The sequence below is a fragment of the Coregonus lavaretus genome (assembly GCF_964263955.1).
Source record: "Coregonus lavaretus genome assembly, chromosome: 32".
Lineage (NCBI taxonomy): Eukaryota > Metazoa > Chordata > Actinopteri > Salmoniformes > Salmonidae > Coregonus > Coregonus lavaretus.
The window spans coordinates 16,199,218-16,334,738 of record NC_140019.1 but is presented as its reverse complement, the minus strand read 5'-3'; the positions used below and the strand labels follow the sequence as shown (position 1 = coordinate 16,334,738).

Genomic DNA, 135,521 nt, shown 5'->3' with positions numbered 1-135,521 from the left:
GAAATCTTTGGTATAATAAACTATTATAATCAAGGACAGTGTCAGCGGATTTCTTGTCCTCACAGCATAATTAGCATCGTTATTTAGATACCACAGAATGGCGACGAGGAACTTTGGGACGTGTTGTGTCTCTCCAGCGTTCCATTCATGCGCTACGAAGTGACTCCCGCTCAAGACGCCGGCACATAAGGTGAGATTTCTCACAATGTTGGGCGCTGGTCGGTTTGTTTGCTTATGTGGGTGTGTGCGCTGAGGAGATGTACCGTTTGAAAGACTTATGTGTGCACTTTGCTGTTATTTGCTGTGGGATAAGAATCCGTTCTAAATTTCTAAATTTGTTTGCGCTGGAAACAACGCAAACAGGGGGGAGTGTCTATAGGAATTGATAATACTGGACACAGGGATATTTGGCTTGAATAAAATTCAAAAAGAATACAATGAAGGAATAAGGCCAGAAACTAAGGAAAAATTTATACTAATTAGGACATCGTTGATCTATGGAAAGCCCTCAAACAAGGCGATCATTAGGATGGGCCGAAAATCCTGAAAACTCACTAGGTTGATTTTTGAGGTCAGTTCCGGGAACTGGTGTTTGTGGTAGATACATTCGGTTGCAAGTTACCCCTCGACTTATAGTTGACGAGGTATATGTTCGATGTAACCTCTCATTTGAATATCTGCAAACTCGAGGTAGCAGAAATGTAGGAACAATGAAAAATAAGGAACGACGGTAGCATGCTTTAGAGGACCGTAGGAACGGATGCATTCCTCTTGAATTGTGTGTGTGTGGGGGAGAAAAATCATAATAAAATAAAGACGTCTCTGTTGTGTTTAAACTATGTGTCGACTCATGTTAGGATAAGATTTATGTTAGAGATATATACATACATATGTTTTGGTTGAGAACAGGGGTTTTTGAAAAGCTGTTTGAAAATGAAGGACTAAAACTGATAAAAGATACCAACGATAAAAGAAACAGAGGTATAGAGAAAATGGTAAAAGAGGTGAAGGTGACAGAAAAACTAATGGCAGAAGTCAATACACCTTTCTCACATACGGATTCAGCAAAAAGACCCCCACCTTATGAGAAAGAAGTAGAGGTTTAAGGACGTCTATCCTCAGCTTCCAATGATCATTCAGGAGGGTGATTATTGCATCAGAGATGAAGTTGAACAAATAATAGAGAGAGGACAAGCAGAAACTATCATAAAGATGAATCCAAACTCCAAAAGTAAGAAAAAAACGAGATGTCTGGAAACTAAGGGTGGAGTGAGGTTCAGGAGGATGGAACTTGAAGATGAGGATGATGATGATCAGAGTGATTCAGAAGAGATCATGGGTGGATATGACCCTGTGATCAGACGGAGGTTGGCCAGAGCGGAAAGAAGGGCTGATGGATGTTTGAAGGAAAAGAATACAAGATATTCGAGTTCTGATGAAAGTGAAGATGAAGACAGCGATAAAGATTTGGAGATTAAAGGTGCTTCATATTCAAGAGGATTTTATCCTACAATGATTAGCACAAAATAAATAGAAAGAGATATAGACCGATGCGTATCATGCCTGGATAAGGCGAATAATTTAGAAGAAGTAAGAGAACTGGAAGAACAACTCAAGAAGCTGAAGATACAGAAGAAAAAACTGCTGAGAAAAGGATCCCAAGAATTGGAGAAGTATACATTGAGGCCAAGGAAAGAGAGCACAAGTAAGAAGATGACGCCAGTGATAATTCGAGGACAGAACCTAGAGTATAAGCCGTTGCAGAATACCGATATGTCAGATATATTTGAGAAGCTGCCTACCCTTCAAGATGGAGCATATCCTTGGATTTCAAAATTGGAAGAAATTACGGTGGGAACACAGTCTGCCATAGGAGACATTAAGATACTTTTGGCTAATCTCCTTGGGATTCCAGATATGGAATACATTTTTCAGAGAGCTGGACTTAATAGATATGTGGGGACTGCGGTGAATGACCCTGAATTGTTGGCTGCAAGTAGAAATCGACTGTGGAGAGCACTGAAAGATACGTTTCCAACAAATGTGCATCCTGACAACATTTTGATTGACCCACTAGGACAACAAGAAAATCCGAGAGCCTATGTGTCAAGAGTTCATCAAGTGTGGAGAAATATTACCGGAAATGATCCAGATGTGAGTCAAATTGAGCAGTCAATTTTGAGAGCTAAACTGCAGATGGGACTGCCCTCACCAGTAAGGAGCAAACTGGCAGAGGTGGTTGGACTTGCAAGCATGACAAAAGGTGTCTATACAGATCATATAGCCCATCAAGTGGATCTGTACAGGAAAAAGGAACACAACCAGAAAGAACAGGACCAAGAAACTCTCAGAAAACTCAATCAAATACAACTGGTGGAGAATAAGAAGGAGAAGAAACAAGCTTTGGTTATGCAGAATCAGTGTGCACCAAATCAACAATCACTGCCATTGCTTCAACCGGACCAGTTCCAACCGCAATTGTACCAGCCACCAATAGCGGTACCAGTTGTTTCATATCCACAGCCAGTCTCTGGACAGACACAGAATTGGAGAGGAAGAGGACGAGAAGACTTAGGAAGAGGAAGAGGAGGAAGATTTAAGCCATGCTTCCAGCAATCTTCAGAAGTGTGTTATAATTGTGGACAGGTTGGTCACTTTGCCCGTGAGTGTAATGGGCCAGGAGGAAACATCAGAGGGAATTTCAGAGGAAGATACAGGGGCCAGTCAAGATCATCTGGAGGCCGGTGAACCCTTATAGGGGCCCGGAGCAAGGATTCTAGGGGTGCCCAGAAGATCCGAAAGGGGGGTGTCAGCTGGTAGCATCAGGACCGGAAAAAGATCCTACAATTGAGGTGAAAATAAACAACCAACCATTGGAAGTGATGGCGGATAGCGGAGCTGCTTTTACCTGTGTTCGGCCTGAAGATGCTACACATCTTGTCAAATCAACTAATTAGGACAATCGGATTTGAGGGAGTGAAACAGCTGATTCCTCTTACGGAACCAATTGAGCTCTGCTATAAAAATCAGAGAATTACAATACCCATACTGGTATCAGAACACACACCTATTGCATTGTTGGGAAGAGATGCATTGTGTAAATTGAACTGTACAATAAAATGTACACCAGACGGCTGTCTGGTAGAAGTGCCAAAGGAAAAGGTTTACCAATTGTTGATGATGACAGAGATGGATTCTTCTACAGTATTCTGGATTGGAAATCTCAGTGAAGATTTTTTGAAGCAGGCTAAGATATGGGAGAAATTTATTGTGGCAAATATGCCAGATGCGAGGCTTCCGGAATATCCATTTCATTGTACGCTCAAGTATTTCAAGAATGCTGCCCAATCGAATTCAGAGGAATGGTTGAGTCATCAACCAAAGAAAGTTCAACTCAGCTCATGTTGCATCATTTTAGGACCACAAGGAGCAGCTATGAAGATAAACACAGACGATTATCTGGATAAAGAATTGGAGATTGAGAAGAGTGTGCCACATGTGACCTTGTTGGTTTCTGAAGGCTATGAGCAGAAGCAAATAGGAGAAATGATGACAGAAGCAGAGAAAGCTGTTTTTGTACTGATGAAAGAGAATTTGGGGATTTGGAGGAGTGAAGATCAGCGATTTCTCAAAATAATGATTGTGGCTCAAGGACAAGGAGAGCCATAAGCTGTACGGATGACACATGAATCTATTTGCAGTGTAAAGATGGATTCAGACCCTATGAAAGAGGAGATGTTGCAACAAGTTCAAGAATGTTTGTGGTCTCAACACAGTACCGATATTGGACTTGTGAAATCAGGCCAACCGGTGAAAGTTGAACTTCGACCAGGAGCAAGACCTCCTTGGAAGAATCAGTATCCATTGAAATATTAAGCAATCCAAGGGATTGAACCACAAATTGAAGGACTTTCGAAAGCAGGTGTTTTGAAGACAATAAAAAAAATCCTCAGAGTAGCAATCCTTTGTTGTCTTTGGAGAAACCATGAGGGGTTGATAGTAGCGCCTCTAGACCTATTAGGTCTGATGATTTAGGAAGCACATGGGTTAGCTCATGTTGCAAGGGGGGATGTTAGGAGAAAGATCACAAAGGAGTATGGTTTTTGGGCACCATATTTGCTTGAACAGGTTGACTATGTCATAGGCAGGTGCACAATCTGTCTGAAGAATAATGTTCGCAGGGGTGTGACTGTTCTTCCTGGTTACATTCCTACACCGAGATGTCCTATGCGTGAGTTGGTTATCGACTTTGTTGATATGATAAAAACAGTTGATGGGAAAAGATACATGTTGGTGGTTGTAGATAGATTTTCACGATGGCCGGAGGCCTGTCCAACCAAGCGAAAAGATGCTCAATCGGTTGCCAAGTTCTTGTGTAAAGAAGTCATAAGCAGGTGGGGATTACCAGATCGAATATCCTCAGATAATGGGAAGGAATTTGTGGATAAATCAGTGAAATTGATGTTGCAAAAATTGGGAATTAAGCAACGTCTTGGAGCAGTTTATCACCCACAAAGTCAAGGGATTTGTGAAAAAATGGTGTCTTGAAAAATCGCATTATCAAAATTTGTCAGCATACGGGTCTAAACTGGATAGCAGCGCTTCCTTTAGCATTAATGGTGTGTCGCTCAAGTGAGTTGCGTGATCTACGTATGACACCCCATGAACTGGTAACAGGAAGAAGGATGCCTACGCCTTGTTTGCGAACAAGCGGAAAGGGTCCAATTTGGCTCTTTTGGAAGATGAAACGAGAGCGTACGTTACATATATGGCCAATTTTTATAAAAAGTTGTCCACATATGTTTCTGACAGGCAAAGAAAATAAGAGGTGCAGGAGAAGCTTGATGAGCAAAAAAGGAGTACAGTGCAACCTGGGGACAAGGTGTTTGTGAAGGTATTTAGAAGGAAGTGGTATAACGAACATCGTGAAGGACCATTTGAAGTTGTTCGTAGTACTGGAACAGCTGTCCAGGTTAAAGGGTCTCCAACATGGTATCATTTGTCACATTGTGTTAAAGAACCTGGAGAAGAGGTGCCACGCGCAGAGAGACAGGATGTTGAAGGCTCAAGAGAGCAGGATGGAGATAGGGGAGAACAGACAGAAGGAGAGATGCATGACAATATCCAGAGTGAAAACCCAGAAGGAGAGATTGTCCATGTTGTGGACAACGTTGATGATAATGTTTACACTTCTGATGATGCCAGAGATGACTCTGCAATGGATGGAAAGGAAAGGAGATTTGGGGAAATTGATTTTCAATACGTCCCAGAAACAACAGGGAATATTTCAGTGGAATGTGAAGCAGCGGAGATCACCAAGGGCAACTCTGTTACAGGAGAAGCTGGTGATTCGGTTAGACAAAGTAGGCCCAGACCAGTTAGGAGAAAAGTCAGACCAAAACGTTACGAAAACTAGGGTTGAAGTAACTCTAGGACAGTCAGCTCAGCTCCCATGTAAGTGCACGAGAGAGAACAGTGGTGAAGGGAAATTTAGAGTTCAGGAGAAGTATATTACAGTAGCCACTCCAAAAGTAAATAATACACAGTGGACATCTGTCACTTTCCCACTGGAAATAATTAAGAGTGTTAATACATCAACTAAAGCAACTATTTTAACAGTAACTTTGAAAGAGATTAATGTTACGATGGCGATAACAAATTTAGGAAAGGTGACACAGACACCAACAACAACTTTTCTGAAACTAAAGGATGCAGTAAGAGTGACTCAGAAGTTTAGGATAAGGATGGAGAGTGCTGTGAATGGTAGTAAGGATAGTGTTGAAATAGGAGAGCAGATGGTAGTAGAGAATGATGTAGATTCATCTGAAATAGTGCAGAATACTATCATGGAGGTAAAGGATGAGTTCTTTGATTTTGATGGAAGACAAGAAGATATATCTGATCAATACCGCTCGTTAGGGAAGAGAGAAACTAAATGGAAGGCATTTAGATTTGATTCTTCTGTTTTGCAAATTAAAGATGGATGGGCAGGTAGGAATCTATGGTTCCAGCAGTTAACTCATTCTGTAAGATCAGTGAGGAATCTTGAGGGTCCATGTCTGTTGAAAATTCCAGCACCAGGCACATGGGGTTCAATCTTAGAGACGGTGGCTCAACCTCTATCAAGTATGTGTCAATCTTATGCTTTATCATGGCTGTTGTATCAGCAACAATCATTAACATATATAATAATGTCATTGTCGAAGCATTTGTTTAGGCCTAGGTTTAAGTGTTCTTGGTTAAATTAATTACTCTATGTGAATTTGTTAGATCGGAAGGAAAATCAGTTAACAGCGATTCCTGAAGCATTGGAGGTGAAACCTGTGAGGGCTAAAAGCTGTTTTTGTTCAAAGAAAACATATGATGGACAGGGTATGTTTATGGGACTATCAGATTGTGATGATTATATGATGACTTTGGGTAAGCGTGAACGTAAGGTTAGCAATGAGAAATATAATGTAACTTTTTATGTTCCAGTTAGTAAGAAGAGCAGGACTTTGATGGTGAAAGATCAGCTTTTGCCTGGTAATGTGACTATTGGGAATTTTAGAGATATTTGGTGGGTTTGTGGTGATGAAGCATATATATTCTTACCCTATGGATGGACAGGATGTTGTTACATGTCGACGTTGAAGCTTCCATATGAGGTTTTTACCATTAAAAGAGGGGAAGCACCGGACACAGATAAATCTGATTTTAGGTTTGGAAATAGGGACATGGCGAAATTTCATAGTCTGGAAGCCTACCATTGGAGGATAAGTCTAGGAGAGAAGTGGGGACTTGGACTTTTTCCATGGTATGGTGTAAAATTTTTGGCAGATCACATTGATAATATTACCTATACTTTGCAGGGTTTTGCAAATGAAACGATAAGAGGGTTTAACCTTCTGTCAAATATTCAAAGAAGTCACAGACTGACGCTGTTGAAACATGACATGGCTCTTGACTATATTTTAGCAAAACAAGGTGGCTTGTGTTTGGCTATGAACTTGACGGGGGATGATTGTTATACTTTGATCCCTGATAGTTCTGATAATATCACTAGTGTTATAGATGCATTGAAGAATATAAGGGGTGCGTTTGGTAGATCTCAAGGAGCTGGATGGTCAGCGAAGGCTTGGTTGCAAGATCAGTTAGGCCCAGTGGGAGCAGTGATAGTTCAGATTTTAGGAGCAGCTCTTATAGCGCTGTGTGTGATGTTTTGCTTTTGTACTTTGTTATTGACTTTTGCGAAGGCTATGATATTGAGATGGGTTGGAGTTGTGATGCCTGGAGAAAACACTCAGATGCCGTTGTTAACTGTTACTGATCTAGATGGAGATGAACAAGTGGGACTGGATGGAGTATTGATGGATAGATATCCATTTTGAATATCCAATCATTTTTCACATGGCTTTACATATTATTGTGATATTTAATATTTTCTTATGACTCAAAGGGGGGAAATGGAATGTGATTCATTTCATATATCATTTTTATATTATTGTTGATATTGATGTTTTAATTTGCATGTGTTGTTTTGCAAAAGATACTGGTTGGTGTTTTCTTTTCTTCCAGAAGCATATGGGGGAATGTGTAGAGGGGATTCAAATACTCAAACATGGACAATATGAATGGACTGGAGGAAGTGGAACAAGGAAGATGTGGAAATGTTCAGATTCCATCATCGACGTTTCATTGAAAGTCGACACTGCTGAGGAGATGCAGTGTAGTGGACTACATTCCAGTGTCTGCAATGATATATAGACATATTTGCATGTGTAATACATAATTTGTGTCATATTCTTTCTGTATTAATTTTTGAAGAATTATATTTTCTGTTGTTGGGTACATGTGGGGATCTCAGATGTTTTTGTTTATTTCGTGGATGCTTAGGGATATTGGGTCTAGGCAGGGACAGAGAGAATCCACAGGAGGGTCCGATGGGTCGACCAGCCTGAATGTGGACATTTTTGATTGTATTTTGTTTTCTGAGGCTTTCAGGTGTATTCAATTGCATCATAGTTTAAAATGCATTGATAAAGATTTATGAATTGATCTGGAGTACTTAGATGGTCGCCTGGGGCAGAGGGGCCGTGAGAGAATTTTACTGTCTTGATTGATTGATGGATATTTGGAAAGAAAGCTGCCAGACAGGTTTTTCGCTCTCACACTCCATAAAGATTTGTTCATATTTCATAGAAATGTATTTACACTCCATAGAAAAATGTGTTACTCTCCATACATTTTGGTTTATTGCTAAAGTTACTCAATAACACAAATTGTTATTTGTCATAATCCTATTCTTTTTGTTTTCGAGACTTAATTAGTCTCGAAGGGGGGAAATATGTAGTGTCTAAACAGTTTATGACTTTGCTGATGTTTGCAAATGGTGTGTTAGAGGAAGTCTGTTATGTGGAGGCCTGGGATTGGTCTGTGGGGGAAACCACCCATATCATGTTACATAGGTTACAGATTATAAATACCATGGTTGTAACAAAGGACGGGGAGGAACAACATATTAGAGATTGGGTCAGTTGTTCTCCAGATGTCTGCAGGAGTCTGTAAATTGGCGCTGAAATCTTTGATATAATAAACTATTATAATCAAGGACAGTGTCAGCGGATTTCTTGTCTTCACAGCATAATTAGCATAGTTATTTAGATACCACAGTTGTATGCAAAATAACAATAGGACAACCCCGCTCTCACAAAGCTCTAAGAAACGTATGGGTTTCAGAATGTTATGTGCTAAATGGGCATAGACTCGAACAGCAGTGACTTTTTTTGTACAAAAGGATCCTGATGTGTTCCTCGTAGATAGAAACTTGTCCCAGACTATTCAGCCCAATGCAGTAGAATCCATCAGGAGGAATGAAGGTCTCAGAGATGTCTCCTTTGGCCAAAGTGTCCTAAATCACTCCTGCTGACCAGCCCTGTATACTGGACCTGAAGGATAGCTGGATGTACGTTTGTTCTTTGATGGCTGGCGTCAAAGTTCAAAACAGACAGCTAAGTTGTGCATCTGCAGTTTTTTCTCCTTTCTCTACGGCAAAGCGGCTTTCTCAGAGAGAGGAAGAGTATAGGGAGAATTGGCTTTATTTGGCATCAAATCAGCTCTGCATGACTCGATTATCCACTTCCATACACTTTTGGGCAGTACTCTCTTGAAGGGTTTATGTAAAGTTCATGGATCCACGGTGTCTCCAGTGGTTTGCAAGGAGACTCCCATGGTAGTGGTAGGCATGGTGGATGATGGCGGTTCAGTTTGGATGGGCTTGGTAGGCGTGGTGGAAGGTGGTGGTTCAGTCTGAAGTCTCTGGACGGGCTTGGGCGGCACCTGTCCACATTTGTCCAATTCTACAGATATGTCATTGAGGAGGTCATCAGATATCTTCAGTTGACCCTTAAGGCCTTCAGTCCCATGCTCTGTAAAGAGCTGAAGCCAAGTACCCCAACCACAGAAATAGAATGAATAGAATGGCCGTCCCCATTCAAGTCAATGATGGCATAATGGGTGGACTGGCAGCCATGTTGTGTTTACCTATGCCAGGAAGTAAAAGCAGGAAGTGTACCCTTCAATCTGTGCTGTGATTTGTTGAGTCAACTCAACTGACATTACAAAAAAATATTTCCATTGCATGAGCCACACCAGTTAGCACAATTTGGATGAACATTCTACATTACCGCACTGGGTGCGTTTGTAAACTGCCTCCAGTGTGTCAGAGTGCGCTCTGGGTCGTTTGTAAATTCAAAGCATTGTCAGATTATCTGTTCGTAAATTCAGAGCGTATCGCTCTCGGAGTGTTCAGAGCACACACTGGATTCTCTGGCTGAGGAGTGGGGTTGATCTGAGCATTCTGACCTCACAACGGCAGTCAAGCACCCAAGCTGACTGGCTAAAGTTGGTTGGCTTGCTAGCTACTTCCAGATGCAAATGATAGAACACCTCACTCTGACCATTTTACTCACCCTAGCAGAGCTGGTTAGGCTGTTTTCATGCTACCTAGAGCGTTAGTGACTAACTGTGCTGCTGGCAACAATTGAATTATGTGTTTTTGCTGACGTTTACTGACACCGGTCATATTCAGCGTGTGTTGCACGTTCGTAAATTCATCAGTTATTCTACGCTCTTGCACACTCAGAGAAGCGTGCTCTGACATCGGAGTAGATAGCCAGAGTGAATTTACGAACGCACCCACTATAAAGTCCAATGTGCTGTCATTACTCAAAACTTTTGAAGAAACCCTTTGGACTATCTGAGTACAGTTATTTAAAGTGATTTTGTAGTTATTACTCAAACCGATAGAGTCACTGTGACCATGTAGGGGGTCCAGATTTGAGTTGTATCCCCCACTATGCCACTATGCCACGCCTCCAATATAATTCCCTTTGCCTTTTCAAATAAATTGTAGAGTTACCACCCATGACTGTATTTGTTAGTGACAGAGACATGGTTGTTGAATTAGTTCATTTTCAGTCCTGTGGCCTTCACTAAGTGAGTTCCTAGGCAAATTATATCATTATAATTAAACTCTTTATGACAATACATTACATATATCATAAGGCCTTATTTTGAGGCTTAGCATTACCCTAATACAGTGGCCTGATTTACAGGCCACATCAGGCCTGCAAGTAGGGTTGCTTTCCCAAAATTCCCAGATTTTCAAAAAAATCTTGGTTGAAGGATTTCCAGGAATGTTCCAACCGTATTGTAACAGCAAGTATATAGAAGAAATGCAGCCTGTACAATTTAGCCACATGACATTGCAAACACCAACAACACAGCTAGCTAGCTAGCAACAAGCTAACCAAGCTAGAAATTAACTAAGCTAGCTAGCACAGTTCATGGTGGACAATATTAGTTGAAACTGGTCAGGGAGAGGTTTGGGTTCACTTCAAAATTACATTTATTGACTGCTAAACCATGTACAATAATTAGCATACATCTCCAGTTGTACAATAATTTGCATACATCTGCTGTTGTGCTAGTCTCTGTTCTGTCAATGCTGATTGCGGGTTGTGCTGAGCAGCACTGGCAGCTGTGTTGACATGACAACTGGGTTGGAATTCTGAACCTCCGAATGGATCATGTGACAAAAGTGTTTGTTTTGATTGGCTGTTGTTTCCAAGTTGAAAAGCTGGGTGTTTCACGAAGCAATCAAGAAGCAACTCAGTTGCAAGCAACTAAAATGGATCAAATAAAATGTAGAATGTGCAAGTGTGAACACTCGCTTAGTCCCGGGCTAAGGAGGCTATTAGCCCTGGGCTAAGGTGTGAACGTGCCTAATCTACATGCAAAAACACAGATATATAACAAAAAAAACCAAAATCTACCAGCAGTCGAGCATGTTGGGAAAATGTTAATTTGTTATCATAACTTAAAAAAATAGAGTTGATGTGACTTCTCATTTAGTTTTGAGTCAGTACCACAAACATATTAGGTAATAATGACAAAGCAAAAACAGGATTTTTGCAAATTTCTGCATATTTGTGATACTGAATGTTATCAGATCTTCAACCAAAACCTAATATTAGATAAAGGGAACATAAGTGAACAAATAACACAACAATTACATATTTATTTCATAAACAAAGTTATGCAACACCCAATTCCCCTGTGTGAAAAAGTAATTGCCTCCTTACACTCAATAACTGGTTGTTCGACCTTTAGCCGCAATGACTCCAACCAAATGCTTCCTGTAGTTGTTGATCAGTCTCTCACGTCGCTGTGAAGGAATTTTGGCCCACTCTTCCATGCAGAACTGCTTTAACTCAGTGACGTGTGGGTTTTCAAGCATGAACTGCTCGGTTCAAGTCCTGCCACAACATCTCAATTGGGATTAGGTCTGGATTTTGACTATGCCATTCCAAAACTTCCAATTTGTTGCTTTTTAGCAATTTTCATGTAGACTTGATTGTGTGTTTTGGATCATTGTCTTGCTACATGACCCAGCTGCGCTTCAGCTTCAGCTCACAGACGGATGGTCTGACATTCTCCTGTAGAATTCTCTGATACAGAGCAGAACTCATGGTTCCTTCTATTAAGGCAAGTCGTCCAGGTCCTGAGGCAGCAAAGCATCCCCAAAACATCACACCACCACCACCATGCTTGACCTTTGGTATGATTTTCTTACTGTGGAATGCAGAGTTTGGTTTTCGCCAGGCATTACTGGAACCATGTCGTCCAAAAAGTTATACTTTTGCGTCATATGTCCATAGAACGTTCTTCCAAGAGTCTTGATGATCATCCAGGTGCTTTTTGGCAAACTTGAGTCAACTTTTTGGACGAGAGGGGTCCCAGTTTTTTATTTGGATTATTGAATTTTATGAATAAATTATTATTTGATAATGACCTTAATGGAGACGAGATTGCACACCCCTTGCACAGTCTTCACATTAGCTGCCTTAATTAAAATTAAATACAAAAATGGAACTTGCTCCTCTTTTTCAAAGTGAAAGAAACATTTTAGAACATTTTCCAAATTAATGAAAAAATAAGAAATTATAATGTATTGATTGCATTATGTCTTCACACCCCAGAGTTAATCCTTGGTGGAAGCATCTTTGGCAGCCACTACAGCTGTGAATAATTTTGAATAAGATTCTACTAACCTTGCACAACTCTTAGGGCAAATTATCTATGTCCAAATTACTCAAGCTCAATAAATTTGGTTGGGAATCATTGATGGACAACAATATTCAATGCTTGTCACAGATTTTCCTTTCAATGAAGACCTAGATAACCAGGTGAGGGGAGTTCTTTACTAATTAGTGACCTTCATTAATCAGTCAAGTACAAGGGAGGAGCGAAAACCCGCAGACACTCAGCCCTCCGTGGAATGAGTTTGACACGTGTGCTAAGGCATTGTTTCATGGTTTGGTAACCTGACAGTGCAGCTCAAAGCCCAAATCTTCAGACTGACCAAGACAGCAGGGAAGATTATAGGCATGACACTTCCCTCCTCTCTCCAGGACATTGTTACCAGGAGACCATCATCAGACACGCCAGAAAGGTAAGGTCGGACCCCACACATGCAATGAACTCAGAGTTCCAGCTGATTCCATCAAGGAGGTGTTATAAGGTGCCTTTATGCTGGCTGAACCGATATAAACATTTGTTTGTCCCCCTGTCAATAAAACTGCTTAACAGCAGGGGAGGGAGAAGGCAATGACAGACTGGAGCTTGGCTTTCATGTGGAACTGCCACCTAGACATTTTTTACATTAACATTTTAGTTATTTAGCAGATGCTCTTATCCAGAGCGATTTACTGGAGCAATTAGGGTTAAGTGCCTTGCTCAAGGGCACATCGACAGATTGTTCACCTAGTTGGCTCGGGGGATTCCAACCAGCGACCTTTCGGTTACTGGCCCAACGCTCTTATAGCTTACCTGCCACCTGACATGAATGTATTAACCTTTTGTGTGGGTGGGAGGGGGTGTATGATGGGGTGTTATTCTCAATTGATTCTATGTTTTATGTGGAAGCAGCAGCACTCTCTATTGTCCAAGTCAAATTTCCCCTCGGGACAATAAAGTTTATCATATCATATTAACTCTGGTGTGTGAAGACATACAGTGTGCAATGAACACATCTTCGTTTTGAATTTTTTCTAAATTGGGAACATGTTCTATTTGGAGTAGGTTGTATACACCTGTAGGAAAAAATTCTAATTTAATAAATGTTTAGATTTAATTTTAGATTAAATATCTGAGAATTATGAATATATCCGACTCGCGCAATTGCACATAATGGCTACAGTTATTGGAGTCAGTCTCATGTTTATTTTAATAAAAATAAAAAAAAACATTTATGCCTATTAGGCATATGCATAAATATCATCATATTGTAATACAACTTTCACAACAACATTTATGATCAATGTAAAGTTTAAACTATAAACACAGTTCATAGTGAACTTTTATGTCTGCGTTGGGGTTTTAGAAATGTTGATGTTTTTTCCAGACTCTGACCTAGACACAGAGGCTCAGACCTCTCTGTAAGCTCTTAGCGGGGCGCCTGATGCCCTCTCCGCCTCGCGTTGATTTAAAAAGTGGCACGAGGAATGCGCTCTAGCAGACCAAAGGAGCAGACGAGTCCGGAAACAGGTGAGCGTGCGAAGAGAGACACCACGATGACAGCCACAAGTTTATCAGTGTAAGGTTCACATAGTCATAGCCTACTAACCAACAATTCAGACCCCGAGTAGGTTTTTGTTATGCGTAAAAGTTATTTTCTTACAGTAGCCTATGCTCTGAGAATGCGCCCGGGTGTATAAGAATGTTTTTTAACCTTCGTGCACGCGCAAATGTGTTAAATTATCTCTATCTCACTCACTCACTCTCCCCCTCCCCAGCCCAATGCTCATACCCGGGCTGAGCAAGCACTTTCTTTCTAGCGGCCAGTGAAGGCTCGAGGTCGTCGGATTCCTGTGAACGCAAAGATGCGGTGCCGCAAGTGTTTTGGACAAGGTTCGGTTGGGATCTATCTATGGATGGCGGTCCTTTTCAAAGGTATGGCTGGCTCCGGGTCCACTTCTCTCTGTTGAACGGTGTTTCATGTCCGTTTAGAGAATGTGGCGTGAATGCTAATCCTCAGTGATAGGCTACATAAACTGATTTGTGTTTTGGGTATACATCACAAAGTAGGTCTAGGTTTCTGGTTTCCAAGTAATTCTGGGCACGATTTAGACTTTTGAAATAAAAGCACAGAGAGAGGGGAAATTGATATGAGAGGAAAGTGACTTTTTTCTCTCTCAAAATAACAGGTACCTGTTAGATTTGATTGAAACATAAGTACAGTTGTGAACCAACATAGTGATGGGTATTGGGAATAGAGTAGGTCGATTTGTATTTTGATGGATTATTGTATATAGCCTATGCTTAAGTGTATTTTCCTTGCATGTCACAGTGCAGCCGATTTCATTAATGTGCTGTGGCAATCTACAGTAGGATTATGTCATCTATTCTATACAGTAGGCATAATGTACCATATAACATAATGCATGTGCAGGTTGCATGCTTTTGGGGTTAATTTAAAATAGTGAAAAGTGTATGTGCACAGTGTGTGGTGCTTATTCATAGGGATAATGTAATTTGTTCTTAAAGCCCTCCCCCCATCATCCCTGACATCTGGGTCTACTTTATACACTGTGACGCAGCACAGAGGTTTTCTGGCATAGAGGCATCTCTCCAGTGTGTTGCGTGTTACTGTCTCTGTGTATTGTTTCTCCATCTCTTTGTGTGTGTCCAGCACACAGACACTCTCCCTGTCCTCAACTATCCACTCCACTCACATCACTGGCCAGGGACGGATGAGGGAGGGAGAGACAGGGCTTTGGTCAGACAGGGCTTTGGTCTCAAGCAGACTTGTCCTACAATTGCCATTGTCTGATAGACAGACTGGTCTTTTAAACCATTTGTTTGATAGTTGATGACTAGCAGACTAGCTTTTTTCTAGACTTTAAACTCCTTATTCCCAGTCTGATGGGGCAATGTTGTAACCTGACCGACGCGACTCAGGTGGTACACAGCAAAGGAGAGCTGTGACACACTGGTCTGGACAGGAGTCCGTTGTTAGTGCAGTATTCACACAGAAGTTGGCTTGAGCTTAGTTTATGTATATTAAAACTCTCCTGCTTCATCCTGTGCATTATCGATTGGGTATTTTTGTGGCTTTAACTAAATGTTGCTTATACATGTGACTGGCATCCATAAGAGGAAGGCATACAGTTCTGTCCAGTAGCAGTTACCTTTCCATGGCATGGTATACATCCATGTGCATATCGTACTGTATGTGCATTACACAATAACTCAACTCTATAACTCTATGAAGGAGAACATACAATGAGTGTACAAAACATTAAGAACACCTTCCAAATATTGAGTTGTATCCTCACTTTTGCCCTCAGAACAGCCTCAATTCGTCAGGGCATGGACTCTACAAGGTGTCGAAAGCGTTCCACAGGGATGCTGGCCCATGTTGACTCCAATGCTTCCCACACTTCCCACCGTTGTGTCAAATTGGCTGGATGTCCTTTAGGTGGTGGACAGTGGAGGCTGCTAAGGGGATGACGGCTCATAATAATGGCTGGAATGGAGTCAATGGTATGGTATCAACCACATGGAAACCACATGTTTCATGTGTTTGATAACATTCCATTGACTCCATTCCACCCATTATTATGAGCCATACTCCCCTCAGCAGCCTTCACTGGTGGTGGACCATTCTTGATACACACACACAGGAAACTGTTGAGCGTGAAAAACCCAGCAGTGTTGCAGTTCTTGACACAAACCGGTGCTCCTGGCACCTACTACCATACCCTGTTCAAAGGCACTTAAATATTTTGTCTTGCCCATTCACCCTCTGAAGGGCACACATACACAATCCATGTCTTAATTGTCTCAAGGCTTAAAAATCCTTCTTTAACCTGTCTCCTCCACTTCATTTACACAGATTGAACTGGATTTTACAGGTGACTTTAAGGGATCATAGCTTTCACATGTATTCACCTGGTCAGTCTGTCATGGAAAGAGCAGGTTTATTTCACTCAGTGTATATTTCTGTTTCCTTTGAGCCAAAAGAGCCTGATGAAGATATGGACTTACATAATTAATCTTACTAACATCAGTGTAACATCTGCCCTGAGATAGGACCCTATATCATTAACTTTGTACTCAGCTGTTGGTGTTCAGGAGCATCAACATTTGTCAGGACGTAAAGGAAAATGCTTTTTCTGAAAGGAGTGTGGCTGTGGGAGTTGTACTGAAGACCATTAGGAAGAATGTTAGTTTACAGGTGTTCTGACCACAGGAGTATAGATTATCAACCACTCACATGATCTCACCCTAGCCCCTATACCGCCATTACCATGCTACGTTACCCTATCCCACCCTACCCCACCCCCACCCACACTCTGAGCCCAGTGATGCAGGGTGGGAGAAGGGGTTACAACCCCAGTCACACATGATGGTGGAGAGCTGGTGCGTTAAAAGGTGAAAGACTGGCATTGTCAGCTGCTTTAACATCAGCGTGCAGGCACACGCATGTGCATGGAGTACAGTCGCAATAGATGGGGAACATTCACACTGTGTTCACACACACTGACTAACATCTAGTCAGCCTTAGAAAGTCACTGTTGCATTTGAACTCCCTCGTGTAAAATTTATAATTTCTTGCGGCATTGTTTTTATGTCTGAACTCTCTCTGTCCTTCTCCACTCCCCGCTCTCTCCCACTCATTACTCTCTCTCTCTGCTTTCCCTCCCTCCCTCCCTCCCTCCCTCCCTCTTGGGCTGAGGGCTGAAATAGGTCAGTGAATATGCACACCTTTACTTTGATGTGTGAAGACAGAACAGCTGTCTGGAGCCTCCACTACTCAACTGGATATTAATTATATAGTAAAAACACTATAGGAAAACTCTAGATTAAACTGGCTTTGAACACAATATAGAAAAATGTGCTTGAAATGGTGAAACCACATTCTTGTGGTCAAATCAATTCTATCTGTGTCACAAATGGCACCTTACTGCCTTTATAGTGCCCACAGGGCTCTGGTATTCCCTCTGGATTCTAAAACACTTCTTTAGAGTTGCAGAACAGCTCACATGTATTACTTATAGCTGTTTAAAACAAATCTATCTGTGTGACATTATTGTGATATGGATCCTTTATTTCTTTACCTTGGAATGGTTTTCTGACAGATAGTTAAAAGGACACCTGTGAAGGTCTGGGTCCTAAACTTTAAAAGAGATAGATGGGCACAATTAGTAGATAGAGAGCCTTTGTAAAGTATTCAGACCCCTTGACTTTTTCCACATTTTGTTAGGTTACAGCCTTATTCTAAAATGTATTAAATAGTTTTTTCCCCCACACCTCCCGAGTGACGCCGAGATCGTGGTTCGAATCCAGGCTCTGTCGTAGTCGGCTGCGACCGGGAGACCCATGGGGTGGCGCACAATTGGCCCAGCGTTGTCTAGGGTAGGGGAGGGAATAGCCGGCAGGGATGTAGCTCAGTTGGTAGAGCATGGCGTTTGCAACGCCAGAGTTGTGTGTTCGATTTCCACGGGGGGCCAGTATGAAAAAAATAATAATGTATGCACTCACTAACTGTAAGTCGCTCTGGATAAGAGCATCTGCTAAATGACTAAAATGTAAAATGACATAGCAAAAACAGGATTTTAGAAATGTGTGCAAATGTATTACAAATAAAAAACAGATATCACATTTACATAAGTATTCAGACCCTTTACTCAGTACTTTGTTGAAACACCTTTGGCAGCGATTACAGCCTTGAGTCTTCTTGGGTATGACGCTACAAGCTTGGCACACCTGTATTTGGGGAGTTTCTCCCATTCTTCTCTGCGGATCCTCTCAAGATCTGTCAGGTTGGATGGAGAGTGTTGCTGCACAGCTATTTTCAGGTCTCTCCAGAGATGTTAGATCGGGTTCAAGTCCGGGCTCTGGCTGGGCCACTCAAGGACATTCAGAGACTGGTCCCGAAGCCACTCCTGCGTTGTCTTGGCTGTGTGCTTAGGGTCGTTGTCTTGTTGGAAGGTGAACCTTCGCCCCAGTCTGAGGTCCTGAGCGCTCTTGGAGCTGGTTTTCATCAAGTATCTCTCTGTACTTTGCTCCATTAATTAACTCCAAGCGGGCTGTCATGTGCCTTTTATTGAGGAGTGGCTTCTGTCTGGCCACTCTACCATAAAGGCCTGATTGGTGGAGTGCTGCAGCGATGGTTGTCCTTCTGGAAGGTTTTCCCATCTCCAAAGAGGAACTCTAGAGCTCTGTCAGACTGACCATCGGGTTCTTGGTCACCTCCCTGACCAAGGCCCTTCTCCCACGATTGCTCAGTTTGGCCGGGCGGCCAGCTCTAGGAAGAGTCTTGGTGGTTCCAAACTTCTTCCATTTAAGAATGATGGAGGCCACTGTGTTCATGGGGACCTTCAGTGCTGCAGAATTGTTTTGGTACCCTTCCCCAGATTTGTGCCTTGACACAATCCTGTCTCGGTGCTCTTCGGACAATTCCTTCGACCTCATGGCTTGGTTTTTGGTCTGACATGCACTGTCAACTGTGGGACCTTTATATAGACAGGTGTGTGCCTATCCAAATCATGTCCAATCAATTGAATTTACCACAGGTTGTAGAAACATGTCAAGGACGATCAATGGAAACAGGATGCACCTGAGCTCAATTTCGAGTCTCATAACAGAGTCTGAATACTTTTGTAAATAAGGTATTTCTGTTCTTTCTTTTTTATAAATTTGCAAACATTTCTAAAAACCAGTTTTTGCTTTGTCATTATGGGGTATTGTGTGTAGATTGTTGAGGATTTTTATTTATTTAATCAGTTTTAGAATAAGGCTGTAACGTAACAAAATGTGGAAAAAGTAAAGGGTCTGAATACTTTCCTTAGGCACTGTATGGACCAAAATACATATTGCAATAAATTACCTGAATTGATGCGATAATGATTGTCACGGATCCCCCCGGTACTGCTGCTCAGTCCGTTCACCAGTTCCGGAGGTCTACGTCACCGGCTTTCTAGGTGTCACTGACATGGATCATTACCACCAACCCCGGACTGTCTTGTCTCATTACGCACACCTGGTTCCCATTCCCCCTGATTAGTATGTGTATATATGTGCCCTCTGTTCCCCATTGTCCTTGTTGATTATTGTTCCGTGTCAGTTGGTCTCGTGAGTACTGTGTATTGTGCTCTGGTTGTTTACGGGTCTTGTCCCGTGTATTGTGTAGAGGTTACACCTCGCTCTTTGTTTGGGTTACATCCCTTTTGTATATACACCACCGGTCAAAAGTTTTAGAACACCTACTCATTCAAGGGTTTTTCTTAATTTTTACTATTTTCTATATTGTAGAATAATAGTGAAGACATATGGATAATAAATAACACATATGGAATCATCTAGTAACCAAAAAAGTGCTAAACAAATTCAAAATATATTTGAGATTTGAGATTCTTCAAAAAGCCACCCTTCGCCTTGATGACAGCTTTGCACACTCTTGGCATTCTCTCAACCAGCTACATGAGGTAGTCACCTGTAATGCATTTCAATTAACAGGTAAGCCTTCTTAAAAGTGAATTTGTGGAATTTCTTTCCATTTTAATGCGTTTGAGACAATCAGTTGTGTTGTGACAAGGTAGGAGGGATACAGAAGATTGCCCTATTTGGTAAAAGACCAAGTCCATATTATGGCAAGAATAGCTCAAATAAGCAAAGAGAAATGACAGTCCATCATTACTTTAAGACATGAAGGTCAGTCAATATGGAACATTTCAAGAACTTTGAAAGTTTCTTCATGTGCAGTCTTAAAAACCATCAAGCGCTATGATGAAATTGGCTCTCATGAAGATCACCACAGGAATGGAAGACCCAGAGTTACCTCTGCTGCAGAGGATAAGTTCATTAGAATTACCAGCTTCAGAAATTGTAACCCAAATAAATGCTTCACAGAGTTCAAGTAACAGACACATCTCAACATCAACTGTTCAGAGGGGACTGTGTGAATCAGGCCTTTATGGTCGAATTGCTGCAAAGGAACCACTACTAAAGGACACCAATAAGAAGAAGAGACTTGCTTGGGCCAAGAAACACGAGCAATGGACATTAGCCCGGTGGAAATTTGTCCTTGGGTCTGGAGTCCAAATTTGAGATTTTTGGTTCCAACCGCCTTGTCTTTGTGAGACGCGGTGTGGGTGAACGGATTATCTCTGCATGTATATTTCTCACCGTAAAGCATGGAGGAGGAGGTGTTATGGTGTGGGGGTACTTTGCTGGTGACACTGTCTGTGATCTATTTAGAATTCAAGGCACACTTAACCAGCATGGCTACCACAGCATTCTGCAGTGATACACCATCCCATCTGGTTTGGGCTTAGTGGGACTATCATTTGTTTTTCAACAGGACAATAACCCAACACACCTCTAGGATGTGTAAGGGCTATTTTACCAAGAAGGAGAGTGATGGAGTGCTGCATCAGATGACCTGACCTCCACAATCCCCCGACCTCAACCAAATTGAGATGGTTTGGGATGTGTCGGACCGCTGAGTGAAGGAAAAGCAGCCAACAAGTGCTCTGCAGACGTGGGAACAGCTTCAAGACTGTTGGAAAATCATTCCAGGTGAAGCTAGTTGAGAATGCCAAGAGTGTGCAAAGCTGTCATCAAGGCAAAGGGTGGCTATTTGAAGAATCTCAAATATAAAATATATTTTGATTTGTTTAATACTTTTTTGGTTACTACATGATTCCATATGCATTATTTCATAGTTTTGATGTCTTCACTATTATTCTACAATGTAGAAAATAGTAAAAATAAAGAAAAACCCTTGACCGGTAGTGTATGTACGTGTTTGTGTTGGGTGGAGTAGTACGTATTCATTATACACCGTGACAATGATAAATAGAACGATAACTTTATAACATTAATATGCACCACAGTTTTGTTTTTATTATCGTTTAAACTACTACTATTAGTTTGATGCTTGTAGCCATCAACTTCACATTTCTCTAGTATAGGCTACTTAGCGTAATGAACGATATCAGCAAAAAAACCTGCGATAGGTGATCGGTATGGTCGTTGTCAATTATGTTCAGTTTATCATCCCAGCTCTAACAATCGAATCAAATGAAATGTTATTTGTCACATACACGTGTTTATATCTGTCTGTCTGCTTCTCTTCACCTCCCACAGGGGTTACTGTGTGTGTTTGTGTGCATCTGTGTGAATGTTTGCATAGCCGCGGGAAGATGTTTTGAGTTGGGGGGAATCCCCTTTTAGAAGATAGCATTGCATGCATCTATAATCACATTTCCGTAGTGGCATACAGTTGAGCAGATGCGTTTTTAGGATTACCACAAAAAAATTGCCTTGATCACCCAATGATGAAGATGAAGCCTAGGCTACACAAAAGTGATGGCCGATGCGCTCGTGCCAATAGCCTATCTCAAGATTATCCAGGATCTCTATACCAGGCGATACCAGAGGAAGGCCCTAAACATTGTCAAAGACTCCAGCCACCCTAGTCATAGACTGTTCTCTCTGCTACCGCACGGCAAGCGGTACCGGAGCGTCAGTCTAGGTCCAAGAGGCTTCTAAACAGCTTCTACCCCCAAGCCATAAAACTCCTGAACATCTAATCCAGACTCCTGAACATCTAATCCAGTACTCAGACTATTTGCATTGCTCCCCACCCCCTTTTTACACTGCTGCTACTCTCTGTTTATTATCTATGCATAGTCAACTCTACCTACATGTACATATTACCTTGACTAACCGGTGCCCCTGCACATTGACTCGGTACCGGTACCCCCTGTATATAGCCTCGCTATTGTTGTTTTACTGCTGCTCTTCAATTATTAGTAACTTTTTGTTATTTTATTATTGATTTATTATATATATATTTTTGGTATTCTTTCTTAAAACTGCATTGTTGGTTAAGGGCTTGTAAGTAAGCATTTCACTGTAAGGTCTACACCTGTTGTATTCGGCGCATGTGACAAATACAATTGTATTTTATTTGATACTTAGATACTCAGAATCACTCAAAAGTAGAGAAATGTGTTTTCGCTTCTAAAGACAGATTAGTCTTCTCTTTTCAGCAGTAGGCATTTTGCTTTACAAACTGTACGTTTTTCTCGTGATTGCATTTTAGAAATTTGCGAAAGGCAAACTGACAGCCGCAACCAACCATAGAAATATAATCCATAGATAGCAGTTCCCATTCAATTCAGTACTGGCAGCCATAGTGTAGCCTTGAGTTTGCCATGGTTAGAGGTTCCAAAACCCTTCTATGGATTATATGTCTATGGCCACAACGCAACAACCTGTTATATATTTAGAATTTTTTATGTTTTTATTTATGTCTGTTTCAGTGGCGGTCGGTGCCGTTTAAGATGAGGGTGGACAATTAATTTAATTTAATTATTTCTATTACAGCAAAATGGATGACTGTCATACATATTCCATTCACCCAGTTCAATGTAACAGCGATAGGTTTAGGCTACTACATGATACTCAAATTTTCCCTATACCCTTCATGAGGTTGCTACAACCTATGAATTAATGTTTACAACGTAGGTGCACACAGGTGGAGAGAAAATATATCTAGGGTATAATCATTACTCCAACAGTTGCAAACAAGAGTTTCTATTGGACAAATTCAGGTATGTTTAGCCCCGTTTCGTTCCGTTTGCTTCCGTTTAAGAAACGTTTTTCAACAGAATCGGCCGAAGGATTACACCCCTGATCACACGTAAACACGATTCACTTTTGTATTGAAGTCAATGTACCCAGAGGAGGACGGAAGCTAGCTGTCCTCCGGCTACACCATGGTGCTACCCTACAGAGTGCTGATGAGGCTACTGTAGACCTTCATTTCAAAACAGTGTGTTTTAATCAATTATTTGGTGACGTGTGTATATATTTAGTATAGTTTGATCTAGAAAGGATAACTTTTTTAATGTTTTACAATTTTTATTTTTATGAAATTCACTGAGGATGGTCCTCCCCTTCCTCCTCTGAGGAGCCTCCACTGGTCTATTTAGACAGAAGTAATATACATTTTGGTAAAATTATTTCAATTTATCAGCAGGTGCTGCAGCACCTCCAGCACCCCTACTTCCTGCAGCTATGATTGTATGTGTGTGAGAGAAAGAGAGACAGAAAGAGACAGGTGTGTTTAGAGAGACAGTGCGGAGTGGTTTCAAAACACTCCGGTCTATCCCTTCTAGGTTCTAAACTCTGGGCTTGTCTTCTATATTCTGCTGTTCTTTTTGATACCTTGTGTTCCTAACTGTCCCTCTGGTCCATAGACTAAGAATGAGTAGAATGTACATTGGCTTTGCAGGCAATATGTTTTGTTCCATACATGATGCGCTGTGTTCTCAGTTCCGATACTCTGTTCTTAGATCTTGTGTTCCATACTATGAAGTTATATATTGTGATTTTAGTTTTATATCCCTGTGTTCTGTCCCTATGTGTTTGTTGGTTTCTGGCCTGATGACCACGGCCCCATAGGGAACTACTAATAGAGCCCGACCAATATATTAGTTCACTGATATTATCGGCCGAAATTGGCCTTTTACTGCTCCATTGATAATCAATACTCAATGAATAGGATGAAAAAAGGGAACCTAATGCTTATCTGAACACTTTCAGCCATTCTCATGATGTGTCATTATTGTCACAATGTATGAAATCAACATTTGAAGTATAGTTATTGGACAATTACTAAATAAACCACTGTACCTAACATCTTTACTAAACTTTGGACATACGAGCTACCACACCCGTTCTCATGGATGGCTAACTAAAAGTAAGTAAAATTGCACTTTTCGATGGCAATTTATCAGAATTCGATGTGGAAAATGACACTTTTTCATTTCCCTGCTGTTAAAGTCAATTTTGTCCACCCGAAAATCCGTATCGGACCCAAAAAAACATATTGGTCGGGCTCCAACTACTAACCTACATATACTGGTCTCCCAACTCCATGTCCATTGGGACTAATCTGACTCTAGGGACCCTCCGTAGGGACACTTGTTCTGTTTGCCTGGCATGGCCAAGTCTCCTTAGGGACCCTTGTTATGTACCCTTGTTTCAGCTACAGTGACACAGTAGTTAAGTGATTATGAATTGGTGTAATTAGCCTAGTCATCAATAGTAGTTCAGTTCTGCCTATATGGATCAGTCTGCCCAATAATTACTCTCTGTCTGTCTGTCTTGGTGCAGTAGGAGGAACTCTAATTCTAGGCTTCAGCCTGTGTCTTGTGTCTGGAGCTGAATGTGGGATGCACATCTGAGCGTACTGACCCAGTAAAGAGTCTCAGATGGGGCATGATCACTGAGTAGGAAGGGATAGAGAAATGGAAGGAGGGAGGAATGGAGGGATGGAAGGAAGGAGGGGTATGGGAGTGTCTGCCAGTCTTATCAGTGTGTGTGTGTAAGAGAGAGAGTGTGTGTTTGTGTGCGTATACGTGTGTGTGTGTGATGGGGGAGGGAGGTTGTCTTGTCTCAGCTTCTGTTTGCAGATGCTACCCAGAACAGAGGCATATTTCCTGATTCATATGTTCAGGGTAAATCAGCCCACAATGAAGAACACATTAGTACACAGACAACGCTCTTTATACGTCTACTTACAAGGCGGGGAACCATCATCACTAGATCATCTATTAGGACACTTCTTCTTCAGGCTTTCTCAGCCAACCAGTTATAGTCTCGAAAACCCGACCCTAGGCAGCAGTGACTAGGGTCGGTTTTCAATGACGGACTCTTTTGGCAACTTCGATAAAGAAAAAAAAAATCCCAACAAATCACGAGGCAGACACATGCCAGAACTTCGTGATTCGAAACAAAGTTTGCAGGCAAAACATTTGCAGTGGTTTTAGTGAAGGTAGTTAATGCAAACTAGCCACTTGCGAAATTCACTCATTAAAAGTAACTGCCATGATATCCATCTTGCTAGCTACTATTCTGTATTTTATTCAAACGGATAAGGTAGTGATGTAGGCAGTGACGTAGTTCCTCTATGCCTAAAGAGTCCGTCATTGAAACAAGACCCCACAGGTAGGGTTTTCAAGACTATACCAGCTCAGATCTCTTTTAAAGCGAATCCTTTCGATCCCAGGCTGTGTCACAACCGGGAGTCCCATAGGGCGGCGCACAATTGGCCAAGCGTCGTCCGGGTTAGGGGAGGGTTTGGCTGGGGGGGCTTTACTTGGCTCATCGCGCTCTAGCGACTCCTTGTGGCGGGCCGGCCGCCTGCAGGCTGACTTCATTCGTCAGTTGAACGGTGTTTCCTCCGACACATTGGTGCAGCTGGCTTCCGAGTTAAGTGGGCAGGTGTTAAGGAGCACGGTTTGGCGGGCCCTGTTTCGGAGGACGCATGACTCGACCTTCGCCTCTCCCGAGCCCGTTGGGGAGTTGCAGCGATGAGACAAGATCATAATTGAAATTGGGAGAAAAAGGGGGTAAAATACAAAACAAAAACAAATCCTGAACACTTCACTTGCACAACACACGCTCCATGCCAATAAGCATGTCCAATTTGGAGCTGTTTAAAAATAGCAACACAGAACTGTATGTAGTATTTTCTGCATGCTATGGTGAACAAATGTTACTCACAATTAGGACGGTTAAACAGAGACTCAGTAAATCAGTAAGGTTTGGGTGACAGGACAGCTGAACCAAAAAGAGCTCTAATATTCATGCCTAGATTGAGAGATGGAGAGAGGGAGAGGAAAGAGTGATAAAGGAAGTGACAGGTAGAGAGGGGAAGGGGGGAAGGGGATATGGAGAATGACAGATGGAAAGAGATTGTTTTTACTGGCTGTCATTCTTACCGAGGGTGTAAATGAATTACATGTAAGTGTGATGGGCTGTGCAGCGCCAAGTCTGACTGTGGAGTTATGACTGACTCTTAAATATACCACTTTACCTAACCCTCTCCTCATATCCCTCCAACTCTCACCACTCTAACACCTACACACATGCCTGTCATTCTCTCTCTCTCGTTCCCCTCCTCTGTTCTCTTCAGTTCTTTCACTTTGTCCTGTGACTGTGAGAACTCCAATACCTCAGAGAGAAACCTGTTGTCAGAGAACAGCGAGACACTCCTCTCACCTGTCTAGAGTAGGAATGACTGTAGATGTAACAAAGTAACAAGGAATTCCTCTTTAGGACATTGCAGACATGGCTGAGAATCATGATTCCTTGTCCTACTGAGAAATAGATGATTGACACCATTAGGATTGTATGTCTTTTACAGAGCTAAGGTAAGTTAATATCCATATTAACATAAAAGGTGTGTTGTAGTTGGAACATGTTTGCGTGTGTGTCTGGAAGTTACTTTGGGGTTTTTGTGCCCTGTCTGGACAATAATCTGGGATAAAAAGACGTGAGCTTTAACACATATTAGAGGAATGTTTATTAGTGTGATAACGTGTGTGTAGAGGCCTGAGGTGTGCTGTGATTGGGCTGCTGGTGATTCAGACACACAGCTCGAGAGAGAGAGAGCTCGAGAGAGAGAGAGAGAGAGAGAGCTCGAGAGAGAGAGAGAGAGCTCTAGAGAGAGAGAGAGCTCTAGAGAGAGAGAGAGAGAGAGCTGGCCTAGCCAGTGGCCTAGCCAGTCTCCAGACCTGAACCCAATAGAAAATCTTTGGAGGGAGCTAAAAGTCTGTATTGCCCAGCGACAGCCCGGAAACCTGAAGGATCTGGAGAAGGTCTGTATGGAGGAGTGGGCCAAAATCCCTGCTGCAGTGTGTGCAAACCTGGTCAAGACCTACAGGAAACATATGATCTCTGTAATTGCAAACAAAGGTTTCTGTACCAAATATTAAGTTCTGCTTTTCTGATGTATCAAATACTTATGTCATGCAATAAAATGCAAATTAATTACTTAAAAATCATACAATGTGATTTTCTGGATTTACAGTTGAAGTGTACCTATGATAAAAATTACAGACCTCTACATGCTTTGTAAGTAGGAAAACCTGCAAAATCGGCAGTGTATCAAATACTTGTTCTTCCCACTGTATGTATGTATGTGTATATATATATATATATATATATATATATATATATATATATATATATATATATATATATATATATATATATATATCCTTTTTTTAAATATATGTCCCTTTATTACTTTCCAACACCACCACCCCTTCCCTAATTGGAGTAAACTAGTGAACAACAATGCTTAGGCCTCTACTTCCAGTTTATACATACTATATACATTTTATGGACACAGTCAATTTTACAATAATTCTGTTTTGTTTGTTTTTACTCTACCCTCAATCTCTCCGGTCATTTTCATGATGTCCATCCGGTTTGCTTCTATATGCCATATCTTTCTAACTGTGCTCTTTCACAAAAGCTCTCAACCTATAACCTATATACTTATTATGGACACAGTATGCTTACATTATTAGTTATCTTGTTGTTATTAGTTGTTGTTATTAGTCCCATCCTTCAACTCCATTCAACACCACCCATCTATCTCTTAACACCATCCATATTGGATTTCTATTTGCCATATATTTTTCATCTGTACTGTGATGTTTTACGAAAGGTTCAGAACCTTTCTATTCTCATTTTTTTCTACAGGTTGTAAATTGAAAATAAACATTTTTGCTAAAAGTATTATTATATTATTGATTGATTGACTATGACTTTTCAGATCACCCAATAATGCTATCTGCAGGGTTAGCTCCAGGTAAGAATTGCAGTCATTTAGCCATTCTTGGACCTGTGTCCAAAAACAAGCTACAAATGGACAGTACCAAAACAAATGATCTAATGATTCGGTCTCTTCGCAGCAAAATCTGCAGAGCTGGGAAGATTGTATCCCCCATATAAATACAATTCTATTGGTAGCAAGAATTGTATATAATAATTTAAATTGAAAAATTATAAGCTTTAAATCCGGCGTCGTTTTGTGTATCAATTCATAAACACTATGCCATGGGATCGGTACGTCAAAAATCTCTTTCCAACTATTTTGCAATCAATATGGGACGGCTGTCAATCCATTGGACCTTAAATGAAACTGGTATACTTTTTTATTTATCACAGTTTTCTTTAATGCAAGGCAGACAGACAAGTTCCTTACTTTTTCTCCCTCCACTTTCCTCTTCCATTTTTGCGGTAATGCTGCAATTATTTGTTTGTACTTTTGTGCAGAGCAGACATTTCCATATGTTTTTGTTAGCTGCATGTGCGACATAACTCCACCAGTCCTACCGATATCATTTACGAAGATTATACCTTTTTTAAACATTTTGTAAAAAAACAATTTAAAAAATGTTTCTATCATTTAGTATATTTGAGTTTAACCACAATATTATTTGTTCTGTCATTTCTGGAGGATTAAATTGAAATTGCAACCAACTTTCTATGGCTTGTTTTAGAAATAGTGATATTTGGGAGATTATTTCCTTTTCAAATAACTGAAAGTGAGAGGTTGTAATCTGAATAAAGGGAAAAAGGCCAGGTGTGACTGTTGCTCATTATATTTTAATAGACATTTCTAAAGTGTCGTTGGGACGCTAGCTCTAGTATAATGTCATTCAATGGGCTATTGTCATCATCACCCTAACAAGGCCTAATGAATGAGGTCACATCAGAGGTGATCAATACTGACAGATCAGGACCTGACTGGCCATGACTGACCTTTCACCTCTCTAATGGACAATACCTGGACTTTAGGACCTGGCCGTATCAATGATGGGCTGTTGATCCACTATTGGATGTTTATCTCTGAGAGCAATGGACCTTAACCTCCCCAAAGTGGAATGTTTCATGATTTACGATAGATTGAAAAGTTCACTTTAGACATAGAGTGCAGTGGTGGTAATTCACTGTTTGAATAGTCATTTTGTAACTAAGGGATGTATCTGAAGGCAGTTCAAGGAATATGGAAGAAGGAGCAGTTGTTACTCTGAGGAGAGAGAGTTGGCCTACTTACCCATTGTGAGGTAGGCCTTTGATAAAATAGGCTCAGCGTAAATCTTACTTAGGATATTTACAAAACCATAAGCAGGACAAAGAGTAACAGAAACTGGGCTGAAATCAATAAGTCAAAGCAGTGACTCAACCCAAGCCTCAATAATGCCTGATAGCAAGTGCAAGAGCAGCAGCAAGCATAGCTCAACCATCCCCTGTCTGGCCACAAAAGGAAATGAGGGGTTTTTACCCAGGGCCATACACAGACCATTGGTGGGGCAAGTGCCACAACCCCCCCCCATCCCCACCACACACACACACACACACACACACAATCATCACACATTGTGTGACGAGGTGTGAAAGAAGGAGTCAGGCGCAGGAGGTAAAATACCGAAGTCCAGAGTTTAATCTGTTTGTATAAATCAAACGCCCCAAGCGTCAGACGAAACTGTACAAGGGAAAACATCCACCTTGGCAATAACACAGTGAAATGTAGCTCAACCGAGCTACACGCTCTCACAACAAAACAATCACTCACAAAGACAAGGGGAACAGAGGGAACACTTATACACATACTAATTAGGGGAATGAGCACCAGGTGTGTGTGTGTGATTGACAAGACATGACAAGTGGAGTGATGAGAATGGGATCGGCAGTAGCTAGTACTCCGGTGACGACGAACGCCGAAGCCTGCCCGAACCAGGAGGGGGGGCAGCCTCGGCAGAAGTCGTGACACATTGTTACCTGGAAACCCACGTTGAATTGCATTTAATTCCATGTCGGGCAGAAATTAGCGTTTGAATCATGAAAGTTTCCTCTCATGACCTCTACAAGCCAGAATGTTGAATAGAATTATATTTGAATGTACTTTACCGGTTGTTTCACCAATGGAACGTTCCATTAACCTCAAAGGCATGAATGACACGATACACATTTTCAGGCCATAAACATACGTATTACCATATGAAAACATATCAATCAAGGTGCTAAACCATGCCTTAAGTTACACATTTCAATGTTACCAATTATCCTACCCCAGGACAATCAAGTAGGTTGGCATGAACCACAACACAGTTTAAACATTGCACTCCCTGTTTACCAGTCACAACATTAATACATACTCTACAATTAAGAGGGAAAACAAAGTATGTATTTATGTTCTGTAGCTTAAATTGAGTGTTTTCATTGTTAAACACGATCACATTATAGTTGTAACTTTTTATTGACAAATGCACGAGTGGAAAGAGTAGTGTAGTGGAGACGCAAACCAAAGTTTTTCAAGCCAAAACCACATGAATGGGCGTTATATTTTCATAGGTGATCAACAATCAAAATAGCGGCGAACATTGCTTAAATTACATAATGTATTTTCAATAAACAGTTTTACTCGATGATCAATTTTTCTTTGCTAGAATTATTAGGGCATGAAAAGTAGATCCATGACACCCACATTCAAATGTGGCACAGCATGCAGCACACAGCTGTAGATAGGAAAGAGATAACAATAGAACGAAAAAGAAGGAAATTAGATATCCAATCACTGTTCGTGCACAGAAGTTGGTCTCACAGTTAGTCGCAGATGGTCTCACAGACAGAGACTGATACAAAGAAACAGGGACAGAGAGATACCCTATCCATTAAAAGACTCCTCCCCACCTCTCCTTCGACATTTAAATCTCCTCGTGTATGTGAGCGTTTGTGACAGAAGCTGAGACCACAGACATGCCGTTTTTCTAATTAAATGAAGAGATTATGCATATGAGGTGAGTGTGTCTGTGTTCTGTGAGTGTGTGTTGTGTCGTTTGTGACTCCATAAACACACACTCACTTAAAACCAACCAGAACCAACCAGAGAGGACTTTCTCTTTGTCAGTCAAGGAGCTACTACAATCCTCCCTGCAGTCATGTAACAGAAGAGCTTTAATGAGTAGCTTATGTTATCACACTGTTTTAATGGGGGATGGAGAGATGAAGAGAAAGAGGGAGATGGTGAGAGAGCGGTGGAGGGGGGTAAAACATGGAGAGATGGAGAAGATGCAGAGAGAGATCCTCACAGTTGTTATCTGAGACATGACTTTCTGCGTTCCTTTCCTTAATCTCTCTGTGTTTGATAGGGCACCATGCGGTGTCTGCTAGATGAAGCCTCAGCCTCCCTGCTTCTCATAGCTCTTTAATAAGCTAAGTGAATGAAAGAAAACAAGATCATAGAATAGCCTTACAGAGTCCTGGTGTATGTTGTGTTACACCATACTGACATTTGGTTGTGAATTAAAGTTTGTGTAATATGTTTCATTAGATTACCACATCCCACCCTGTAAGTCATTTAACCACATCTTCACAAGGCATTCCTCTGTGAGAGGGTGCTTATCAAATGGCTCCCTAATCCCTATATTTTTATATTTTTACCATGGCCCATGGTGACTCCATAAACACACAACAGTAGTTCACTATATAAGGAATAGCCAGGGTGCCATTTCGGGCGCACACAGAGTGAGTTTTTTAATCGGTAATCATTCACCTTATTAGTTTAGGTGCAAGTGTATATTCCCCGCTTTGCATATCAGAGAGGAATAAAACATGAAAGAGGGAGAGTGGAAAGAAGGCTGTTTCTGCAAGGCTGCAGAGTGTGCAGGAGACATGCAGATACAATGATGTGCATTATGGACAAATGTAGATGACATCTCAACACCTTTTCAGAACCCATAGGCCTATGTGTTATACATTAGGTGCTGAATTGCTGATAGTTATGCCAGTACACAAGTTGGATGTATTGATGTGAATATGGATAGCCCAGCTATAGCACAGCTATTTTCAGGTCTCTCCAGAGATGTTAGATCGGGTTCAAGTCCAGGCTCAGGCTGGGCCACTCAAGGACATTCAGAGACTTGTCCAAAAGCCACTCCTGTGTTGTCTTGGCTGTGTGCTTAGGCTCGTTGTCCTGTTGGAAGGTGAAGCTTCGCCCCAGTCTGAGGTCCTGAGCGCTCTGGAGCAGGTTTTCATCAAGGATCTCTCATTACTTTGCTCCGTTCATCTTTCCCTCGATCCTAACTAGTCTCCCAGTCCCTGCCGCTGAAAAACATCCCCACAGCATGATGCTGCCACCACCATGCTTCACCGTAGGGATGGTGCCAGGTTTCCTCCAGACGTGACGCTTAGCATTCAGGCCAAAGTGTTCAACCTTGGTTTCATCAGACCAGAGAATCTTCTTTCTCATGGTCTGAGAGTCCTTTAGGTGCCTATTGGCAAACTCCAAGCGGGCTGGCGTGCCTTTTACTGAGGAGTGGCTTCCGACTGGCCACTCTACCATAAAGGCCTGATTGGTGGAGTGCTGCAGAGATGGTTGTCCTTCTGGAACGTTCTCCCATCTCCACAGAGGAACTCTGGAGCTCTGTCAGAGTGACCATCGGGTTCTTGTTCACCTCCCTTCTCCCCCGATTGCTCAGTTTGGCCGGGCGGCCATCTCTAGGAAGAGTCTTCCAAACGTCTTCCATTTAAGAATGATGGAGGCCACTGTGTTCTTGTGGACCTTCAATGATGCCGAAATGTTTTGGTACCCTTCCCCAGATCTGTGCCTCGACACAATCCTGTCTCAGAGCTCTACGGACAATTCCTTCGACCTCATGGCTTTCGCTCTGACATGCACTGTCAACTGTGGGACCTTACATAGACAGGTGTGTGCATTTCCAAATAATTTACCAAAGGTGAACACCAATCAAGTTGTAGAAACATCTCAAGGATGACTAATGGAAACAGGATGCACCTGAGCTCAATTTCCAGTCTAATAGCGAAGGGTCTGAATTCTTATGTAAATAAGGTACATTTCTAAAAACCTTTTTTCGCTTTGTCATTATGGGGTATCGTCTGTAGATTGATGAGGGGAAAACAATTATTTTAATCAATTTTAGAATAAGGCTGTAAAGTAACAAAATGTGGAAAAAGGGAAGGGGTCTGAATACTTTCCGAATGCACTATAGATGATTTAATACAGTATGCGTGTGTTGTATAGATCACTGTCTATAGATGAATAAGTGGCTGCAGCGGTCAGGTTTATTCTCTCTCTCTCTCTGATCTCTCTCTCTCCTTCTCCTCTCTCTCTCTCTGACCTCCAGTAGAGTCCTGTCCTGCTATAACTCACCTCATTATGGCCCTAATGGACCTCGTCAGCAACACGCTGGGACAGAGATACATCTCTCCCTTTCTCTCTCCCTTTCTCTCTCCCTTTCTCTCTCCCTCTCTCTCTTTCTCTCTCTGACCTCCAGTAGAGTCCTGTCCTGCTATATCTCACCTCGTTATGGCCCTAATGCACCTCATCAGCAACATGCTGGGACAGAGATTCATCTCTATCTTCTTTCTCTCTCTCTTCTTGCACTTTTCCATGCACTGTACCTGTCTCCCTGCTTCCCTTGCTAACCCTCCCTGCTTTCTTTGTTTCTCTCTTACATGCATATGAGACTGTCAGTGACGTGTATGCATGTGACTGAGTGTGTGTGTGTATGCCTGTGAATGATGTGAATAGCAGTGCTTGTCTTCCACAGTTTGCCCCATCTGGGGTTGGTTCTGCAATGGGGCGAGAGGTTTGAATCCCAAACATTTACATTTTAGTCATTTAGCAGACGCTCTTATCCAGAGCGACTTACAGTTAGCGCATACATTATTTTATCGAACCCACAACCCTGGCGTTGCAAACGCCATGCTCTACCAACTGAGCTACATCCCCTGCCGGCCATTCCCTCCCCTACCCTGGACGACGCTGGGCCAATTGTGCGCCGCCCCATGGACCAACATGTACTGTAGAATACATCTACTTGTCTCTATCTGTATTCTATACAGTCCTCTATGAACCAACCCAGAACAGTGTCTTTACTCTTTAAAAAAAAGTGCTATGTAGAACCTAAAAGGGTTCTTCGGCTGTCCCCAAAAGAGAACCCTTTGAATAACCCTTTTTGGTTGCAGGTAGAACCCAAAAGGGTTCTACCTGGAACCAAAAATGGTTCTCCTATGGGGACAGCCGAAGAACCCTTTTGGATAAGAGTGCAGGACTGGACTAAGTATTTTCTTATAATCACTGTGTGAACATTTATGTACTCCTTTCTTCCTCACATATGAAGAGAACACATTTAGGTCATGCATCTGTTTAGCCATAGCTCTGAACAAACCCACTTTTAGGATCAGTTAATGTCTGTTGTGGTGTCAGTTGGCCCTAGACTAACACAACTGTGATGTCTGTGTGTTTAATGTCCCTTGTCCTTAACTGACCAGTGGTGTATCTTCTCCTCTCATCTCCTCTGGCTTCAGCTTTAGAGCTGAATTTTAATAGGATCAGTGGGAGAGAGAGAGGGAGGAAAGGAGAGGAGAGAGGAGAAAAGATAAGGGGAGGAGAGCTGGGCCAGCAAACACATTATCTTAATCACTACTGACCCCCTCCCACCCAGCCAACTGACTGAGAGAATAATAAGCTACAGAAGATACATTTTATTTTACTAACATGAACGCTGACTTGTTTCCTTGCTGTACCCCAGGGTCCCTACAGGGGGAGCACCAGCGCAGACTGTACAAGGAGCTAATGGCCAACTACAACCGCCTGGAGAGACCAGTGATCAACGACTCCTCTCCTCTTCTGGTGGAGCTGGGAATGACTCTGCTGCAGATCATAGACGTGGTGAGGGAGGGACTGTGTGTGTGTGTATGCGTGAGAGGGGGCGGGGGGCATCAATGTATTAGCTACTTGTTTATGTGTGTGGAACAGTGGCGGTCAGTGCCGATGATTGTTTTTTAAATGAACATGGCCTTATTTGTATTACAGCATATTGGATGACTGCCATTCATATTCCATTCACCTAGCTCAATGTAACATCGATAGGTTTAGGCTACTACATGATACTCGCATTTTCCCTGTACCCATCATGAGGTTACTACAACCTAGCCTATGAATGAACGTTTACAATGTAGGTTGAGAGAATTTTGAGTAATCAAGGTGACAGACAGTGACACATTCAATACCACTTTGCACATTATTGCCTGCATCTAGCTGATCTAGGGTATAATCATTAGTCCAACAGTTGCAAACAAGAGTTTCTATTGGCCAAATTCGGGTATGTTTATCACCATTTCGTTCCATTTGCTTCCGTTTTTAAGAAACGTTTTTTCAACATAATCGGCGCAATGAATACACCCCTGATCACACGCAAACACAGTTCACTTTCATAGCAGACACATATTGTACAAACAGCTCGTTGTATATATATTTCCTTCTCGCATCTATCTATGTTCTCTCTTCCTCTCACCTTTTCGCTTCGCTTGTGGACTTCAGTGCACAACACATCAGCTGTCTGTGACCAGGCGAAAAAACCTTTCCAAGCCAAACCTTCATATCATGACTGCTAACCGTTACACACAGCCTACATCGTTGTCACGCCATAGTCAACATAGCTACTAGAACTAACGTGTTAGTAAACCCGCTACAATTAAGCAACGAGTCGGAGTCAGAGGCCAAGCCTTCTCAGGTCTCTCTTCCACCCGTTACAGGGTCTGAGCCACCGAAGCCTCCTACCATTAGCTCTGACAAATTGAAAACTCTAGTCATTGGCGACTCCATTACCCGCAATATTTGACTTAAGAATAATAATCCAGTGATCATACACTGTTTACCAGGGGGCAGGGCTACAGACGTAAAGGCTAATCTGAAGATGATGCTGGCTAAGGCAAAACCTGGCGAGTGTAGAGATTATAGGGATATTGTTATCCATGTCGGCACCAACGATGTTAGGATGAAACAGTCAGAGGTCACCAAGAGCAACATAGCTTCAGCGTGTAAATTATCTAGAAAGATGTGCCGGCATCGAGTAATTGTCTCTGGCCCCCTCCCAATTAGGGTGAGTGATGAGCTCTACAGCAGTCTCACAACTCAATCGCTGATTGAAAACTGTTTTCTGCCCCTCCCAAAAGATAGAATTTGTAGATAATTGGCTCTCTTTCTGGGACTCACCTACAAACAGGACCAAGCCTGGCCTGCTGAGGAGTGACGGACTCCATCCTAGCTGGAGGGGTGCTCTCATCTTATCTACAGTGAGGGAAAAAAGTAGTTGATCCCCTGCTGATTTTGTATGTTTGCCCACTGACAAAGACATGATCAGTCTATAATTTTAATGGTAGGCTTATTTGAACAGTGAGAGACAGAATAACAACCAAAAAATCCAGGAAAACGCATGTCAAAAATTGTATCAATTAATTTGCATTTTAATGAGGGAAATAAGTATTTGACCCCTCTGCAAAACATGACTTAGTACTTGGTGGCAAAACCCTTGTTGGCAATCAGAGGTCAGACGTTTCTTGTAGTTGGCCACCAGGTTTGCACACATCTCAAGAGGAATTTTGTTCCACTCCTCTTTGCAGATCTTCTCCAAGTCATTAAGGTTTTGAGGCTGACGTTTGGCAACTCGAACCTTCAGCTCCCTCCACAGGTTTTCTATGGGATTAAGGTCTGGAGACTGGCTAGGCCACTCCAGGACCTTAATGTGCTTCTTCTTGAGCCACTCCTTTGTTGCCTTGGCCGTGTGTTTTGGGTCATTGTCATGCTGGAATACCCATCCACGACCCATTTTCAATACCCTGGCTGAGGGAAGGAGGTTGTCACCCAAGATTTGATGGTACATGGCCCCGTCCATCGTCCCTTTGATGCGGTGAAGTTGTCCTGTCCCCTTAGCAGAAAAACACCCCCAAAGCATAATGTTTCCACCTCCATGTTTGACAGTGGGAATGGTGTTCTTGGGGTCATAGGCAGCATTCCTCCTCCTCCAAACACGGCGAGTTGAGTTAATGCCAAAGAGCTCGATTTTGGTCTCATCTGACCACAACACTTTCACCCAGTTCTCCTCTGAATCATTCAGATGTTCATTGGCAAACTTCAGACGGCCCTGTATATGTGCTTTCTTGAGCAGGGGGACCTTGCGTGCGCTGCAGGATTTCAGTCCTTCACGGCGTAGTGTGTTACCAATTGTTTTCTTGGTGACTATGGTCCCAGCTGCCTTAAGATCATTGACAAGATCCTCCTGTGTAGTTCTGGGCTGATTCCTCACCGTTCTCATGATCATTGCAACTCCACGAGGTGAGATCTTGCATGGAGCCCCAGGCCGAGGGAGATTGACAGAAACTTTTGTTTCTTCCATTTGCGAATAATCGCACCAACTGTTGTCACCTTCTCACCAAGCTGCTTGGTGATGGTCTTGTAGCCCATTCCAGCCTTGTGTAGGTCTACAATCTTGTCCCTGACATCCTTGGAGAGCTCTTTGGTCTTGGCCATGGTGGAGAGTTTGGAATCTGATTGATTGATTGCTTTTGTGGACAGGTGGCTTTTATACAGGTAACAAGATGAGATTAGGAGCACTCCCTTTAAGAGTGTGCTCCTAATCTCAGCTCATTACCTGTATAAAAGACACCTGGGAGCCAGAAATCTTTCAGATTGAGAGGGGGTCAAATACTTATTTCCCTCATTAAAATACAAATCAATTTATAACATTTTTGACATGCGTTTTCCTGGATTTTGTTGTTGTTGTTATTCTGTCTCTCACTGTTCAAATAAACCTACCATTACAATTATAGACTGATCATTTCTTTGTCAGTGGGCAAACGTACAAAATCAGCAGGGGATCAAATACTTTTTTCCCTCACTGTACCAACATAGACAGGGCTCTAACTCCTCTAGCTCCACAATGAGACAGGGTGCAGGCCAGGCAGAAGGCTTTTAGCCAGCCTGCCAGCTTAGTGGAGTCTGCCACTAGCACAGTCAGTGTAGTCAGCTCAGCTATCCCTATTGAGACCGTGTCTGTGCCTCGATCTAGGTTGAGCAAAACTAAACATGGCGGTGTTTGCTTTAGCAATCTCACTGGAATAAAGACCTCCTCCATTCCTGTCATTATTGAAAGAGATTGTGATATCTCACATCTCAAAATAGGGCTACTTAATGTTAGATCCCTCACTTCCAAGGCAGTTATAGTCAATGAACTAATCACTGATCATAATCTTGATGTGATTGGCCTGACTGAAACATGGCTTAAGCCTGATTTAATTTACTGTGTTAAATGACGCCTCTCCTCCTGGTTACACTAATGACCATATCCCCCGCGCATCCCGCAAAGGCGGAGGTGTTGCTAACATTTACGATAGCAAATTCAAATTTACCCCCTGGACCTACTCATTGCCACAGTCATACCCTGGATCTAGTTTTGTCCCGTGGAATAAATATTGTGGATCTAAATGTTTTTCCTCGTAACCCTGGACTATCGGACCACCATCTTATTACGTTTGCAATTGCAACAAATAATCTGCTCAGACCCCAACCAAGGACAACCCAAAGATTCATAGAGGCCCTTCCAGACTCCCTCCACTTACTCAAGGATGTCGGAGTACAAAAATCTTAAATGTAACTTTGCGTAATACCCTAGATGCAGTCGCACCCCTAAAAACAAAAAAAACATTTGTCACAAGAAACTAGCTCCCTGGTATACAGAAAATACCCGAGCCCTGAAGCAAGCCTCCAGAAAATTGGAACGGAAATGGCGTCTTCCTACTACCTTGGAAAGAAGGTACAGAGCAATATTGAAGAGCCCTCACTGCTGCTCGATCATCCTATTTTTCAAACCTAATTGGGGAGAATAAGAACAATCCTAAATTTATATTTGACACTGTCGGAAAGCTAACTAAAAAGCAGCACTCCCCAAGAGAGGATGCCTTTCACTTCAGCAGTGATGAATTCATGAACTTCTTCGACGAAAATATCATGATCATTAGAAAGCAAATTACGGACTCCTCTTTGAATCTGCGTATTTCTCCAAAGCTCAGCTGTCCTGAGTCTGCACAAAACTGCCAGGACCTAGGATCAATGGATACACTCAAGTTTTTTAATCCAATATCTCTTGACACATTCATGAAAATAGTCATGGCCTCAACCTTCAAGCTGCATGCTGGACCCTATTCCAACTAAACTACTGAAAGAGCTACTTCCTGTGCTTGGCCCTCCTATGTTGAACATAATAAATGGCTCCCTATCCACTGGATGTGTACCAAACTCACTAAAAGTGGCAGTAATAAAGCCTCTCTTGAAAAAGCCAAACCTTGACCCAGAAAATTAAAAAAACTATCGGCCTATATCGAATCTCCCGTTCCTCTCAGAAATGTGAGAAAAAGCTGTTGTGCAACAACTCACTGCCTTCCTGAAGACAAAAAATTTATACGAAACGCTTCAGTCTGGTTTTAGACCCCATCATAGCACTGAGACCGCACTCGTGAAGGTAGTAATTTACCTTTTAATGGTGTCAGACCAAGGCTCTGCATCTGTCCTCGTGCTCCTAGACCTTAGTGCTGCTTTTGACACCATCGATCACCACATTCTTTTGGAGAGATTGGAAACCTTAATTGGTCTACACGGACAAGTTCTTGCCTGGTTTAGATCTTATCTGTCGGAAAGATATAAATGTGTCTCTGTGGATGGTTTGTCCTCTGACAAATCAATTGTACGTTTCGGTGTTCCTCAAGGTTCCGTTTTAGGACCACTATTGTTTTCACTATATATATATATATATATATATATATATATATATATATATATATATATATATATATATATATATATATGTGTTGTATATATTTCTCAATCTCACTTTCCATCCTTTAACTAAATATACTTTCCTGCAACCCGCCTCACCCAATGTGGAACGGATTCTATTAGTTCTTTATACAACAACTTTTTATCTAGAACCTCCGGCTGAAACTAGCCAGCTAACTAGCTACTTGCTATTAGCCACCGTTAGCGGTCTTCACCATTGTCCGTGGCCTGCAATACCTACCAGCCAGCTCTAGCCTGGACAATTATCGGCCAGTCTGCACATCGCGCTATCGAGCCAGAGCATATTGGATTTTCTGCCGGAATCACTGAATCACTGGACCTTAACACCGGATCATCGCAACTAGCTAGCTGCAACCGAATGGCTGTTGTTGTTGTTGGCTAATCACCACTGTCCCGAAGCAAGCCCCAGTTAGCCTTGAGCTAGCCTCGAGCCAGGCCCATCTCCCAGCTATCTACTTCTCTGTCAACCAGACGGGACCTCCTAGTGTTGACACGGAGCCCCGCCGATCCATAACGACTGGTCTGCCGACATAATCGTCTGATGTGGTTTCAACTGGCTTCCCGTTGCGACGACCACGAAGATCCATCTGCTAGCCCCGGCCCGCTAGCACACACAATCAACAGCCGTGCCTCCTACTCGCTTTTTCTAAACTAGATGCCCTCAATCTCACACAAATTATCAAGAAACCTACCAGGTACAACCCTAAATCCGTTAACATGGGCACCCTCATGGATATCATCCTGACTAATTTACCCTCTAAATACACCTCCGCTGTCTTCAACCAGGATCTCAGCGATCACTGCCTCATTGCCTGCGTCCGTAATGGGTCCACGGTCAAACGACCACCCCTCATCACTGTCAAACGCTCCCTAAAACACTTCAGCGAGCAGGCCTTTCTAATTGACCTGGCTCGGGTATCCTGGATGGATATTGATCTCATTCCGTCAGTAGAGGATGCCTGGTTGTTCCTTTAAAAGTGCTTTCCTCTCCATCTTAAATAAGCATGCCCCATTCAAAAAATTCAGAACTAAGAACAGATATAGGCCCTGGTTTACCCCAGACTTGACTGCCCTTGACCAGCACAAAAACATCCTGTGGCGTACTGCATTAGCATCGAACAGCCCACGCGATATGCAACTTTTCAGGGAAGTCAGGAACCAATATACACAATCAGTTAGGAAAGCAAAGGCTAGCTTTTTCAAACAGAAATGTGCATCCTGTAGCACTAACTCCACTGGAGTGACAAACCGCCCTTGCTGTCTCTGCCTGGCCGGTTCCTGTCTCTCCATTGGGATTCTCTGCCTCTGACCCTATTACGGGGGCTGTCTCAGCCTCTCAGTATCTGTGCTGCAATAGTCTATGTACCGGGGGCTAGGGTCAGTCTGTTATATCTGGTGTTATTCTCCTGTCTTATCCGGTGTCCTGTGTGAATGAAGTATGCTCCCTCTAATTCTCTCCCTCCCATCCTGGAGGACCTGAGCCCTAGGACCATGCCTCAGGACTACCTGGCCTGATGACTCCTTGCTGTCCCCAGTCCACCTGGTTGTGCTGCTGCTCCAGTTTCCACTCTTCTGCCTGTGGCTATGGAACCCTGACCTGTTCACCGGACGTGCTACCTTGTCCCAGTCCTGCTGTTTTCAACTTTCTCTCTCTACCGCACCTGTTATTTCAACCTCTAAATGCCTGGCTATGAGCAGGGGCCCTCCTATAGTCCCACCCACTTGGGAGCCAGCGATCCCGCAGGTGAAGAAGCTGTATTTGGAGGTCCTGAGCTGGTGTGGTTACACGTGGTCTGCGGTTTTGAGGCCAGTTGGACATACTGCCAAATTCTCTAAAATGACGTTGGGGTTTTGAGGCCAGTTGGACATACTGCCAAATTCTCTAAAATGACGTTGGTTTATGGTAGAGAAATGAACATTCAATGCTCTGGCAACAGCTCTAGTGGATATTCCTGCAGTCAGCATTCCAATTGCAAGCTCCCTTAAAACTTGAGAAATCAGTGACATTGTGTTGTGACAACTGCACATTTTAGAGTGGCCTTTTGTCCCCAGCACAAGGTGCAAATGTGTAATAATGATCATGCTGTTTAATCAGCTTCTTGATACAGTTGAAGTCGGAAGTTTACATACACCTTAGCCAAATGCATTTAAACTCAGTTTTTCACAATTCCTGACATTTTAATCCTAGTAAACATTCCCTGTCTTAGGTCAGTTAGGATCACCACTTTAAGAATGTGAAATGTCATAATAATAGTAGAGAGCATGATTTATTTCAGCTTTTATTTCTTTCATCACATTACCAGTGGGTCAGAATTGTACATACACTCAATTAGTATTTGGTAGCATTGCCTTTAAATTGTTTAACTTGGGTCAAAGGTTTCGGGTAGCTTGCCACAAGCTTCCCACAATAAGTTGGGTGAATTTTGGCCCATTCCTCCTGACAGAGCTGGTGTGTAGGCCTCCTTGCTCGCACACGCTTTTTCAGTTCTGCCCACACATTTTCTATAGGATTGAGGTCAGGGCTTTGTGATTCCTTGACTTTGTTGTCCTTAAGCCATTTTGCCACAACTTTGGAAGTATGCTTGGGGTCATTGTCCATTTGGAAAATCAATTTGCGACCAAGCTTTAACTTCCTGACTGATGTCTTGAGATGTTGCTTCAATATATATCCACATAATTGTCCTTCCTCATGATGCCATCTATTTTGTGAAGTGCATCAGTCCCTCCTGCAGCAAAGCACCCACACAGCATGATGCTGCCACCCCCGTGCTTCACGGTTGGGATGGAGTTCTTCGGCTTGCAAGCTACCCCCTGTTTCTCCAAACATAACGATGGTCATTATGGCAAAAGTTATATTTTTGTTTCATCAGAACAGAGGACATTTCTCCAATAAGTACGATCTTTGTCCCCATGTGCAGTTGCAAACCGTAGTCTGGCTTTTTTATGGCGGTTTTGGAGCAGTGTCTTCTTCCTTGCTGAGCGGCCTTTCAGGTTATGTCGATATAGGATTTGTTTTACTGTGGATATAGATACTTTTGTACCTGTTTCCTCCAGCATCTTCACAAGGTCCTTTGCTGTTGTTCTGGGATTGATTTGCACTTTTCGCACACCAAAGTACGTTCATCTCTAAGGACAGAACGCGTCTCCTTCCTGAGCGGTATGATGGCTGCGTGGTCCCATGGACTTTCTACTTGCGTACTATTGTTTGTACAGAAGAACGTGGTACCTTCAGGCATTTGGAAATTGCTCCCAAGGATGAACCAGACTTGTGGAGGTCTACAATTATTTTTCTGAGGTCTTAGCTGATTTCTTTTGATTTTCCCATGATGTCAAGCAAAGAGGCACTGAGTTTGAAGGTAGGCCTTGAAATACATCCACAGGTACACCTCCAATTGACTCAAATGATGTCAGTTAGCCTATCAGAAGCTTCTAAAGCCATGACATAATTTTCTGGAATTTTCCAAGCTGTTTAAAGGCACAGTCAACTTAGTGTATGTAAACTTCTGACCCACTGGAATTGTGATACAGTGAATTATAAGTGAAATAATCTGTCTGTAAACAATTGTTGGAAAATTACTTGTCATGCAGTCCTAACCGTCCTAACCGACTTGCCAAAACTGTAGTTTTGCTCTCGCTCTCTCTCTCGCACTTCTCCTTAATTTTGGAATAAATTAATTTGTTCAAAGCTGTTCAACTATTGTCTTTCTCTCTCTTTGAGTCAACTACTCTCCACATTGTATGCACTGCTGTGCTAGCTAGCAGTAGCTTATGTGTTCAGTACTAGATTCATTCTCTGATCCTTTGATTGGGTGGACAACATGTCAGTTCATGCTACAAGAGCTCTGATAGGTTGGAGGTCGTCCTCCGGAAGTTGTCATAATTACTGTGTAAGTCTATGGAAGGGGGTGAGAACCAAGAGCCTCCTAGGTTTTGTATTGAATTCAATGTACCCAGAGGAGGACGGAAGCTAGCTGTCCTCTGGCTACACCATGGTGCTACTGTAGACTTTCATTGCAAAACAGTGTGTTTTAATCAATTATTTGGTAACGTGAATATATTTAGTATAGTAGATAGTTTAAAGGATATCTTTTTTAATGTTTCACTATTTTTATTTGTATGAAATTTGATGAAACCACGACTGACACTTTCACTATTGGTGGGCTTTCTAAGAGATATTTTGAAGGTTTGAATATTATCTGTTGAGAGTGCTTGTGTGTGTGTGTGTGTAGAAGTGACATGTACAGTGGCAGGTATGTCCTTCTGAGGTTAGGTGACGTGTCTGTTAATGTGTAGATGTAATGCACTTCTGCTGTTTGGCTCCTGTTATACAAGACCTCCCAGACACACACACACACACACACACACACACACACACACACACACACACACACACACACACACACACACACACACACAGGCACACAGAGCACTGTTTCTGATTAGCAACAGCTGCTTCTGCTGTGGTATGTAAGCTGTTTTGGTGGCTGGATAGCCTCCATGGAGTGTGTGTGTGTGTGCAGGTAAGGGTAATGTACTGTATGTGAGTATTAGTCTGTGTGAGTGAGTGTGCATGTCTTCACCTTATTGCTTTGTTGCTGTAGTTGCTAACCATGAAAATAGTTGTCCTGGACCTAGTACATACTGTATATTCATACAGATGCAGCGCCTGTGGTTCTGTTTTGTAATTTGACTAGATTTAGTGAATTCTATTTATTTTCTCTTTATTATGCATACTTGTGAGCACAATATTCCATACTTGTTTTCTAGCACAATATTCTATACTTGTTTTCTAGCACAATATTCCATACTTGTTTTCTAGCACAATATTCTATACTTGTTTTCTAGCACAATATTCCATACTTATTTTCTAGCACAATATTCCATACTTGTTTTCTAGCACAATATTCCATACTTGTTTTCTAGCACAATATTCTATACTTGTTTTCTAGCACAATATTCTATACTTGTTTTCTAGCACAATATTCTATACTTGTTTTCTCTCATTTAAAAAATAAAGGGTATTTCAGAGTTCTAAGAGGTTTTCCACAAATTGCTTAATTCTGTCTGACAATGCTACCCTCCATCTGCCTCCTGGGGTTTAACTGGGCCATGTTACTTTTCACATCTGACACCATGTAACAATGTCGTGTGTTGTTACTGAACAGAGACAGGGGAGAGGTGGCTGAAGTTAACCTGTGCTTTAATACAGTAACCCCCCCCCCCCAAGCACCGTAGTACATCTCTATCAGTGTACACCATTACAGGCCAGTCTTGGGAAGCCTCAGTAAACATGTCCATAGTGAGCCACTCTTGGGAAAGCCTTTCTTCGTCTCCCTACGGGGTTTCCATGTGTCCCCAGCAATGGTATACTCCAGAGTTAGCATGTGTTTGACCGTGAACACAGAGTCTCCCCTGACCATGGCGGTAAACAGCGCTCCCTTGGTGTTGATGTAACTTCCTGGTATGGCGGTCCACTGTCCTGTGGTGATGTTGTAACGGTCCATGAGGCAGCGTAGGAAGTCGTCCGAGGGCCCATTGCGCATCACATACAAATTGTCCCTGTGGGCCACCATACAGTGGCCATAGCTCTGCGGCCTTATCATCGTGGTGGCTAACATCCACTCGTCTTTCGCCGGGATGTACTCGTAGATATCCGTGGTGTCTGGCGGCCTCCAGAAACACACAAACATCCGCCTTCGGGCAATGGCGCATGCCACAGCTGCCACAGGCCGTGGTGCGGACTGTACAAATGCCCATTCTCCTGTGGCTACATCATAAGCCTCGGCGGAGGACATGGTCCTTTTCTGGTGCTCGCCGCCGATGGCGTACAACTTCCCCTCGTGCCCCAGAAGGGTGAAGTCAGCGCGGGGCTGTTGGGGTCCAGGAAGCACGCTCCACGTGCTCATCCCTGGGTCGTAGCAGAAGCCGCCGTCCACCGTGCCTTTACCATAGCCATAAATACCCCCCACCACGTACAGCCGGTTGTCCAGGACGGCGACGCCCGCCATGGAGGTGCTGGCGTGGGTGGGGAGGTCTGTCAAGTGCCTCCACTCTCCCTCCGCCTCGTCCAGGTAACACACGGTCCTGAAGGTGTCCTTCAGCTGCTCCATAGAGGGTGAGTGGGTTCCCAAAGCGACGAAAGATGCCGGCGACAAAGACTCTGCATACCGTACCAACTCCTCAGGTAGAGTGCTTGTCGCCGCCCCCTTCAGGTCACTATAGGCATCGCAGAGGAACAGGGCAGCACTGTGGAACAGGTTGTGCAGACCAAAGATGGCCGCCGCGTGGTAGAGCAGGAGGCAGTTGTCCGAGTCAATGATATCGCAAAGATGCTGGGACAGTGATGCCACCTGGAGAAAGGCAGCACATTCCACAGCCTCTATGAGTTCATCCGGGTCCTGTAAAGAAAGTTTCTCACCCCTGCACACGGCCAAAGCGATCAGGAAACCCCGTGCATGCACTCCTCCTTTTAGATGCAGCTCATCCTCCTGGCTCTCCCTCATGCCAGACCGGAAGAGGGCACGGAAGTACTCACTGCACTGCTCCAGCAAAGCCCGGTCCACAGTTAAAACACTCCCCTCCACCCTTACCCTCAGAGAGCCTGCCTGCTGCACTCCCTCCCCCATCTTGGGGCTCTCACTTTGGGCTTCGGCAGCCCTTTCGAGTCCCTGGCTTCTGGAGGCTTCCATCTCATTCTGAGCTTGGTTCCTCTACCTCAAACTTCTTCCTGGTGACACTGCACTATGGCAAAGGTAACACAGGCTAGGACTAACAAGGTTTTCACTAGGCTTGATGATATTTAAAAGTGTGCTAGGAGTGTGCAGAGTTGTATTGCTGCGCCTTTGCCTGCTCTGAAAATAGAATGGTGCTAAAGATAGCAACAGCACCTCTCACTAGCGTCTGATAGGAAAGGGAAACTGTTGACATCTAAGGGACATTACAACAGGCTGCAGTTTAAATTCATAGCAAGCCTGCCATTGATAACGTTATGAATAATTAAGTAGGTACAAACAGAAATTACATTTTTACTGCTACTGCTTATCTACCACCAACAATACAAAATGCTATTACTATAAATTATGAAGATACAATATGGTCAAATAAAGTGTTGCATTATAAACAAATTACTGTTATTACGCTAACAACTCTAATTCATTTTCATCATGTTTGAAAGTGATTGAAGAATTGTGACATGTACAGTCACAATTTTACATACAGTGGCAGGTATGTCCTTCTGAGGTTAGGTGACGTGTCTGTTAATGTGTAGATGTAATGCACTTCTGCTGTTTGGCTCCTGTTATATAAGACCTCCCAGACAGACAAACACACACACACACACACACAACCACTCATGCAAATACAAATGTGCACTGTATGTGCGTGTATATGTCGCCAAATGAAGAAAAATGTGCCGACTTGAATGTCAGTTTGGGGAAGAATTTTCACCATAAAAACATACCTTTATAATAAAGCATTCCATGCATCATCGCATTTCCAGCCATGTGCAAACTACTGTAAGATAGCCTACTATTCGTAATGTGATGAGTAGATTGGATAGTCATCATTTAAGCCAGTAATATACTGTAACTCAATCACTGTTCACAAAAAAGACTGTTCAATGCATGGCTGAATGAGAATAGCCGTAGAGGCCTAGGCTATATCAGATACGTTTCTTCTTTCGTTGCAAGCCTTTTATAAACACATTTCATGCAATTGTACTACGCTTTATATGACTGGAGATATTAGCGTAATCTATTTTTTTTGTATTTTACCCCCTTTTTCGTGGTATCCAATTGGTAGTTACAGTCTTGTCCCATCGCTGCAACCCCCGTACGGACACGGGAGAGGCGAAGGTCGAGAGTCGTGAGTCCTCCGAAACACAACACAACCCAACTGAGCCGCACTGCTTCTTGACACAGTACCCGCTTAACCCAGAAGCCAGCCGCACCAATGTGCCGGAGGAAACACCGTGCACTGCGCCCGGCCCGCCACAGGAGTCGCTAGTGCGCGATGGGACAAGAACATCCCTGCCGGCCAAACCCTCCCCTACCCTGGACGGACCCATGGGTCTCCCAGTTGCAGCCGGCTGCGACAGAGCCTGGACTCGAACCAGGATCTCTAGTGGCATAGCTAACACTGCAATGCAGTGCCTTAGACCACTGCGCCACTCGGGAGGCCCAGCGGAATCTTTTTTAATATGAGAAATTACAGGTTAGCCTACTCTGCTGACATTGACAAACAGATAAATAAAAATGACGTTGTCCATGTACAGTTGAAGTCGGAAGTTTACATACACTTACAGTGGGGAAAAAAAGTATTTAGTCAGCCACCAATTGTGCAAGTTCTCCCACTTAAAAAGATGAGAGGCCTGTAATTTTCATCATAGGTACACGTCATCTATGACAGACGAAATGAGGAAAAAAATTCCAGAAAATCACATTGTAGGATTTTTAATGAATTTATTTGCAAATTATGGCGGAAAATAAGTATTTGGTCAATAACAAAAGTTTCTCAATACTTTGTTATATACCCTTTGTTGGCAATGACACAGGTCAAACGTTTTCTGTAAGTCTTCACAAGGTTTTCACACACTGTTGCTGGTATTTTGGCCCATTCCTCCATGCAGATCTCCTCTAGAGCAGTGATGTTTATGGGCTGTCGCTGGGCAACACAGACTTTCAACTCCCTCCAAAGATTTTCTATGGGGTTGAGATCTGGAGACTGGCTAGGCCACTCCAGGACCTTGAAATGCTTCTTACGAAGCCACTCCTTCGTTGCCCGGGCGGTGTGTTTGGGATCATTGTCATGCTGAAAGACCCAGCCACGTTTCATCTTCAATGCCCTTGCTGATGGAAGGAGATTTTCACTCAAAATCTCACGATACATGGCCCCATTCATTCTTTCCTTTACACTGATCAGTCGTCCTGGTCCCTTTGCAGAAAAACAGCCACAAAGCATGATGTTTCCACCCCCATGCTTCACAGTAGGTATGGTGTTCTTTGGATGCAACTCAGCATTCTTTGTCCTCCAAACACGACGAGTTGAGTTTTGGTTTCATCTGACCATATCACATTCTCCCAATCCTCTTCTGGATCATCCAAATGCACTCTAGCAAACTTCAGACGGGCCTGGACATGTACTGGCTTAAGCAGGGGGACACGTCTGGCACTGCAGGATTTGAGTCCCTGGCGGCGTAGTGTGTTACTGATGGTAGGCTTTGTGCCAGTTGAGGACCTGTGAGGCGTCTGTTACTCAAACTAGACACTCTAATATATTTGTCCTCTTGCTCAATTGTGCACCGGGCCCTCCCACTCCTCTTTCTATTCTGGTTAGAGCCAGTTTGCGCTGTCCTGTGAAGGGAGTAGTACACAGCGTCGTACGAGATCTTCAGTTTCTTGGCAATTTCTCGCATGAAATAGCCTTCATTTCTCAGAACAAGAATAGACTGATGAGTTTCAGAAGAAAGTTATTTTTTTCTGGACATTTTGAGCCTGTAATCGAACCCACAATTGCTGATGCTCCAGATACTCAACTAGTCTCAAGAAGGCCAGTTTTATAGCTTTAATCAGCACAACAGTTTTCAGCTGTGCTAACATAATTGCAAAGGGTTTTCTAATGATCAATTAGACTTTTAAAAAGATAAACTTGGATTAGCAAACACAACGTGCCATTGGAACACACTGATGGTTGCTAATAATGGGCCTCTGTACGCCTATTTAGATATTCCATAAAAAATCAGCTGTTTCCAGCTACAATAGCCCTTTACAACATTAACAATGTCTACACTGTATTTTTGATCAATTTTATGTTATTTTAATGGACAAAAAATTGGTTTTCTTTCGAAAACAAGGACATTTCTAAATGACCCCAAACTTTTGAACGGTAGTATAGGTTGGGGTAAAGTGACTATGCATAGATAATAAACAGTGAGTAGCAGCAGTGTAAAAACAAGGGAAGGGGGGGGGGGGGGGGGGGTTCAATGTAAATAGCGCTCTGGATGAGAGCGTCTGCTAAATGACTAAAAATGAAAGTAGAAGCCGTTAAGGAGCCTTTTGAACCTAGACTTGGCGCTCCGGTACAGCTTGCCGTGCGGTAGCAGAGAGAACAGTCTATGACTTGGGTGACTGCAGTCTTTGACAATTTTTTGGGCCTTCCTCTGACACCGCCTAGTATATAGGTCCTGCATGGCAGGAAGCTTGGCCCCAGTGATGTATTGGGCCATACATACTACCCTCTGTAGCGTCTTACGGTCGGATGCAGAGCAGTTGCCATACCAGGCGGGGATGCAACCGGTCAGGATGCTCTCGATGGTGCAGCTGTAGAACCTTTTGAGGATCTGGGGACCCATGCCAAGTCTTTTCAGCCTCCTGAGGAGGAAAAGGTGTTGTCGTGCCCTCTTCACGACTGTTGTGTTGGACCATTATAGTTTGTTGGTGATGTGGACACCAAGGAACTTGAAACTCTCGACACGCTCCACTACAGCCCCGTCGATGTTTTCCTGTAGTCCACGATCATCTCCTTTGTCTTGCTCACATTGAGGGAGAGGTTGTTGTCCTGGCACCACACTGCCAGGTCTCTGACCTCCTCCCTATAGGCTGTCTCATCGTTGTCAGTGATCAGGCCTACCACTGTTGTGTCTTCAGCAAACTTAATGATGGTGTTGGAGTCGTGTTTGGCCACGCAGTCGTGGGTGAACAGGGAGTACAGGAGGGGACTAAGCACGCACCCCTGAGGGGCCCCGGTGTTGAGGCTCAGCGTGTGAGATGTGTTGTTGCCTACCCTTACCACCTGGGGGCCGCCCGTCAGGAAGTCCAGGATCCAGTTGCAGAGGGAGGTTTTTAGTCCCAGGGTCCTTAGCTTAGTGATGAGGTTTGTGGGCACTATGGTGTTGAACGGTGAGCTGTAGTCAATGAACAGCATTCTCACATAGGTGTTCCTTTTGTCCAGGTGGGAAAGGGCAGTGTGGAGTGCGATTGGAATTGTGTCATCTGTGAATCTGTTTGGGCGGTATTCGAATTGGTGTGGGTCTACGGTTTCTGGGATGATGGTGTTGATGTGGCCCTTGACCAGCCTTTCAAAGGCTAGCGACGTTAGTGATACATATACACAGATGGTCAGATAGACAGACAGACAGACAGACGTTTACACACACACACACACACACACACACACACACACACACACACACACACACACAGAGAGAGACTACATTGACCTGTGAAGGATATATAATCATATTTTTATAATGACCATTTAATCACCAGGTATATTTGTTAAATCTTTAGGAGAAGGTCAGCAGCCAAATCCTCTGTTCTACCATGCTGCTTAATGATGCAGAGAGGGTTTCTCTGATTTTAAACAGGACACAGCCACTCCTCTCTCTCTTTATCTTTAGCCCAGGAGGACATGCAGAGTACCCCTCAGGGCTAGGGGAGATTTTATATTTGCTCTGAAATGTTTTTTTGTTGTTGTTGTGTGTATTGGCTTTGGCTCTGTGGTCTGTTTGTAGCGATGTGCTATGGTTCCTTTTGTGTGATCTAGTTCAGGCTCAGGCTGGCTCTGTGGTGTTGCTGCTGGTGAGGTCCTTTGGCTTGGTCCAGTCTGTTGGTTAGGTCTAGTTGAGGTTTGGTCCAGTCTGTTGGTCAGGTCTAGTTGAGTTCTGGTCCAGTCTGTTGGTCTAGTTGATGTCTGGTCCAGTCTGTTGGTCTAGTCTAGTTGAGGTCTGGTCCAGTCTGTTGGTCTAGTCTAGTTGAGGTCTGGTCCAGTGTTGTGACTCAGGGCAGGGCAGTGAGACTCAGATGGTGAGGGTGGCTCATGGGTCCTGTCTGGGAAACGCTCAATGCATGATTTAATGCGATTGGCTAACGGGACGAGCACAGCTGCCACCACTCCACTGGGCATGGGTGTGTGTGTTTGTTGTTAATATGTGTATTGATGTGTGTGGGTGGTGTATCATGCAGAGCCATCTTTAGTTAGTTTTTCAGTTACGTTAAACACTGAATGTGGCCCAACGTTGACCTTCTGGATTATACATAAAAACAATGAGTAGATGAGAATGTGCCACATGATTATTATAATTTTTCGGAGGAATAGCTACGTTAAGCATGAAATCTCCCTGGTGTCAACACGTCATATGTTACCTTTCAGTAGCCTACCTGTCGCCATAGCTACAGCACAGCTCTACACATGGTTCACTGTATACAGCTTTGAGACAATAACAGCACTGCTTGATTAGGTGTAATGGTTTAATCACTGGCATAAACTGGTATTCCAGTAGCTGATTAGCACAGTCAATTTTGCCTTTCTGACACGATGGTCATTGGTCAGGCCATGCCACTGCAAACCAACAAGCTAGGCTTCAATTGTTAGCCACAGAGCTTGTGTTAACATAGCGGATACAGTATTACCCTAACATAGTCCAAATGCTCTCAGAGCCTGTTTCTGTTAGCATAGCACAGTGGATTTGAGCCAGGATACTGTAAATTGGTGATTTGCTAACTTTAGAGTTATTCATTTATTTATTACCTTTGCGAAAACAACACTGACTGACTGGTGGTCACCATTCCCCCCTGACACACACACACACACACACACACACACACACACACACACACACACACACTGAAGGAAGCACACATTAAGATGTTGCTGCAAGTCATTTCTTGTGACTATGATTACAGGGAGTGTAAAGGGCTGTAACGGGGACAACAACACTCTTTTATGCTATTTATACTTTGGCACTTAAGATAATGCTGCATTTGATGGGCTTTGGTGTTTGTTTGTGAGAGAGAGAGAGAGAGAGAGAGAGAGAGAGATTTCATATTCTACCAAGTCCTATTAATAGTTTTCTACATTGTGCTAGCTAATTACATTGAAAATTAAATTCCAATCTGTGGGTGTCTACCTGCTGCTTATGTCGGGGAGCCAGTTAGTTTTCATTCGTTTCTGGCTCCCCATAGACAGCAATTAGACAAGCATCATTCACCATCCCAGACACATTGTTAGACTTAAAGATGCACTCTGGAACTTTTCTATAATTTCAGCCTATAGTTTTGAAAGTGGCGCTCACGAGCCAAAACTGATCCCCATTTTTTTTGTATTACGTCATCCAATTGTGTACTACGTCATCCATTTCATGTGAGTTACGAATTTTGCAGTTCGTGTAATATGTTAGAAATCCAATTTGTGCAATTAAAGGGCAACTCCACCACTTTTCAACCTCATTTTCATTATCTTTAGCACAATACCATTGTCAACATATGTGAAAACAGCACATTTCTAAGTTTTGTAGAAAAAATGAAGTTAAAAAGTTCTACCCGATGACATCATCATGTTTTTTACTTTTAATCCTACCGTGTGATGTCACAGAGAAGCATGTTTTTAGGACCTTTCTTATCTTTTTAACCACAGATCATAGAAACATGCTGTTTTCACATATGTAGACACTGGTTTGGTGCTGGAGATTATCAATATGAGATTGAAAAGTGGCGGAATTTACCTTTAAGAATTTGTTGTGCTTTAAGGGACAAGAATGATAACAATCTTAAAGCATTCAGATAGGAAATATTGTTTAAATTGCCTATGCCAATGTCTTATGAAATTTCAAAGACATGACTTACATTTTTTGTGAAACTTTCTATTGGACTAATGAGGGAGACAGTGAATTTGTGTGTGTGAGTGAGTGTTTGTGTGGTTTGGGGGGGGGGGGGGGGGATATTTGTGTGTGTGAGTGAGTGAGTGTTTGTGTGGTTTGGGGGGAGGGGGGGGGATATTTGTGTGTGTGTGTGTGTGTTCCCATGGTAAGGGATGCCATATGCAGCACATGAGGCTGCTGAGGGGAGGACGGCTCATAATAGGAATGGAGTGAATGGAATGTGTTTGATACCATTCCAATAATTCCATTCCAGCCATTACTATGAGCCCGTCCTCCCCAATTAAGGTGCAACCAGCCACCTGTGATGTCCAGTGACCCTTACAACTGAGCACTGCAGGGCTGTATAGTGGGTGACCTTGAGTTGGTGGAGGGTTGATATTTTCTCGTTGTAAATTTGACCCTAACAGCCTTCAACACCCACCAAGCCCGCTCCCATCTGCTAGTCAGACACGATTACTGCAGGATCAAAACACACACATTGAGGAGAGGGGTATCTGTAAGCTGTCGCTACACACACATACACATTCACTGTAGAATGAATGGCACTGTCTTCATCATCGGGGTCATTTGATGGAATCCTGGAGATGTAGATGTGGATATGTATTTTGTCACATAGCCTCCACTCTCAGACCTACTTTTTGGGAGAGGGAGGGGGAGAGGGAGAGGGAGAGGGAGAGAGAGACACTTATATCTGGCTAAACACTTATTTACTCAGATCAAGCAGTCTGAGGTCTGTCTCTGCTGTGTGTTGAGGTCTATGGGGCTTGTTGTTTTATACCCAATGCGTATAAAAACACAGTGGTTACAAAAATGCAGCTTTTAGGGAGGTTTCACTGTCCAGTTGTTTTGTACCCATGCCAAACCAACAGTAGACAATCATCAAAACCTTACCCTTTTCTGTTTACTGTAATGATTTCCTATTGTAGCCATTGAATTGAATTGTTCTTACCTTCTGTCTTTCGTCAGGATGAGAAGAACCAGGTCCTGATGACCAATGCATGGCTACAGCTGGTGAGTAAATGGTTGAGGACTGAATGACAAACAATTACCTATTATGTTCTCATGCATAAAATTAAATACAATTGTATTCGTCACATGCTTTGTAAACAACAGGTGTGGACTAACAGTGAAACGCTAACTTACGGGCCCTTCCCAACGATGCAGATAAAAAGAAAATAGAGAAATAATAGAAAAGTAACACGGAATAATAAAAGTAATATTAGATTCACAATGAGTAACGATAACCTGGCTATATACACTGGGTACCAGAAGATGTGCAGGTGTACTAAGTAATTAAGGTAGATATGTACATATAACTAGGAATAAAGTGACAGATAATAAACACTAGCAGCAGCGTATGTAATGAGTCAAAAAACTTAGTGCAAAAAGCGTAAATGCAGATAGTCTGGGTAGCTATTTGGTAAACTATTTAACTAACTATTTAGCAGTCTTATGGCTTGGGGGTAGAAGCTGTTCAGGGTCCTGTTGGTTCCAGACTTGGTGCATCGGTACCGCTTGCCGTGCGGTAGCAGAGAGAACAGTCTATGACTTGGGTGGCAGGAGTCTTTGGCAATTTTTAGGGCCTTCCTCTTAACTTAACGCTGACACCGCCTGGTATAGAGGTCCTGGATGGCAGGGAGATCGGCCCCAGTGATGTATTGGGCTGTACGCACTACCCTTTGGAGCACCTTGTGGTCAGATGCCAAGCAGTTACCATACCAAGCGGGGATGCAGCCAGTCAAGATGCTGTCAGTGGTGCAGCTGTAGAACTTTTTAAAGATCTGAGGGACCATAACTCCTGAGGGGGAAGAGGCGTTGTCATGCCCTCTTCACAACAGTGTTGATGTGTTTGGACCATGATAGATCCTTAGTGATGTGGACACCGAGGAACTTTAAGTTCTCGACCCACTCCACTACAGCTCCGTCGACGTGAATGGGGGCGTGCTTGCCCCTCCGCTTCCTGTAGTCCACGATCAGCTCCATTGCTTGCTGACGTTGAGGGAGAAGTTGTTGTCATGGCACTACACTGACAGGTCTCTGACCTCCTCCCTATAGGCTGTCTCGTCGTATTGAGTGCCTAGGGTTGGGCTGTTTCCAGATTTTCATATTGTCATACGTCCTTCTCTCATTCATTCATTCATTCATTCATTCATTCATTCATTCATTCATTCATTTACGGTATTACCATCTTAGTACACAAGGGGGCGCCAAATAATTATAAAAAGACCATTGGGCATCTGTTACCAGAATGCTAATAAAATTAGCACGCATTATAGCACATTTCCATGGAGGCTGCTAGCTAAATATGCTAACGAGCGCAAACGAAAATAAACAAATTGCAAAGACGGGCAATCCAGCTCATAAAGTTATACATCTATAGGTAGGAGCTACCGAATGTAATTTTTGGTGAGTTTGGACATTTACAAGCGAATGTCAACGAGAGACATTGTGCAAATGAACAAAGTTTTGACTCATGCGTGTCTGCTCTGAAGCAGCATGTGTACGCACTGTGTCTGTCTGGAGTCACTAGGGCAACGGGCCTGCCTGCTTTGCTCCATTGCTTGCTGACGTTGAGGGAGAAGTTGTTGTCATGGCACTACACTGACAGGTCTCTGACCTCCTCCCTATAGGCTGTCTCGTCGTATTGAGTGCCTAGGGTTGGGCTGTTTCCAGATTTTCATATTGTCATATGTCCTTCTCTCATTCATTCATTCATTCATTCATTCATTCATTCATTCATTCATTCGTTCATTCATTCATTTACGGTATTACCATCTTAGTACACAAGGGGGCGCCAAATAATTATAAAAAGACCATTGGGCATCTGTTACCAGAATGCTAATAAAATTAGCACGCATTATAGCACATTTCCATGGAGGCTGCTAGCTAAATATGCTAACGAGCGCAAACGAAAATAAACAAATTGTAAAGACGGGCAATCCAGCTCATAAAGTTATACATCTATAGGTAGGAGCTACCGAATGTAATTCTTGGTGAGTTTGGACATTTACAAGCGAATGTGAACGAGAGACATTGTGCAAATGAACAAAGTTTTGACTCATGCGTGTCTGCTCTGAAGCAGCATGTGTACGCACTGTGTCTGTCTGGAGTCACTAGGGCAACGGGCCTGCCTGCTTTGCTCGGAGAAGACGGGGAGGAGCAGACAGGCCGAGAACAGAGAGGAGAAAAATCCAAGGAAATCAAAAGATAGCAGTGGCAGCTGTACAGACAACTCATCCAAAAGGCTTTGACTTCTCAAACATGGCAGAAAGCTTACACAATATGATGCCCTGTCACCTTATTAATTCAGTAACTTACTTAGATAACTAGCAGGTTAAACTTAGGGGTCATGTTAACGCAGAATTCTTAATTTTTCACGCAGGAAAATAAGATAATCTGTGTAAGAAATCTCATGCTGCGTTTTGTAAAGCTTCTTATTGTAATTTTTGCTCGGCATCAGACTAATTTTGTGCTTCAGTTGCACTTCTCCACTCAGATGAGAATTCACTAACAAGCATTCTGTCAGCAGGCAGCGCTCTGACTGAATTCAAGATGAACTTTAAGCAAAACATTAGGAATTGTAGCTGGCTACATTCTTCCTATTATAAACAATAGAAATATGATGGCCATGCATCGTTTTTGCAAAAAAACGAATTTACTTGTGTGGCTGCCAGCCAAATAGCATTCCACTTCTGTTCATGAAAATGAAACTATTTTCTGCCGAATGTGTTGCACTAATGTATTTTCTGTGAATGAAAACTATAGTTGCACATCCCTGATCATTCTATTGAAGCAAAAAAAACACTGTTGACTTCCAATATAAAACGCGACCCCTGTCAATACACAGCTGGACTCACCTGCTCCCGCTTTCACCCGTTGTGCTATTTACAAACAAACACGTGACTGGCTCAACTGTTCTGGGGAACTATAAAACTTCATAATGTAAAAGAATGTGAAGGGTGAAATTAAGAACGTGCTTTATCTCCTAACACATTGACTGCAGGTATTTACTTAAAAAGTAGCTACAAATATTAACATTTATTGAAAAACATCAAATAAATAGTTTCGACGGTATTGAAAACCATCCCGTGGCTATTTCCAAATATCCCTATATACAGTATACCAACCAAGCCTAGTCACTGGTACTTCCTGTTTTGAGTTTTTGCTTGTAAGCAGGAATCGGGAGGATATAGTTATGGTCAGATTTGCCAAATGAAGGGCGAGGGAGAGCTTTGTGTGGGTCTATGTGTGGAGTAAAGGTGATCTAGAGTTTTTTCACCTCTAGTTGCACAGGTGACATGCTGGTAGAAATGAGGTAAAACGGATTTCAGTTTATCCTGTATTAAAATCACCGGCCGCTAGAAGCGCCGCCTCTGGATATGCATTTTCTTGTTTGCTTATGGCCCTATACAGCTCGTTGAGTGCGGTCTTAGTGCCAGCATCGGTTTGTGGTGGTAAATAGACAGCTATGAAAACTCTCCCCATCCCACCGAAGAGGCAGTAACACCATCTCAAATTGATATGCCACAGGGGTTGTCTGGTAGGATAACATCCTATTAGTTGTATATTGAGATAACAATAGCCTGCCCGTATTGTCTCCTAAAAATATTGCTTCTGTTGAGTTAAAACTGCCAGTTATTTTTAGCCATTCTGATCTTGATCCAACATATTGGATTGGACATAGAGCTTAGATTGCTTATCCCGATGTTCCGTTGGTAATCTGGAGGATACATGCTTATAGAGAGTTGATGAGGTTGGATTTCTGGAAGGGGAATGCAGTCCACCTTGTCTAGTCTGGTCTCTGTCATTAACATGACACACAACCAAAAGAGCAACGCCTCCACTCTCCACAATCATTACAAACAGACCTCTGACCAATTTACATTTCCTCATCACTTTATTAAAATTGTTATTTATTTATTCATTTACTCTTTTATATAAGTCTTGCAATTATTCATTATTTTCCTATTGTCCAATTAGGACGTCAGCCTCAATGTTTAAGCCAATCACTCAGCTAGTCATTGTTGTGTGGATTATGCGACGCTGGCTTTGGCTCATATCATCAGAGAATGCCCTCAGGCTCAGAGTCCTGGCGGGCAATGTAAAATACATGTACATGTCTGTCGCATACCGTTAATTCATAAGGGAATAGTGCTTCAGTTGACAGACTGCCAAGACCTAGCTAAGCTAGCTGGCTAGACTAATTGAGGCATAGGCTACTGCACTTTTCCCTGTCTTTCTACAACAACAACTCTATTCAGATAATACAGTGGCAGCCTACCTGTTGGCTCTTGGTCGTTGTAGCCTATCCGTCTCACTTGAACTTTGAATTCCATCATTTAAATTCCATTTTCCATTGATCTCCTAACGTGCTTGTCACACACAGCGGCTCTGTGACTGCAGTGCCGCTGTGATGACTTGTGATTGGCTGACAACAACAACAAGCTGTACGTGCCAATCTCGTGAAAAGCCTGAGCAGCAACATAAATTGCAGCAACATAAATTGCTCTCTTTCTACTGCAGCAGGCCCGTCGGGTCTGTACGGGCAAATCAGTTATAATTACACATACACAACGACACTCGTGACAATCAAATCAGATGGACCCACTCGGGTCCCGGATTGGGTCTCAGGTATTCGGGTACAGGTGGACCTGTGAATACCTCTACTCAGTACTGGACCGATGTGTCTCTCTGCTGTGTGACTATCTTGGATGTGTCTCTCTGTGTTCTGTCCTCAGTACTGGACTGATGTGTACCTGAGCTGGAACCCAGAGAAATACCCTGGGGTTCAGAACCTACGTTTTCCCTCCAGCCAGATCTGGACCCCTGACATCCTCCTCTACAACAGGTGAGCTCCCACATTGGTCCTCTCCTCCCATCATCCTGATCTCTTGCCATGATCCTCCCCTTCTACAGATCAGCTCTCGCTCTACAAGAGGTGGAACCTCCATCCCCTGTTCAATTACAACTTTGTGATGCAGTCATTTATGATTGATCCTTTCTTGGGATTACTTTCGAGCTGACATTGTCTATATCATAAACCAACAGCATCGGAGCATATGTGACCTGGCATCACCCTGCCTGGAGGGACAGGGTTTGAATAGGAGATATGTTTACAGACGTGTTTAGTGCGGAACTCCCTCAGATTGTGTGTGTGTGTGTGTGCGCGCCAGTGTTAGCGTTGAGAGGCAGTTGGGTATGCATGTTTTTAGACATGCACAGTGTTTGGGATTCAGGTGCGGTTTGTGTCGTCTCGTCTCATCTCTCCCTTCATCACCCCCTCCTCCTGTTAGTGGCACATTTACAGAGATTGTATATACACCTCTTCACTTAGCTATGTAGGGCAAAACACAAGAAAATGCACTGGTTAGACATGTGAGAAAGAAAAATACATGGTGCGAGGTAGACACACATAATTACAATCTCTATGCATATAATCACCACACGCATCACAGGATCACAGGATTAAAGAGAAAAAAGCAAAAAGTATTTAATCCTGATTGTAAAAGCCCTGCTGCATTTAGAATAGGGATTACTCCTCTCACCCCTCTCTCCGTCTCACCCCCTCTCTCCGTCTCACCCCTCTCTCTCTCAGTCTCACCCCCTCTCACCCCTCTCTCTCCCCGTCTCACCCCCTCTCTCCCCCCTCTCTCTCCCTCTCACCCCCCTCTCTCCTCCTCTCACCCCTCTCTCCTTCCTCTCACCCCTCTCTCTTCTCTTCTCCTCTCACCCCTCTCTCTCCCCGTCTCACTCCCCTCTCTCCCCCCTCACACTTCTTTCTACCTCTCACCCCTCTCTCTCCGTCTCACCCCTCACCCCCCTTTCTCCCCATCTCACCCCTCACCCCCCTTTCTCCCCATCTCACCCCTCACCCCTCTTTCTCCCCGTCTCACCCCACACCCCTCTCTTTACCTAACCTGCTTCACCCCTCTCCCTGCCTCACCCTGTTTTTCTTCTCATTCATGTAAAAGGTGCCTATTATATTATATTCTATCCTGTTCTATTCTATCCTGTTCTATTTTATCCTGTTCTGTTCTATCCTGTTCTATTCTATCCTGTTCTGTTCTATTCTATCCTGTTCTATTTTATCCTGTTCTGTTCTATCCTGTTCTATTCTATCCTGTTCTATTCTATCCTGTTATATTTTATCCTGTTCTGTTCTATTCTATCCTGTTCTATTTTATCCTGTTCTGTTCTATTCTATCCTGTTCTATTCTATCCTGTTCTATTCTATCCTGTTCTATTCTATTCTGTCCTATCCTATTCTATTCTATTCTTCACATAAAAGGAACATGCTTCTACTATTTTTGGTAAACATACATTTCTGACACTATAAAAGTTAAATGAGGGTTAGGCTCATTGGTTTGGGTCATTTAAAGCAATCATCACAGATGTTGATGAATTTCACCATAAGAGCAGGGTTAACCTTGTAGACCCTCTAATATCATGGAGCTGCAAAAGAGAATCAGTTTTATAGCAGTGCTGCTGAAGTTTAGCTGCCCCAAAGGGAACCTTAAATTTACAGTGATAAGCACCATTTACACACACACACACACACACACACACGCACGGCTAAACACACTACTTTGAGACTCACACACGGCCACACGGCACACACACACACACACACACACACACCCACACCAAAGCAACAGACTTTAATGACACACACCCCATTAAACCGTTCGGCATGAGTGTGCAACCAATAACACGCTAGTCTGGCAGGGGTGTATAGCTGAGGCACCCAGGCTCATTAGTATGCTTCATAGATGAAAGAACGTAGATATTAATTTATTCACTTCTATTGTATTTAATGGGAGGTTATTGAGTCAGTTGAATACATGATTAGTGTTTTGATCTAAAATACCATTTCATTATGGAATGCTTTATAAGTACACACAATAGAAGGATCAACAACATGTGACAGATTATGCATTGTTTTTCTGCATTCCATTTAATTAATTCCCCCTCTGAAAGATTCCCTTTCATATCTCAGTCTGCCTGGTATTCAGCCGCCGAGGGCTGGGGGATGAAAGGGACGTTGAACACATCCGTGATTGCTGTTTGTTTGTGACTCAACACATAGCAGGATTAGACTACAAAATATTGTTGATTGCATTGATAAACTGTCGGCCCGCATTGAGTTTGCTGTGAATGAATCCTTAATGGCAACGTATGTTTCCTAATGAATATGTGCTGAATATACAGTGAGGAAAAAAGTATTTGATCCCCTGCTGATTTTGTACGTTTGCCCACTGACAAAGAAATGATCAGTCTATAATTTTAATGGTGGGTTTATTTGAACAGTGAGAGACAGAATAACAACAACAAAATCCAGAAAAACGCATGTCAAAAATTTTATACATTGATTTGCAATTTAATGAGGGAAATAAGTATTTGACCCCCTCTCAATCAGAAAGATTTCTAGCTCCCAGGTGTCTTTTATACAGGTAACGAGCTGAGATTAGGAGCACACTCTTAAAGGGAGTGCTCCTAATCTCAGCTTGTTACCTGTATAAAAGACACCTGTCCACAGAAGCAATCAATCAATCAGATTCCAATCTCTCCGCCAAGACCAAAGAGCTCTCCAAGGATGTCAGGGACAAGATTGTAGACCTACACAAGGCTGGAATGGGCTACAAGACCATCGCCAAGCAGCTTGGTGAGAAGCAATTATTCGCAAATGAATGTGCGATTATTCGCAAATGGAAGAAACACAAAAGACCTGTCAATCTCCCTCAGCCTGGGGCTCCATGCAAGATCTCACCTCGTGGAGTTGCAATGATCATGAGAACGGTGAGGAATCAGCCCAGAACTACACGGGAGGATCTTGTCAATGACCTCAAGGCAGCTGGGACCATAGTCACCAAGAAAACAATTGGTAACACACTACGCCGTGAAGGACTGAAATCCTGCAGCGCCCGCAAGGTCCCCCTGCTCAAGAAAGCACATATACAGGGCCGTCTGAAGTTTGCTAATGAACATCTGAATGATTCAGAGGAGAACTGTTGAAAGGGATGTGGTCAGATGAGACCAAAATGGAGCTCTTTGGCATCAACTCAACTCGCTGTGTTTGGAGGAGGAGGAATGCTGCCTATGACCCCAAGAACACCATCCCCACCGTCAAACATGGAGGTGGAAACATTATGCTTTGGGGGTGTTTTTCTGCTAAGGGGAAAGGACAACTTCACCGCATCAAAGGGACGATGGACATGTACCGTCAAATCTTGGGTGAGAACCTCCTTCCCTCAGCCAGGGCATTGAAAATGGGTCGTGGATGGGTATTCCAGCATGACAATGATCCAAAACACACGGCCAAGGCAACAAAGGAGTGGCTCAAGAAGAAGCACATTAAGGTCCTAGAGTGGCCTAGCCAGTCTCCAGACCTTAATCCCATAGAAAATCTGTGGAGGGAGCTGAAGGTTCAAGTTGCCAAACGTCAGCCTCGCAACCTTAATGACTTGGAGAAGATCTGCAAAGAGGAGTGGAACAAAATCCCTCCTGAGATGTATGCAAACCTGGTGGCCAACTACAAGAAACATCTGACCTCTGTGATTGCCAACAAGGGTTTTGACACCAAGTACTAAGTCATGTTTTGCAGAGGGGTCAAATACTTATTTCCCTCATTAAAATGCAAATCAATTTATAGCATTTTTGACATGCATTTTTCTGGATTTTGTTGTTGTTATTCTGTCTCTCACTGTTCAAATAAACCTACCATTAAAATGATAGACTGATCATGTCTTTGTCAGTGGGCAAACGTACAAATCAGCAAGGGATCAAATACTTTTTTTCCCTTACTGTAAAAGCATGGGGGTGTGAAATGCTATACGTTACTGTATGATACAAAAACAACTCAAACATGACACATATACCTAATCTAAGAAAAGGGTACAGTCACACTGAGCATTGTACACACTGACAATTCTGCAGTGTCATGTAATCTACACACTCTTACAGTGACAAATACACACATCTCACACCATAACCTTGTGTAGACTTGGATCAGCACCAGACAGTCTAAGCACCATTTAGAATGGTTACTTCATGACCTCTTAAGAGAAGGAGAGGGAAAGGAGAGGGAGAAGTCAATGTTTTTACTGCTGTGCTGATCGATCAGACCAAGGACATCCAACTCAGGGTGACAGAACATATCATATATTAGGGTTTGAGTTGACAAATTGCCATTCTAATTTGGTGTGGCTGTGTGTGCACGTCTCCCATGCAGTCTGCAGTAATGTGCCTGTCTGTCCAGATCTCATATTTAACAGACAGGCAGCCATCCACAGGGTTTCTCTGACAGACTGGGAAGTGTTCGCTCCCATCTGTCTGTCAATATAGAGTGTATCAACTGCATAAGCCTCAGTGTGTGTTTTTCTCTAGCCATGGCATATCGTACTCTCAAATAGGACCGATGTGACTATGACAGTAATGTTTATGGACATGTTAAGTTTTAAAAAGGAGCAAGATCATCACTCTCTCTCTTCCTACCCCTCCCTCTTTCTCTGCACTGAATATGGTTTATATGTGTATTTGTACTGGGAACAAATGGAGCCAAGGCTCACATAGATATTGTTTGTTGTCATTACACTGAGGCATGCAGAGAGAGAGGGGGACATATGTTCTATCCCCACTCCCACTCATCAGGCCCCTGGGACTGTCTCACTGTACAGGATATGCCTGACCCTAGTGATCTGAGGGGAAGGGAAGGCACATGGGGAATGATATGCTTGAAGAACTCCTACTCTGTATCTCTGCCATAATATCCTTCAGCTGCTGGAGAGAACAAGAACATAGAACCCTAGACCCCCACAGGGAACGTTATCTTCTTCTCTCTTCCTCTCAGGGTAGACTCTTGCTTTCTCTCTGTGTCTTTCATTGGGTTCTCTCTCTCTCTCTCTCTCTCTCTCTCTCTCTCTCACTCACTCACTCACTCACTCACTCACTCACTCACTCACTCACTCACTCACTCACTCACTCACTCACTCACTCACTCACACTCTCTCGTCTCTCTCTCTCGTCTCTCTCTCGTCTCTCTCTTTTCGTCTCTCGTCTCTCTCTCCTCTCTCTCCTCACTCTCTCGTTTCTCTCTCGTTTCTCTCTCGTCTCTTGTCTGTCATCTCTCATCTCTCTCTCTCGTCTCTCTCTCTCTCGTCTCTCTCTCGTCTATCTCTCGTCTCTTGTCTCTCATCTCTGTCTCGTCTCTCTCATCATATCTCGTCTCTCTCATCTCTCATCTCTCTCTCATCTCTCATCTCTGTCTCGTCTCTCTCGTCTCTCTCATCATATCTCGTCTCTCTCTCATTTCTCTCTCGTCTCTTGTCTGTCATCTCTCGTCTCTTTCGTTTCTCTCTCGTCTCTCTCTCGTCGTCTCTCTCTCTCGTCATCTCTCGTCTCTTGTCTCTCTCTCGTCTCTTTCGTTTCTCTCTCGTCTCTCTCTCGTCATCTCTTGTCTCTCTCATCTCTCGTCTCTCTCTCTCTCTCTCTCGTCTCTCTCGTCTCTCGTCTCTCTCTCTCATCTCTCGTCTCTCTCTCTCTCATCTCTCTCTCGTCTCTCGTCTCTTCGTTTCTCTCTCGTCTCTCTCTCGTCATCTCTTGTCTCTCTCTCTCGTCATCTCTCGTCATCTCTAGACTCTCTCGTCTCTCTCTCATCATATCTAGTCTCTCTCTCTCTCGTCTCTCTCTCTCGTCTCTCTCTCATCTCTCGTCTCTCTCTCTCTCATCTCTCTCTCGTCTCTCTCTCATCTCTCTCTCTCATCTCTCGTCTCTCTCTCATCTCTCATCTCTCTCTCTGTGTTCTCTCATCTCTCTCGTCTCTCTCTCTCGCCTCTCTCTTGTTTCTCACTTGTCTCTCTCTCTCATCTCTCGTCTCATCTCTGTCTCGTCTCTCTCATCTCTCATCTCTCGTCTCTCTGTCGTCTCTCTCTCGTCTTTCTCATCATATCTCGTCTTTCTCTCGTTTCTCTCTCGTCTCTTGTCTGTCATCTCTCGTCTCTCTCTCATCTCTCTCGTTTCTCTCTCGTCTCTCTCTCTCGTCATCTCTAGTCTCTCTCGTCTCATCTCTCTCTCGTCTCTCTCTCTCTGTGTTCTCTCATCTCTCTCGTCTCTCTCTCGCCTCTCTCTTGTTTCTCACTCGTCTCTCTCTCTCTCATCTCTCGTGTCTCATCTCTGTCTCGTCTCTCTCGTCTCTCATCTCTGGGTTCGCTCACATCTGTCTGTCATTATAGAGTGTATCAACTTGTTTCTCTCTCTCATCTCTCTCGTCTCTCTCTCTCGTCTCTATCGTCTCGCTCTCGTCTGTCGTCTCTCTCATTTCTCGTCTATAGTCTTTCTCTCGTCATATCTCGTCTCTCTCATCATCTCTTGTCTCTCGTTTCTCTCTCGTCTCTCTCATCATATCTCGTCTCCCTCTCGTTTCTCTCTCGTCTCTTGTCATTCACCCAGATTGCATGTACGTGTGTGTGTGTGTGTGTGTGTGTGTGTGTGTGTGTGTGTGTGTGTGTGTGTGTGTGTGCATATACGCTCTCTGGCTACGCACTAGCTGATACAATAAAGCAGAGCTCTGAATAATTTAATGAGCCAGGGATGGCAGCGACACACACAGCCCTGCCCATGCATACATCTCCCCTTGCCCCGCCAACACAGATACACTCATCATGCACGCATACACACAACGCAAGCAGACACAGGCGCGTGCTCGCATCTCCTCCTGCCACATCAGCACTGATAGCACACCCACACCAAGGAGAAATAAATGACACTACTAAACTCTGAAAAGGTAGATCATTCAACCCACTGAGTTGAACAGGAAGGAGAGAAGAGATAAATCAGTAAATCCTCTCTAAGGCTCGGGCCACTCTTTTGTCACCGCGCTGAATGTGTGTAAGCCGGAGGATTGCGTTCCCAGGCGCGTCTACGTTATCGCTTGGGGTGTCTTGCGGTTTTCGGGGGGGATAAGTGGTTGTTGATAAGGGTCTGAATAGAACTGTCAGGTGCCTTAATGGGTTTCCACTGCTGGGGATGGACCACTGATAAAAGGGGAAGGCATGGTCTGGCCGATAGGACCCGCTGTGTGTGTGTTTATGATACTGTGCTGCTTGGTGCTACCTGTGCTAGTTACATTGTGGTTATGTGTTTGCATGCGTGAATGTTATATCTGATCCTGGATCATTCACAGAGTTAAGATTCTTCACCCAATCGCTCCAACTATAACTTCAACTCCAGTCCCAGTCCCACCTAAGCCCTAGAACCAGTATACCAACTAGTCCCAGTAGACCCAGTAGACCAACTAGACCCAGTAGACCAACTAGACCAACTAGTCCCAGTAGACCAACTAGACCAACTAGTCCCAGTAGACCCAGTAGACCAACTAGACCAACTAGTCCCAGTAGACCCAGTAGACCAACTAGACCCAGTAGACCAACTAGACCCAGTAGACCAACTAGACCCAGTAGACCCAGTAGACCAACTAGACCCAGTAGACCCAGTAGACCAACTAGACCCAGTAGACCCAGTAGACCAACTAGACCCAGTAGACCAACTAGACCAACTAGTCCCAGTAGACCCAGTAGACCAACTAGACCAACTAGTCCCAGTAGACCCAGTAGACCAACTAGACCCAGTAGACCCAGTAGACCAACTAGACCCAGTAGACCCAGTAGACCAACTAGACCCAGTAGACCAACTAGTCCCAGTAGACCCAGTAGACCAACTAGACCCAGTAGACCCAGTAGACCAACTAGACCCAGTAGACCCAGTAGACCAACTAGACCCAGTAGACCCAGTAGACCAACTAGACCCAGTAGACCAACTAGACCCAGTAGACCAACTAGTCCCAGTAGACCAACTAGACCCAGTAGACCAACTAGACCCAGTAGACCAACTAGTCCCAGTAGACCCAGTAGACCAACTAGACCCAGTAGACCAACTAGACCCAGTAGACCAACTAGACCCAGTAGACCAACTAGACCCAGTAGACCAACTAGACCCAGTAGACCAACTAGACCCAGTAGACCCAGTAGACCCAGTAGACCAACTAGACCCAGTAGACCAACTAGACCCAGTAGACCAACTAGACCCAGTAGACCAACTAGACCCAGTAGACCCACTAGACCCAGTAGATCATATCATGTCCTTATTATCTCCATTGTGTCACAATGCCTCATCAAACCGGAATAGATCCCTCTCCTCTCCTCTCCTCTCCTCTCCTCTCCTCTCCTCTCCTCTCCTCTCCTCTCCTCTCCTCTCCTCTCCTCTCCTCTCCTCTCCTCTCCTCTCCTCTCCTCTCCTCTCCTCTCCTCTCCTCTCCTCTCCTCTCCTCTCCTCTCCTCTCCTCTCCTCTCCTCTCCTCTCCTCTCCTCTCCTCTCCTCTCTGGTTTAATCTCTTTATCTATCATCATCCAGTATGTTCCCTTGGTCCTAAAGAGAGGGAGGTAGGGAGGGGTGGAGGGAGGGAGATTGTTGGTGCTCACTGTTCACGACTGACAGTGCACAAACCCATCGGCAATCACACCAATGATGTAAACATTGGCAGAGGAAAGTCACCAATGAGAATTATACTGAGGGTTTTTTTGTGTACCTCCCACATACGCTGGTCAGGTTTCATCTCATGATTTCATGGAGTGTGTGTTTGTTACTGTTGGTACTGTTGGTGCACAGACATACAGGGATGTAGCTCAGTTGGTAGAGCATGGCGTTTGCAACGCCAGGGTTGTGGGTTCGATTCCCACGGGGGGCCAGTATGAAAAATAAAAAAATAACTGTAAGTCGCTCTGGATAAGAGCGTCTGCTAAAATGACTAAAATGTAAAAATGACTAAAATGTAAATACAGTGATGGAAAAAAGTATTTGATCCCATACTGATATTGTACGTTTGCCCACTGACAAAGACATGATCAGTTTATAATTTTAATGGTAGGTTTATTTGAACAGTGAGAGACAGAAAAACAACAAAAAAATCCAGAAAAACGCATGTCAAAAATGTTATAAATTGATTTGCATTTTAATGAGGGAAATAAGTATTTGACCCCTCTGCAAAACATGACTTAGTACTTGGTGGCAAAACCCTTGTTGGCAATCACAGAGGTCAGATGTTTCTTGTAGTTGGCCACCAGGTTTGCACACATCTCAGGAGGGATTTTGTCCCACTCCTCTTTGCAGATCTTCTCCAAGTCATTAAGGTTTCGAGGCTGACGTTTGGCAACTCGAACCTTCAGCTCCCTCCACAGATTTTCTATGGGATTAAGGTCTGGAGACTGGCTAGGCCACTCCAGGACCTTAAGGTGCTTCTTCTTGAGCCACTCCTTTGTTGCCTTGGCTGTGTGTTTTGGGTCATTGTCATGCTGGAATACCCATCCACAACCCATTTTCAATGGCCTGGCTGAGGGAAGGAGGGTCTCACCCAAGATTTGACGGTACATGGACCCGTCCATCGTCCCTTTGATGCGGTGAAGTTGTCCTGTCCCCTTAGCAGAAAAACACTCCCAAAGCATAATGTTTCCACCTCCATGTTTGACGGTGGGGATGGTGTTCTTGGGGTCATAGCATTCCTCCTCCGAGTTGAGTTGATACCAAAGAGCTCGATTTTGGTCTCATCTGACCACAACACTTTCACCCAGTTCTCCTCTGAATCATTCAGATGTTCATTAGCAAACTTCAGACGGGCCTGTATATGTGCTTTCTTGAGCATGGGGACCTTGCGGGCACTGCAGGATTTCAGTCCTTCACGGCGTAGTGTGTTACCAATTGTTTTCTTGGTGACTATGGTCCCAGCTGCCTTGAGATCATTGACAAGATCCTCCCGCGTAGTTCTGGGCTGATTCCTCACCGTTCTCATGATCATTGCAACTCCACGAGGTGAGATCTTGCATGGAGCCCCAGGCTGAGGGAGATTGACAGTTCTTTTGTGTTTCTTCCATTTGCGAATAATCGCACCAACTGTTGTCACCTTCTCACCAAGCTGCTTGGCAATGGTCTTGTAGCCCATTCCAGCCTTGTGTAGGTCTACAATCTTGTCCCTGACATCCTAGGAGAGCTCTTTGGTCTTGGCCATGGTGGAGAGTTTGGAATCTGATTGATTGATTGCTTCTGTGGACAGGTTTCTTTTATACAGGTAACAAGCTGAGATTAGGAGCACTCCCTTTAAGAGTGTGCTCATAATCTCAGCTCGTTACCTGTATAAAAGACACCTGGGAGCCAGAAATCTTTCTGATTGAGAGGGGGTCAAATACTTATTTCCCTCATTAAAATGCAAATCAGTTTATAACATTTTTAACATGCGTTTTTCTGGATTTTTTTGTTGTTATTCTGTCTCTCACTGTTCAAATAAACCTTTCCATTAAAATTATAGGCTGATCATTTCTTTGTCAGTGGGCAAACGTACAAAATCAGCAGGGTTTCAAATACTTTTCCCCCTCACTGTAGAATAGTAGGGGAATGGAGCCTTGGGGTAGAGTGAGTGATTGTGTTGTTTGTGTGTGGTTGTGTGTGTTAGCACAGGACAGGTTGTCTGACTGTTTTAACTCTCTAACTCAGGCTTTAGCTGACCTCTAAGAGTATATATTTGTTTTACCATAGAAATGTGTGTTTACATCCCAGTAGACAGTATGTACCAGTGTAACAGATGTTTGCAGGCACAGTAGGCAAGCAGCTGAGTTATGAAGGACGACAGTGGTTTGTTTATTCCCTGTCTGTCGCTGCATGTTTAACATCTCATGACATCAGCTCACCTGGGCATTACCTGTCTGGCCCTGTGCTGGTTGGTCGGTCCACAACTAGCCATACATAGCGCTTCACTGAACATTACTGTGACATTACTGTGACACTGAACATTACACACACAGTAGAAAACAGTATCTGATATGCAAAACACACAAACACACACACGGCTCCACACCACCTGTTGCTCTAGTGTGGCTTGTCTTTTATCATGCTATCGATACTTAACAGGTAAAAGGACTCATTTGCTTTCTCTCTCTCTCTCTGTCTCTGTCTCTCTGTCTCTCTGTGTCTCTGTGTCTCTGTGTCTCTGTCTCTCTGTGTCTCGCGTTCTCTTTCTCCTATAAATACATATATCTCCTTGTATTCTCTTATGTGTATAATTAATGCATAACTTCTGCAATGTATCAACGCTTGTCTCACTCTTTATGGTCAGTAAAGTTTAGCAAAAGGTCCACTAAGATTGACATATAACCAAATTCCATCCTATTATTGACATTAAACTAAATGGGATCAAATAAATATCCTATATTTATGGATTTTTCTGTCTAGGTATTGACATGGATGTATTGAGAAGTCTCTTTCTACCTCTCTCTCTCTCTTTCTCTCTCTACCTCTCTCTACCTCCCTCTCCCTGCAGTGCTGATGAGAGGTTTGATGCTACCTTCCACACCAACGTGCTGGTGAATGCATCGGGTTACTGCCAGTACATCCCCCCGGGCATCCTGAAGAGTACCTGCTATATCGACGTGCGCTGGTTCCCCTTTGACGTCCAGAAGTGTGACCTGAAGTTTGGCTCTTGGACCCACAACGGCTGGCTGCTGGACCTCCAGATGCTGGACGTGGACACGTCTACCTACATACCCAACGGGAGTGGGACCTCGTGGGTACGATTTAGTTAATCTCCCTCCCTCCCTCTCTCTCTCAATTCAATTCAATTCAATTTAAGGGCTTTATTGGCATGGGAAACGTATGTTAACATTGCCAAAGCAAGTGAAGTAGATAGTAAACAAAAGTGAAATAAACAATAAATATTAACAGTAAACATTACACTCAGAAGTTCCAAAAGAATAAAGATATTTCAAATGTCATATTATGTATATATACAGTGTTATAACAATGTGCAAATAGTTAATGTACAAATGGGAAAATAAATAAACATAAATATGGGTTGTATTTACAATAGTGTTTGTTCTTCACTGGTTGCCCTTTTCTTGTGGAAACAGGTCACAAATCTTGCTGCTGTGATGGCACACTGTGGTTTTTCACCCAGTAGATAAGGGAGTTGATCAAAATTGGGTTTGTTTTCGAATTCTTTGTGGATCTCTGTAATCTGAGGGAAATATGTGTCTCTAATATGGTCATACATTTGGCAGGAGTTTAGGAAGTGCAGCTCAGTTTCCACCTCATTTTGTGGGCAGTGTGCACATAGCCTGTCTTCTCTTGCAAGCCAGGTCTGCCTACGGCGGACTTTCTCAATAGCAAGGCTATGCTCACTGAGTCTGTACATAGTCAAAGCTTTCCTTAAGTTTGGGTCAGTCACAGTGGTCAGGTATTCTGCCACTGTGTACTCTCTGTTTAGAGCCAAATAGCATTCTAGTTTGCTCTGTTTTTTTGTTAATTCTTTCCAATGTGTCAAGTAATTCTCTCTCTCTCTCTCTCTCTCTCTCTCTCTCTCTCTCTCTCTCTCTCTCTCTCTCTCTCTCTCTCTCTCTCTCTCTCTCTCTCTCTCTCTCTCTCTCTCTCTCACTACTCTGTCTCTTTTAATCTCTCCGCTTGTCCCTCTGTCTCTGTATCAGCATGTGTGTCCATGTCTCTATCTCTACAGAGGTGGGTGGGAATGGTGTTGTGGGCGAGGGGGTGGGGGTGTTACCCCAGCCAGTTATGACCCAGTGACCCACCTGGGCCAGTGGAGGGTCCCTGAGGGGTGTGTCTGGGTATGGGGGGTGTCAGACTACATTTCATGTTTACTCCACACTGCCAGAGGGGGCATGTTACTGGATAAACTCTGCTCAGTGAGAGGAACACGTGTTTGAGAGTGTGTAGATTTCCTGCCTGTGTAAGACTGTCTTTTGAAATGTGTGGTTCCTACTTGTGTATGTGTATATCAAAGAACATGTGAACAGGCCATCGTTGAATGAATGTAAATGCATTGATTTGGAATTACCCCTAACTCCACCTCTGTGTTTCTTCGTGTGTGTGTGTCTCCTAGGAGTCCCGGCCAAGCGTAATGAGCTGTACTATGACTGCTGTAAGGAGCCCTACCCTGACGTCACCTTCACGGTCACCATGCGAAGACGAACCCTCTACTACGGTCTCAACCTGCTCATCCCCTGTGTTCTCATCTCTGGCCTGGCCCTGCTGGTCTTTCTGCTGCCCGCTGACTCTGGAGAGAAGATCTCCCTGGGTAAGGAAGGAACGCCGGAAAGACGTCTTGGAATTCTGTCCGTTATGAACTTCTGTCAGGTGTATTATTAGGTTTGATTGATGGATGTCTTGGGATGATGAGTTATCTTCCTGCTGTTCAGATGGGAATATCTGAACACACATTCTGGAATCCTCTCCATCCTGGAATTCTGTCAGGAATATTAGGCTTGTTTAATAGATATCTGAGGAGGAGGAGTTAACTGTAATCTCTTCCAATTGGTAACTTGCCTTGAACATGTCAGAGAAACCACCAGTCTAACAAATTGGTTTAGCCTAGAGGTTATAACTGATCACTAGCGTAACGTATTCCAAGAATAATTTCAGATGTCAATGAGTTTGACAATCTCATCTCTATCTCTCTCTCTCTCTCTCTCTCTCTCTCTCTCTCTCTCTCTCTCTCTCTCTCTCTCTCTCTCTCTCTCTCTCTCTCTCTCTCTCCAGGTATCACAGTCCTGCTCTCTCTAACAGTCTTCATGCTACTGGTTGCTGAGATCATGCCCGCCACCTCAGACTCTGTGCCTCTCATCGGTGGGTTCTGTGTGTGCGTGCACGTGTGTATTATACATGATCCTCTTTCCTCTTATGGTTTGGTTTGATTGGCTGTGCGTTAGTGAGTGTAAAGGCAGAGTGTGTGTGTTTGTATTAATGTGTGTGTGAGTAAACCTTGTGTTAATGTGTATGTCAATACAGTCTGTCATTCTCTCATGGCCTGGCTAGTTTTGGTTTGACTAGCTGTATACAGTGCATTTGGAAAATATTCAGACCCCTTGACTTTTTCCACATTTTGTTACATTACAGCCTTATTCTAAAATTGATTAAATAATGTTTTCCTTCTCATCAATCTACACACAATTCCCCATAATGACAAAGCGTTAGACAGGTTTTTAGATTTTTTTGCAAATTTATAAAAAAAATAAGTATTCAGACCCTTTGCTATGAGACTTGAAATTGAGCTCAGGTGCATCGTGTTTCCATTGATCATCCTTGAGATGTTCCTACAACATGATTGGAGTCCACCTGTGGTAAATTCAATTGATTGGACATGATTTGGAAAGGCACACACCTGTCTATATAAGGTCCCACAGTTGACAGTGCATGTCAGAGCGAGAACCAAGCCATGAGGTCAAAGGAATTGTCCGTAGAGCACCTTCCAGAAGGACAACCATCTCTGCAGTACTCCACCAATCAGGCCTTTATGGTAGAGTGGCCAGACAGAAGCCACTCCTCAGTAAAAGGCACATGACAGCCCGCTTGGAGTTTGCCAAAAGGCACCTAAAGGACTCTCAGACCATGAGAAACAAAATTCTCTGGTCTGATGAAACCATGGTTGAACACTTTGGACCTGAATGCCAAGCGTCACATCTGGAGGAAACCTAGCACCATCCCTACGGTGAAGCATGGTGTTGGCAGCATCTCAGACTGGGGCGACGTTTCCCCTTCCAACAGGACTACAACCCTAAGCACACAGCCAAGACAACGCAGGAGTGGCTTCGGGACAAGTCTCTGAATGTCCTTGAGTGGCCAAGCCAGAGTCCGGACTTTAACCCGATCGAACATCTCTGGAGAGACCTGAAAATAGCTGTGCAGCGACGCTCCCATTCCAACCTGACGGAGCTTGAGAGGATCTACAGAGAAGAATGGGATAAACTCCCCAAATACAGGTGTGCCAAGCTTGTAGCATCATACCCAAGAAGACTCTAGGCTGTAATCACTGCTGAAGGTGCTTCAACAAAGTACCTAGTAAAGGGTCTGAATACTTATGTAAATGTTTTATTTCCATTTCTTAAAAACCTGTTTTTGCTTTGTAATTATGGGGTATTGTGTGTAGATTGAGTGGAAAAAAAACAATTTAAACCATTTTAGAATAAGGCTGTAACGTAACAATATGTGGAAAAAGTCAAGGGGTCTGAATACTTTCCGAATGCACTGTACATATCTTTAATGTCAGTGAGTGCTGAGAGCCTTTCCTACACATACGTCAGTCTCAATCCCCTGATGTTATGTTTGAGCAGGATGGTGTTGGATCAGGCTGACAATGAGGATAACATTATTAGTGGGTCGTGACAAGCCAGGCTCCCCATGAGACGAAGAAGAGCAGAACAGAAGGCAGGATTGATAGATGGATGAGATGAGTAACCTTTAGGGGGTTAATTTCTGAGAGAGAGAAGTTCAAACACTTCCGGTGCTGTGATGAGACACTCATGATAGCGCTCACTAGTTTAGCCATCACCTCATTTTACTCGAGTGGAGGCCTGGGAGGAGTGTGTGTGTGTGCCTGTACACATGTGCAGTTTCTACATATCTTCCTGCAAAATAGTAATACATTTGTTAGTTATGTAAATATGTGTGTGTTAGCACTTTTGAACTAGCACCATAAACTGTGTGTGTGTGTGTGTCTCAGTTAAGTTAGTGTAACAGAGTTAGTGTAATTTTACTGAGAAATGCTCCATTAGTTGTGTTTATGATGTATCAATACCGTAATCAGTCAGATTGTATGACCCATTGACCAGCAGGAAGGCCCAGGGCTCAGCGCTCAAACGCTTTGAGGAGTGAAATAAAAATCAATCATACCCGTTTACAGCAATGAACTACACAGTGTGTTTGTCTGTCTGTGAGTTATACTCCAGAAACTGCCTGTAAACTTGAGTCTGTTTATACATTATACAGCAGTGTTTCTTACTCCTGGCCCTAAAGGACCACAGTTTGTGCAGGATTTTATTTAATCCCAGCACTAACACGCCTGATCATGCAAATCCAGATCTTGATGATTAGTTGAATAGTTGAATGTGTTTTTTGGGCCGTGAGATTATCCTTTTAGCCCCCAACCAGGGTAGTGTCAGATGAGGTCCCCCTATACCCAAAAAGTAGTAATGTCATCACCCTCTCATCCTCTCTCATCTTCCCCCCATCCTTCACTCACCTGGCCTGCTCTATCTCTGTTTCTATCTCTGGCACACTTATCTAGTTTTAGGTGTGTGAGAGAGAGAGGCTGCTGACAGGCTCAGATGGGGATGGTCTGTTTAGAGTTATAAGTGAAGGGCAGTGTTAGTCAGCACTCTGTAGGGGCATCTCTGCACTTCCCACCTCCACTCTGCTGGATTAGACTCTCTCTGGCAGCGCTGCTATCTGGTGTCATCATCCAACTCCTCCTCCTAATTAGAATCCCACTCTTCTCCTGCCTCCACCTCCTCCTCTTTCTCATACCTATCATCATTTTTGTTCTACTTCAATGTTTTCCTCCTCTTCCTCCTGCTACTCCTCCTCCTCCTCCTCCTCCTCTTCACCATACTCTTCCTCTGTCTTCTCCATTGCCTCCGCTTCTTCAGTACTCCTTCCTAGGGATTAACATGGGCAACCGGGATCCCGGGACTGTCACAAGAACACATTTCACATTTCCTGAAAAAATGTAATGACAAGACCTGGCAAATTACAACCTTTTTCCCCATGTGGCACTAATGCAATTCCACAAAATACACAACATGTGCAGCAGCAGATTAACAAAAAATAAAATAGCACATTATCGAAACAGGTTGTCGCATGGAAGCCTTTATTAAAATAACCTGTGCCTCTTTGAGCTGTCACTGTTACTTTTCAGATAGTCACAAATCTGATTGGCCTGTGCACAATTCACTACATAGGCATCTCCTGTCCTAGATCCTAGGCTATTTTCCTATCCAGTCCCAATCGCACTGAAACACAAAATCCTGACACCTGTCTCACATGAAAATTCCTAACTTTATTCTGTAATCCATAGGTTGCATTGTCAAATCACATCTCTCGCCTATGCATGTCAAAGAACCACTGTAACATTTCCCCCACTTCTCTGCACTGTCTCGTACTTGCTGCCCATATGAGAGCTTCGGTAGAGAATGTGTGACCAACAAACAGTATGAGAGTAGATATGGAATTTTTTAAAACAGAGTTGGGGCTCTATTCAATCCGCATCGCGAAAGTTCATCTTTACAGCGTGATTGAAATTTTAAGTCAATGTTCCCGCTTTAGCGAAGACAGCATTCACGGTAAACGCTGCATATGTCAGCTCAATCGGAAATTACCTTTCATTTCTATCGCGGAATCTGTAATGCTTCAGCTTTACATAGAGCCCCAAGTCCCCCTTTAAGATACCTTGATATTTAAACTACACTGAGTATACAAAACATTAGGAAGACCTTCCTAATATTGAGTTGCACCCCCCCCACCCTTTCCCCTTTGCCCTCAGAACAGCCTCAATTCGTCGAGACATGGACTCTACAAGGTGTCGAAATCTTTCCACAGGGACAGGGGCGGTGTGTTCAATAGGGCGATATGGGCGACGCACTGCCAAACGGGAAAAGGAAGGGATTTTTTTTCTAATCAATTATATCACGGCAACAGTAGTTATCAGTGTTGTAATCTAGACGTCTGATCTGCCACAGTGCCACTAAATGTCCAATCAGGCTAAAGTCGTGCTTCAAATGCCCCCCCCCCCTTTTGGGGCGATTTCAGTCAGGTTGAAAATCGCCCAGAAGTCTGTCATAGACTCCCATGTAAAATCTATTTTTTTCAAATATCAGAGCTTTCAATACAATCTCTATGGGTTTCTGAGGGCTTGCACTTACGCGCTTTCGTCATACGTAACGTAACCATGAACGTAACTAAGAAAAGAGCGGGTAGCCTCATCAATCAATTCACTACTACTGTAAAAATGGCTAGTCTTCAGTGCAACTCGATTGTGTCTTTGAAAGAAGTTCCTTTTTGTCGGCGAACAAATGAAGATAAATTGGCAACGAAACAATTAGGACCTCCCAGACCAAATTTAATAATTCAACAGGTTTCTACTAAAGGGGGGAAGTCCTACACCCGAGGATTTTCCAAAAATTGGTACGAACGAAAAACCTGGCTAGCAGGCTGCGATGTAGCTAATGCAGTCTTCTGCTACCCCCTGCTTACTCTTTCACCCTGAAGGCGGCACGGCAGACAGCACCGCTTGGACAGCGACTGGTGTGTAACGGACATGCACCATCTTTCAGGAAAGATTAAGAAACATGAGCTGTCAAAGACCCACATGGATAGCTGTTTGAGATTGTCTGCTTTGGGGAGAGTGAACATTCCCACTCAACTGGATGAGGGATACAGGCTAGCTGTCCGCCGCCACAACGATGAGATTAGTGTTGATAATCACAAGTTTACTGGAGAACTGAAACTGACAAGGCTGACAAGATAGGACCCTTTTGTCCATTGTTATTGGATAGGAACAGAACTTATAACCAGCTCCTGACCTAAATAGATCTTAGCACAACATTTTACTCAACATATCATATTCCATATTCACTATAACAAATATATTTACTACGACATTAGCAAGAACCGCCACATCCTCAGCCGGCTAATCCAGTGTGTGAAGTTTTGCGGAGTGTTTGAGTTAGCTTTGCGAGGCAAAGATGAAACTGAGGGCTCCACCAACCCTGGTAAGCCAACACTTTTGAGATCAGTCAATAAATGCTTCTGGTATTGACTTATATGCTGCCCCTGTCTTCATGTTGTTGCTGGACATATCTTTTTTAAAATGTGTGTAGGTCACCTAAATCATCAGAAAAATTGCCCCCCCTGAGAATTTTTTCAGGAGCCGCCACTGCACAGGGATGCTGGCCCATGTTGACTCCATTGCTTCCCACAGTTGTGTCAAGTTAGCTAGGTGTCCTTTGGGTGGTGGACCATTCTTGATACACACGGGAAACTGTTGAGCGTGAAAAACCCAGCAGCATTACAGTTCTTGACACAAACCAGTGTGCCAGGCACCTACTGCCATACCCCGTTCAAAGGCACTTAATTATTTTGTCCTACCCATTCTTCACCCTCTGAATGGCACACGTGTTAATTGTCTCAAGGCTTAAAAATCCTTCTTTAACCTGTCTCCTCCCCTTCATCTGCACTGATTTAAAGTGGATTTAACAAGAGACATCAATAAGGGATCATAGCTTTCACCTGGATTCACCTGGTCAGTCTATGTCCTAATGTTTTGTACACTCAGTGTCTTTCCACTCTTCATCTCCCCATTATTCCTGATCTGATCTGCTCCCGGTATAATCATCAACTCTATTTTTCCAAATATAGGAGATATTCCGCCATTCGTTGAAGTAGGTAATCTTGCAAGTTTAGCAACTTTGGTCATTTGACTTTTGTTTGACTGCCGTTACAAAGTTTGTATGATTTGACAACGCTATACTTGGGGTGCACTCTGTGTGGCCTGAGCAAGCTCTTTGTTGAGATAGCCTACTGCTGAAATGTGCTGAATTAATTGAGGAAGATGATAAAAATGTCATTTTCAGTTTTATTTGCTCTGAAATCCTTACATAGTGGCGCAGCCAAGCCAGCAATGTGGTGCAGCGCCCCTCTTATTTGGGGAGAACCCTGGCATAGTGACCATATCGTTTTTTTAAATGCTTTAAATGGCCGCTTCTGATTTTTGCTGTATTTCCCGGGATTCCCGGGATAAATATGAATTAGTCCCAGTATTGAAACTTGGTAGATTTTCTGGAAGATATGAATCCCTACTCCTTCCCATCCTCCTCCTCCTAAGCCGACCAGGGATAATCCTAACCCCTGATCGCACAGTGGGTCATGTGCCCTTTGCCCTGCTAGTGTCCTGGTAGCGTTTGTTCATGTCTGAAGCATTTAGCGGTTGTTTGCTAACAGAGAGAGGGAGGGGGTGTGACTGGCCTGGGAGGCAGCTACAGAGTTGAGATATTTGGGGAAGAGCAGTGTTGAGTTAACGCTCGAGTGGAGTGAAGCTCCCTTCCCTCCCTCCATTCAGTCCCTCCCCTGAGAGAACACATCCATGATGTGCACGTAAGCTTGGTGGTGTTTTACCACAGTGTTATATTATTGGGCTGCTTGATTTTCCACTGATATATGAAGACACATTCAACTGAAACCACACTACAACTACGAAGATAAGACTATCTAGCTGTTTCCGAAACGGCGACCTATTCCCTATTTAGTTCACTGCTTTTGACCAGACCCTGCCCGGTGCCATTTGGGATGCACTGTCTCTCCCTTCTGTTGGTCAGTGTCTGTGTGATGTATGATGTCACGTTGTTAATGTTTGATGTGGTTGTGGTTTGTGTTTTATAGCTCAGTACTTTGCCAGCACCATGATGATAGTGGGTTTGTCTGTGGTGGTGACTGTTCTGGTCCTGCAGTTCCATCACCACGACCCTCAGGGTGGCAAGATGCCCAGATGGGTGAGTCCCGCTCCCAATCTTCATCATATCCCTCATCATCATAATTCTCATCTTTGTCATCGTCCTCATCATTGTTGTCATCATCGTCGTCATCATCGTCGTCTTCGTCCTCATTGTTGTCATCATAGTCTTCGTCTTCATCATTGTTGTCATCATCATCTTCGTCCTCATCATTGTTGTCATCATCGTCATCATTGTCGTCTTCGTCCTCATCATTGTTATCATCGTCGTCTTCGTCCTCATCATTGTTATCATCGTCGTCTTCGTCCTCATCATTGTTGTCGTCGTCGTCATCGTCTTCGTCCTCATTGTTGTCGTCGTCGTCATCATCGTCGTCTTCGTCCTCATCATTGTCATCATCATCGTCTTCGTCCTCATCATTGTTGTCATTGTCGTCATCATCGTCGTCTTCGTCGTCTTCATTGTCATCATCGTTGTCTTCGTCCTCATCATTGTTATCATCGTCGTCTTCGTCCTCTTCATTATTGTCATCATCATCGTCGTCGTCGTCCTCATTGTCATCATCGTCGTCTTCGTCCTCATCATTGTTGTCATCATCATCGTCGTCTTCGTCCTCGACATTGTTTTGTTTTTTTAGGGGGTAGATCAGCTTTAATATTGCAGATAGATTGTAACTTCCATCAATGTAATTGTCTGCATCACTTCCAATCCCCCATATGTTTTTTTTTTCTCGCAAATATATATATATACACATACATACATACATACATACATACATACATACATACATACATACATACATACAGTGAGGGAAAAAAGTATTTGATCCCCTGCTGATTTTGTACGTTTGCCCGCTGACAAAGACATGATCAGTCTATAATTTTAATGGTAGGTTTATTTGAACAGTGAGAGACAGAATAACAACAAAATAATCCAGAAAAACGCATGTCAAAAATGTTATAAATTGATTTGCATTTTAATGAGGGAAATAAGTATTTGACCCCTCTGCAAAACATGACTTAGTACTTGGTGGCAAAATCCTTGTTGGCAATCACAGAGGTCAGATGTTTCTTGTAGTTGGCCACCAGGTTTGCACACATCTCAGGAGGGATTTTGTCCCACTCCTCTTTGCAGATCTTCTCCAAGTCATTAAGGTTTCGAGGCTGACGTTTGGCAACTCGAACCTTCAGCTCCCTCCACAGATTTTCTATGGGATTAAGGTCTGGAGACTGGCTAGGCCACTCCAGGACCTTAATGTGCTTCTTCTTGAGCCACTCCTTTGTTGCCTTGGCCATGTGTTTTGGGTCATTGTCATGCTGGAATACCCATCCACAACCCATTTTCAATGCCCTGGCTGAGGGAAGGAGGTTCTCACCCAAGATTTGATGGTACATGGCCCCGTCCATCGTCCCTTTGATGCGGTGAAGTTGTCCTCTCCCCTTAGCAGAAAACCACCCCCAAAGCATAATGTTTCCACCTCCATGTTTGACGGTGGGGATGGTGCTCTTGGGGTCATAGGCAGCATTCCTCCTCCTCCAAACACGGCGAGTTGAGTTGATGCCAAAGAGCTCGATTTTGGTCTCATCTGACCACAACACTTTCACCCAGTTCTCCTCTGAATCATTCAGATGTTCATTGGCAAACTTCAGACGGGCCTGTATATGTGCTTTCTTGAGCAGGGGGACCTTGCGGGCGCTGCAGGATTTCAGTCCTTCACGGCGTAGTGTGTTACCAATTGTTTTCTTGGTGACTATGGTCCCAGCTGCCTTGAGATCATTGACAAGATCCTCCTGTGTAGTTCTGACCTGATTCCTCACCGTTCTCATGATCATTGCAACTCCACGAGGTGAGATCTTGCATGGAGCACCAGGCCGAGGGAGATTGACAGTTCTTTTGTGTTTCTTCCATTTGCGAATAATCGCACCAACTGTTGTCACCATCTCACCAAGCTGCTTGGCGAAGGTCTTGTAGCCCATTCCAATCTTGTGTAGGTCTACAATCTTGTCCCTGACATCCTTGGAGAGCTCTTTGGTCTTGGCCATGGTGGAGAGTTTGGAATCTGATTGATTGATTGCTTCTGTGGACAGGTGTCTTTTATACAGGTAACAAGCTGAGATTAGGAGCACTCCCTTTAAGAGTGTGCTCCTAACCTCAGCTCGTTACCTGTATAAAAGACACCTGGTTGCCAGAAATCTTTCTGATTGAGAGGGGGTGAAATACTTATTTCCCTCATTAAAATGCAAATCAATTTATAACATTTTTGACATGCGTTTTCTGGATTTTGTTGTTGTTATTCTGTCTCTCAATGTTCAAAAAAACCTACCATTAAAATTATAGACTGATCATTTCTTTGTCAGTGGGCAAACGTACAAAATCAGCAGGGGATCAAACACTTTTTTCCCTCACTGTACATACATATATACACATAGACTTTTCATTTTTTAAAATATATTTCCCTTTCTTACTTTCCAACCCCACCACCCCTTCCCTAATTGGAGTAAACTAGTGAACAACAATGCTTAGGCCTCTACTTCCAGCTTATACATACTATATACATTTTATGGACACAGTCAATTTTACAAGAATTCTATTTTGTTTGTTTTTACTCCTGAATTTCCTCTACCCTCAACCTATCCGATCATTTTCATGATGTCCATCCGGTTTGCTTCTATATGCCATATCTTTCTAACTGTGCTCTTTCACAAAAGCTCTCAACCTATAACCTATATTTATGGACACAGTATGCTTACATTAATAGTTATTTTGTTGTTATTAGTTGTTGTTAGTTGTTATTTGTCCCATCCTTCAACTCCATTCAACACCACCCATCTATCTCTTAACACCATCCATATTGGATTTCTATTTGCCATATATTTTTCAACTGTACTGTGATGTTTTACAAAAGTTCTGAACCTTTCTATTCTCATTGTTTCTACAGATTTTACATTGAAAATAAACATTTTTGCTCAAAGTATTCGTCATTGTTGTCATCATCGTCGTCTTCATCCTCATCATTGTTGTCATCGTCGTCTTCATCCTCATCATCGTTGTCATCATCGTCGTCTTCGTCCTCATCGTCGTCTTCGTCCTCATCATCGTTTTCATCATTGTTGTCATCATCGTTGTCATCATCGTTGTCGTCGTCGCCGCTGTCGTCGTCATCATTGTTGTCAATCTCATTACATTATCGTCTTCACCATCATCAACATTGTGTGTATATGTTTGTTGCAGTCTCAACCCCCTCTCCCTCCCTCCCTCTCTCTCTCTCCAGGTCAGGGTAGTGCTGTTGAACTGGTGTGCCTGGTTCCTGCGTATGAAACAGCCAGGCGAGGAGCGTAAACCCGCAGGCTACAAGTACCGCCACACACCCCAGCACCACTCCAGTGCCAGCTCCATTGAGATGGGCCCCATGGGCACCATGACGGGCCTCACCACGCCCCTCTCCCAGGCCCCCTGCTCCACCTGCCCCACCGGCACCTCCAACGGCAGCATGAGCCTCTACTTCAGCTACCATGCCGTGGAGAGCCCCCACTGCCCCCCCTCCAGCGATTCAGGCGTGGCGTTGGGGGGACGGGCCCAAGGGACCCCCTGCGAGGAGGCTGAGCCCCCAGGGGGAGGTGCTGGAGGAGGTGGAGGAGGAGGAGGGGGGTTGAACTTTCCTCCTCCTCCCGAGGTCCTTCAGATCCTGGAGGAGGTGTCGTATATCGCCCAGCGCTTCAGGGACCAGGATGAGGAAGTGGCGATCTGCAGCGAGTGGAAGTTTGCGGCTGCCGTGGTGGACAGGCTGTGTCTGGTGGCCTTCACTCTCTTCTCCATCATCGGCACCTTCACCATTCTCATGTCTGCTCCAAACTTCTTAGAGGCCGTCACCAAGGACTATCTAAAGAAATAGTGTCAATTTGTTCAACCGTATATGCCAGTTTCCCGGACACAGATTAAGCCTAGGCCCGGACTAAGAACCACTTAGCATACTTTTTAGTACAGGACTAGGCTTTTTCTGTGTATGGGAAACCAACCTTATACCTTCTATCCAGATTACTCTGGAGTATATTTGAGAAATCGATTTAATGTAAATAGATCAATGCAAGGGTTGTCCATAGTCCCTCTCCTCTCCTCATATCCATCTTAACTGAGTTTGTTCCTGTGTGTTACCATGCCATCCAGATATCTCATTATAATATAAACTCAGCCTTTGAACTTTGGATTCCTGGACCTCCAATCCACAACATTTAGAACTATGGACTTTGTGACCGTTGTCAACATTATGTAGTGTTGTTAAAGTAACTGTCTATATACAGAGATGTTTCACTGTAACTTTATGAGCTTCTTATCATTTTTTGACTGTTTTACTTTCACTATATTGTAAGTTTGTATTTTTTAACACCGTTTACGTTTTGCTTGTTGATACTAAATAGCATCTAACTCTGTCACGGGTGTAGAAGTGATGATGTGTTCTCTAGGTCCCAGTTGACATTGTTGTCACGTTATTAACTGCTTGACATTGACTGTGCCACTGTGTGAAAACATGGAATGATTCATAGACAGAATAGTGACGTCATGATGTAAGACTCACCTGTACATTAGAACAGGAATCAGCCTGCAACAACCTGAAACAACAAGAGCTATTGAAACAAGCAACTGGACAAAGACATGACCATGAAACTATCAGTGGATACTGAAGAACTGCACTGGCTGCTAGCCTGAAACAACTCCTGCTGAGACTGGGGCTGTCCTAATATGGACACCGTAATCCCGCCATACATTGGAGAATTACTGTAGATTATTGATCCATTATCCGTCTATTATTAGTAGGTGTAATCAGTCGATGTGATATACATGTATCTGTGCTGCATATAGGAGAATGGAAATAGTGGTGTTACATTAACATGGAGGATCTCTGTGTCTGTCTGTTGTGATGATATCTAACCTAAATGTAAAGGTTACATGGAGAACACAGACAACCCCAGCGAGGTTATTATAACTAAAGATCACACTATTCTTCCTGTTTAAATTGATTGAAACATACTCAGATGTTTTAGTGTGGTTTTATTAGCCATAAATTAGGCATAAATACCATGGTATATGGCAGCCCTCAGGGCAGACAGTCAATAAGTAACTGAACTAAACTGCTTGTCATGTCAGAGAGTTAGTCTGTGCATCTATGTTTTTCTATTAACAATCATTGTTACTGTATACTGAACATACTCCCCCCACCCCACAGTCAGAGTCCTCCTCTGTTGTAGCTGTTGTTGTCACACTGCTGTCCTCTTCTTCCTGTCATTTCTTTGCTCTTCCCTAATAAATCTCCCATGTAGCCTAAGATAAGATCAACCTGGACTATTCATATGGGCATGGATGGGACAGGGGCTGACTGGGTGTATATGGGCTGACTGGGTGTGTATGGGCTGACTGGGTGTATATGGGCTGACTGGGTGTATATGGGGTGACTGGGTGTATATGGGGTGACTGGGTGAATATGGGGTGACTGGGTGAATATGGGGTGACTGGGTGAATATGGAATGAGTGGTTGTATATGGGGTGAATGGGTGTATATGGGCTGACTGGGTGTATATGGGGTGATTGGGTGAATATGGTGTGACTGGGTGTCCACGACTCGGTGAAACATTACATATTACAGTACCAGCCAAATGACAGAATGTGTTGTATGTAAAGATTTACCTCCTCCCTCCCCAACACCACAGATGATGCATGAGAGAGATGGAAAGAGGGAGAGAGGGGAGAGAAAGAGATGTGGGAAGCAATGGGGATAGAGAAAAAGAGAGGGGGAGATGGAGACAGAGAGGGGAGAGAGCGAACGAGAGAGAGGGGGGAGATTGAGAGAGGGGGAGAGAAAGAGCGATTGAGAAGGAGGGAAAGGGACTAGTTAATTTTGAAAGACATGAATAGAGTAATAAAGGATCATCATAAAATCACAGATCATCTGATGAAGAGAAGACTGGGCTCTGGCTGTGTGTGTTGGTCAGTGTGTGTGTGTGTGTGTGTGTGTGCCATAAGGTATGTGTGTGCAGACGCTAGTGTGTTTGTATGTGTGTGTGTTCATTTCATTGTAATAATGGCCAATGCTTTTTGGCTCAAAGACAGACAGCCTCCTTCTTATGTGGGGTTAATCCCTGTGTGTGACAGACCTACCTCAGCCCTGAGTACCTCAGACAGAGACAGATTGAGGGAGGGAGGGAGCGAGGGAGGGAGAGACAAAGAGAGTGTGAGAGCAGATGAGAGGGTGGAGCAGTCCAGGGACATTTGTGTGTAGTGTTTGTGTGTGTGTGTAGTGTTTGTGTGTGTGTGTGTGTATACCTCAGCCTATCTTTGCTTACCTCAGCTATCAGCAGAGGCCTGCTTCCCACAGTAATAGTAATGAGCTACTGAACATTAAACACCCCACACACACACACACACACGCACAAACTCACCCACCACCTAATTTCTAAAACAGAGAGAGAGAGAGACAGAGAGAGAGAGAGAGAAGGCATGTATATGAAAGGAAGAGAGCGGAAGGGACAAGGGGAGTGATAAAGAGACAGAGTTAGAGATGATAAAGAAGAGAGACAGATAATATAACCCATTCCCCTCAACCCCCTCAGTCCCCATCCACCCGCTCGCATCTTCCCTCCCCACCCGGAAACCATGTTTTCCATCCCTTCCCATCCCTCCTAGCCCCCCTCCTCCCGCATCTTCATCTAGCATTTCGTGCTTGGAAATACAATTTAAAGTTTGGAACAGATAGCCCTACAGCGTCTTTCCCTCTCTGTAAATGTGTTAATTTAATCCAGGATCTCTAACCTTTACATTTTTGAAAGCGCACTGTGGATTTTATCCCAATAGCCGAAAGAGGAGGCATTGAGCTCACGAAATTCAACCGAGGCAATATATTAATGTTCACAATATATATTCTGCCGGTTAGAGCAACTGGGATATTGGTCCATATACTGAGATTGAATTGATTTGAGCGTTCTGTTGAAGTTTTTGGCAATGGTTTTATCTAAAGAAGGAAATATATATTCCTAAATATTTAAAATGGGAAACGATTGGGATTCCATAAATAGAGATAGGGTCCTCTGTCGGGTTCTTGAGGGGGAGTAGGACAGATTCAGTTCGATTTATTTCATAACTTGAGATGGAGCTGAATTTGTCTATGATCTTCAAAGCGTTTGGGAGAGATTGAAATAGATTGTCTAGATAAAGTAAGATATTGTCGGTGTATAATTAGATGACGTGATCCGTAGAATTTAGTGATTTTGTTGTAATTTCTTTTCATTGTCAAACTACCTGGGCCAGGGGCTTAATATATAATAAAAATAGCAGACGTGAGCTGGGATCAACTTGCCTGCTACTTCTAGTTATTCTGAATGGAGCAGAGCAGGTATTGTCTGTTATTACTATGGCTGAGGGATTAGCATATAATATTTTAATTATATTAATGAAATTGGAGCTAAGCCCCATCTGTCCCAAAACCGACTAAAGATATGACCATTCTAGTCCATCAAAAGCTTTTTCTGCGTCGAGAGATAGAACTGCCCAAGGAGCTTTTAGTTTCTGATGAAGCATGCAAGATACAGTATGTAATAGACGACAGAGGTTATCTGAGGATAATAGTTTTTTAACAAACCCGCTTTGGTCTGAATATACCAATTTGGGTAGTGAGAGCACTGTGTGGCATCCTTATGTTTTTTTAAATAAAAATGAAAAGAGTGCTGTATTTACATTTGTCCTGACGTGACTTTCATTAATATGATGAATGTTATTTATCGAATCAACTAACTATGTTTAATTGTTCCTCGATTAAATGAATCATGTAACAATTAACTCATTAGGATTTCTGGTCTAACCATTTTCAGCCGTGTAGCCACAGCTCCACGCTTTCTGGTCTAATGTAAATTTCGTTACCAAGGCTTTTTATGGACTCTTGTAAAAGGGCCATTCCTACTTGCTGACACGTTCTCTGAGCTCACTCGGGGCGTGGCTACTGACTGTGCATAGCTTATATGAAAACCTATGATCTCGTTAGAAAACTAAAATCACATTCCTATGTTAACAAAAATACTTTCATCATTTTTCATTTCTTATACACAACGTATTGGATGAGGACTTGACAGATAGAATATGTATACTTTCCAAATTACAGTACTTTCTTGAAACCATCCTTAATGACATCACAAAATAATAAACAATATGACATGTGTTTGAAGTTTGTTAGCCAGTAGACGACTGGGTCGATTACCTTGGAAGTAATGGTTCAGTCGAACTCGATTGGATTGTGTAGTGTCGAGAACTATGCTGAGATGCTGTGAGAACAAGAAATCTGCTGACACTGTCCTCGATTATAATTATTTATTACATTGAAGATCTCAGCGCCAATTTAGACTTCTGCAGACGTCTGGAGAACAACGGCCCAATCTCTTAATATGTTGTTCTCCCCTCCTTTGTCCCAAACCATAGTATATATATCCTATGTAACCTGATATGGGTGTTTTCCCCTACAGACCAATCCCAGGACTCCACATAACAGACTTCCTCTGTTTTAGGGTTCCCCTATAGAAATGCTCTCCAGATGCTTCCTCAAGCTGAGTCAACATCCTCTAAGACACCATTTGCAGACGTCAGCAAAGTCATAAATTGTTCAGACACTACATATTTCCCCCCTTCGAGACTAATTAAGTCTCGAAAACAAAAAGAATAGGATAATGAAAAATATCAATTTATCTTATTGAGTAATTTTAGCAATAAACCAAAAACACATTTTTCTATGGAGTGTAAATTAATTTCTATGAAATATGAACAAATCTTTATGGAGTGTGAGAGCGAAAAACCTGTCTGGCAGCTTTCTTTCCAAATATCCATCAATCAATCAAGACAGTAAAATTCTCTCACAGCCCCTCTGCCCCAGGCAACCACTTAAGTACTCCAGATCAATTCATAAATCTTTATCAATGCATTTTAAACTATGATACAATTGAATACACCTGAAAGCCTCAGATGAAAATTACAGGCCTCTCTCATCTTTTTAAGTGGGAGAACTTGCACAATTGCTGGCTGACTAAATACTTTTTTCCCCCACTGTACCTGAATAATGAGCCAGTCATGGGATTCCATCTGTCGGCTTGTCCCCTTGTGTGTTGGGTTTGATGTGCTTCTCAAAGAAGTCTTGAGCTTCCTTGGCAGTGGAAAAATGTGTTGTGTTCTTGACGGTCATTATGAGTTTTGCCGGGTGGATGAAGCCTCATCTCAGGTGTAGCTTGCATAGCTGGGATCTCACCTCGCTGTAGGTCTCCCTCTGTTTTAGCAGTTCAGCACTCAGGTCTGGGTAGATGCTGATCCTCTTCCCTGCTTAGGTCAGAGCCTTGGATTCCGCTGTAAGGCGTTCAATTCGCTGCTTGACTTCAAAAAGCTGTAAGTCCGTACAATCAGACAGTGCGAGCTATCCGAACAGTTCATAGAAAATAATGCTCATGAAGGAAGTTGGGTTGCCCGCTTCCACACCAGTTTCAAGTCCTGTGAGCCGCACAATGATTTTAAAGTGATTCTGTTTTCTCTTTTAGGAGTTTGATTGTCCCTTCCAATTTAGCTTGCCCTGTTTAATGTTTTTTTTTTAAATAATTGTATGTATTGAGTAAGTACTATATCTGATGTTTGTATGGTGTGGTTCCGGTGAATGTGTCATGGCTAGTTCCATCAGTGACTGATGGCTTGTGATTGGCATAGTAAACAAATTCTCTCCCCTCTTTCCCTTCTGTTGCTCTTCTTTACCCACTGCTCAGAGGAAGGCCCTCAAAATTGTCAAAGACTCCAGCCACCCTAGTCATAGACTGTTCTCCCTGCTACCGCACGGCAAGCGGTACCGGAGTGCCAAGTCTAGGTCCAAAATACTTCTCAACAGCTTCTACCCCCAAGCCATAAGACTCCTGAACAGCTAATCATGGCTACCCAGACTATTTGCACTGCCCCCCCCACCCATCCCTTTTACGCTGCTGCTACTCTGTTAATTATTTATGCATAGTCACTTTAACTCTACCCACATGTACATATTACTTCAACTATCTCAACTAGCCGGTGCCCCCGCACATTGACTCTGCACCGGTACCCCCCTGTATATATAGCCTCCCTACTGTTATTTTATTTTACTTCTGCTCTTTTTTTCTCAACACTTTTTTAGTTGTTGTTTTATTTTTAAAAATAAATGCACTGTTGGTTAAGGGCTGTAAGTAAGCATTTCACTGTAACGTCTGCACCTGTTGTATTCGGCGCATGTGACCAATAAAATTTGATTTGATTTGATTTGCTGCTCCCATCCCAACCTATCCCTCCTTCCTTCCCTCCCCCTCTCATTCTCTCTCTGGGGATGATTCTCCTCCATAGACAGACACTAACAAGCACCCTCCCTTCCGCCCTCCCTGTGAGGACACACACATTAAAAACCACCCAGGGTGCTGCAGGCTCATCCCTGTGTGAGATGAGTGGACCCTGCAGCCCCCCAGCCTCCCATTGCCCCAGTCCTCTCACCCTGATAGAGCATCACACACCTCTCTCACCCCCTCACCTCCACACTAAGGCCCCCCTCACAGCCCTCCCCCTCTGTCCCTCTCTTCTGGACCAGGTTTGTGTGTGTGTGTGAATCAGCATGTGAATCACAGTGTGAAACGCTGCTGTCTAACCTCCAACAGAGCAGTCCTACACATACTGTGAGCAGAGAGAGACAGAGAGAGTGAGAAAAGCAAGAAGCTGTCAACTGTTGTGGATGTTTATTTGTATATTTCAATGTTTACCTATAAATCGTTTTTATTTGTCTGTGACATGGATTTATGTGTGGTCTGAGGTCAACAGGTGAATTTGAATGTGTCTAGACAACAACATAACACACCTGGAATTTCCTGTCATTTACACTCAAACGTCATTGTGACCATATGAGGCACTGATTGTCACCAGTAATGGCTGCCAGGGAAGTCTCACATTCCCAAACGTAATTACTAACCTACTGTTATACCATCCTTGAGCGCCATGGAGACAGCAGAGGTATTAAACATAGGCAGAGGGAGGTAAATTAAGACTTGATATGGGAGACGATAGAGAACCATGGGTGGGTAGGGACTCCTGCCATCCATCATGCCCACACACAGTGTCTCATCTCTGGGTACCCACACAGGCCAGGGTCCCTGACACCTCCCAGTGGGCCGGCGGAAACTGTAATAGAGATTACATTACATAAAACACATTCTGGATGCTGAAATCAACTAAACAGTGTATGAGGTCATCGCAGGAGATAGGGAAATCCCATGTGCACAGACATGACACATTAAATGGGTGCATTTATGTTTATGTGCACTTTGCATCCATATGGTCACGTAACACACCATTGTCACCGTAGTGTATATCTACGTATAGGGAGTTGTGTTTGGCAGCCAAACCCAAATCCTTTCTGTTCGGATGAAAATGACACCCTGCCATAGTAGTAATCTGTGGTCTCCATAATGTTATATGCCCATACTTACTGTGTCGTTCACTGTGGCAGACAGTTAGCTTCAACAGCAAGAGTAGCATGCTCATAAAATGACATGGGCTTTACTGAGCCCTCTCTCTAAGAACAGCAGCCGGTACACAGATAATCTCTGGGAATTAAGGTAACTGTGAATGTGCATTTAGATTATCAATATGGGACATTCTAAAAATCACTCCTGGGTGGAGATCTCTTCTCCTCCTCTCCCAACAGTGTTAACCCCCAACTGAAACAGCTGACCTGGTACATGTAGCTGCATCTATGTTGTGTACCCTATGGGGATGCTATCTCAGACAGAAAACAGGTAGGCTTCTGTCAAGTTCTCTGTTCCACATGAAATTACCTACTGGTGCAAATGACCTGAATTGTTATTGCTCACAGACCAATCTGAGACTCAGAATGTGTGTGTGTGTCTGTGTTTACACTGTTTACAGGACAGAATGCTTGTTGGAACACCTCTGGTTTTCAGCCCTGATATCTCTTAGAGGCGTGTCTCTGCCTGTCTGCCTTTCTATCTGCCTACCTTCAGGGGTGGGTGGGACACAATCTTACAGACTCACAGTACAACCAATCCCCCCCCCCCCCCCCCAACCCCTCACTCCTCTCCCCACCACCACCCCAAAGACAGAAAGTGTGAGAGTTATCCAAAGATACTAAAGGTTCTGTCCTTAAACAAAAAAGGCCCAGAGCTGCCTGAAGAGGCATAACAAAAGCAGTCCGCAAAACACTAACTTATTTTCTAACTCCGAGGGTAGCTCCAGTCTACTGGGTCTCTGGGGGTTCACACACTCATACACAGAGAGGAAGAGGGAACATCCCAGAACTAGAACAAAATAAAACAGAACGTCAAAAATCTGTTCAAAAGATCAATTAGCTGCAGATTTCTCACATTTTCTGTATTAAATTGATTTGAGTCTTATCCAGGTAAGACCTATTGAGATTGATGTTACGTGAGATCGATGTTACAGTGAGGGAAAAAAGTATTTGATCCCCTGCTGATTTTGTACGTTTGCCCACTGACAAAGAAATGATCAGTCTATAATTTTAATGGTAGGTTTATTTGATCATTGAGAGACAGAATAACAACAAATAAATCCAGAAAAACACATGTCAAAAATATTATAAATTGATTTGCAATTTAATGAGGGAAATAAGTATTTGACCCCCTCTCAATCAGAAAGATTTCTGGCTCCCAGGTGTCTTTTATACAGGTAACGAGCTGAGATTAGGAGCACACTCTTAAAGGGAGTGCTCCTAATCTCAGCTTGTTACCTGTATAAAAGACACCTGTCCACAGAAGCAATCAATCAATCAGATTCCAAACTCTCCACCATGGCCAAGACCAAAGAGCTCTCCTAGGATGTCAGGGACAAGATTGTAGACTGGAATGGGCTACAAGACCATCGCCAAGCAGCTTGGTGAGAAGGTGACAACAGTTGGTGCGATTATTCGCAAATGGAAGAAACACAAAATAACTGTCAATCACCCTCGGCCTGGGGCTCTATGCAAGATCTTACCTCATGGAGTTGCAATGATTATGAGAACAGTGAGAAATCAGCCCAGAACTACACAGAAGGATCTTGTCAATGATCTCAAGGCAGCTGGGACCATAGTCACCAAGATATCAATTGGTAACACACTACGCCGTGAAGGACTCAAATCCTGCAGCGCCCGCAAGGTCCCCCTACTAAAGAAAGCACATATACAGGGCCATCTGAAGTTTGCCAATGAACATCTGAATGATTCAGAGGAGAACTGGGTGAAAGTGTTGTGGTCAGATGAGACCAAAATCGAGCTCTTTGGCATCAACTCAACTCGCCGTGTTTGGAGGAGGAGGAATGCTGCCTATGACCCCAAGAACACCATCCCCACTGTCAAACATGGAGGTGGAAACATTATGCTTTGGGGGTCTTTTTCTGCTAAGGGGACAGGACAACTTCACTGCATCAAAGGGGACGATGGATGGGGCCATGTACCATCAAATCTTGGGTGAAAATCTCCTTCCCTCAGCCAGGGCATTGAAAATGGGTCGTGGATGGGTATTCCAGCATGACAATGACCCAAAACACACGGCCAAGGCAACAAAGGAGTGGCTCATGAAGAAGCACATTAAGGTCCTGGAGTGGCCTAGCCAGTCTCCAGACCTTAATCCCATAGAAAATCTGTGGAGGGAGCTCAAGGTTTGAGTTGCCAAACGTCAGCCTCAAAACCTTAATGACTTGGAAAAGATCTGCAAAGAGGAGTGGAACAAAATCCCTCCTGAGATGTGTGCAAACCTGGTGGCCAACTACAAGAAACGTCTGACCTCTGTGATTTTCAACAAGGGTTTTGCCACCAAGTACTAAGCCATGATTTGCAGAGGGGTCAAATACTTATTTCCCTCATTAAAATGCTAATATATTTATAACATTTTTGACATGCGTTTTTCTGGATTTATTTGTTGTTATTCTGTCTCTCACTGTTCAAATAAACCTACCATTAAAATTATAGACTGACCATGTCTTTGTCAGTGGGCAAACGTACAAAATCAGTAGGGGATCAAATACTTTTTTCCCTCACTGTACGTGGAGCCCTGGCCAGAAGGAGGCATCACAATCATCCAGACAAATCTACCATGACCCCCAATCTCACCCCTTCTCAAGGGAACATTTTCAGTCACTCCTGCCATGGAGTCAGTACTGATCTGCCGCTGTTGCTTACCATACCGTACTGTGGCTGTCAGACTGACTCACTGAGGAGAGGAAGTGATCTGTGCCTGCAGTGCATGCTGATAGTCTGATCTCCTCTTTCCTGTCCTCTCTCTGCCTCGAAAACAGTGGCCCCATCGACGTGTGTAATCTCCCAGTGGTCTTATCTTCCTCAGGAGAAGGAAGCGAATGAGGACAGTTAACGCCATGGTCCTCTGTCTGTCGCCCCTCTCAACCTGAACCCCCTCTCATCCGGATAAAGGCTATTGATCAATTGACAACGTGTCGCCATGATGGCTGCATTGTCTTATACTGGCTGTCAATGAATGGAGAAACACATTAAATGGAGGGTTTCACTGCAGGTTGGGGCCAAACCTCTGCCCTGAGGGACGATAGTGTACCTGGCTTCCCTAAGGACCACTGTGGGAATCTGCTCCTCTGCTCAGAGGGCATAAATGAACTGAACAGTCCCCTTTCAAGCAGTTTTAGAGTCTAGCTGTGAACCAGAGTGATTTTTCATTTGGTATTATATAACTGGTATAATACATTTCCCTCCTGTCAAGTTGTTTGATCTTGAGTGATAGGACACATAGGATTTAGTTTTTTTCTTTTTTTTAACTTCTCGCAAATATATATATATATATATATATATATATATATATATATATATATATATATACACAGTGGGGAGAACAATTATTTGATACACTGCCGATTTTGCAGGATTTCCTACTTACAAAGCATGTAGAGGTCTGTAATTTTATTATTCAAAAATCCAGAAAATCACATTGTATGATTTTGAAGTAATTAATTTGCATTTTATTGCATGATATAAGTATTTGATCACCTACCAACCAGTAAGAATTCCGTCTCTCACAGACCTGTTAGTTTTTCTTTAAGAAGCCCTCCTGTTCTCCACTCATTACCTGTATTAACTGCACCTGTTTGAACTCGTTACCTGTATAAAAGACACCTGTCCACACACTCTATCAAACAGACTCCAACCTCTCCACAATGGCCAAGACCAGAGAGCTGTGTAAGGACATCAGGGATAAAATTGTAGACCTGCACAAGGCTGGGATGGGCTACAGGACAATAGGCAAGCAGCTTGGTGAGAAGGCAACAACTGTTGGCGCAATTATTAGAAAATGGAAGAAGTTCAAGATGACGGTCAATCACCCTCGGTCTGGGGCTCCATGCAAGATCTCACCTCGTGGGGCATCAATGATCATGAGGAAGGTGAGGGATCAGCCCAGATCTACACGGCAGGACCTGGTCAATGACCTGAAGAGAGCTGGGACCACAGTCTCAAAGAAAACCATTAGTAACACACTACGCCGTCATGGATTAAAATCCTGCAGCGCATGCAAGGTCCCCCTGCTCAAGCCAGCGCATGTCCAGACCCGTCTGAAGTTTGCCAATGACCATCTGGATGATCCAGAGGAGGAATGGGAGAAGGTAATGTGGTCTGATGAGACAAAAAATATAGCTTTTTGGTCTAAACTCCACTCGCCGTGTTTGGAGGAAGAAGAAGGATGAGTACAACCCCAAGAACACCATCCCAACCGTGAAGCATGGAGGTGGAAACATCATTCTTTGGGCATGATTTTCTGCAAAGGGGACAGGACGACTGCAATGTATTGAGGGGAGGATGGATGGGGCCATGTATCGCGAGATCTTGGCCAACAACCTCCTTCCCTCAGTAAGAGCATTGAAGATGGGTCGTGGCTGGGTCTTCCAGCATGACAACGACCCGAAACACACAGCCAGGGCAACTAAGGAGTGGCTCCGTAAGAAGCATCTCAAGGTCCTGGAGTGGCCTAGCCAGTCTCCAGACCTGAACCCAATAGAAAATCTTTGGAGGGAGCTGAAAGTCCGTATTGCCCAGCGACAGCCCCGAAACCTGAAGGATCTGGAGAAGGTCTGTATGGAGGAGTGGGCCAAAATCCCTGCTGCAGTGTGTGCAAACCTGGTCAAGACATCTTTCTAACTGTGCTCTTTCACAAAAGCTCTCAGCCTATAACCTATATACTTATTATAGACACAGTATGCTTACATTATTAGTTATCTTGTTGTTATTAGTTGTTGTTAGTTGTTATTAGTCCCGTCCTTCAACTCCATTCAACACCACCCATCTATCTCTTAACACCATCCATATTGGATTTCTATTTGCCATATATTTTTCAACTGTACTGTGATGTTTTACAAAAGTTCTGAACCTTTCTATTCTGATTGTTTCTACAGATTGTAAATTGAAAATAAACATTTTTGCTAAAAGTATTATTATATTATTGATCGATTGACTATGACTTTTCAGATCACCCAGTAATGCTATCTGCAGGGTTAGCTCCAGGTAAATATTGCAATCCTTTAGCCATTCCTGGACCTGTGTCCAAAAACAAGCTACAAATGGACAGTACCAAAACAAATGATCCAATGATTCTGTCTATTCGCAGCAAAATCTGCAGAGCTGGGATGATTGTATCCCCCATATAAATAACATTATATTGGTAGCAAAAAATTATAAGTTTTGAGTTATTAATAACAGTATGATGTATGGGCCACCTGTGGATAACATTTTCAGTACCAATACTCTCTGAGGTGATTGGAGCTGGAAGACACTCATACACATGCGCACATACACTCACAGACCATCATACACACACTGGAGCCTCTTTGGTCTTTCCACACCTTAGGTACAGTTGAAGTCGGAAGTTTACATACACTTAGGTTGGAGTCATTAAAACTCGTTTTTCAACCACTCCACAAATTTCTTGTGAACAAACTAGTTTTGGCAAGTCGGTTAGGACATCTACTTTGTGCATGACACAAGTAATCTTTCCAACAATTGTTTACAGACAGATTATTTCACTTATAATTCACTGTATCACAATTCCAGTGGGTCAGAAGTTTACGTACACTAATTTGACTGTTCCTTTAAACAGCTTGGAAAATTCCAGAAAATGATGTCATGGCTTTAGAAGCTTCTGATAGGCTAATTGACATAATTTGAGTCAATTGGAGGTGTACCTGTGGATGTATGTCAAGGCCTACCTTCAAACTTAGTGCCTCTTTCCTTGACATCATGGGAAAATCAAAAGAAGTCAGCCAAGACCTCAGAAAATACATTGTAGACCTCCACAAGTCTGGTTCATCCTTGGGAACAATTTCCAAACTCCTGAAGCTACCACGTTCATGTGTACAAACAATAGTATGCAAGTATAAACACCATGGGACCACGCAGCCGTCATACCGCTCAGGAAGGAAACGCGTTCTGTCTCCTAGAGATGAACGTACTTTTGTGCGAAAAGTGCAAATCAATCCCAGAACAACAGCAAAGGACCTTGTGAAGATGCAGGAAACCGGTACAAAAGTATCTATATCCACAGTAATATCGACTATATCCTATATCGATATAACCTGAAAGGCCGCTCAGCAAGGAAGAAGCCACTGCTCCAAAACCGCCATAAAAAAGCCATCCTACGGTTTGCAACTGCACATGGGGACAAAGATCGTACTTTTTGGAGAAATGTCCTCTGGTCTGATGAAACCAAAATAGAACTGTTTGCCCATAATGACCATCGTTATGTTTGGTGGAAAAAGGGGGGTTTTGCAAGCCGAAGAACACCATCCCAACCGTGAAGCACGGGGGTGGCAGCATCATCCTGTGGGGGTGCTTTGCTACAGGAGGGACTGATGCACTTCACAAAATAGATGGCATCATGAGGAAGGAAAATTATGTGGATATATTGAAGCAACATCTCAAGACATCAGTCAGGAAGTTAAAGCTTGGTCGCAAATGGGTCTTCCAAATGGACAATGACCCCAAGCAGTCTTCCAAAATTGTGGCAAAATGGCTTAAGGTCAACAAAGTCAAGGTATTGGAGTGGCCATCACAAAGCCCTGACCTCAATCCTATAGAAAATGTGTGGGCAGAACTGAAAAAGCGTGTGCGAGCAAGGAGGCCTACAAACCTGACTCACTTACACCAGCTCTGTCAGGAGGAATGGGCCAAAATTCACCCAACTTATTGTGGGAAGCTTGTGGAAGGTTACCCGAAACGTTTGACCCAAGTTAAACAATTTAAAGGCAATGCTACCAAATAATAATTGAGTGTATGTAAACTTCTGACCCACTGGGAATGTGATGAAATAATTAAAAGCTGAAATAAATAATTCTCTCTACTATTATTCTGACATTTCACATTCTTAAAATAAAGTGGTGACATTTTTTTTTTACTACGATTAAATGTCAGGAATTGTGAAAAACTGAGTTTAAATGTATTTGGCTAAGGTGTATGTAAACTTCTGACTTCAACTGTAACTAACTGGATGTGGCAGCAGGTGCAGATGACACAAAATGAACAATAGTGTCTCTGAAAATAAACTAGGCATCAAGCACACAGTACTAAACCACAGAGACCACAGACATGCACAGGGTCTTGACTCACATCGTCCCCAGAAGGAATGTGTCACGAATTCCGCCGAGACTGCTCCTCCTCCTTGTTCCGGCAGGCTTCGGCGTTCGTCGTCTCCGGAGTACTAGCTGCTACCGTCTGATGTTCTCTATGTTTGTTTGGTTTTGTCTGATTAGTGCACCTGTTCCATATCACGTATTGATTATGTCACCTATAAGTTTCCTTTGGTTTTGTTTGTAGTTGTGTGTTGTTGTCCGCCTGTCCGTTGGTGATTTGTATTTGCTCTCGTGTATTTAGTGTATTGACGCACTGTTTGCGTAATCACTTGTATTTTGTGTATTACGCACAGTTTGCGTAATCGCTCGCCTCCGTTGTGTTGAGGCCTGTTATTTTGTATTGTCGTGTTTTGACTAGTAAAGTCTGTTGGACTAAGCTTCTGTGTCCTGCGCCTGACTCCAACACCACATCCACATCAGCTCGTGACAGAACAACACACCATACAATGGAGTCAGCAGGAGCAGCGGCGGCGACCGAGTCGCTGGAGGATCGGGTCAGCTGCCAGGACGCCATGATCCAGCAACTCGGCTCCGCCATGCAAGAGGTAATGAACACCCTGCGCCGATTGGAAAGGGGAGGCGTGCCCACACCTCCTCCTACATTACCACCACCATCGGCCAGCCCCACCAGACCAGCTCCGGAATCCAGTGGGATTCGGCTCTCGCTCCCGAGGGCGTATGATGGCACCGCAGCCGGGTGTCAGGGGTTCCTCCTTCAGGTGGAACTCTACCTGGCCACCATACACCCGGCGCCCTCGGGATACGAGAGCGTTTCCGCCCTCATCTCCTGTCTCTCCGGCAAGGCGTTGGAGTGGGCCAACGCCGAATGGAGGGGAATAGACGCCGCCACCATCAGCTACGCGGAGTTCTCCCGCCGCTTCAGGGCAGTTTTCGATCACCATCCTGAGGGTAAAGCGGCGGGGGAGCGTCTGTTCCACCTCCGACAGGGGAAGAGGAGCGCACAGGAGTTCGCCCTGGATTTCCGGACTCTAGCGGCGGATGCAGGGTGAGAGGGCCCTCATCGACCACTATAGGTGTAGCCTGCGTGAGGACGTTCGTCGAGAGCTGGCCTGCAGGGACACCAATCTGTCCTTCGACCAGCTAGTGGACATGTCCATTCGTCTGGATACCCTGTTGGCCACCCGCGGACGTCCCGAGATGCTGCCGTCCATTCCATCCCCCAGCACCTCCGAGCCGAGCCCAATGGAGCTCGGGGGTGCTGGCGCTAGAGAGAGAAGGAGAGAGAACCCGAGGGGGGCCGTCCCCTCCCCAGCTAGGTGCTGGGGAGGGTCTCCAAGGAATCGAGGCAACAGGTCGCGCACTGGGGAGTCATTTCAGGTGAGTAGGCGCCCCACTCACCCAGAGCTCTCTGTTGTTCACTTGTGTATACCTGTGGTATTTCCTCAGGTTGCATCTCATTGCCAGCATAAGGCGCTAGTCGATTCAGGCGCAGCTGGGAATTTTATTGATCGGAAATGTTGTTCTAAGTTAGGGATTCCCCTCCTGCCCGTTGATGCACCCTTTCCTGTCCATGCCCTAGATAGCAGCCCGTTGGGATCTGGGTTGATTAGGGAGGTCACAGCGCCACTAAAGATGAAGACGCAGGGGGGGTCATGAGGAGATTATTCAGTTGTACCTAATTGACTCTCCTGCGTATCCCGTGGTGCTGGGGCTTCCTTGGTTAATCACCCATGACCCCACCATTTCGTGGCAACAGAGGGCTCTCAAGGAATGGTCTGCCAGTGTGTTGGGCGATGTTTAGGTGTTTCCGTTGGGGCGACCACGGTGGAGAGTCCGAACCAAGTGCCCGCAATGCACATTCCCCCTGAGTATGAGGATTTGGTTCTCGTGTTCAGCAAGACGAGGGCGACGCGATTGCCACCTCATAGACAGGGAGATTGTGCGATAAACCTCCAGACAGGTGCGGCACTTCCGCGGAGCCATGTGTATCCTCTGTCTCAAGAGGAGACGGCGGCTATGGAAACATACATAGCTGAGTCCCTGAGACAGGGATACATACGGCCCTCCACTTCCCCTGCGTCCTCGAGTTTCTTTTTTGTGAAGAAAAAGGATGGAGGTTTGCGCCCGTGTATTGATTATCGTAGTCTCAATCAGATCACTGTGAAATACAGTTACCCTCTACCTCTGATTGCGAGTATGACTGAATCATTACGCGGAGCGCGTTTCTTCACAAAACTGGATCTCAGGAGCGCTTATAACTTGGTGCGCATTAGGGAGGGAGATGAATGGAAGACGGCATTTAGTACCACCTCAGGTCATTATGAGTATCTTGTCATGCCATACGGGTTAATGAATGCTCCTTCAGTCTTCCAATCATTTGTGGACGAGATCTTCCGGGACCTGCATGGGCAGGGAGTGGTAGTATACATTGACGACATCCTAGTGTACTCTGCCGAGCATGTAGCCATGGTGCGCCGAGTGTTGGGTAGGCTGTTGGAGCATGAGCTGTATGTCAAGGCAGAGAAATGTCTGTTTTTCCAGGAGTCCATCTCCTTCTTGGGTCATCGGTTGTCCGCGTCAGGGGTGAAGATGGAGGTTGACCGGGTGTCAGCCGTGCGTAACTGGCAAACCCCAACCACTGTTAAAGAGGTGCAGCAGTTTTGGGGTTTTGCCAATTACTACCGGAGGTTTATCCGGGGTTTTAGACAGGTAGCAGCTCCCATTACTTCCCTGCTGAAGGGGGGCCCGGTGCATTTGCAGTGGTCGGCTGAAGCGGACAGGGCGTTTTGTAAACTGAAGGACCTGTTCACTTCGGCTCCGGTGCTGGCGCACCCGGACCCCACTTTAGCGTTCCAGGTAGAGGTGGACGCGTCAGAGGCCGGTATTGGGGCAGTACTGTCGCAACGCTCCGGCACGCCTCCTAAGCTCCGTCCCTGCGCTTTTTATTCTAAAAAGCTCAGCCCGGCGGAGCGTAATTATGACGTAGGGGACAGGGAGCTGTTAGCCGTGGTTCAAGCCCTCAAGGTGTGGAGGCATTGGCTTGAGGGGGCTCAACACCCTTTTCTCATTCTTACTGACCATCGGAACCTGGAGTACATCCGGGCAGCTAGGAGATTGAACCCTCGTCAGGCTAGGTGGAACATGTTCCTGACCCGGTTCGTTTTTAAGATCACTTACATCCCCGGGTCCCAGAACGGTAAGGCAGACGCCCTGTCCCGGCGGTATGACACAGAGGAGAGGTCCATTGAGCCCACTCCCATACTGCCGGAGTCTTGTCTGGTGGCACCGGTGGTATGGGAGGTCGATGCGGAAATTGAGCGGGCGTTACGCACCGACCCTACTCCCCCAGAGTGTCCAGTGGGTCGGACGTACGTGCCGCTCGAGTACCGTGATCGTCTCATCTATTGGGCTCATACGTCACCCTCCTCTGGACATCCAGGTATTAGCCGGACAGTGCACTGCCTTAGTGTTAAGTACTGGTGGCCAACATTGGCTAGGGACGTGAGGGTTTATGTCTCCTCCTGCTCGGTGTGCGCTCAGTGTAAGGCGCCTAGACACCTGCCCAGGGGGAAGTTACAACCCCTGCCCGTTCCACAACGGCCGTGGTCTCACCTCTCGGTGGACTTTGTTACGGACCTTCCCCCCTCTCAGGGGAATACCACTATTCTGGTCGTTGTGGATCGGTTCTCTAAGGCCTGTCGTCTCATTCCTATGCCGGGTCTCCCTACTGCCCTACAGACCGCTGAGGCTTTGTTCACCCACGTCTTCCGGCACTACGGGGTTCCCGAGGATATAGTGTCTGATCGGGGTCCCCAATTCACCTCTAGAGTCTGGAGGGCGTTCATGGAACGCTTGGGGGTCTCGGTTAGCCTTACCTCGGGTTACCACCCTGAGAGTAATGGGCAGGTGGAGAGAGTAAACCAGGATGTGGGTAGGTTTCTGAGATCCTATTGCCAGGGCCGGCCGGAGGAGTGGTCGGGGTATATCCCCTGGGCAGAGATGGCTCAGAATTCTCTTCGCCACTCCTCTACTAACCTGACCCCTTTTCAGTGTGTGTTAGGTTATCAGCCGGTTCTGGCACCATGGCATCAGAGCCAGATCGAGGCTCCTGCGGTGGATGAGTGGTTTCGGCGCTCGGAAGAAACGTGGAACGCTGCACACGTACATCTGCAGTGGGCCATCCGCAGGCAGAAAGCGAGCGCCGATCTCCACCGCAGTGAGGGTCCAGTCTACGCCCCTGGAGATCGAGTCTGGCTCTCGACTCGAAACCTGCCCCTTCGCCTGCCCTGCCGGAAGCTTGGCCGGCGGTTTGTGGAGCCATTTAAAGTCCTGAGGAGATTGAACGAGGTGTGTTACAAGTTGCAACTGCCTAATGACTATCACATTAACCCCTCGTTCCATGTGTGTCTCCTCAGGCCGGTGGTAGCTGGTCCACTCCAGGAGAGTGAGATAAGAGAGACCCCTCTGCCCCCACTGGACATCGAGGGGGCTCCGGAGTACTCAGTCCGTTCCATCGTGGATTCGAGACGTCGGATGGGGGGTCTACAATATCTCGTGGAGTGGGAGGGGTACGGTCCGGAGGAACGGTGCTGGGTGCCTAGGAGGGACATTTTAGATCCATCCCTCGTGACTGAGTTCCACCGTAGTCATCCTACGCGCCCTGCTCCACGTCCTCCTGGCCGTCCCCGAGGCCGGAGTCGGCGCACGGCTGGAGCCGCGCGTCAAGGTGGGGGGTACTGTCACGAATTCCGCCGAGACTGCTCCTCCTCCTTGTTCGGGCAGGCTTCGGCGTTCGTCGTCTCCGGAGTACTAGCTGCTACCGTTTGATGTTCTCTATGTTTGTTTGGTTTTGTCTGATTAGTGCACCTGTTCCATATCACGTATTGATTATGTCACCTATAAGTTTCCTTTGGTTTTGTTTGTAGTTGTGTGTTGTTGTCCGCCTGTCCGTTGGTGATTTGTATTTGCTCTCGTGTATTTAGTGTATTGACGCACTGTTTGCGTAATCACTTGTATTTTGTGTATTACGCACAGTTTGCGTAATCGCTTGCCTCCGTTGTGTTGAGGCCCGTTATTTTGTATTGTCGTGTTTTGACTAGTAAAGTCTGTTGGACTAAGCTTCTGTGTCCTGCGCCTGACTCCAACACCACATCCACATCAGCTCGTGACAGAATGAATAAATCTATCAAGGTATAGCTAAAATCACAATTACCCATTCAAGATATAGAACCCTTTTTTAAATCACTCCCTCCCTAGCTCCTATTTCCCCTCTCCTCCCTCCCGGTCATTTCCATGATAGCAGGTGTGTAAACACCCTTGGCTGGGCTGCGTCCTCATGGCTGTGAGGTGGGCTAGTACACACACAGACACAAACACGTCCTGTCTGATGTCAGTAGGCTGGAGGAATATTACCTAACGGACGTGCGATGACATTAAACACAAACAGCGAGCTGTACGGTGCGGTGCAGCCACACTTCCTCTGCTCCCACGCCATGCCTCACTGGCTGACAGGCCTGATGGGAGGGGACTATCTTCTTCTATAGACCTTCTGATCAGACCTGACCATGCAGCCAGACTTCACCATACAACACCTCTGGTTCTCCTTTCCCTGGGAGAATGCAGCAGTTGGACCCAAACAATTGTTACACGTTCAATAGTGAAATAGTTCGGATCTTCTAACAGGTGAAACAAGAACGTTTTGCGTGGGTGATTGGGCTGCAGGACGAGTCGATAAGCCGGTGACCAGTGCGCCAGTGTTATATCGGCATGCCAGCCGACTTGAAGTGCTTCCAACTAGGTTGTGTCGCTGGCGGTAGCTAACGTGGAAAAAAAAATTTCAAGTAGGCTGGCAGCCTACACAAGAAATAACTGATATTGATAATCATCTACAGTCGTGGTCAAAAGTTTTGAGAATGACACAAATATTAATTTTCACAAAGTCTGCTGCCTCAGTTTTTATGATGGCAATTTGCATATACTCCAGAATGTTATGAAGAGTGATCAGAAGAATTGCAATTAATTGCAAAGTCCCTCTTTGCCATGAAAATGAACTTAATCCCCAAAAAACATTTCTACTGCATTTCAGCCCTGCCACAAAAGGACCAGCTGACATCATGTCAGTGATTCTCTCATTAACACAGGTGAGAGTGTTGACGAGGAAAAGGCTGGAGATCACTCTGTCATGCTGATTGAGTTAGAATAACAGACTGGAAGCTTTAAAATGAGGGTGGTGCTTGAAATCATTGTTCTTCCTCTGTTAACCATGGTTACCTGCAAGGAAACACGTGCCGTCATCATTTCTTTGCACAAAAAGGGCTTCACAGGCAAGGATATTGCTGCTAGTAAGATTGCACCTTAATCAATCATTTATCGGATCATCAAGAACTTCAAGGAGAGAGGTTCAATTGTTGTGAAGAAGGCTTCAGGTCGCCCAAGAAAGTCCAGCAAGCGCCAGGACTGTCTCCTAAAGTTGATTCAGCTGTGGGATCGGGGCACCACCAGTGCAGAGCTTGCTCAGGAATGGCAGCAGGCAGGTGTGAGTGCATCTGCACGCACAGTGAGGCGAAGACTTTTGGAGGATGGCCTGGTGTCAAGAAGGGCAGCGAGGAAGCCACTTCTCTCCAGGAAAAACATCAGGGACAGACTGATATTCTGCAAAAGGTACAGGGATTGGACTGCTGAGGACTGGGGTAAAGTCATTTTCTCTGATGAATCCCCTTTCCGATTGTTTGGGGCATCCGGAAAAAAGCTTGTCCGGAGAAGACAAGGTGAGCGCTACCATCATTCCTGTGTCATGCCAACAGTAAAGCATCCTGAGACCATTCATGTGTGGGGTCAGCCATGAATAAAGAATGGTACCAACACATCCTCCGAGAGCAACTTCTCCCAACCATCCAAGAACAGTTTGGTGACGAACAATGCCTTTTCCAGCATGATGGAGCACCTTGCCATAAGGCAAAAGTGATAACTAAGTGGCTCGGGGAACAAAACATCGAAATTTTGGCTCCATGGCCAGGAAACTCCCCAGACCTTAATCCCATTGAGAACTTGTGGTCAATCCTCAAGAGGCGGGTGGACAAACAAAAACCCACAAATTCTGACAAACTCCAAGCATTGATTATGCAAAAATGGGCTGCCATCAGTCAGGATGTGGCCCAGAAGTTAATTGACAGCATGCCAGGGCAGAGTGCAGAGGTCTTGAAAAAGAAGGGTCAACACTGCAAATATTGACTCTTTGCATAAACTTAATGTAATTGTCAATAAAAGCCTTTGACACGTATGTAATGCTTGTAATTATACTTCAGTATACCATAGTAACATCTGACAAAAATATCTAAAAACACTGAAGCAGCAAACTTTGTGAAGACCTATACTTGTGTCATTCTCAAAACTTTTGACAATGACTGTAGATGTCATCTTGATACATAGCCTACATAAAGTCTACTACTCAATGGGGAGGGCATGAACGGCAACAACCGGACACAATGCCCTTCGCTCCTGCTTGACAAGCATTACTGTCCAGCAACGGTGCGCGAAGTAGCTACAGTACCTAGTAGCCACTGTCAGGGTGATAGTCACAGTAAGCACAAGCGTACAACGCATGAAGCAACAATACACGCATCATAAATACTTTTAATAAAAAATAAACAATCATCAGTTTTATAACTGAAAATGTACAATTATTTGTGTAAAACTAACAGTGCAATAATACTCAGACTGGCTAAAAAAAAGTACAAACTCTCTTCTATGATTTCATGGCGGTCCGCAAACAAACGTTTAAGGTGCATGCCGCCACCTACTGTGCTGGAGTGTGCAATCAATCATGGGCTGCCTAATTCTGTACTACTAAGAAAAGAAAACGTTTTTTTTTTTACTAACTTCTACCCCCCATGCCATCGGGACCCCAGTGATGACTCCCCTCAACCTAGCATAAGCACCAGGAACATGGCTTTTAATCTTCTTCCCATTAAGCTTTTCCATTTGCAGAATCTTCCCTTGCTGAGCCTGGCTACAACAAAATATTAACAATCTTCCATTTCCAATGAACCGGGCTAATTTGACTTCACCCATCTCTTTCTATACAGCACCGCTCAATCAAAACCGTTTAACCTATAGCAGAGTGCTGTCGACACACCCACCCCTTTTCACACGCCCACTACTTTTCTTTCGACACACCCACTCGCCCATATTGGGATGCAGCTACCCCCTTCCCATCAGAAAGGCAATAGCTAGAGAGCTGGGGCCTCATTTATAACCGTTGCGTAAATGTTACACAAAATGTATGCGTGTGCCATTTCTGAAAAGTGAACAAATATTGAGATTTATAAACTTGGCGCACGCCATATTTACGCATGTTTCCCGTTAGAAATCAGACCTGTCGTTAAACTGTGCACACGTGAACAGCACTAAAACTCTGCCTGGAAAACGCCTCCATTCACCATTTATGGTGACAATAACGCCCTTTATATGCTGTATAGTTTATCATTTGGAACGATTGGCATTAGGCCACAGCATGCAAAAGACTGATTGTTGTTCACAGTACCGATTTTAGCATGTAAATCTTGGTGGGGCAAACTCCCCCAATTATTTTTAGATGCATGCCAGCAAAGCCACTACACAACACAAAACAACACAACATTAAAAAATACATTAATTGCACGGCGCATGTGACAAATCCAATTTGATTTGATTTGACTATAACGGTGACAATTCAGAACATGGGTCGTTCTTACAGTATTCTCCATGTACACCAAGTCAGAACCACATGATAAATAAAGGGGGCATAAAAGCAGACAATGAAAGCTCTTACAATATTTGATCATTACATTTCTCTAAAACAGGCTATAGGCTACATGTGCACCACCAAGTCAGAACAGTAGGCTAAATTATGAGAGGGAAAGGGACCAAATTATTAGGGTGAGGCACATGGGCTACTAACAGCTTACTACACAACATACACTTAGTATTACTTTCTTAGCTACAGTATACATATCTCCCTGGCATATTACTATTATGATATTTCAAAACTTGAAATACATATAGCCTATCTATTTACTAGGCTACTAGGTTCAATTAAATCAGAGATGGGCATAGTAATTTGTTGTATCGCTCCTTCATGAATATGAACCCATCACGTCCAGAAAAGGTAAGGATTATATTCTGCAATGGTTATGAAAAAAAAAAAAAAAAAAAGGAAAAAGATTCCTATGTCTAACTATTTTAGATTCTAAAAATAAAACACAGATTTTTGCTCTTCTCACTAAAGGCAAATGGTTGCATTCTTGTTCATGTTTTCCTTTTGTTTTTTTATGAATAAGCTTTTCATCACATCCCCCATTTGCACAAAATACTTATATGCCAGTTTACGATACAACATTTCAACCACTAGCAGATGTGCGTAGCATGGTCTAAAGTTTGCGGGGAGGTGTGCACATTCTCACATGAAGTACATTTTTTATAAATGCCAACTTTTGCATGAAAACTGGCGCATGCACAATTTTGGGTTTATTTTGTATGTACGCACGGTTTATAAATAAGGACCCTGAGTCCTATCTGTGTAGCAATATTGTGATGAGTCTTAATTTAAATCTTTAAAATATACACTGAGTGTACAAAACATTAAGAACACCTCCCCCTTTTGCCCTCAGAACAGCCTCAATTCGTTGGGGCATGGACTCTAAGGTGTCGAAAGCGTTCCACAGGGATGCTGGCACCAATGCTTCCCACAGTTGTGTCAAGTTGGCTGGATGTCCTTTGGGTGGTGGACCATTCTTGATACACACGGGAAACTGTTGAGCTTGAAAAACCCAGCAGTGTCGCAGTTCATGACACAAACAGGTGCGCCTGGCACCTACTACCATACTCCATTCAAAGGCACTTAAATATTTTGTCTTGCCCATTCACCCTCTGAATGGCACCCATACACAGTCCATGTCTCAATTGTCTAAAGGCTTAACAATCCTTCTTTAACCGGTCTCCTACCCTTCATCTATACTGATTGAAGTGGATTTAACAAGTGACATCAATAAGGGATCATAGCTTTCACCTGGATTCACTTGGTCAGTCTGTCATGGAAAGAGGTGTTCATAATGTTTTGTAAACTCAGTGTATGTGGAGATGTTATGAACCAAGAGGTCTGGACAGCAGGGTTTGTCCTATTTTAATCTCATTTTCATCTTATTTACTGAAAGAGGGGGAGGGAGAGAGAAGTAGAATAGAAGATGTATATTCTTTATTTAGAAAACATAAGGATTTTCAATGCATAGCAGTGAGTGTTCCATTACGTTACCGAGTGTTACTGCCTGACTACCAGACCGAGACACACACTTCCCAAAGAGAACAAACACCTTTCCTGGAGTGAATATTTACAGAAATATACATCCTGATTTGCACACACACTAGAAGACACACATTTGCACTCCAAACTCCATTTAACATATCTAACATTTCAAAATCCTCAGTTAATAATTGAGCCTACAGAACTCTGCAAAGTAACATTAACAGGTTCTACTGTAGATAGTGTGGCAGACCGGCACTAAACAGTCACATATGATATCACACGCTTAGGTAGGTCCCCTGGCCTCCACTGAGTCTATGTGGTTAGCTCACCAATAAAATCAATAGGAAGGAACTTAAAGTCTGTGTGATGTTTTCTGTATCCCTTGTCACCTCACTACTTGCCCTCTCCCTCCCCCTTGGTCTTGTCCCGGGGCATACGGCCCATGTTGTAGAACTCTGCGTTGGGTCTCATGTCGGTCAGGTGGGCCAGCCGGTTGGACATGGCGAAGAAAGCAGCGATGGCGGCGATGTCCCAGGCATCCTCACGGTCAAAGCCCACTTCCTCCAGGGACAGAAAGTGCTGGTCGGTGATGGTGTCGCTGCGACAAACGGCCAGGGCGAATTCCAGCATGACCCGCTCCCGAGGGGACAGCTCTGCATTCTCATAGTTTACTATCACCTGGGGATGAGGGCCAGGGGGAGAAAGAGTTCAAATAGAAACACATTTAGAAGGGAGGTGACAGTGGGTGAGTTGAGGTTTGCACCTTTTATACTTATGTGGTTGATGACTAGCACATTTAAAAATCAGGCTAGATAGATCACTCAGATTGTATCAACTGCTTGACAAACAACTCACACCTCCACAAGATTAGTGTGTAAGATCATACTGGCATACATTATGACAGTTTTACAGTGCACACCAGTGGACCTGAGAGAACAGATCAGGAGAGAAATAAACGAGATAAGAATGTACCTGGTCAGCCAGTGTGGGTTTCTTGGAGTAGATGCGGTGCAGTGCACTGTGGGACACGACACAGTAGAGACACTGGTTGTGGATACTGGTGGCGACCACAATCAGCTCCCTGTCAGCCTTCGTCAGTCCCCCTGACATGACAGAGCAACACGGACATACACTCTTTGAAATTCACTGCTCGACTGAGGGACCTTACAGATAATTGTATGTGTGGGGTACAGAGATGAGGTAGTTATACAAAATTCATGTTAAACACTTATTGCACACAGAGTGAGTCCATACAACTTATGTGACTTGTTAAGCAAATCTTTACTCCCAAACGTATTTATGCTTGCCATAACAAAGGGGTTGAAAACTTATTGACTGAAGACATTTCCGTTTTTCATTTTGTGAAAAAGGGTGTGAATACTTTCTGAAGGCACTGTTTCTCTCTCTCTCTAACACACATACACTCACACCTGTCTCCTTGTTCATCAATTCGTTGTAATAGGAAAAGAAAGCGCGGAACTCTGCTGGACGATGTGCCAGGACCTTGAAGACATTGGGAAGGAATCCTCCCTGTTAAGGAGCAGAACACACTGATATTACCATGTACATAGAGATCCATTTCCCCCCACAGTTGTGTTGTTTCATAGCAGGAACATTAGAGGTTACATAGATCTGAAAATATTCTGCATCCTACCTTGGTCTCCACCTCCTCCATTAGTTCCACCATGTCGAATGGCAGGTCTTTCTTGTTTGGAACCGGGTATCGGCTAATGTTCTCCGGGGGAGCATCGCTGGAGAACTGTCTACTGGTCGGCGCGGCCCCCACGGCTATAGGTGCCATCTGCTGCCACAACGCGCTCCCCACATATCGAAGAGACGCCTGCATGTACACGAAAGAAAGTCAACTCCACTGCAGAGAGACAGGTGATCTTAGCTAGAAAGACAAAGCAAGTGGTTTATGCCGTGGCAAGATGCACAAATAATAAAGGAACAGTGCAATGAACACGTTTGGATTCGACTACTTACAAGGTTACAGGGACGAATTAATTTCCAAACACCTCCAGACGCCATGTCAAGTCACAGCAAAATGCACTTACTTCCTCTTTTGAAAAAAGTAATCAGGGAGGTCTTGGTGAGGTTGAAAATCCAATCATCGTCTAGTATTCATGTCACTCCCATTAGGCACGCCTCCTTGATTCATCCCACCCAATGCAGTCCCACTCCTCGCCAGCGCAGGCGGGCTTGTGAACGACTCCGGAAACGACATCACCCTTCTGTTTATATCGTAAGAGTCGCTAACCCTTGTTGCATGGAATCTTATTTTTTAGACACATTTATAAAACTAGGAAAATAGCTACCTCACAATTGTTTGATGGCAATGGGCGGTCATGGGGTGATGGCGAACGAGGAATCTTTGGATTACTCCGTTCACGAGGCGTGGAACGAGGCCACCAACGTCTATTTGCTCGTCATTCTGGTTAGCTTCGGACTGCTGATGTACGCTAGAAAGTAAGAGAGGTTCCTTTGCATTTTGTTCCCAACAAATGCCCGACTGTTTATAAATATTTGCATCATCAACAACTAAATGTGTGCCTTACTAGCTTTGCTTTTAAAAAGCTTCCATCCAGCTAATGCATGAATTACATACGGTTTGGTCTCATTCTCTCTTTCCTATAAAGCCCAACAGTGGAGGTGTCAAAATACCCATAAAACCTAGCGGTCAAACAGGCAAATGGTTCCAATCGTTTTTCCACCATAAATTTTTCCCATAGGGAATTTTAGAAACACTTAAAATAAGGGCTGTGTTTTGTGTAGGCTTACCCCGGCAGGACATTTTGATAACCATGTAAATCTCTCTCTGATAAGGTGCCTTTTATCAGTATATTCGGCACTATTTACTCTCAGATTCGAAAATGCTAATTAGCATCAAGGTAGACATCATGCAAAACTACAAGTCCCTGCACGTCATCTCTAGCTGACACCTTTGCTAACAGGTATTGTGTAAATTTTAAACTTGCACAAGACAGTTCACAGAATTGTCAATTTAAAGAAATTTAGCCAATTTATTTATTTTAAATTTAGCTAACATTAGATCGTTAATCCAGAGATTCAATGCCATACAACACTCCTTCCGTAGCCTCCAACTGCTCTTAAACGCTAGTAAAACTCGTCCAGATCATCATGAAATGTGTAGTTCTTTATGATAGCCACATTAGCAGCTAATTAGTATTTCATTTTTGGGGGGTAAATACAGGCAAATATATAGAGAGATTTACATGGTTATCAAAACACCACACCAGGGTAAGCCTCCATGAAACACAGCCCTTATTTTAAGTGTTTCTAAAATCCCCTATGGGAAAAATGAATGGTGGAAAAACGATTGGAATAATTTCCTTGTTTGACCCCTAGGTTTTATGGGTATTATGACTCATACTGTGGTCCTCTATTCTCCCCATCAGAAATAAGAGGAAGATCATGAGGATATTCGCTCTGCCGCCTACCGCTGGAGCCACTACCGAACCCAACTTCTACGACAGTCTGCAGAAAGTGAGACTGCGTCAGCAGCTGGAGATGTACTCCTTTGGTGAGTTTGTCAGTCTCAGTTCTATTGCAGAATGATGCATCAATGTTAGGCTCACCTATGATATGATCAGGAATGGGCAAAAATTACAAACTACAAAATAGCATAAAGGTCAATGTATCAAAATAAACTACAAAATACTTGTATTTTGAAATGTATTTAATTAAAATATTTAGAATTTTGAAATACATTTGCAAGTAGCCAGCATGAACAGCAACAACATTCTCAGTAATTGTACAGAAACGTTTTACTTGCTTTGACTGTGATATGTTGTTGTTTATCTACCTTAGTTGAATGCCCTGACTGTAAGTCACTCTGGATAAGAGTGTCTGCTAAATTACCTAAATGTCTGTTTGAAAATCAGAGATGGGTAATATTTCTGTTTCATGTATTTGAAATATGTATTTCAATTACTTCTGAGTATTTTGTAATTTCTATTACACTGGGCTGAACTACACTCCAATGTATTTCATAAGAAGATACTTTCAAGAGCTGTAATGTGTATTTTCAAAAGACAAACTACTTTTCTATACCATTTTGTGGCCCCCTGTCACCCTGCATTGGTATCAGATGACTAATAACACTATGGTCTGATAAGAGCGTCTGCTAAATGAACTAAATATAAATGTGTATATCTCTGCAAAGCATGCAGAGTGTTATTCTAATGAGCTCCGCCCCGAAACAAGGTTTTGTCTATAAGGGATACAGCTTGTGTCAAAATAGAGCAGGTTTAGGAGAATTAGGCTAAGCTGTATGTATCCCGTCTAGACATGACCCCGAAACAAGGCCAGTTCATTTTGGCATGTTCATTTTCACATACAGTGCATTTGGAAAGTATTCAGATCCCTTGACTTTTTGCTGCCACCACCATGCTTCACCGTAGGGATGGTGCCAGGTTTCCTCCAGACGTGACGCTTGGCATTCATCTTGGTTTCATCAGACCAGAGAATCTTGTTTCTCATGGTTCAAGAGTCTTTAGGTGCCTTTTGGCAAAATCCAAGCGGGCTGTCATGTGCCTTTTACTGAGGAGTGGCTTCCGTCTGGCCGCTCTACCATAAAGGCCTGACTGGTGGAGTGCTGCAGAGATGGTTGTCCTTCTGGAAGGTTCTCCCATCTCCACAGAGGAACTCTGGAGTTCTTTCAGAGTGACCATCGGGTTCTTGGTCACCTCCCTGACCAAGGCCCTTCTCCCCCGATTGCTCAGTTTGGCCGGGCAGCCAGCTCTAGGAAGAGTCTTGGGGGTTCTTAACTTCTTCCATTTAAGAATGATGGAGGCCATTGTGTTTTTGGGGACCTTCAATGCTGCAGAAATGTTTTGGTTCCCTTCCCCAGATCTGTGCCTCGACACAATCATATCTCTGAGCTCTACGGACAATTCCTTCGACCTCATGGCTTGGTTTTTGCTCTGACATGCACTGTCAACTGTGGGACCTTATATAGACAGGTGTGTGCCTTTCCAAATCATGTCCAATCAGTTGAATTTACCACAGGTGGACTCCAATCAAGTTGTAGGAACATCTCAAGGATGATCAATGGAAACAGGATGCACCTGAGCTCAATTTCGAGTCTAATAGCAAAGGGTCTGAATGCTTATGTAAATAAGGTATTTCTGTATTCTGTACAACAATTCTAAAAACCTGTTTTCGCTTGCTTTGTAATTATGGGTTAATGTGTGTAGATTGATGAGGAAAAATGTTTATTTAATCAATTTTAGAATAAGGCTGTAACGTAACAAAGTGGAAGAAGTCAAGGGGTCTGAATACTTTCTGAATGCACTGTATACAGTCAGTGCGTTCAACTAACGTAGATAAACAACAACATATCACAGTCATAGCAAGTAAAACGTTTCTGTGACCGTTACTGAGAATGTTGTTGCTGTTCGGGCCAGCTACTTGCAAAAATGTATTTCTGTATTTTAAAATACAAAATACATGTATTTTAATTTATATTTTGTAGTTTATTTTGATACATTGATCTTTATGGTATTTAGTAATTGTATTTAGTCATTCTTGACCGTCCTTGGTGAAAAATTAACATACCAAAAGGAACTGCAAAGCACACTGGGTATTATTATTATTGGCCTTGTTTTGGGGTCATGTCTAGATGGGATAATTCTACTAACCTGCTACATTAATTCTCCTAACCTGCTGTGTAAGTTTTTCTAAACCTGCTATGAAAAGCTGTATCCCTTCTAGACATAACCTTGTTTCGAGGCGGAGCTCATTAGAATTATACTCTGCGTGCAATTGTACATTTTTACATACACATTTATATTTATAGTGCCATCAGACTTCTGATACCAATGCAGAGTGAAAGAGGGCCACAAAATGGCGAACCGCTATAAAAAATGGTATAGAAAAGATTTTGTATTTTGAAAATACAAATTACAGCTCTTGAAAGTATCTTGCTACAAAATACATTGGAGTGTAGTTCAGCCCAGTGTAATACAAAATACTCAGAAGTAATTGAAATACGTGTAGCAGAAATACTGCCTATCTTTGGATATGATAGTCTGTGGTCAAATACATATTGACATTTAAATATTTCTGTCCATGACTAGGAACTGACCTCAAATCTGTTAATCACTCGAGTCAAATATATTTCTGGTTTAGCAAATAGCTCTGTCATTCACTAATAAACTCTAGCTCGCACAACTGTTCTAAAATATCTAAATCAATCCCAATGTTAAAATGTGTATAATTTTGACTCCTTTATTCCTTTTTAACAGCGAGGAAGTTTGACCAGCAGCAGCACCAATGCCAGAGTGAAAGTGTTCAGCTCTCTATGGAATGAGACCACGACAATAGTGTAGCATGACCCTGCATCATGCCTGCCTGCTCCACCCAGTCTCTCCACCCTTAAGCCTCTTTGGCTTTGGTAAGTCTGATCATTACAACACTCCTGAAGAGGGCATGTGTATTACGGAGGAAGAACTAGAGGGTCAATGAAGGTTTCTGTGATTAAGACTGTCGTCACGTCAAATCGGCTGTGTTTGCACAATTATTGCTGTAGGATTGAAACAAGGACAATGATGGATCTGTTTATGAAGATTTACGAAACTGGATGTTACCTTTTCATTTCTGTTATTTTTTTGCATTTATTTAGCCTTTTAATGTATTTTTTCTTTTAAGCCCCTTGTTTTTTTGTGTGTGGATGTGTCGCCACATAGTGGTTATAGGAGGACCTACATCCAGTGTATATGGTGAATTCTGTTCAGCACCTATTCAAATTCTAGTCTTAAACTCTAAATAACATGTATTTGTACCATACAATTATGGTACAACAAGAACCATTTAATCAAGCATATCTATGTAAATGTTTGGTTGTCAAGAACTGATTTGTTTCCCAGTTTTTGATCCTCCTATAAATTCCTTTTTAATGGCATTACAACAGACCTGGGAAAGTGTTGCTGATCCTTTGCTACAAGGACCTTTGTGGTCCAAATGGAGAGTCGCTCTCTTTCATGTTGAGAGGGTCAAAGTTGACTTTTCCCCACTCCAATTGCTGTTTCTGAAAAGGAAATGCATTTATATTATTACTCTGATTCAAAATAAAGAAAACAAGGTCAAATATTTTATGTTTTGCTTGATTTCACCGCCTCCTTTCCTCCGTCCCTTCTCGCTTCACTTCTTTTGTAATAATAATTCATGTAATTTCCCTCCAATGTCACAATTTTCAGAGCAGAAAGTTAGCTCTGGTGTGTGTGTGCTTTGTAGACTTTAGCACGATGGGGTGGGTGTTCGGGAGGCAGTGATTGAGGAAGGTGACATTTTGCATCAGGGGCCTAACAGAAAAGTTGGGCCTCTAATCCATCAAAGAAATAAATAAAACATTAGTTAGAGGAAAGCTGTGGCCCAGAAACACAACACCAAGAGGCCAAACAAATGTAAGTGGACATCCTTTGGAGGTAGTGTAATGGAAAAATGATTACTCCTCGCGGGGGAGAAATGGCACACTGATTAAACGCATCAATACATCAGCGGCCGGAGCGCAGCGCAGGGCCAGATCTTTACCCATTCTAAATAGGGCTGTGTGTGCAGGTGTGTGTGGTGTATTGAATCTTTGCTTATTCAGTTTTGTCGTGTGCATACCCCTTTGATACTCTACTATTGGCCCACTGTAATTAAAAAGATGCAGACTGAAGGGAAATGGTTAGAGATTAAGAATATCCCAATCTTCATTTAAATTCTTGAGCCTGTACTGTGATTTATATATACAGTATATCTATATCAACATCGCTGCCCATTGAAATGAGAATATGTGAGTTGACTGTCATTGGGCAAATATAGGAGCATGGTAAAAAATAAATAGTCTTGCAGTTAAATCCATGTCACCGCCTCACCATTATCAACAGAGAGATAAGCCATGCCCAAGAGTCATCTGCTGTATTATAGCGAGTTATAAGGTACCACTCTAAATGCCTCCTAGCCTATATTATTAGGCTAGTACCAAAACAAGATTGTCATGTGAACCAGTGTGTTAACGAGATAATGAGCCATGTGCTTTGCCAATTAATCTGCTGATGTAATCAATCAGTTGCTCATTACCAGAGGTTTAATATTTAACCAGTACTATCCCATTGAGACACATGATTCATGTCAAACATTAATCAATATCTGGAGTTAATTGCTTAGTCACCAAATGGACTAATGAGGTCGTTAGTGGGAGAGGTCGAAATGAACCACTCATAGAATCTTCACTTCATTCTGAGAATGAGAGTAGAAGGGTGGCTTTGGGTCAATACCAGTGTTCCATCCACACTGTTCACCTTATTAATACATTCACTACCTGTTTCTCCTCTGAAGAGAAATGGATAGGGTTTGTATCCTTGAAATTCAGCAGAGTATGATAGAGTTATAGAACAGAGATAGTGTGTAACTTTTTGTCAATACACTTGGGAGGGTAGCATGTCACCTAAAAATACTGTGTGTGTGTGAGCGCACGCGCTGGGCGTTATTTGTGGCTAGCTAGGGGGTGGAAAAAATTAGGCACAGCTCGGTAGTTTTTAATATTGTTTCATAAGGTGTAATTAAAAAGAGTTTATCACTGAGTTTGGGATAACACAGCGGCTCAATCTCCCAGTAATGAACCGTCTCCAACCATGCAGAAAGCTATTAATAAACACCAGTCTGAAACCAAGGGAGAGAGAGGGTGAGAGATAGAAAGTGAGCGAGAGATGGAGAGAGAAGAAGAGAAAATGAGAGAGAGGAATTAAGGGATAGAGAGGGTTGGGGTGAGAAGAAGGGAAAGAGAGGGGAGGAGGAGAGAATAGAGAAAACACGGCTGATTAAATTAATGTAATCTCACAGTGAGAAAGAGAGGAGCCAGTGTGGTTATACATCACCTGAAGAGGCTAATGAAATATAATATCTGTTTCTGTTAGCCAAAGAGCACAGAGAGGGATGAATTCTCTCTGTTTCTCGCCTTATACTTTTGCCCTCAGAACTTCCTCAATTAGTCTCACCTACTACCATACCCCGTTCAAAGGGACTTACATTTTGTGTCTTGCCCATTCACCCTCTGAATGGCACACATACACAATCCATGCCTCAATTGTCTCAAGGCTTAAAGATCCTTATTTAACCTGTCTCCTCCCCTTCATCTACACTGATTGAAGTGGATTTAACAAGTGACATCAATAAGGGATCATAGCTTTCACCTGGATTCACCTGGTCAGTCTATGTCATGGAAAGAGCAGGTGTCCTTAATGTTTTGTGTACTCCGTGTACGTGGAGATGTTATAAACCAAGAGGACTGGACAGCAGGGTTTGTCCTATTTTAATCTCACCTGAGAAACGACATCTCATTTTCATCTTATTTACACAGAAAGAGGGGGAGGGAGAGACAGAAGAGGAGGAAAAAAAAGTAGAATAGAAGAATAGTTTATTGTCCAACTCTCTTTATGAAGATAAAAAATCTGCTTCAGGCTATCATGGTATTGCAGGACATCAACGTATTATACACAAGCTCATATTCTTATTTCACCTTTACAGCAGTCACCATGAAAAATAAGACAAAAGTAAAAAGCTTCATAATTTAGTTTTTATATTAAAAAGTCGGGAACGAATGCAGATGACCAAATAACTCTGGGTGTTTTGGCTGTATTAGTATGCAACATTCTCTCTCTCTCGATGAGCTGTGTTTGTTCTGGCTTTGTTCTGAAAGCAGGAAGTGGGCCAGAGCCCAGGGCAATCTCTCTCTCTACCCGCTCTACGTCCGAGAGCCAGTTCAGAGAAAATTACTTTCTTTATTCGTCCCTTTCAAACTGAAAGGGACTTTCAAGACAATCTGACTCCCAGGGGCATGCATTTAAGACATTATGTTTCTAGTTTCCAAGGACTTGTAATATAGTAGTAATATAGCAGTACTGAATAATCTACTACTGATGATCTACTACTTATAACCATTTCTATGCAATAATAGGAGTAAGGAAGTAATAGAAGTAATACGCAGAAACTAATGCCACACAAGCCTGCACCCACCCACTCACTCACACACACACACCAGCCGTGGTGAAACGATGCCCCACTCTTCAACACAAGAGGGACCATCGTCTCCTTTCTCTTCTTTATTAAGGTGATTTATAATGCAATAGTGCCTTAACTTCAGCCCCTTAAAATGTCTCCCAGATTAACTGGACATTGTTCGTCTTCTCCGCTCCTCTCTTCATTAGCCAGATAAAAACAGACAAGCCAATCACACAACCTCGTTAGCCGCGGCCTTTGACAGGAAGGAGCTAGGTGTTTTATGGCCAGTGTGCACCATATGATGGGTGGTACATGTTATGGTTATTATGCTCTTTGTAAATTCAGCAGAGTATGATAGAGTTATAGAACAGAGATAGTGTGTAACCTTTTGTCAATACACTTGGGAGGGTAGACTATGTATTGTCTATCAATTAGCTTTATTGAAGAGAGGTGAGCTACACTGATGAGAGTGTTCGTCTTCTTCCATAGCTGAGTAGGGTATTATCCTATCAAATGTGTTATAAGAGCATGTTCAAGGTTATGTTGCGGTTATACAGTGGGGAAAAAAAGTATTTAGTCAGCCACCAATTGTGCAAGTTCTCCCACTTAAAAAGATGAGAGAGGCCTGTAATTTCATCATAGGTACACGTCAACTATGACAGACAAATTGAGATTTTTTTTTCCAGAAAATCACATTGTAGTATTTTTAATGAATTTATTTGCAAATTATGGTGGAAAATAAGTATTTGGTCACCTACAAACAAGCAAGATTTCTGGCTCTCACAGACCTGTAACTTCTTCTTTAAGAGGCTCCTCTGTCCTCCACTCGTTACCTGTATTAATGGCACCTGTTTGAACTTGTTATCAGTATAAAAGACACCTGTCCACAACCTCAAACAGTCACACTCCAAACTCCACTATGGCCAAGACCAAAGAGCTGTCAAAGGACACCAGAAACAAAATTGTAGACCTGCACCAGGCTGGGAAGACTGAATCTGCAATAGGTAAGCAGCTTGGTTTGAAGAAATCAACTGTGGGAGCAATTATTAGGAAATGGAAGACATACAAGACCAATGATAATTTCCCTCGATCTGGGGCTCCACGCAAGATCTCACCCCGTGGGGTCAAAATGATCAACTGTGAGCAAAAATCCCAGAACCACACGGGGGGACCTAGTGAATGACCTGCAGAGAGCTGGGACCAAAGTAACAAAGCCTACCATCAGTAACACACTACGCCGCCAGGGACTCAAATCCTGCAGTGCCAGACGTGTCCCCCTGCTTAAGCCAGTACATGTCCAGGCCCGTCTGAAGTTTGCTAGAGTGCATTTGGATGATCCAGAAGAGGATTGGGAGAATGTCATATGGTCAGATGAAACCAAAATATAACTTTTTGGTAAAAACTCAACTCGTCGTGTTTGGAGGACAAAGAATGCTGAGTTGCATCCAAAGAACACCATACCTACTGTGAAGCATGGGGGTGGAAACATCATGCTTTGGGGCTGTTTTTCTGCAAAGGGACCAGGACGACTGATCCGTCTAAAGGAAAGAATGAATGGGGCCATGTATCGTGAGATTTTGAGTGAAAACCTCCTTCCATCAGCAAGGGCATTGAAAATGAAACGTGGCTGGGTCTTTCAGCATGACAATGATCCCAAACACACCGCCCGGGCAATGAAGGAGTGGCTTCGTAAGAAGCATTTCAAGGTCCTGGAGTGGCCTAGCCAGTCTCCAGATCTCAACCCCATAGAAAATTTTTGGAGGGAGTTGAAAGTCCGTGTTGCCCAGCGACAGCCCCAAAACATCACTGCTCTAGAGGAGAACTGCATGGAGGAATGGGCCAAAATACCAGCAACAGTGTGTGAAAACCTTGTGAAGACCTAACGTTTGACCTGTGTCATTGCCAACAAAGGGTATATATCAAATTATTGAGAAACTTTTGTTATTGACCAAATACTTATTTTCCACCATAATTTGCAAATAAATTCATTAAAATCCTACAATGTGATTTTCTGGAAAAAAAAATCTAATTTTGTCTGTCATAGTTGATGTGTACCTATGATGAAAATTACAGGCCTCTCTCATCTTTTTAAGTGGGAGAACTTGCACAATTGGTGGCTGACTAAATACTTTTTTCCCCCACTGTATCTGCGGGGCGGCCGGGTTTACGGTCATGAAATATTATGTGGATGAAGGGCGGTGGGTGGCGGGCGGGTTGAATGAAGATAAAACGATAGATAAAAAATCCATGAATGTATCATTCTTGTGCATTCATTATTCTTTCATAATTTTTTATCTGCCATTAGTGTGTAAGCCTAAGCTTTAGGGTCTTACTGTACGCACGCCAAATACACGGCAAAACGGCAAATGCTTTTGGGAACTTGGGCAGAAAAAGTTTACGTCGATCCACTGAGGCAAAAAGGACAATGTTGGAGTTTTCAATAAGAGAAATGCTGTGAAATGGAGAGTTGAAAATAACGAGAAGGGAGCTTCAGAACAGTAATGGTTGGGAAAGATTTTATGAAGTGGTAAAAGAGGATGATAGCAGTGTTATGTGTGATTATTGTGAGGCGCTATACAAATTCAAGAGTCACAAGACAGGGACTTCAAGTATGGCACGTCAAAGGAACAGTAGCCTACTGTTCAGATGAGGTAAATTTGATAGTAGCCTAACTGAAATCTGGACACTGACTGTAGGTCTATAACCTCCCACATAGCCTAATATGATATTAACTCCTGCCAAATTAAGCATTTCTTGCAGTAAAAAGATACACCAAATGTACATTTTGACTCAGGTACAGGAGTGGAGAAATATTATTTATTTATTTCAGCATCTTGAGAGAATGAATGCGTGGTTAGGGACCGTCTGTAAAGGTGCTATCTTTATCAGCATCATAAAATCTGATAGTATTTCAACCACATAAAATATGCATCCAAGCCGAACTGAAATCTTACCAGAAACATGTTGGATCATTTTCACTGCTTTTAATTTCATTAAACCTGGTCAAACTGATGTAATTTGGAAATTTTGCACAGAAAAGCTTTCCTGCTTACATTTTTTTTAAATTATTGAATTTTTTGCCCCAACCCTTAAACGTCTACTGCAGGAGAGAAGCAGAGATTAAATAGAACTTTACTGATGCCAACTAGATTGAAGCATCCATCGATTTATGGCATTATTCCGAGTTAATCAAGGCTATTTGTGGGTTAGGGTCGGGTGCGGTCCTCAGAATTTCACTTTATCACATATAGTCAGGTGGTTGTGGATGGGTTATTAGCAATTGCGGGCAGGTGAAGGTGAACAAACAGAGGATCTGCGCATCACTAGCGCCTGCCATCGTGTTTCAGGAACCGGAGGGGAATTGAGTGCCATTGTGATCTACTTTATTCATCCATTCACTGCTGCTCACTGGTTTGTGTTTAACAGTTTCGCCTCTCTCTCCTTTTTCCTCATCAGTGGTGTACCCAAAACGGTCCCTTACTCACTTCACTAGACCTGATAGGGGATTAAACGTGACAGATCAGACAAGATAAATCCACCCAGAGCGATAGATCGTGTCGTCCTGGTAGCCAGTAGAGCCTGTTTCCTTGTGACCTTTTCTGCAATGACATGATACACATCCCCATTGTCCCCCCCAGTTGTGTAATCCCTCAGGTACTGTTTAATCTCTGTAATCGTCCTGTTGAGGCGGAGGCATACAATTTGAACTGTCTCATTACAACCTGAGAGGACAGAATCATCACCTCCAAATCAATCCACTTCCTCTTCATTGAGGCTGCGTCTGAAATGGAACCTTAGTATGCACTATATAGTACACTACTACCCTATGGCCCCTGGTCAAATGTAGTGCACTATAAAGGGAATAGTGTGCCATTTCGGCTTGGCCCTTTTATTAATCACTAGTGTTAATGATTGTCATATATAAAGACAAATCCCTGGTGTGGCTCTCTGCTCTTTGTCAATGTTTTTTGGAGAAGTTCTCTGGCTCCGTCGTGATTCAATTACATGTGATAAAGGGGGACAATGCCCAGAGTGGAGGAGGTAATTTGAGACAAAAGGGGACCATTATGATGCTGTAACTACCTCTCTTCTCCCCAAGGATGGTTCACTGCCACCATGATGATCAGGGGCAATGTGGAGCCCTGCTTTTAGGCTCTGCAGAGCCAACATGGACCAACTCCACATAGGCTTTACAGAGCCAAAGTGTCCCCTGTTTTCGCAGGCTTATCAGGGCAAAAATGAACTAAGACATCACAGGCTTAATTGTTTTAAAGTGGAGTCCACTGTAACAGGTTGGCTAGATAAAGCCAAGATGGCACTGGCGGCAATTGGCTTCCACAGCCCAAATGGAGACACCACTTTCAGGCTTTTATGGACTCAGTTGTGTTGGCATTAACTCTATGGGAGTCTGCCTCACCTGCATGAATCTACAGTCATTTTGTGGGGAGACAGTGTATGCCTGTTCTGTTGATTGCCCATGAGTAGATTAATAAAGTTATATTGAATTGAACTGAGTTGAGGTGAGAGCGAGGCATTGTTCAGCAATGGATATCTGGCTGAAGGGCCCAATTCAATCAGATCTGCTATAGCCGACATCCGCATAGCGGTTGTTTTGGAGGTGGAACTGCGCTAGAACTGTCAAATCCACAAGTGGCTCACGGCATTATACCTAAAGCGGACATTGCCATTGGCTGCACGGAGTCACATTAAGAGAAATCCCATGCAGCCTTGTTTACAAGTTCAAACACTAGAATGTGAGATGTAATCTACACCTCGATTAAGCTGATAGAAATCCTCATTATTTCATTTAATGATTTTCAATGTGAGCATCATTATTTCTATATAGCCTACACTTTCTCGTTCTGAACTTCTAACATGAGTGGGACGGGTGTGGCTTCGTGACAATGATCACAAGAACAGCTGCTCACCGATTTGACAGCTCCAACGCAGTTCCACCTCTGACACCGCCAAAACATCAGCTATGCGGGCGTCGGCTATCGCCGGTTAACGGTTCTTCTGATTGAATCCAATCCCAAGTCTGTCCATATGCAGCAGGTTCAATCACCAATCCACAGTAAAACTCTGAGCTGAGAGAAATGACATAAGACGAACTTCGAAATAAACAATGCCCTCCTTTCCGATAGGGGGTGTAATTCAAAAGAATACTAAAAACACTCTGTGAGGAGAGGTTATCTAATTTTGATTAAATAAAGCTGGACAGTGTTAGCTATACCGGTAGTGTATGGGGCTATAGCATAATGTCAGGTTAACACAGGGCTGTGTGTGTCTCTCTCGATAGAAATAGAGGTTTAATATCCCACAGCTCCATATCACCTCCTAGATCCCTGGATCAGTGGAGATAACACTGCTAACCTCCTGTCACACAATACTCCACAACCCGCTATTGCACCACACATTCTATTAAAAAAGTATTTTCTTCCCCCCAAACCACCAAACCCAATTCCCTGGTTTGATACCATCACTCTTGTCTTCTATCAGATCTTAATGATGGCTGGAGAGGAGGAACACACACTGTGTACAGATTTGGACATCAAACCAAACTGGGAGCACAGTGTTTTGTTGTTGTTGTTGTCACTGGTCCTTTGTCATTAATACCATTCCAGCCAGGTTCCATTGCTTTGCAGTGAGTGGATGGGAGGAACTCTCTGCCTGCTTCGCCTCTAGGGGTCCCTGTGACTCTTCAGAGTATGGTGTGTGAACGCAGGGTGCCTCACTGCTCAGTTAGTTATATTACAACACAACAGAACCACAGAAGAAGCGCAGCAGGCCTTTCAAAAACACTGTAGCTGCAACGCTACTGATTCAACACACACTGAGACGTGGGTCTCACATTCACTCATCATATAAATGCAAGGAAGGTGTGTGTGTGTGTGTGTTTGTGTACACATCCATTGGATAACATGTTGTACAGCCATGCATTTGTATGTTTTATCATGTTTTACTGTGTAGCTGTCTGATTAACAGCAAGGGAATACCTATCAGTTGATCAAAAGCAGATGTGTGTAGTGTGTAGTGATGTGTAGTGTTTGATTGTGTCCTCAGGGAATGGGTCCCCGTCTCTAAGCATTCTTATAGATGATGATTGGCCTCAGCTGTAAACAATACAACAACCAAACCATACTGTATTGCATTGTATTTCTCCATTTATTTCCAACAGAGCGCTGCTTAACCTGCGGCTCAATGAGTCAAACTTCTCTGACGTATGTGTGTGTGTGTGTGTGTGTGTGTTGGATTCCTCATTAACCGAAGGGCAGAAATGATTAAGGCTTCAGGTCGCCATTCCAACCGGAAGTCAGGGGTTAGCAGGGTGGTGAGTGTAGTGGACACAGGGGAGTGCAGGGGCAGTTGAGAGATGTCACTGAATTCAATTTGCATGGCAGAGAATGCCAAGAGCAATTAACTCTTAACACAAGCACTGACACACACACACGAATGCACACGCACACACATACACACACACACACACACACACACGAGAGAGGGTGCATGGTGCCTGGGAGCAATTACCCATCAATGCAAAATTACAGAATGTAAGCGCAGGGAGATCACTCTAGTTTGAAGTCGAAGTTAGACGTCCATCGGGTCCCAAGAATGACGGAAGAGTAATGAAGCTGAGGAGAGAGAGCGAGACTGTGTTTCAGAGTGTGAGGGCTTCTGTTTGTGTATGTGGCGTGTTTGTGTTAGTGTGTTTCTATTTGCATAATGTGTGTGTGTGTGTTTGTGTGTGTGTGTGTTTGCTGTGGCTGTCGGAGGTCCATCAGGTCGGTGCAGTTCAGCGGCTCTCGGTTGTCAGGGGAAATGAATGCTGGTGTGGTTGATCTTCGAGCTCAGCTGCACGCTAGAACATTCTGGAAGCGTGACCCGTGAAGGCTTGATCCGCCAGCCATCGCCACGCAAAACCATTTCTGCCCGCCGTGTGTGTGTGTATGTCCACTGGAGCACAACACCACAGCCTGGTTGTGTGTGAGTGGGTGTTTGACCCATGAAGGGGTGATGTGTGAGAGCCACTGTATGCAAATCCATCACGGCTGGTTGTTATGTTCCTCTTATTTACATCTCTATCTCTTTCTGTTCTGTTCAGCCATTTTGAATGCGCCCCTGGTTGGTTCCTCTGTCAGTCTATAACAGTATGGATTTGTGTGTAATGAGCAGTCCTGTCAGTGTAGGGGATAACGCCCAGATTTGAGTTGAAAACAGAATGTGATGTGTCTAATAATAATCCTATTTCATATATCTGTGTTCCACACCGCAGGTGGCCCAGTCAGAACAAGGCTGGGGATGTGAGGAACATATGGCACTGCCATTCTACCATTCATACCAGCCACTCTAACGACATACTCTATAAACACACGCTCACACACACACACACACACACACAGAGAGGCATGTGTACGCACACTTTAAAGCTTGAGTCCTTCATTGGTGAAACAGCAACGTCCGTTTGGGATATTACAACAACAAAGAAGTTACTGTAAACAACAAACACACTTTTCCCCCTGTGACGACATCGCACGTGATAGAACAGCAGAATATGTACTGCCATTTGTTTTACCAAGCTGCCTGACGCTACTCTACTCCGTTTCTTCTCCATTTCTCCAAAACAACTAAAAAATGAACTTTTCTGAACAAAATGTGGTGTGCTTGCTAGTCGTGAAGTATTTATGGTTGTGAAATGGTAGTAGTAGCGGTAGTGGTAGTGACAGCAGTAGTAATGGTAGTAGTAGTGATGGTGGCAATAGGGTTTTCATAGGCTATGTGTTAGTTATAGTGACCTATGTTTGGGGTGGTTTGTAGGTGTGGAGTTATTATAGTGGATTTATAGTGGGCTACAGTAATGGTAGTGGTAGGAGTGGTGACTGTGGTAGTAGTAGTATTAGTATTAGTAGTAGTAGTAGTAGTTGTTGTTGTTGTTGTGGTAGTTACTGCAATAGTAGGGCTATTAGTAGTGACTGTGGTAAATGGTTGAATAAAGCTTTATTGAAGCAATCTAAATTGAGTCAGTCTGCACATCTGAAATTCTAATCTATGGAGCTTTTACATTTACATTTACGTCATTTAGCAGACGCTCTTATCCAGAGCGACTTACAAATAGGTGCATTCACCTTATAGCCAGTTGGATAACCACTTTACAATGTTTTATTTTTATTTTTATTTATTTTTGGGGGGGGGTTGGAGTAAAGGGGGGTGGGGTAGAAGGATTACTTTATCCTATCCCAGGTATTCCTTAAAGAGGTGGGGTTTCAAATGTCTCCGGAAGGTGGTGAGTGACTCCGCTGTCCTGGCGTCGTGAGGGAGCTTGTTCCACCATTGGAGTGCCAGAGCAGCGAACAGTTTTGACTGGGCTGAGCGGGAACTATGCTTCCGCAGAGGTAGGGGAGCCAGCAGGCCAGAGGTGGATGAACGCAGTGCCCTCGTTTGGGTGTAGGGACTGATCAGAGCCTGAAGGTACGGAGGTGCCATTCCCCTCACAGCTCCGTAGGCAAGCACCATGGTCTTGTAGCAGATGTGAGCTTCAACTGGAAGCCAGTGGAGTGTGCGGAGGAGCGGGGTGACGTGAGAGAACTTGGGAAGGTTGAACACCAGACGGGCTGCGGCATTCTGGATGAGTTGTAGGGGTTTAATGGCACAGGCAGGGAGCCCAGCCAACAGCGAGTTGCAGTAATCCAGACGGGAGATGACAAGTGCCTGGATTAGGACCTGTGCCGCTTCCTGTGTAAGGCAGGGTCGTACTCTCCGAATGTTGTAGAGCATGAACCTACAGGATCGGGTCACCGCCTTGATGTTAGCGGAGAACGACAGGGTGTTGTCCAGGGTCACGCCAAGGCTCTTCGCACTCTGGGAGGAGGACACAACGGAGTTGTCAACCGTGATGGCGAGATCATGGAACGGGCAGTCCTTCCCCGGGAGGAAGAGCAGCTCCGTCTTGCCGAGGTTCAGCTTGAGGTGGTGATCCGTCATCCATACTGATATGTCTGCCAGACATGCAGAGATGCAATTCGCCACCTGGTTATCAGAAGGGGGAAAGGAGAAGATTAGTTGTGTGTCGTCAGCGTAGCAATGATAGGAGAGGCCATGTGAGGATATGACAGAGCCAAGTGACTTGGTGTATAGCGAGAATAGGAGAGGGCCTAGAACTGAGCCCTGGGGGACACCAGTGGTGAGAGCACGTGGTGCGGAGACAGCTTCTCGCCACGCCACTTGGTAGGAGCGACCGGTCAGGTAGGACGCAATCCAAGAGTGAGCCGCGCCGGAGATGCCCAGCTCGGAGAGGGTGGAGAGGAGGATCTGATGGTTCACAGTATCAAAGGCAGCAGACAGGTCTAGAAGGACAAGAGCAGAGGAGAGAGAGTTAGCTTTAGCAGTGCGGAGAGCCTCTGTGACACAGAGAAGAGCAGTCAGTTGAATGACCAGTCTTGAAACCTGACTGGTTTGGATCAGCAGGGAGGAGAATGTGGCAAAGAGCTTCCTAGGGTTAGAGGCGGATGCTTGGAATTTAGAGTGGTAGAAAGTGGCCTTAGCAGCAGAAACAGATGAAGAAAATGTAGAGAGGAGGGAGTGAAAAGATGCCAGGTCTGCAGGGAGTCTAGTTTTCTTCCATGTCCGCTCAGCTGCCCGGAGCTCTGTTCTGTGAGCTCGCAATGAGTCATCAAGCCACGGAGCTGGAGGGGAGGACCGAGCCGGCCGGGAGGATAGGGGACATAGAGAGTCAAAGGATGCAGAAAGGGAGGAGAGGAGGGTTGAGGAGGCAGAATCCGGAGATTGGAGGGAGAAGGATTGAGCAGAGGGAAGAGATGATAGGATGGAAGAGGAGAGAGTAGCGGGAGAGAGAGAGCGATGGTTGCGACGGCGCATTACCATCTGTGTAGGGGCAGAGTGAGTAGTGTTGGAGGAGAGGGAGAGAGAAAAGGATACAAAGTAGTGGTCGGAGACTTGGAGGGGAGTTGCAGTGAGATTAGTAGAAGAACAGCATCTAGTAAAGATGAGGTCAAGCGTATTGCCTGCCTTGTGAGTAGGGGGGGACGGTGAGAGGGTGAGGTCAAAAGAGGAGAGGAGTGGAAAGAAGGAGGCAGAGAGAAATGAGTCAAATGTAGACGTAGGGAGGTTGAAATCCCCCAGAACTGTGAGGGGTGAGCAATCCTCAGGAAAGGAACTTATCAAGGCGTCAAGCTCATTGATGAACTCTCCAAGGGAACCTGGAGGGCGATAGATGACAAGGATATTAAGCTTAAATGGGCTAGTGACTGTGACAGCATGGAATTCAAATGAGGAGATAGACAGATGGGTCAGGGGAAAAATTGAGAATGTCCACTTGGGAGAGATGAGGATTCCTGTGCCACCACCCCGCTGACCAGATGCTTACATTTTACATTTTAGACATTTTAGTCATTTAGCAGACGCTCTTATCCAGAGCGACTTACAGGAGCAATTAGGGTTAAGTGCCTTGCTTAAGGGCACATCGACAGATTTTTCACCTAGTCGGCTCGGGGATTAGAACCAGCGACCTTTCGGTTACTGGCACAACGCTCTTACCCACTAAGCTACCTGCCGAGAACACATGGGGTATGCGAGAACACATGGTCAGACGAGGAGAGAGCAGCAGGAGTAGCAGTGTTTTCAGTGGTAATCCATGTTTCCGTCAGCGCCAAGAAGTCGAGGGACTGGAGGGTAGCATAGGCTGGGATGAAGTCTGCCTTGTTGGCAGCAGAACGGCAGTTCCAGAGGCTGCCTGAGACCTGGAACTCCACGTGGGTCATGCGTGCAGGGACCACCAGGTTAGAGAGGCAGCAGCCACGCGGTGTGAGGCGTTCGTGTAGCCTGTGCGGAGAGGAGAGAACAGGGATAGGCAGAGGCATAGTTGACAGGCTGCAGCAGATGGCTACAATAATGCAGAGGAGATCGGAATAAAATGAACTAAACATCTGGGAAAGGAGAGAGCGGGGCCTCCCTCATCACAACTCCCAAATATAACTCTCCCAACTTCCACCTCAGAAACTATAATTGTTGTAAACTACAGCGGTTCAATGTTTTCTAGGAATAGACTAACCTAGTTTATTCAGCTAGCTAACTAGGTGCAGTATTATTCCGTGAAAAACGTCCGGGCACCTCGTCATAAGACGCCACAGCCAGCTAGCATGCCGGTCTCCAACAGCAGGGTTTAGCGCCAATACTCAGCCACAACAACCACCAGTGTATCAACACGCAAGCAGATCGTTCGTGTCCGTGTCTAACGTTGTGGGTTAGTCCCGACAGCTTGAGCGAGTCCGTCGTCAACTTATTCAGCCAGTTAGTTAGCTAGAATAGTTAGCAAACTAGCTAGCCATTGCTTTCAGACAAAGAAGAACCCCTCCTTTCACGGCACGAACACACAGAGCGAGCCAAACTAACGTTAACTAGTCACCCATGTCCCGAATTCCTTGAGCGACTCGGGCTATCAATATGTAAAAAACAAAACACAAGTGTAGGTTATGACTTACCCCTAGCAGCTACTGTTAGCTAGCCAAGTGCAAAGCTAGCCACTGAATTGACTCAGCCAGTTCGCGTCTGTTCGCTCGGTCGTTCCAGCTATTGTTTACAAGTAGCTATCCAGGTTGCAACAAGCTTGCTAATTTTCAAGCACAGTAGCCACTTGCTACCTAACGTTAACGGTTCAGACAATGAGGTTAGAAAACAGCTGAATGGTAGGCAGTTATTGTATGTAATTATTGTAGGCAGCCAGCTGGCGTAATTACAGGCACTCTCAGGCGTGAAACAACTATACCGTTGCTAATAGCTACTCGCCAGCTAGTCCAGGTGGTGAGTTAGCTAGCTAGCTAGCTTCGTGCTACACCCGGCACCTCCGAATACAATACTAACCTACAATAATTACATACAATAACTACCTACAACAACCCACGATACCTACCTACAATACCTAACTACAATCTAAATACATAGTTTAAGCCTTACTCGACAAAGCCCAAGCTATGTATAAAGCCAAACTTACCCGACGCCAAGCTTACCCGACGACCTCCTCCCAGCTCTTCCACACAGGTGTGTAGAATGGTTATAGTTCCAAAAGTAGAAAGATTATCAAAAAGATTTTGACAAGCAATGTAAGTTCAGTCAGTCTGCACATTTCAACGTTGGTGGTGTTTGTAGCGTAAGCGGTTCAAGAGCAGTGGCAAATCTAAATACTTCCCATTCAAGCCTATGGAGCTTTTATGCACATTTAAAACAGTTATAGTTCAAAAAGAATAAATAGTATCAAAAAGCTGTATACAAGAGACCTATTCCAGACCGGTTTAGCTTAAACGGTTTAAGACTAGTTACGACCAGACATTTTCCCATTCAAAGTCTACGGCCATTGAAATGCATTGGGATTTATGCAAATGTATTTGTAGTGTGAAAAGTATTAGTAATCCGAAAACAGTCAGCCTGCACGTTCTAAAGTTGTTTTGGTGTTGGTAGCTTTTACGGTTTTTGTGGCAGCGGGAAAAGAATACTAAGAAGTATGAACCGTTTCTAAAGTTGTGCCATGGTTTCAACAAGGACACCTAATAACAAAGGCGCTGGGGATGAACAGTGGCGCTGTTTCCCCAAATGTGGATTCGATCTTTAGAGTCTGCCACCAATAACAGTGACACAAGGCTTGTACATGTATGTTTGGGTGTGAATGCATGTGTCTGTGTGTGTGTGTGTGTATCTGGTAGTGTGTGTGTGTGTGTGTGTGTGTGTGTGTGTGTGTGTGTGTGTGTGTGTGTGTGTGTGTGTGTGTGTGTGTGTGTGTGTGTGTGTGTGTGTGTGTGCGCGCGCGCGCGCCTGTCTCTCGCTCTCTCTCTGTGTGTGTGTGTATGTGCATTCCTCTCTCTCTCTCTCTCTCTCTCTTACACTCACTCACTCACTCACTCTTACTCTCACGCTCTCGCTCTCTGCTTTACTGTGACACTGTGTTTCCCTTATTCTAGACTCCACAGGTGAACTGTCAGCAGAAATTCTCTGTTTTCAGCGCAATTTCCTATCTTCAAGGTCACCTGAGCCAACCGTGTCCATGAAGGTAGAGGTAGAAAGAGATGAAGAGACAGAGAGGGGAGGAGATGGAGGAGGGGGGAAGAGAGAGGGAAGTATAGGATATGGCGCGAGAGAGGTGGAGGGGTGTAGAGAGAGATAGAGAAAGAGGGAGAGAGAAAGACAGAGGGAGAGAGAGGACAGCCAAGTTCCCTTATGACAGTCTGCTAATGTCATCACATAAACACAGGGGGCCCATGGGAGAATTACTTGTCAAGCCCAGAGGCTCATGGGAAGAAAGTTCATGCATGTACAGAATGTAGTACAGTCATTACCTTTTCACAGTGCTTCAGTGCTGACGGGGAAAGAGCAGAACTCCAATAACATTGGTTTGGAGATGAACACAGGCACATCAACACACACATATTGGCCTGCACATACAGACACACAAACAAGTGTAGTTCTTAGTCAGACCAGAGGAGGGCAGTGTAGCTCCTCAGTGGGTCTGGTCCACTGAAACGGCCTCTCCAGTGGTGGTGATGAAATCCAATGATAACCCGAAAAGAAAGGCCACAATTGAGAAGAAAAAGAGTTTAGAGAATTAAAAAAATATATATATTTAAAAGAAGAACTGGGGTGTAGGGATGAGAGGGAGACTAGGCATCTACCACTCCCACTACCACTATTAGATTTTGTGAGGGGGGGGGGGGGGGGGGGGGATTTGTCCCCCAATTTTGGTTCTGAAATCACCATCACTTGTAATCTTTGCAGATTATGTGTTTGAGTTAGTCCTCGCTTCGGCCATGCAGTGCGCCTCACAAAAGTGATTGATGTCCTCGTTATGATATTATCAACTTTACCCTGTATATCTAAAAATGACCATATACACATTGTTTAAAGCAAAACTATTGCTGATGGTGAACGTGAACAATCTAAATAAAATGTATTGTAAACCCCGTTCAGCAGGTATAGCCAGATGTGTTGTCTATGGTAGTTTACTTTTATTCCGGTGTAAAACACCATTTTCAATAGCGCATTAATAACAATAACCTAGCAAATTACATAGGTTGTCACTCAGCTAATAAAGCCTAATATCGCGCAAGCAATTTTAGCATTTGAATGATGAAGGTGCCTCGCAGATGTGCAAGATCAGGAACAGGCCGCCTTCCTTGCGTTGGTCAGCACGTAAAGCTGGGCAAAGTGCACGGTTTGACTAGGCTACTGATATTGCCTGAGGTTGTTCGGCATGCACAATGACTTGTAGATCAATGACCGTCAGCACAGTTACATGCAGTTCGACAGTGAAGGAGAGGACGCATCAGTTGTGACAAAAGATGAGAGGTATTTCCGGAAGGTAGAAATAATGTAATATGAGCAAAACATTTTAGTGAACCAGCGATTCGTAACGTTTGAAGCGATTTTTCGACAGATGCATGCTACATTTGAATCTGTTTGGGGTCTGCAGACTGATGCACTTGTATCTTAAACATTTGAATCAGGGACCGATGCATATCGGTGAATCGTTACATCCCTAGTAGGTAAGCATTGTTAAATGAGGACTGATGTTAACAAATTATGGTAATTTTGTATGTCTAAATATTAAATTACATTGAAATTAATGCATTTTCAGGTGGTGTCCCTCAAAATGGTTCTTACATTTCAAATGATCCAGGTTCTTCCACCATGTTTCCCAGATGTTCAGACTACATTGAGACAAAGTGCAGTTTTCTATAACTATTATAGACATTATTTTATAGGTGACTAAGTCTGAATACAGATTAATTGACCCCATGGGTCATAAAATGTGGTTTAACCAATTTATGTTGCATAATATAGTGTGTTGTCAATGATTCAATCCTATTTCTCACCAAAATAAGTACTGTATTTTTTATTTAAAAAACATGTACCTTATTCTTAGTGCACCGTACTACAGTGGGGAGAACAAGTATTTGATACACTGCCGATTTTGCAGGTTTTCCTACTTACAAAGCATGTAAAGGTCTGTAATTTGTATCATAGGTACACTTCAACTTTGAGAGACGGAATCTAAAACAAAAATCCAGAAAATCACATTGTATGATTTTTTAGTAATTAATTTGCATTTTATTGCATGACATAAGTATTTGATACATCAGAAAAGCAGAACTTAATATTTGGTACAGAAACCTTTGTTTGCAATCACAGAGATCATACGTTTCCTGTAGGTCTTCACCAGGTTTGCACACACTGCAGCAGGGATTTTGGCCCACTCCTCTATACAGACCTTCTCCAGATCCTTCAGGTTTCAGGGCTGTCGCTGGGCAATACGGACTTTCAGCTCCCTCCAAAGATTTTCTATTGGATTCAGGTCTGGAGACTGGCTAGGCCACTCCAGGACCTTGAGATGCTTCTTACGGAGCCACTCCTTAGTTGCCCTGGCTGTGTGTTTCGGGTCGTTGTCATGCTGGAAGACCCAGCCACGACCCATCTTCCATGCTCTTACTAAGGGAAGGAGGTTGTTGGCCAAGATCTTGCGATTCATGGCCCCATCCATCCTCCCCTCAATATGGTGCAGTCGTCCTGTCCCCTTTGCAGAAAAGCATCCCCAAAGAATGATGTTTCCACCTCCATGCTTCACGGTTGGGATGGTGTTCTTGGGGTTGTACTTATCCTTCTTCTTCCTCCAAACACGGCGAGTGAAGTTTAGACCAAAAAGCTCTATTTTTGTCTCATCAGACCACATGACCTTCTCCCATTCCTCCTCTGGATCATCCAGATGGTCATTGGCAAACTTCAGACGGGCCAGGCCATGCACTGGCTTGAGCAGGGGGACCTTGCGTGCGCTGCAGGATTTTAATCCATGACGGCGTAGTGTGTTACTAATGGTTTTCTTTGAGACTGTGGTCCCAGCTCTCTTCAGGTCATTGACCAGGTCCTGCTGTGTAGTTCTGGGCTGATCCCTCACCTTCCTCATGATCATTGATGCCCCACGAGGTGAGATCTTGCATGGAGCCCCAGACCGAGGGTGATTGACCGTCATCTTGAACTTCTTCCATTTTCTAATAATTGCGCCAACAGTTGTTGCCTTCTCATCAAGCTGCTTGCCTATTGTCCTGTAGCCCATCCCAGCCTTGTGCAGGTCTACAATTTTATCCCTGATGTCCTTACACAGCTCTCTGGTCTTGGCCATTGTGGAGAGGTTGGAGTCTGTTTGATTGAGTGTGTGGACAGGTGTCTTTTATACAGGTCACGAGTTCAAACAGGTGCAGTTAATACAGGTAATGAGTGGAGAACAGGAGGGCTTCTTAAAGAAAACTAACAGGTCTGTGAGAGCCGGAATTCTTACTGGTTGGTAGGTGATCAAATACTTATGTCATGCAATAAAATGCAAGTTAATTACTTAATAATCATACAATGTGATTTTAGATTCCGTCTCTCACAGTTGAAATGTACCTATGATAAAAATTACAGACCTCTACATGCTTTGTAAGTAGGAAAACCTGCAAAATCGGCAGTGTATGAAATACTTGTTCTCCCCACTGTATTTACTGATATATCAAC

General features: G+C 43.8%; 3 protein-coding genes and 1 pseudogene across 4 annotated transcripts; 2 read left to right on the top strand and 2 right to left on the bottom strand.

The window, feature by feature from the left end:
- Positions 1 to 14,423: 14,423 nt before the first annotated feature.
- Positions 14,424 to 83,951, top strand: LOC311107728 (neuronal acetylcholine receptor subunit alpha-7-like; annotated as a pseudogene). The gene is made up of 9 exons: positions 14,424 to 14,493; positions 34,977 to 35,116; positions 54,699 to 54,743; positions 59,471 to 59,580; positions 71,089 to 71,335; positions 72,661 to 72,855; positions 73,317 to 73,403; positions 79,989 to 80,098; positions 83,331 to 83,951. The product of its transcript is annotated as a neuronal acetylcholine receptor subunit alpha-7-like (transcript).
- On the bottom strand, positions 45,337 to 46,767 carry LOC311107730 (kelch repeat and BTB domain-containing protein 13; the record flags this gene model as incomplete). The annotated part of the gene is made up of 1 exon (XM_084150246.1): positions 45,337 to 46,767. The coding sequence occupies one exon, from the start codon at positions 46,765 to 46,767 to the stop codon at positions 45,337 to 45,339; it is 1,431 nt and encodes a 476-aa protein (XP_084006372.1).
- A 24,947-nt stretch (positions 83,952 to 108,898) lies between the features above and the next one.
- Positions 108,899 to 111,051, bottom strand: LOC311107309 (uncharacterized protein). The gene is made up of 5 exons (XM_084149794.1): positions 110,955 to 111,051; positions 110,623 to 110,808; positions 110,399 to 110,498; positions 109,941 to 110,071; positions 108,899 to 109,646 (listed from the first exon to the last, which is right to left on the bottom strand). Exons 1-5 carry the CDS (start codon positions 110,997 to 110,999, stop codon positions 109,362 to 109,364), a joined length of 747 nt encoding a protein of 248 aa, XP_084005920.1. The 5' UTR covers positions 111,000 to 111,051; the 3' UTR covers positions 108,899 to 109,361.
- A 115-nt stretch (positions 111,052 to 111,166) lies between these two features.
- LOC311107983 (small integral membrane protein 19-like) lies at positions 111,167 to 116,084 on the top strand. Its single transcript, XM_084150616.1, has 3 exons — positions 111,167 to 111,437; positions 112,388 to 112,512; positions 115,238 to 116,084. Exons 1-3 carry the CDS (start codon positions 111,301 to 111,303, stop codon positions 115,300 to 115,302), a joined length of 327 nt encoding a protein of 108 aa, XP_084006742.1. The 5' UTR covers positions 111,167 to 111,300; the 3' UTR covers positions 115,303 to 116,084.
- The last annotated feature ends 19,437 nt before the right edge of the window (positions 116,085 to 135,521 follow it).

Bases quoted from the DNA above. Each gene is read 5' to 3' on its own strand.
- LOC311107309 (XM_084149794.1), bottom strand. From the start codon at position 110,999: ATGGCGTCTGGAGGTGTTTGGAAATTAATTCGTCCCTGTAACCTT. The intron at 110,499-110,622 runs GTAGGATGCAGA...GCTCCTTAACAG, and splicing joins TGGAGGAGGTGGAGACCAAG to GGAGGATTCCTTCCCAATGT. The intron at 109,647-109,940 runs GTACATTCTTAT...CCTCATCCCCAG, and splicing joins AACCCACACTGGCTGACCAG to GTGATAGTAAACTATGAGAA.
- LOC311107983 (XM_084150616.1), top strand. From the start codon at position 111,301: ATGGCAATGGGCGGTCATGGGGTGATGGCGAACGAGGAATCTTTGGAT. The intron at 111,438-112,387 runs GTAAGAGAGGTT...TCTCCCCATCAG, and splicing joins CTGCTGATGTACGCTAGAAA to AAATAAGAGGAAGATCATGA. The intron at 112,513-115,237 runs GTGAGTTTGTCA...CCTTTTTAACAG, and splicing joins GCTGGAGATGTACTCCTTTG to CGAGGAAGTTTGACCAGCAG.